Here is a 144179-nt window from a genome sequence, read left to right on the forward strand (position 1 = left end):
GTGAGCTTACCCAATGCACACTTTCCGAGGCAGTACGCAAACTGAAACACAGCAATCTTTTGAAATTTGCACTTCTCCGAATTTTGCAATGCAGTTTTCCAGCCAAGTACTGTAATGTGCTCAAAAATGCATATAACTTACGGTTACCAGACGTCCCCGTTTCCCAGGGACCGTCCCCAGATTTACAAATCTGTCCCCGGACAAAACCTGTCCTGGGAATGTCCCCAGATTTCATTTAATATCCCCAGATTTATTTTTTAAGGCAAAATGGCGGGTGCCATGGCAGCGGGCAGCTCCTGAAGCCATCGAGGGCCAACTGTGCTACCAGGCTGGCTCCAGGCTGCTGAGACTGCCGTTGCCACCGCCACTGCTGAAAGGGAACCGGGGATGCCTGGCGCGTCAACTAGGGGAACCGCTGACCCACACCCACCCCACCCCCTGCATCCCAAATCGAGCTGGGAGCAAGAGTGCCTGGCCACCCAGCTGACTGCCCAGCGGTGCTCCAGGGCCAGAAAAACCCCGGAGCCGACGCAGGGAGAAGGAGGAGAGAAGGAAGAGGAAGAGGAAGGAGAAAAAAGAGGGGACCCCTGACCTTGCCGCGCTGCTGCTGCTAGGAGGAGAGGTAGGAGAGCACCAGGAGGGCAAGGACACATGGCTGAGCCCAGACCCGGCCCGAGCCTACGCCATGAAAGCTAGCGCTCCAAGAGAGTAGGCCCAGAGGAAGGCTGCGTGATAGAGGAGACCACAGAAGAGAAGATAGTAGTTCTTATAAAATAAAATAAAAACACCTTTTTTTAATAACGTTTTTTTCGCTTTTCAAAAAAAAAAAAGTGTCCCCGGTTTCTTTGGAAAAAATCTGGTAACCTTAATATAACTAGTTGAAAGTGTGCCTTAAAAATATTAGGGCAAATCACATGCAGATTAGTGCAAATAGCATGTGTTATCACTATCTTCTCCCTCCTCAGTCTTTGCAGGCCGAGTTAATATTTCTGTGGACTGAAAAAAGAAGTTGGGGGGAGGGAATTGTACAGAAGCCAAGGTTTGAACCTGGCTAGGATCCAGTGCAGAACTATTAACTCATCTGCCACAAGCATTCAACATCCTCATTACCAGTGGTCACTCAGGTCAGACTTTACTCCTCCTCTCCCTGTCCTCCCAAGGAGGCAGAGGCGAATGAGGCCACCCCAATCCAGGGAAAATTCTCACAAGCACAAACTCAACACTGCGGGATAGATTTGTAATTGGACCCCCTGAAATATTCTCTCAGAAAGTAGCACAGGAACGAGGAAAAGGAAGGAACCACCATCACAAATTGGAACTTCTGAAATTACGTGGACAATAATTACAACAATTAGCTGTAACAGAACTGGAAATAATGACTCTGGGGAATGAAGCATTGCTGGCAAAGACGATGCAATTTATTAGTTCAGGATTATGTAATGATTGGGCTCATCTCACCCAGATTTAGATATGCTGAAACCCGTCCGCTTCAATGGGTTGACGTGCGCCTAATTCTCTATTGGATACTAATCATTTTAACACCCCAAAGCTAAGAAATGCAATAGTCATCTCATATTGACACTGCTAACCTTTTATTACCCATTACACACCCTCTCCCAATGAGGGATGCAAACAGAAGTACCAGTACTGTATGCTGAAATTGGGTCATATCTTTGGGGTTGTATTCTCAGCATAATCATAGAATTGTAGTGATGGAAGAGGCCACGAGGGTCATCTCGTCGTAGTGTTCAAACTGTAATCTGTCTGCCACCAACGCCTTCTCCCCCCACCCCAATCTTTTTCCTTGCCCCATTTGTCTCCTTGTCGTTCTGTCTCCTTGTCCAAGAACGTTCCTTCTGCAGCCGCTTTAGGATGGGACCTGTTTTCGAGAAGAGGACGCTTGTGGCATTAATGTTGTAGCTCTTCTAAAGCACCGGTAGTCTTTGATCACATTGACTGTGGAATAACAAAGGCGTTTTTGAAGAGCCTTTGCTAAATCATAGAGGGAAGGAGGGTTCTGTGACCCAGGATCTATTACAGACATGGATGGGGGAAACCAGTGGTTCTCCAGACATTGTTGGGGGTCAACACTCATCAGCCTCAGCAACCATAGACGGGGATCAGGAATGATGGGAGTTGCCAGTAAACAACACCTAAAAGGCCACAAGTGACCCTCGTACCTACGGGACCGCCTCTCCTGGTATGCCCCGCGGAGGACCTTAAGGTCCACAAACAACAATATTCTGGAGATCCTGAGCCATAAGGTGGCTAGATTGGCCTCTACTAGTGCCAGGGCCTTTTCAGTATTGGCCCCAACTTGGTGGAACGCTCTTTCCCAGGAGACCAGGGCCCTGCGGGATTTGTCATCTTTCTGCAGGGCCTGCAAGAAAGAGCTGTTCTGCCTGGCCTTTGGGTTGGACTTAGTCTGACCCCTGTGTTTTCCTCCCTCATGGCTTGATTTATGGACTACTTAAAATCAGGCTGCATTTTAAATTTTAATACTGTATTTTAATTAATTGCCTTTTATGTTTTATTGTAATTTTATTGGTGTGAGCTGCCCTGAGCCCGGTTTTGACTGGGGAGGGCAGGGTATAAATAAAAAATTTATTATTATTATTATTATTATTATTATTATTATTATTATTATTATTATCTCTGTGTTACAGAACGATGGACTATGACCAGGGTTCGAATCCCCGCTTCAGCCATGAAGCTCGCTGGGTGACCTTGGCCCAGTCACAGTCTCTCGGTCTCATCTACCTCACAGGGTTGTGGTGAGGATGAAATGGGGAGGAGAACCATGTGGGAGAAAAGGTGGTATATAAATGTAGTAAATCAAAATAAACTCACCGAGGGACCCCTGCTCTACATATGACAGTTATCTGGTTCAGAATGCTTGGAGGTTAAGTGGAAACTTAAGAGATTGACTGACCACATTTGGTTGGTGACCTTTAGCAAAGGCCTCACCTGCATGGAAATAACCACTGTGCCAAATACACAGAAACACCAGCCCCTTGTCAGTCTAGGGACCCTACTTACTTTGAATCATTCCTTCCTGCTAAGCAGTCCTCCTTTCTGCACGTTTCTTCCTTCAACTCCCTGCAGCCTGGGCCATAGTTAAACTTATGTGTACAGTATAGATACTTTGCAGGTGGCATCTCTCTGCAACTCCAGGTGATAGTCCCACGCCCCCTCCCCCGAAACATAGGCTAACGCACGAAATTGGGAAACACGCTAAGGATTTGGGAGGGTAGGAAGGTGCAGGTAAGGCAAGGCAGAGGCACCACAAGCCCAGCAAGTTAAAAAGCCACACCAAATACAATAGGGCTCTCTCCACCACCACCGACTGAGCCTTTGCCTCTGACTCAGAAACACATTGGGTGGCTCCCTTGATCTTTGTTTCCACATTCAGCACACAGAGAGTAAGGACACCACCCTTCTAGTAAAGGGTGGCTGAAGCATACTGAGAAAATGTGCTTTGTGACGGTAACACATTAATCATAATGCTACTGATATGAGGTAGCAGAATCTTCTAAAGGTAAAGGTAAAGGGACCCCTGACCATTAGGTCCAGTCGTGACCGACTCTGGGGTTGCAGAGCTCATCTCGAGTTATTGGCCGAGGGAGCCGGCATACAGCTTCCAGGTCATGTGGCCAGCATGACAAAGCCGCTTCTGGCGAACCAGAGCAGCACACAGAAACGCCGTTTACCTTCCCACTGAAGCGGTACCTATTTATCTACTTGCAATTTGACGTGCTTTCGAACTGCTAGGTTGGCAGGAGCTAGGACTGAGCAACGGGAGCTCACCCCGTTGCAGTGATTCGAACCGCCGACCTTCTGATCAGCAAGCCCTAGGCTCTGTGGTTTAACCCACAGGGCCACCCGTGTCCCAAGCAGGGTCTTTTAGTGGACAGTAAAAGGTAAAGGGACCCCTGACCAGTAGGTCCAGTCGTGACTGACTCTGGGGTTGTGGCGCTCATCTCGCTTTACTGGCCGAGGAAGCCGGCGTACAGCGTCCAGGTCATGTGGCCAGCATGACTAAGCTGCTTCTGGCAAACCAGAGCAGCGCACGGAAACGCCGTTTACCTTCCCACCGGAGTGGTAACTATTTATCTACTTGCACTTTGACATGCTTTCGAACTGCTAGGTGGGCAGGAGCAGGAATCGAGCAACGGGAGCTCAGAGTTCGAACAGCCGACCTTCTGATGGGGCGGGGAAACAGCTGCAGGGAAATTCTTGGGCTAGCCTATTGGGGGGGGGGAACCCAACCCGGCCAAGTTAGGACCATAAATAAACAATGCAGGGCCATTGAGGGTCATTGCAATGCAAGGGAACTGTGCTTCCCCAATGCCCTGAGATAAAGACAGAAACAGCTTATAGTCGGCACAAGTGGCGGTGATTTATTGCGAGGTGTCCTTGGCCTCAATTGCTCACCATTGATGTGCTGGCTGTCTTCATTGTTATTCACATGTGCCATAGCTTTTCAGTCTTGCATTCATTAGCAGTGATTTGTCTTATGCAGGGGTCCCCAAACTAAGGCCCGGGGGCCGGATGCGGCCCAATCGCCTTCTAAATCCGGCCCGCGGATGGTTCGGGAATCAGTGTGTTTTTACATGAGTAGAATGTGTCCTTTTATTTAAAATGCATCTCTGGGTTATTTGTGGTGCCTGCCTGGTGTTTTTACATGAGTAGAATGTGTCCTTTTATTTAAGAAGCATCTCTGGGTTATTTGTGGGGCATAGGAATTAGTTCATATTTTTTTCCAAAATATAGTCCGGCCCCCCACAAGGTCTGAGGGACAGTGGACCGGCCCACGGCTGAAAAAGTTTGCTGACCCCTGGTCTTATGTAAAAAATAAATAAAAATTCTTTGTCTCCGAGATAAGTGGTGAGAAATAATCTTTTTTAAAAATTATTATTGCTCCATTGATGTGTGTCTCATCTGCATTTTTGGGAAAGCATCGCCTCCTGTAAAGGAAGTAATCATGCACTGGAGCCAGGCAGGTACAATTTGCTGCCTTCCTTCTGGGAATTTCCTTTATCAGTTTCCTTGAGTTCAAGCTGGTCTTTGCCCTTTTGGCTTGGTCATGTGTTGCCCCACAGATTCCATTTGCTTGTTGCTACTATTCCCAAACTGAATAGTCAATCCTTCTTCCCAGGGAACTCTGGGAATTGTAGTCCTGTGAGGGGAATAGAGGGTCCCCTAACAGCCCTCAACACCAGGCATAGGCAAACTCGGCCCTCCAGATGTTTCAGGACTACAACTCCCATCATCCCTGACCACTGGTCCTGCTAGCTAGGGATGATGGGAGTTGTAGTCCCAAAACATCTGGAGGGCTGAGTTTGCCTATGCCTGCTCGACACCTTTAAGAAACTACACTTCCCAAGAGTCTTTGGGGGGGGGGAAGCCACAACTATTTCAAATAGCATGATACTGCTTGAAATGCTTAGCAAAGATCTGGCCCAAGGCTGCGTGCACACTATTAAATGTATAGTGTATAGGCAGAAGTACCGTAGATGCTCCTGGTTGTGAACTTTACCCCGGGATGCAAGCAGAAGTCGCATGGCGGCAGCGGGAGGCCCCATTAGGAAAAGCGCTCCTCATGTTAAGAACGGTTTCGGGTTAAGAAAGGAATTCTGGAACGAATTAAATTCATAACCGGAGGTACCCCTGTAATAATAATAATAATATTAATATTAATAATAATAATAAATTATTATGGGCGGCTTCCAACAAAATATTTAAAATACAATAAAACATCAAACATTAAAAACTTCCCTAAACAGGGCTGCCTTCAGATGTCTTCTAAAAGCCAGGTAGTTGTTTATTTCCTTGACATCTGATCGGAGGGCGTTCCACAGGGCAGGCGCCACTACCGAGAAGGCCCTCTGCCTTACACTTTAGGTTGTGTCTGGGGATGTTTATTCAAAGGATTTCCCTGTACAGTATCTGTGTTCTTGTGGGGAGGGTGCCTCCAGCGACATTCAGTCAGAAGAGTACAAGTAACATACAGTGGTACCTTGGTTTGCAACCATTTTGGAATACAACTGTTTTGGATTGCAACCACGTCAAACCCTGAAGTGTGTGTCCCTTTTTTTTTTTGGATTGCAACCCATTTCTTTTGAATTACAACCTTTTTTTTTTAAGAGGCTCCATTGGCGAAAGCGCGCCTTGGGTTACAACCTGTTTTGGTTTACAACCGGACCTCCAGAACGGATTAGGGTTGTACAACCAAGGTATCACTGTTCTGCAAAATAAGCAGCCAGCATTTGCACAGGAAACTCGCTTGACAGGCAAGAAAGAAGTGTGTGGCATTCCCCCTCCCCCCTCAAACTGCAGACTAGCATTGCTCACTTATGAGGCTAGACAGGACGGCTCTCAGACCAGGTGTGACTTCCCAGAAAGCAGCTCCTCTTTGCAAATGAAGAGTTGCTCCTGCCTTAGGTGTAAAAGCACCCAGGCCTACGATACAGAATAATACCAAGGGTGATTGTGGGGACACAGGACAATTGCTGACTCCATGTGTTTCAGGAGCTCTACTGATTATTCCTCAGGACCTTGGGCCCTCCAGATGTTCACAGAATTGTAGAGTTGAAAGGAACCCTGAGGGTCATCCAGTCCAACCCACTGCAATGAGGGAGTATTTCCTGCAATGTGGTGCTCAAACCCACAACCCTGAGATTAAGAGTCTCAGTATACCTGAAGGAGCGTCTCCACCCCCCATCGTTCTGCCTGGACACTGAGGTCCAGTGCCGAGGGCCTTCTGGCGGTTCCCTCACTGCGAGAAGCCAAGTTGCAGGGAACCAGGCAGAGGGCCTTCTCGGTAGTGGCACCCGCCCTGTGGAACGCCCTCCCAGCAGATGTCAAAGAGAAAAAGAACTACCAGACATTTAGAAGACATCTGAAGGAAGCCCTGTTTAGGGAAGCTTTTAATGTTTAATAGATTATTGTATTTTAATGTTCTGTTGGAAGCCGCCCAGAGTGGCTGGGGAAACCCAGCCAGATGGGTGGGGTATAAATAAATAATAATAATTCTCTACCAACTGAGCTACCCTGGGCAGGTGCTGAACAACAACTCCCACCAGCCCTACAGAGCACAATCAAGGGCCAAGGCTGATGGGAGTTGTAGTTCAGTAACATCTGGGGGGGGCAAGTTTCCCTACACCTGTTAGGTAAGGAAAGTACTGGATAAATCTACTGTTGGGGCAAAAAGTACATAATGCTCTGCAGAGAGGGAAGCACTGTGATGTACGTACTGTACTGTACTTTAAACTATGCAGTTGGATCCTGTCCTGCATACATTGCTCTAGGGAAGGATAAGAGAGCAACAAAAACAAACAGACTGTGTTTTGTCCCTTGCAACCAAGGGACAGATGCTTTATACTCGCTTGGTTTTTATTCTGGAGCTATGGACCCGTAAGGCAAGCAAAAGAGATGACCATAGTTTGGCCTGCAACGGCATCAGTTAACCACACAGGTGCAGCTCAGGTAAACTGTAGGAAAAGCTGGACAGGACTTGCAAAATAGGGAAAAGAAGAAAAGTAAAGAAAGCTGTTGACACCTGTCTGTCTCAAGAGACAATACAGGTCACCTCTGGGGGTGAAGCACTGAAGTGACCTCCCTGGCGCAAAAGCATATGGGGGACCTGGGCTGCCCAGAAAACAAGACCTCTCGGCCTCACTGATGTGGTCCAAAGGAAAGCAGAGCAATAGGACTGGCTGCAGGAGTTGCTGGAAGGAGGCGTACAAGGCATCATCAAGCCATTTTAGGGACTCCACTCCAGACTTGTGTTCACTCCTTACCTTAGCCTTTTCTTCTCCAGAAATCCCACAAGGCAGCAGAGGTTTGGGATCAGAGTTATCGATGGGCTAGCCTTTCCAGGTGGAGGAGCCCCACCTGCCCCCCTTCCCTCTACCATAGCTGCCAAGTTATCCCTTTCTTACAGGGATTTCCCCTTATGCTGAATAGGCTTCCTCGCGAGAAAAGGGAAAACTTGGCAGCTATGCTCTACAGCATGTGCAGAAACTGCCCTCTTGACTATTGAACCCTCTATTGGTCCTGTGCACTCAATCTGCCCGAATCTGTGTCTTTGCGTGCTGGGCAAGTCCATATCTCACTCTGGGTTTAATACCCATAGCTACTTTCACCTGGTTCATCCGGCAAGTCGAAGCCATTTCTCTTAGAATTTTGAAGTGTTGGGCATAGCTCTAGTGGCTTTAGCCCAAACGTAGCAGAGTTTTCCTGCACAATGCAGAAGCTAGTTGAGGTGGAAATGACTAGTCAGCTAGACGCAGAATAACTATTTACAGGATTTATTAAAAGAAAATAAAACCAGCAGTTTCTGCATACAAAGTAAAGCAAAGCAAAATAAAATAAATCCTTTCTCTCTCTCTCTTTCTCTCTCCAACCATACGCAGCACACCTACTCCTAACACCCAACAAGAAACAGCTGTGCTAGCATTCCTAGATAACAGAGTTCAGTGCTGGTCTAACCAATTAGAGAGTAGTTTCCAGGCCAGGCAGACCGTGGCTTTCTGCCAAGAGTAAATTGACACTGCCTTGAGTTAATTGTATGAAGCAAGAATCTGTAAGTTTCCCATGAGAACCAATTAACAGAAACTGAACAGTTTCCCAGCTTAGGAGCCACAGGAGCTGAGTGCAGGGTGGGGACCAAAGGTGGACAAAAACGACCCCCGAAGGAGCCTAACGTGCCCTCCGCCACCAGAGGAGATACCGTCCCCTAACACCCCTAAGTACCGTAATAGGGGGCCCTGAATTCTGCGTTTCCCCCCTTTCTTCTAGAGCTCGCTTTCATTTCCTCTCCGCTCGCCAGTCCGATCACCCGCACGCTTTACGCGGAAGCCAGCCCGCTTTAGCCTATGGGATTCCTCTCTGCGCGCTTCGCCCCAGTTTCGCCTCGCAGGCGCGGAGAGGGAGGCGGCGCCGGAGGCCAGCCGTGCGCGCTGGGCTTCTGCACGTGCGCTGCGCCGGGGCGGTTCGTGGGCGGCGCGTTGGGCGGCGCTGGCTGGCCGTGCTCCGCCCGCGGCTCCTCCTCCTGCGAGAGGCCGACGGACTTGTCGGCCGGGCGCCGGGCACTGGGCTGTGGACGGGCTCCTGGCCGTGCACCGCATCGTGCCCTTCCCCGCGTCTCGCTGCTCACCATGCCCAAGCGGCTCTCCCGGGCCCGGCCGGGGCTGCCCGCTGCCGGCGCCTTCCTCGCCTCCTCCTCCTCCTTCCGGCTGTTGCTGCTGCTGCTGGCGCCCGTGCCCGGGGCGCTCGGCGTCGGCCTCTACACTCCAGACGACTCGGTGGTGGTGTTTGCGGCGGACACCCTGGAGCGCAGCATCTTCAACTCCAGCAGCGCTTGGGTGGTCGAGTTTTACGCGTCCTGGTGCGGCCACTGCATCCACTTCGCCCCCACCTGGAAAGCGCTGGCCAACGACATCAAAGGTAAGGACGGCGACTTGGTTGCCGGTAGGGTGGTGGGACACCTGCCGGTGATGGCTGAATGGGAAGGAAGGGCACTCTGCACGAGCCCAGAGGCGCTCTTTCTCTTAATGCGCGCTGCCCGGTGATGGTTCTTGGAGAGGACTTCGAGACACAGAAAAGCTGCTTGCCGGTGCCCCTCTCCTTGCGCATCCTGGGGGCGCCGGCTCTTCTTCTTGTGACGTGGGAACTCCGTTGCGTTCTTATTTGTACGGTATTTAAACCTCCCCTGTTTGGGCAGTTAGCCCTCGAATCGGCTTGCGTGTCTTGCAGCGCGCGCGAGCGCGCAAGCCTCGCGGTGCCCAAGAGCGCTGACTTCCTGGTGCGGTTTTCCCCTTCCAGCGTTTCTCCCTGCCTGTTGATTCTCCCCTTCTGCACCCACCCAGGATCGAACTGGCAACGTTGACTTGAGAGGCACGGTTCTTCAAAAATATTTAAGGCTTCTCTCTTCTCTACACCTGACGTGCTTGATGAAACTTAAGTAAAGTAGAAACTCGGAAGCAGTCGGAAGGGAAGTTGAGATTCACTTTGGGGGGGGGCAAGGGGGAGCGAATGGTGAGGGCAGACAGCCTTTTAATACTAATTGTGTGCCTCCACTTCCCCCAGCAGTTGGGGCCAGGGGCGGAGCAAGAGGGGGACGGGGGGGGGGATGGGCCACCCCGGGTACCGCCCTGGAGGGGGTGACACGCAGGGCCCTCTCAGTTGTGTAGATTTCTGCCCTTGTGGGCATATGTCCCCATGAACTTTGTGTCGCTTTACGGTGCACCTCTGTTTCCCTTGGGGTAGATAAGCTACTTAGGTATTTCAGTGTTTCCTCCTCCTCCTCCCATTGTCATGTCAGTTTCTGTGTACTGTATCTCTTTACATCTCTACAGAAAGCGCGGGAGGATGCTGCGTTTAATGACCAGGATCTTATCCAAACTACTGCAAGGCCTCTTGCTGGCTGCTAGCCTAGCTTAGATGGCTTTAAACGGGGATGAGACTAAATGTAGGGAGGAGGACCAGTGTGTCATGGGCTCCATGGAGCACCAAGGTTCTGCGTTTAAGTGCTGCTTGTGGACTTCCTGGAAGTGGCTGGTTGGCTTGCTGTAGGAAACAGGATGCTGACCCAGGTAGACTTTTGATCTAGCAGAGCTCTCCTTGCAATATTTGCTAGCCAGCTATTTCTGCCCCGCCAGGGCTTACAATTCATTACTCTGCATCCCAGAACCGCTCTTGATGTTCTTGTGTGCAACTAACAGCAACTGGGTCCAGGGCCGTCTTAAGCATATCCGGTGCTGTGGTGCAAAGTTCCCTCCGGCGCCCCCCCCCCCCCCGTTTCCCAGAGTTTATTTATGATCAAACACTGGCCATTGGCTACGATCTCCTAGGATATTCTCCAGTCTTGTGTTCCTTCCCTGCAGCTTCTTTGCCATGCTTCTTGCGTTGTTTTGCGTTGCTGCGTCCGTGTGCTGCTTTGGTGTGATTCAATATGGCTGGAGCGGGAGAGCTTTCTGGTAACATGTACACGTTTATTACAGTATTACCATTATCCATATGTGCAACTGCAATTTAAACTTAATGACGACACCTCATAACAAACATAGCTAATTTAATTCATTCCAACAAATCAGAATATATACAGGCAACTCCCAGTTTACGTGGGGGTTACGTTCCGGGGCACCGTACATTTACATGAAATCACATATATTTGAAACACCATTGGAGAAGCCTGTGAACACTCGCTAAAGCCCTGGAAACCCCTGAAAAAACCTTTAGGAAACCAGTCGCACAACAGTCAGTGCCGGAGCTCCTGAGGTTGCACTTGCAAAGGTTCGTGGGATTGCTAAGCACATTCTTTGCCCTTTCTTGGCTCTCTTAGGGCCGCTTTTGCTGTTTTAAAAGTGACTTCCCAGCTCGACACAATGTGCACATGTGCATCGATTGGACATGCATCCGTTGGTCTTTGCCTCTTATATAGCCAGATATACCATAGCTATATTAAAATGGAAAGCGTAATGCTGGCAGTCAACAAAAGAGGTTTAAAGACTGTCTCAAGGCAATTAAGAAAAAAAGTAGTATAAACACCGACAATTGGGAAACAGTGGCCTGCGAGCGCTCCAACTGGAGAGCAGCCTTTACCAAAGGTGTCATGATTTTTGAAGTTGCAGGTAGGTAGCCGTGTTGGTCTGAGTCGAAGCAAAAATAAAAAAATTCCTTCAGTAGCACCTTAAAGACCAACTAAGTTTTTATTTTGGTATGAGCTTTCGTGTGCATGCACATCTGACGAAGTGTGCATGCACACGAAAGCTCATACCAAAATAAAAACTTAGTTGGTCTTTAAGGTGCTACTGAAGGAATGATTTTTGAAGACGCTCGAACTCAGGATGCAAGGGAGAAACGTGCTAAGAGGAAGGCACGCTTGGCAAATCCACACCGTGACCAACTCCCGACCGGAAACCAATGTCCTCACTGTGGAAGGATGTGTGGATCCAGAATTGGCCTCCACAGTCACTTACGGACTCACTGTTAAAACCAAGACAATCTTACTCGGCAAAGAAAGAAGCAGATATATCAATGGACTTAGTAGCTGCCGTGTGATTATTTCTACGGTACAGGGTAGGGTTAAACTGCATCATAAATTCTCTTTGAGTTATGACTTCATCGATTCAATGCACAACACTGGATCGTTCCTGCTGTACTTTTTCTGTTTTTGGCTCCCACTCCTTTCCCTCAGCTAGTTGTGTGGTTCTTACTCGTGTTTCAGTAAGTGAGTGCCTTTGGCTTTGCAGTTTGCAGTCTATTGTGTCTCTTGTCACGTCATATCAAGGTGTCTTCGCCACAATCCTTTTCCTCTTGTGCTGAAATGCCTGTCTGGATTCAGCAAGGGAGAAGCATATATCCAGAGACAGTTGATGCTTGTCAGGTTCCCTAGTGAATCAGTAGCCAAGGTGCAAGGAATGCATTTGCATGTGATGGAGGCATCTGGTCGTGATCTACGGAAGAGTTGTGCATTTCTATCTATGGAAATGTGCAAACCTAACCACCATATAGGGACCCAGGTGGCGCTGTGGGTTAAACCACAGAGTCTAGGGCTTGCTGATCAGAAGGTCGGCGGTTCGAATCCCTGCAATGGGGTGAGCTCCCGTTGTTCGGTCCCAGCTCCTGCCCACCTAGCAGTTCGAAAGCACATCAAAGTGCAAGTAGATAAATAGGGACCGCTCCGGCGGGAAGGTAAACGGCGTTTCCGTGCGCTGCTCTGGTTCGCCAGAAGCAGCTTTGTCATGCTGGCCACATGAGCTGGAAGCTGTCTGGGGACAAACGCCGGCTCCCTCGGCCTATAGAGCGAGATGAGCGCCAAAACCCCAGAGTCGGACACGACTGGACCTGATGGTCAGGGGCGCCTTTACCTTTACCTTTAACCACCATTTTGGCTTCTGTGTGTGTCATTTGACTAAAACCGTGGTATCTGTTCATACCTGGAAACTTTTGGATCTGATGCCCCATAAGCACTATACATTTAAAGCAGGATCCTGCCACTTTTCACGGGAACTGTAGTTTGTTAAGGATCCTAAGTGCTGTTAGAAGACCCCTATTCAACTCGCAGGGCTACAGTTCCCAGAGTTCCCTGTGAAGAGGGATTGATTCTTCAGCCACTCTGTTTAAAGTGGTATGAACCTGCCTTTAATGTATATTGCAGATGGGGCCCAATTGTCTTGTACAATGCCAACAGAAAAATTCCTTCAGTAGCACCTTAAAGACCAACTAAGTTTATATTTTGGTATGAGCTTTCGTGTGCATGCACACGAAAGCTCATACCAAAATATAAACTTAGTTGGTCTTTAAGGTGCTACTGAAGGAATTTTTTTATTTTGCTTCGACTCAGACCAACACGGCTACCTACCTGTAACTAATGCCAACAGAGGTATTGTTATCGGGCAGCTTGTGAACCGAATGAATGTGATCAAATCTTGAATTCAAATCTCTTCCCTGACATGATCTCACGCACTGATCTCAGGCAAGCCACTGTATCTCAGCCTCAGTTTCCCTTCCACCACCCTGATTTCTGTATGGAGAAAATATTGGCATACCATGCATTACTGAGATAAAAAAAAGTATGGCATATGCTTTGGACAAAAGCAGTTGACTTCTTTGGTCAGGAGTGAGTGACCAAAGTTTGCTATTGTTATGCGCAAATTCTAAAAGTGAAAGGTGCAGAACTCTGGTTTGGGGCTGGGCTATTCCCTTATCTCTGCTAATCTGAGCTAGCAGAGATTCCAGACTAAAAGCAAATGGGAGATTATAGCCCCCCCCCCTGAGGACAGTAGAAGGATGAAGGTTGAAAATAATCATGTAAGGCTAAGCAGAATTACACACACACCCCATTTTAAATGGGGCTCCTTCCTCAGACTGTTGAATGAAATAGATTGTTTGGTGTGACTTCTTGTTCAATCCCTTCCCATATGAAAACTAAAGGTGATATGATCACATCTACTGTAAGTTGTATACACACTGTAGTTGCATGAAATGTATTATTGTTACTTTAGTTTATCACAAAAAAAAGACAACCACATTTTCTTTGGGATTTTTCTTGCACCGTCTAAAGTGATTAACTATTGTCATAAGACAGATGCGTCAACTCTTGCCAAAAAACAACACCACCTATCTGGAAGTTTGTGAAATGTTTACAGTGACGATAGGCGTTAAGAAGTTAGATCAGCTGTTCTAACCTTACAGGTTAGATGATAGATCATCCACTGTTAACACGTAATACATTAAAAAAGGTCAGTGTGTGACTTGTTCTTCTTGTTTGATTAAACCAGGCAGAAGATTCAGGTTGTCTAGATAGAACACTGATTATTTGGGGCCAGTTTGCGCATTCACCCCTTTCAAATGGGAATGGACTTCTTGAATTGAATTTCAGGCTGCAGATTGGGACATTTGATGTTTCTCACACACACACACACACACACACACAGAGAGAGAGAGAGAGAGAGAGAGAGAGAGAGAGAGAGAGAGAGGAGAGAGAAGAGAGAAGAGAGAAACTCTTTGCACATAAAATAAGAAGGATTCACCCTCCTTATGTGATGTTTACTATATGCAGGCTGAATAGATCATATTTTTAAAAGGGGAACTAGGATGCTCACCAGAGGCCTGAAATGCTACAGTCCAGGAAAATGTTTTACTGTTGGACTCAGCAGAATGCTTAAACCAGCTGGTTCAGGGGTGCCCAAACTTTTTTCAAAGAGGGCCACATTTGATGAAGTGAGCATGCGTGAGGGCCGACCAAAGTTGTTGAGCTTTTTTTTGGATTGAAGTTGTTGAGCTTTTCTTACAATGTTACCCCAAGGTTGTTGAGCTTTTCTTAGGATTTTACACAGGGGCTGGATTAAATTATCCCCCAGATTAGCCCCCAGAACGGACTTTGTGCATGCCTGCTTTAAAGAGGCCTGGGAAGACTCCAGGGCTAGAGGAAGGTTATTTCTTCTATATGCCACCCTGTGCTCTTCCGCTTGTGTTTCTGGCTGATGCTAGAGATCAGCAGGGTGGCCCCCATATTTTCCAGCACCCCATTTACCTAACCTGTGAGGGCCACGTCGTGTGGTGGCCTGGCGTGTTCAGTTCTGCCCATATCGCATGTGTGCTAAACCTCTCCCTAACAAAATGGGCTTTGGCACACAGGCGTTTATGTTTCAATAAATGCGTTAGCTTTCACAATGCTGTGCGACTCTTCTCAGGCTTACCTTAAAAATTATCTAAGAGGGCGGACAATTCTGAGCTAGTTGGCTCAATGGTCTGATTCGGTATAAGGCAAATTCTCAAGATGGAAGATTAGATGCAGGCACATTTCAAACCAAATTTAAGCTAAATTGGCAAACTTCCACCAGATTTCCACCCCAGTCTTGCAAATAATTATTCCTAATGGTTCCCCTCCCTGCTCTGTTTGACGGACTGTTCTCTTGCTGCATTGACAGTAGCCATCCATACTATATTCCCAATTCCACCTGTACTGGTACGGCTGCTGCCTTGCTTCTGTCATTGGGTCTTTATTTGTGGTTTAAATAAACCAAAATCAACCTCTCTGGCTTGTGGCCTAGAAGTCTTCCCTTGAACCACAACACTCTCATATAAATCAGCCTACTTATGCTTCTAAGCTGAAAGTCCTGATTCAGTTCATTAATTTTAATCAATTCGACTTGTACCCACACTTAACTCTGAGCAGAACGACTCCGTCTTGGACCGATTAAGACATGTGCCATTAAAACGTTGTATCCAGACGGTTTCTTTTTACAAGGCTGCAACGGCATTGCTTTTCATCTGTGCAATCTCATAGCCTTCGGTTCCCAGCTTTGTGATTAGTTACCGTATGTGTTTTTGGTATGCTGCAGCTAGCAGTTTTATGCACTCTTGGGATTTTTAAAAAACCTTTTATAGAATTCCCTTGAAATTATTTCTTGCTTCTTCTCTATGCTCTTAGCAGGCCTAGAACCCTGCTAAGTGGTTTGAAGTGTATTTCCAGTGCAGATGCATAAGTTTTTACTCTTTTCATGTATGTTGTGTTTCAAAATGGAAGCAACCACGATAGCTATGAATTCTGCACCCAGGGAAAATGTGTGTGTGTGCAACATTGACACACACTTCCTTAATGCCACATCCCCACTTCATCTCATGCCATTCTTTGGTTTGGATATGTGCACAGAATACTTTCCACCCATATATGCTGGTACTTTTCTTGCGGATTCGACTCTGTTTCCAAGATTCGAATACATTATATTTTTGCTTTTAAATTCTTGTCAACTTGGTTTAAAGCAGTCGCGACTGCAGTGAAGCACAACAGACAAGCTTCAGTCATATACAGTGGAACCTCGGTTTACGAACACCTCGGTTTATGAATTTTCGGTTTACAGACGCCGCGGACCCATCTGGAACGGATTAATCCACTTTCCATTACTTTCAATGGGAAAGTTCGCTTCAGTTTATGAACCAATTACACCCATGCTTCAGGTTAAGTACTCCGCGGACCCGTCTGGAACAGATTAATCCACTTTCCATTACTTTCAATGGGAAAGTTCGCTTCAGTTTATGAACAGACTTCCAGAACCAATTGTGTTCATAAACCGAGGTACCACTGTATCTTTATGCATTTTGACACCCCCCCCCCTTTGCACAACAAGGGTCTACCAATAAAATAAATGGGATAGATTATTCATTGTGGATGAAAGAGAGCCTTTTCTTCTTGGACAATGAACGTGTGTTTGAATGTTGCAGGCGGAGCCATTGTACTTTGCCGGTCAAAAACCACTTGCTCTCAGAGGCATCTTTCCCAACTCTTCCTGTCCTTTATCTGTAACATCTGTGAAGTGTGATGAACTTTTATCAGACGTTCAGAAACTCCCCATTTATCCAGGAGCCACAGTGCCCATTTTAAAATGGCAAGCAGGCCCGTTTCCAAGGCTTCGCCTGTTCGAGACTTCCAGGTGTTATGATGCCACCTTTGCATATGAGCGACAATGTCTCCGCCCTGCCATTTTCGGCTTTCCTCGACTTAATGCCTGCTTCCACCCAAAGAGACACTGAATCAAGACACACCTTTGCCCCAGTACATTCATATCTCCTCCCTCTGCCAGCTGCAATTTGGTTAGGGCAGGGGATCCCAACAAAATTTTCTCGAGGACCCGTCATCGAGCCGCTATTGTGACAAGGACCCCCATTAATTCCTAATCCTAAAATTAAAAAGTGAGAGTCAAATTAAGAGTCTTTTTATGTTTTATATTTATACGTTTTTTACAGTTACAACAGAGTACTCCATCAGTACAGTATACAGTTAGTTTTAATTTTCAGTTCTTAATGAGATGAGTTAAATCTGTCCTTTGAGTCCATTATTTCTGAAATATTAGGTTCCAAACTTGAAACTTTCACTCTGAAATCCGACCGCATGTCGAGCCGATTCCTATATTTGTTTTTCATGAAACACATGGAAGAAAATGCTTGCTCACACCGATATGTGGTTGCAAATGGAAGGATCTTTTTCATTGCCTTATCTCCAAGTTTCTTGTAGTCCTTGTGGCATACAGTAGAACTACTGCCTCTATCTAATTCTAGTTTTGCGCTAGACTCTGCTCATGCAGGAAGCGGCCAAAACAAAAAATCTGTTATCATACGAAATATATTTAATATATTTTTTATTCTAATAGGATCTTGAGGACCCCTCTGGCATAGCTCGCGGACCCCTGGGGGTCCCCGGACCACCTGTTGGGAACCACTGGGTTAGGGACCTACACAGAACAAGATGGTGGGGTTTGGGGAAGTCTGTCGTTTTGTTTCTCATGCCACAGAAACCACTCTTAGAAACTTCACACCCACCTGAGCAACATACCCGATATTGAGCTTATGCTTTGGGTGAATAAATGGCATTGTGGGGTCAATAATAATAATAATAATAATAATAATAATAATAATAATAATAATAATTTATTTATACCCTGCCTATCTGGCTGGGTTTCCCCAGCCACTCTGGGCGGCTTCCAACCGAATATTAAAAACAATACAGGGGCAAGGTGGTAAAGGGGCAACAACAAAAGGATTACACTATTATGTGTGTTTTTTTTGTTTGCCACAAAGTATATAATAGAAAAGGGGGCAACAATCATTTTAAAGGTTGTTTAAAAGGTTGTCACATGGAAGATGGAACAAGCTTGCTTTCTCCTGTTCCGGAGGGTAGGACTTAAACCAGGCATCCCCAAACTTCGGCCCTCCAGATGTTTTGGGCTACAATTCCCATCATCCATGACCACTGGTCCTCTTAGCTAGGGATCATGGGAGTTGTAGGCCAAAACATCTGGAGGGCCGCAGTTTGGGGATGCCTGACTTAAACCAATGGCTTCAAAGTTATGAGAAAGGAGATTCCGACTAAACATCAGAAAGAACTTTCTGACTGTAAGAGCAGTTCAACAGTGGAACAGTGGTAGATATTTAAGCAGAGGTTGGATGGCCATCTGTCAGGGATGCTTTAGCTGAGATTCCTCCATTGCAGGGGGTTGGACTAGATGACCCTCGGGGGTCCCTTCCTACTCTACGATTCTAGGGTTCTGCGAAATTTCAATACCCTGCTTTCATTGGGAGTATTATTGGGTGGGTGGGTGGGTGCGATAAATACCAGTGGTGAGCAGGGGTGGAGCCCACGATGGGCAGGGCCCACCCCCTTTCTTTCTGCTACCCCCTTTTCTGGCCCTGCTACTTATTTATTCCATTTATACATGCAAAATTTCTATACCGCTATATCAGAGCTTAAAACTGGATCCCATGGCATGGCAGGCTTGCGCAAGTAAAAATGTTCCAATGGCAAAAGAAAGCACTAACATGCCTAACATGTAGTGGCGATTAATTCTACAATATGGGGGGCTGCCCTCTTGGGCGGATGCCATAAAGTATAGTTAGCATGGAATGAGGCATCAGGTTCTGTGGCCCTGCTCTATAGGAATATTTTGGAAGATTATGTAATCTCTTTATTTCATTTCTATGTAAGTGGATGTAGTTTTCTTGCATTTTCCCTCTCCCATTATTCTCTAGTCTAAATTAAGAGATGGCCTGGTGTGTACTCAAATCTGGAGGCTCCTCGCTTATGGCCTAATAATAGGTCTGTGCATCCTCCAGAAATGTATTGCCAATCGCTTTGTTATTTGATTGCCGCAATTAGGACTGTCTGAACCACTTGGCAGCCGTGGAAGTATTGCCATCTCTGGGGTGGAGTGCATCGGCTGATCAAAAAGGTCCGCTGTGCTGGGTCAGGGCAGGAAGTGAGGAACATTTCCATCCCTTTGAGGTGGCGAGAGGGAATTGTAAGCATGGTGACTTGATTCTGCCTTTGAGTGGACTGAGTCACCCCTCTTTCCTTTACGGGAAGCGATCCTGCAGATTTCTATCATTAGGGCAACTGGCACTTCGAGGTGGGTTGAAATCTAAAGGCCTACGGTGAGAGCCAGTGCGGTGTAGTGGTTAAGAGTTGTAATTTGGGGAACCGGGTTCGCATCTCCGCTCCTCCACATGCAGCTGCTGGGTGACCTTGGGCTAGTCACACTTCTCTGAAGTCTCTCATCCTCACTCACCTCACAGAGTGTTTGTGGTGGGAGAGGAAGGGAAAGGAGATTGTTAGCCGCTTTGAGACTCCTTCAGGTAGTGATAAAGCGGGATATCAAATCCAAACTCTTCTTCTTCTTCTTCTTCTTCTTCTTCTTCTTCTTCTTCTTCTTCTTCTTCTTCTTCTTCTTCTTCTCCTTGTCTCGATCTGGTTCGTAATGCTGATTCTAAAGCCAGTGCTGGCCAGAATGTGTGTTTTACAGAGGCCTCCTCTGCTATACCTTCTGCATAAACCACGATCAAAACTCAACATAAATTAGCACCCAGTGGTACATTAGAGAAAGGTGTTACCGGTAATTACCACAATTTCTGCTGCCTACTTTAAGGAAGTGTCTGCTGTGTTGACTTCCTGCTAAAACAGGTGTGTGGGGGGTGGGGTGGGGTGGGGTGGGGGAATATGCAAGCTTCTTTCAGTCGCAGCCAGCATGGCTCATGGTCAAGAATGATGGAAGTTGTAGTCCAATTGCATCTTGAGGGCAACAGCAAGATGTCCCCCCCCCCGGTGCTAAAGGACCTAGCTTACCCCGTCTTTCCAAAGCCCCTAAACCGGGGATTGTATGAGTGAATGGGTTGCCTCAAAGAAGGGAGACAGGTTTTTCTCCCATTTTGCAGAACCGAGGGAGAATTAGGCATGGCCACCCCCCAGACTTTGAGGAAGATACGGTATATCTCTCTGCTCAGCATTCCTTGTTCCATGGGCAGATGGCAAATTGCTGCTTGAGTTTAGCATAGCTGTGGGTAAATGCAAATGAGTGTTGCTCTGGGCACCAGGAAGTTTGTTATCTTTGGTAAGAGATAGTTAACCTGTGGAACTTGCTGCCAGGGGATGTTGTGATGGCTGTAATTATACTGTATGTCTGGGTTTCTTTTCTTTTTTTCTTTTAAATGTTGACATACATTTGTGGATGACGGGTACGTTAATAGTTTTGATAGCCAGGAAGATCAGGGACGATAGATTTCCGTTTTATGGTGTTCCTGATCTGAGGGTTAGAATCTGAGGAGAAAACACTCATCCTAGAGCAGGGGTCAGCAAACTTTTTCAGCAGGGGGCCGGTCCACTGTCCCTCAGACCTTGTGGGGGGCCGGACTGTATTTTGGAAAAAAATATGAACGAATTCCTACGCCCCACAAATAACCCATAGATGCATTTTAAATAAAAGGACACATTCTACTCATGTAAAAACACCAGGCAGGCCCCACAAATAACCCAGAGATGCATTTTAAATAAAAAGGACACATTCTACTCATGTAAAAACATGCTGATTCCCAGACCGACCGGGGGCTGCATTGAGAAGGCAATTGGGCCACATCCAGCCCCCGGGCCTTAGTTTGGGGACCCCTGTCCTAGAGGGCTGAATCTGTATTTTACAGCTGGAGCATTGTGGCCAAACATTTTCCAAACATTTGCTTTTATGCATAGACCTCCTAATCTCACCCATCGGGAGTCCACACAGTAGTTTTTGTAGCCTATGCATTTCTGCTTCAAGTTGGCTTGTCAGTCAGCATAGATGGTCATGTCTATTTCTACCCACACTCTAATAACCAGTTTTAAATGTTATCTGCCAGGCATGCCATGATTTTGAACTTTAGGAGCCCACATCATTACAGACACAGGCTGTGATAAGGCAGGAATGGAATTGCCTCAGCAGCTTGGAACTGCGTTGCAGTGTTCTGGAATGATGAGATGAATTCGTTATAAGTGCTGTAAACTTAAGCCAAATTAAAAATGGACAGCAGATTTTTAAGAATAAAAGTTAATTGCATTTAAGTATTCAATGTATGACCAGTGGCAATTGTATTAATCCAGGAGGCAATGCTTGCTTTAAGATCATGGATGCTTTAGGACGGAATCCCACATTGCAGGGGATTGTACTAGAATCTCAGGGGTCCCCAGACTTACCCGGCTTTGGGCCGGTGCCCGCCGCGCCGTAAGAGCGGGCGACGGGGGTCATCGCAGGCCGGATTGGGAGGCCAATTGGGCCGCATCTGGCCCGTGGACCGTAGTTTGGGGACCCTGTACTAGATGACCCTAGTGAATAGCCTTCCAACTCTGCTATTCCTATTATATGATTCTATGAATCATATTGACTAATATGTGGGTTCAATCAGTCAATCAAAACTCACAGTACGTGTTATGTCGTGAGTGCGATTTCAGCTCTTCGTGAAGTCAGCTCTGAGTAGTGAGTCAGCATACTAGCAAGGAACTGCTAGGAGTCAAGTATAACAAGAACAGTCTTCTTTATTGCAGTAGGAATCTTGACTGACTGGAGCTCCTTTTATACTCTCAGGAGCAGGGGTTGGGAAAAGGATACATTTAGATTTTGGCGGGACCCTATCAGAGTGAGGATCCAAATTGTGCTAACAAGTTAACCAATAGCAACTGTCACCGCACCCATTTGAATCGCCCTGGAGCGGGAAAGGTAGTTGCAGGACTAGCAGAGAAACTCATGTACACAAATTAAACCAATACATAACAACGAATCTCCAGATGAAAGTTGTAGTGCACAAAAAAGCTGCAATAAATGTGTTAGTCTAAAGGTGCAGGTGGTGCTGTGGTCTAAACCATTGAGCCTCTTGGGCTTGCCGATTGCAAATCCCCCTGACGGGGTGAGCTCCCGTTGCTCTGTCCCAGCTCCTGCCAACCTAGCAGTTTGAAAGCACATCGGGGCAAGTAGATACTGTAAATAGGTACTGCTGTGGCCACTGGTCCCATCACCTCCTAGCAAATAGAAGGGGAAGAAATGGAGGCAGTGAGAGATTTTACTTTCTTGGGCTCCTTGATAACTGCAGATGGTGACAGCAGTCACGAAATTAAAAGACGCCTGCTTCTTGGGAGAAAAGCAATGACAAACCTAGACAGCATCTTAAAAAGCAGAGACATCACCTTGCCTACAAAGGTCCATATAGTTAAAGCTATGGTTTTCCCAGTAGTGATGTATGGAAGTGAGAGCTGGACCATCAAGAAGGCTGATCACCGAAGAATTGATGCTTTTGAATTATGGTGCTGGAGGAGACTCTTGAGAGTCCCATGGACTGCAAGAAGATCAAACCTATCCATTCTTAAGGAAATCAGCCCTGAGTGCTTACTGGAAGGACAGATCGTGAAGCTGAGGCTCCAATACTTTGGCCACCTCATGAGAAGAGAAGAATCCTTAGAAAAGACCCTGATGTTGGGAAAGATTGAGGGCACTAGGAGAAGGGGATGACAGAGGACAAGATGGTTGGACAGTGTTCTCGAAGCTACGAACATGAGTTTGACCAAACTGTGGGAGACAGTGCAAGACAGGAGTGCCTGGCGTGCTATGGTCCATGGGGTCACGAAGAGTCGGACACGACTAAACGACTAAACAACAACAACAACAAGTGGCGGGAAGGGAAATGGTGTTTCCATGCACTCTGGTTTCCTTCATGGTGTTCCGTTGCAGCAGAAGCGGTGTAGTCATGCTGGCCACATGACCGGAAAGCTGTCTGTGGACAAACACCAGCTCCCTTGGCCTGAAAGCGAGATGAGCACTGCAACCCCATTTGCGACTGCCTTTGACCATCCAGATGTCCTTTACCTTTACTTTTTTACCTTGGCAAGACTCTTTGTTGCTCCAGCTTTCCAAAGTTTCTGTGGCTTGGACTTTGAGATCACAAGGATAGGGTGTTATTCAACTACAGAGGAGTCTCTGGCCTGGTTCACACACCTCCCTAAGCCAAAGTTGAACTATAATTTAACTTTATTAAACCATAGTTTATTAAGCTAACCATGCTTAAACCGCAAGACACCCCACAGACAAACCGTTTTTCGTGTCCCCCCCTCCCCACCTGATACCCCAAAAGCCCCTTGCAGCACCCTCACTTTGCCATGCCCCTTCCCATTGGCTAAATGAAAGAGCAAGGGGATAGGAATCTTCTCACATTTTCTTTTCCCATGGCCATTCGCCATCAATTCCCTTCCTCCATTAAAGATCAAAAATCTTAGCAGTGTAGACCACAAAACATGATCCAGCCAAAACTGAGCAAGGGATCCCGTTGATTCCAGTGATCTCACCCTCCCATTGAAATGAATGGGACCAGTGACTGCTTGTGCCTTTCATTTTTTAAGAGACAGATTTAAAATTCTCAGTGTTTTGGTAACAGATTATGGTCCCCACAAGTGGCTGTAATTTCCTGACCTTTATGTCTCTCCATTGATGTCCTGGTGGTGTTCATTCTTATTCATATGAGCCATACCTTTTAGTCTTGCATTCATTAGTAATGATTTGTGCTACATAAACCTTTTATGTGCCTCAGGGATAACAGGCGGGGAAGTACCGTAATCTTTTTTTCTGCTCCATTGATGTGTCTCTCATCTGTGTTTTGGGGAAAGCATAACCTTTTGTAAAGGAAGTAAATCAATCGTGCACTGAAGACAAACAGGTACAATTAGTTTCCTTCCTTGTCAATTAGTTGCCTTCCTTGTAGGGCAGGGGTCGGCAACCTAGGGCCCATGGGCCACAAGTGGCCCACAGGGGTCGTTTAACCCATAGCTGTCAAGTTCTCCCTTTTTTAAGGGAAATTCCCTTATGCTGAATAGGCTTCCTTGCGAGATACGGGAAAACTTGACAGCTATGGTTTCACCGGCCCACGAGCCACCCGCTCGGCGAGTCTCCATGCGCTGCGCCAAACCGGCACAGGGACTCACTTTCATGGTGCCAGAAATCGCGTCTGCGCAGACGCCGGAAATTGTGGCTGTGCACACTATCTGGCCCACGGAGGGATCTCCGCTGGAGTGAACCAGCCCAGGCGAGGTAAACCTTGCCAACCCCTGTTGTAGGGAGTCCCCTTTTCAGTTTCCTTTCAATGGGATGTCAAGGGTGCTGCCAAAACACCCTGGACTTCTCCACTGATCATGCATTGCTCAGTCTACACAGATTCGATTTCCACTCCACGCTTCGGAATCTGCGTTTCTGTGTGCATGTTTTGAAAGAATCCGTTTGGTAATTGCTTCTCCATTCCGCAATGGAAATGCCCCACGGGTCCAACTCTTGCAAATGCTGGCTCCTATTACTTTTAAAGTGATGTTGTAGGGGAAGAGGGGAGTTACGCCTCTCAAGCTTCTCTCTTCTGTGCATTTCATGGAGAAATGACTTTTAAAGTGACTTTAAAAGTCAGAGTTTACTCAAAGTGCGCCTACTGCCAAGCGTCTCTGGTGTGAGCAGGCTGACCTGTAGTGTTTGCTCTCCAACCCATAATCTCTGAGGTCAGTTGGAGCTGGACCTCAAGGTGCTAAGAGACCGGGGGCTCCATCTACACTTAAGGTTTGAAGCACACCATACCACTTTGAACAGTTGTGGCCTCCCCCAAAGAATCCTGGGAACTGTAGTTTTTTCAGGGTGCTGAGAGTTGTTAGGAGACCTGGCTTCACCTCCCTGAGCTACAGTTGGCAGAGTGTTTTAACACCCCAGGGAACTCTGAAATTGGGAGCTCTGTGAGGGGAGTTGAGATCTCCTAAAAACTCTCAGCACCCTTAAACAAACCACAGTTTCCAGGATCCCTTGGAAAAAGGCACGACTGGTAAAAGGGGTATGACGTGGCTTTCAATGTGTAGTGCAGATTGTGGCTGATGTTTTACAGGCAGAATACGTATACTGCCTTGCCTAGACAAGGTTAGGAGGCTGTGCTCCTATTATTTACTCTTCATAATGTTTCCCATTTTCTAGGAGCTGATCTTTTAGTGTGGCGTCAGCTGTTGACACAAGGCCTAGAGGCACCCTCGCTACCTTGTTTGCTTGCAGCAAACCTTTTTATTTCAGCAAGACTACACAGCCATAAAATTTAGTTATTTAGGTTTGCTTTTAAAGTATTGCCTGTGTTTTTATTGATAATTATCTTACGTGTGTGCATTTTTCAGTTTTGGGGGATTAAAAATCTGCTTTATCAATAATTTTATGGTGTACTCTGCTTAAAAGAGCTATGTGATTAAGCATCCTTTCTAAATTGGCTAATAACCAGCCTGTCCAATCCAGGGGCTTCATTTTGCCTTCCAATTGTAGGGGGCAATGTTGCATGCACCTATTTCAGGTAGCTGATCTGGACTCGACTGCTTCTTTGGAATTTCCCCAGCATTAATAAAGCTTCCGCTTTCCTGTGCACCCCCACATCCCACTGCCACCCACCCCCACCCCAACTGGGTCCACCCAATTTCCACAGCTGCAGAGTAGGAAATGTGCAGGTCTTGCTTCAAGGGGAAAGCTGGGACAAACATTCCGGGTTGTTGGTTTGTTTTTTTAAAAGAGATGTTGGCTTCTTAGGTAAACTATCTTTGTGGCCCTGAAGGTCTTTGCGAAAGCACATTTGGCATTTTGCCACTTTCCTACAATTTATCTCAGGGGTGGCCAACTCCCAAGAGACTGTGATCTACTCAAAGAGTTAAAAACTGGCAGTGATCTACCCCATTTTGGGGGGGGGGGTTCAGGTCAAAATTGCTGAGCTTCTTTTTGAGAGAAGGAAGGCCTGCTTTTTTAGGGGTTCAGGTCAAAGTTGCTGAGCTTTTTTTAGGGGAGCCAAAGTTAGTGAGCTTCTTTGGGGGGGAGCCAATGATCTACCAGTGATCTACCACAGACGCCCAGTGATCTACCGGTAGATCACGATCTACCTGTTGGACATGCCTGATTTATCTTTTCCAGTACCACGTTGACGCTTTGCCTTTCCCTTTGCTTTCCTCGTTCTTGTCATCAGGAACTGCCTTGGTAAGCTAATAATCTCGGGGAACCCCTCAAGTTGGGGACCATTCGGGGAAGGGTGAGCAATGTGCTGCGTTCAGAACGGCACACGTCCGTGGTATGTTTCAAATGCCTTTTTTTTTACCAGCATCAGGTCATGATGATTACCCCTATTAGGTTAAATGAGGAAATGGAGATCAAGAGAGTTGCCCAACGTCTTGCCGAATCAGTGGCAGAGATGGAAATGCAAATGTACGTCCGGTAGGAACTGATAATTGCCATGTTCTTAGTCCCAGGCCACAGCTCTCGTCACCTGTGGGAAGGGCAGCTTGTATTCCGCATGGAATCTCAGGGAACAGAAGCGAAGCGAAATGACTCACCGTGGGCTTTGCAATCTCCCTCGCCTCTCTGCCTTCTTGGTGTTCTGCCACTCTTGCCTTCTCCTGCTCTCCTGGGTGTTTCTCTCATCCCCTTGTCAAAATTCGGATTGTAAGCACCTCGGGGAACAAACACTGTTCTTCCGTGTACGTTTATTGTGGACACCGAGGCCACCGTATAAGTTATTGTTGGCATCCAGCCATCTTGAGAGACAATGAAGTGTGGCTTCAGGGGTGAAGTCAAATTTCTACATAGCCGCACTGAAGTGACCCCCCCCCAAGGGCACAAGCCTGGGCAGTGTGAATGGAGGTCCTGGGCAGCCCAGGCAACACTGTGGATGCGGTCCAAAGGGAAGCAGAGCAAGACGTTTGGCACTAGCTTGGCTGCAAATGTACAAGGCACGATCTAACCATCTTAGGGATGCCATTCCAGAATTGTGTAGGGTTTACTGCTTAGCCTTCTCTTGTCCTGAAGGTCTCCCACAAGGCAGTGGAGGTTTAGGATCAGAGTTTCCCTTCTCCTAGATGGGCTCCTTTCCCAGGAGGACGGGCCCCACCTGCCCCTCACTTCCTTCTACAGCACTTAGAGCAGAAACCAACTTTTTGACCGTTTGGACCCGTCATTGGTCTTGCCTGCTCAACTGCCAGAACTGCGGGAAGTCCCTAACTCCCCGAGGGTGCTGCCTTCACCTGGTTTAGCCGACCAGTCGAAGCCATTTCCCAGGATGTGGTCGCTGTCGCATGCCGGCAGTTTCTACCGGTAGGAGCCACAGGTGAGAGCTGAGTGCAGGGTGGGGACCAAAGGTAGACAAACTACTCCAGACGTGACTCCTGAGAATCTTCTTCTTTTAAAGCAAGGCGTTTATGATGACAGTTATCAGGGCTTTTTTTCTAGAAAAAGAATAATCACAATCATAATTTATTATTTATACCCCGCCCATCTGGCCAGGTTCCCCCAGCCACTCTGGGCGGCTTCCAGTAACATATTAAAATACAGAAATCCATCAAACATTAAAAGCTTCCCTGAACAGGGCTGCCTTGAGATGCCTTCTAAAGGTCTGGTAATTGTTGTTCTCTTTGACCTCTGGTGGGAGGGCATTCCACAGGGTGGGTGCCACTACCGAGAAGGCCCTCTGCCTGGTTCCCTGAAACTTGGCTTCTTGTAGCGAAGGAACCGCCAGAAGGCCCTCGGCGCTGGACCCCAGTGTCCGAAAGCAAAGTTGTTGAGCTTTTTTTTTTTCAACCTATGCCGCTCCAATTGCCTTGCCACCCAAGGCCTCTGTGCCGTGAGATGGGGAATGGCACCTTAATGTTACAGGAGTCGGGGCACACAGAAGAGTTGCTGGAACTCATTTCCGGTGAGTTCCTGCTGGAAAAAAGCCCTGCCAGTTATGCCTATAAAAATGAGTGGGAGTTGTCTGGAAGTGCTCTAAGGAAGTGGCCACCAAGCCTTTTTAGGGCACATGGAAGCCACTCCCTCTGGTCCCATCTCTCCTTCCACCTTTACTGAGTTCTTTCCCCCAAGATAGAGAGGCAGTGACACACACACCACCTCCACTTCCCCGAGGGATCTGGGTAAAAGTTGGATTTGGTGTGCTTTGAGAAGCACACAGAGCTGAGAGAGGAATTCGAAAAAGCGTCGCTTTTCCTCTCCTTTCAACCACCTCATGACCAAGGGAGCCGCGAGGAGGGTGAGGGGCTCAGAGGCTTCATGGGGGCCGGGGAAGAAGATCCCTGCGACACCATTGCAGCCACGGGTGCTATATTGGTGTCCCCTGTTTTCAGGGCCAAACAGTTGGGCCCTGCACACAGTAGCCGGCCCTGCTCCTGTCAAAGTTGGCAGAAGTAAAAAGCACACGTCAGAGGTGCTACACGGAGAGGCTCCTGCTTCTCAGAGTAGCAAACAAGTCTGACCTGGCAGAATATCTAGTGGTATCGCTTGACCCTGCTCCATTGGTGCATGGAAACTTCCTTGGCTGGCAGGGCCGTCTTAAGTATATTTGGTGCCCTGGCGCCGTGGTGCGACGGATTGTCAGGAGTATGGGCAGGAGTCAGGCTCTGGGGACTATAGTGCTTTGCAGGACTGGGGCCTGCCTCAGCCTGTGCTGGAGAAGCAAGGCGTGGCCACACAGGTGAAGACCTCAGCTTGTGCTGGAGAGGCAAGGAGTGGTCACTCAGGTGAGGCCACTTGATACTTCACTGCACCTGGTGGCAGGAGCTGGGAGGGATAAAAGCTCAGCATTTCCCTTCAGCTCTTTGCCACAGCAACGCTATCCCTGCCTGGTTGCCTCTGGCCTCTCACTCCTTGGACCCTTGCCTTGCCGATGCCTTGCTCCTTGACTCCCAGACCTTCGCCTCTGCCTTGCTCCTTGACCCTGCGACTGCCTGCTGCTGGACCCTCAGCCCTGCAACTGTTCCTGCTTCTACATCACCATCTTGCCTCTGGTCCTGACGTCCTCAGTCAGGGCTTCAACCGCCCGCCGACCGGACCGTGACATGGATCCCTCTGGCACCCCCACCCTGCCCCGTTTCCCAGCGCGGCGGGCGGAGCTGCGTGGGCGAGCTGGCGCCCTGCACCACCCAGCCTGGTCGTAGGGCCGGCCCTGTTGGCTGGGTGTGGTCAACCCCTCTCTGCAGTTCCTCTCAGTCCCTCCAGAGCTTTGCTGGTGGAAAAGGGGTAGAATTCCTGTCTGAGGTCAAGGGTTTGAGACCTCCTTCCTCCTCCTCCTCCTCCTCCTCTGGGGCCGTGCTGTACTTCTTTAACTCTCTTCCCAAACGCTCCAAATTACACAAAAACCTTAGCGGGGAGAGGAGGAAGTTGCCTTTTTGCTTAGGGATAATGCAAAGCAAGCAGTTCTGTTTATTTATGTTAGAGCATCAGTACCCTGTTCCTCAGCCAGAAAGGCTCCCGGAGGAGCAATAAATTAGAACAGCACAGTCCCTGCCCCCACAGGCTTGCAAACTTAAAATGACACAGAAGGGAAAGTGGAAATCAGACTCGGGCACCAGTTCTTAAAACAGGTGGCAAGCTGGCACGTTTCAGGGGAAGGAGGAGCCTGACAAAGCTGATGGATTGATCCCACCTTCCCTTAGGCCAGTTGAAGGGGCAGCCATCAACTTCTGCAATTTATTTTGGTTACAGTTTTGGGCTGCTGCTGAGTTGCCTTTGCCTTCCTACGCTCCTGGGCCTTTCCTGGAGACTGCCTGCTTGAAAATGAGCCTGCCTCCTGTCAGGGCGGTTGCTGGCTACCCTCGAGCAACGACACTCCAAACCATCTTGTCTTTAGTACTTTTATTGTGAAAGTTATTCACAAGGCAAGAGCTTCTTGAAAACATGTCTACTCAGATTCTCCCAATGGCACTTTTCGGCTCCTCCCCCAGCAGAGTAGTTTGGGGACCCCAAATCTCCTCCCCCTGCGTTTGCGAGCCGCTGATCGCCTCAGTTCTGGGGTGAATTTGAAAGGACGCCCCTCTGCTGTTTCCCCATTGGAACTCTCTGCTGGCCCCTCCTTCCTTGCTGGTATCACAGGCTGCAGGTAGGGCTCTTGTATGCTGCCTGAGCCCCGGCCCGCTCCACTCACTACCTTCTTTCTTTCTTTCTTTCTTTCTTTCTTTCTTTCTTTCTTTCTTTCTTTCTTTCTTTCTTTCTTTCTTTCTTTCTTTCTTTCTTTTTCCCCCCTGTCCCTCCGCTGTTGTCCGAGCCATTCGAAGAGCTGGATTTGATGAGGGGTGGCTGTTCCCTGTAAGCCCACCCCCTTACACTTCCAAAACAAATAAGTAGTATAAAGACCCTCCACAAAATGCACTGTTTTGTATGAAGAGTAAAAGTTTATCTAGATCACTTGCATGATTATTGAGCTTCGTAGAATTGTAGCGGAAAGGTCGCCAAGGGCCGCCCAACCTCCTGCAATGCAGGAATCTCAACTTGTGAACCTTGAATGTGAGGTTACAAAATCTCTGCGCATACATTAGGTGTAGGGCCATTTTATGGGTGTGGTAACTGAGGCCAAGTTCTGATGAGTCCAGCAAAGCAATTCCAGTGAATCTGTGCCTGAGCTGGGATTTGACCTCCGGCCTTGTAGGTCCACGTGCAGACTCTTGTCTTCAAGGTTGTCTGGGCCATGTACTGTAGTTTGGCCATGGACCAAGCATGTGGATGGGCAAGCATCTTTGCCACTCCCATGAAACAAGAGTAAGGCGTGGCAAGGAATGGGAATTTTAACAAGGGCTTCCTTAATCTCCAAGACAGTTGGGACCAAAAGCCTAGGGTGGAGCAGCTGGGATTTGGGCTGCTGTTGTGACTCCCTGCTAGGGTGGCGACTGGGAGTGTCCCCTGATCCAGAGGGTTCGCAATGTGCAGTCTGGAAATAGCTCTCTTGGTTAACACCTTCAGCTCTTCCCTATAGTAACACGTCCTGAGCCTGAATTTGAGTTCCTTTGTATTTGCTCAGCACAATGTTTTGACTGATGTCGATGGAATAATGGAATGAGACTAAAGATGGAGGCCCAGAGGCAAGCAAGATGTTGAGCAAACTTGTGAGGTTGGGGGCAAAATATGGCACATGTGGCTCCTACGATTTTATTCTTACATTTTTTTGAATAGTCAAGTTACTTTAGAGCCGGTCTAATGTAAATACTGTCTGTTTAAGAGAAACAGGTGCCAGTGTTTCTGTTAATTGCTCACAGGCGTGGGCTCTGCTTCTTGTATATAAGACTCTGCCAGAAAGCCTTCTGTATCTCTTAGAGATGAATCAAACTGAAAGATCTAAGTAGATCACTCTCTCAGTTGTTCTCAGTTTAAGAGATTCCCAGTTGAATCTTAGTATGAGAGTTGCTTAGTTATAATGCTAGTTTGCTGTTAATTCTCAGGTAGTTTAATGGGAGTTTTGTGGGAGTTTTGGAAAGTGGGTAGATAACATTGCTAAGAGAGAAAGCATTTATCTTTAGTTTAAAGTCTCTTTAGATTCAGTTTGTTTTTCAGTTAAAGAAACCCAACCGTTTGTATTTTCATCTGCATACTTTTACAAGTGTGCAGCTAGTAAGGGGTTTCATATAAGGGAGATTAATTCCCTACGCTCTTGGTGGCGTTTTCTTTGCCAGGTTGACTTCTGACTGCGTATACTCCGCGTGAAGCGTACTTTAAAGGGCCGCTGTAAAACTGGGATATATGATTTAGATTAAGCAAGTTTCAATACCCAGTTTTCTCCAATATTATTCTTATCATATATATTATTTTTCAATACATCCCTGCAAGGTAGACAGGTTATGACTGGTCTGAATTTGCCCACTGACCAGTCTTCATGGTCCAAGCTGTGACTTGAAGCCAGGTTTCCTTGGCCTTAGTCTAACATTTTGAGCCTTACCTGGGTCAAGCCAACTGTCTGTCTGGACCAATATTCTTCCTCTGCCAGGCCCAAATCCTGATACTTTAGGATTTTTTAAAGTGCTAAGCACATATGAAGCACACCACTATAGTTCTTGTTGCTCTTCTTAAGCTTCTTGCAAGTATAAGATATGGGGACAGTGAAACCTCATGAAAATCCAGGTCAAATAATCCCTGCAGTAATGCCCAAATTAACATATTTTCTAACAGATCGAGAAAGAAGACAATTTCTTGGCAAAACAGCAGAAGTGTATTGATTATAGTAAGAGATACGGTTTTGAGCCGAAAAAGATTTATGGATTTATGATGTGCTAATATTCGTGAAGGAGCGTTATGGAATATATATCATTTCTTACGAGGTAGATCAAGGACCTTATGAGAATTCTGCTTTAGAATTATTTTAACATGGGATCACAGCTAGTAGGAAGATTAAAGCATATCTTTTGGGTAAGCGTTTGGTTAGTAACCTTATTGTTAAGTGGTTATTTAGAGATCATGGTTTTGTTGTTCAGTTACGATTAAGAATCCTATTCAGTTTGTGTTATAGTCACATATGATGCTATGATAAGAAATAAATAAATAAGAAATAAAAGAGAGAATGAGGGTGCGGACCCAGAAGGTCATGATAACAGTCGTGGGGTGCAGAAGCCAACAAACTTCCAATCCCTACGAACTTTCATTCTTTTCAAAAAGTGTATTTCCGTTACCCTTCATCAAGGATTTTCTGGGTCGTTGGTGCTTCCTAAAATGTGGTCTTTGAAGGTTTGAACCTTTTCTATGCATTAGAATGGGGTTCTTGACCAACTTTATAAATAAGGTTATCCCATCTTACACAACTCCTTATTAAATTGGCGCGCGCGCGCGCACACACACACACACACACACACACATGTCCATGGAGAGCGACAAGTTTGTCATTCAACATGCACCCTGATGGACCAATCTCATTGTCTAGATAAATATACAGTAAAGGTAAAGGGGCCCCTGACCATCAGGCCCAGTCGTGTCCGATTCTGGGGCTCATCTCGCTCTATAGGCCGAGGGAGCCGGCGTTTGTCCGCAGACATCTTCCGGGTCATGTGGCCAGCATGACAAAGCTACTTCTGGTGAACCAGAGCAGCGCCCGGAAACGCCGTTTACCTTCCCGCCGGAGCGGTCCCTATTTATCTACTTGCACTTTGATGTGCTTTTGAACTGCTAGGTGGGCAGGAGCTGGGACTGAGCAACGGGAGCTCACCCCGTTGCAGGGATTCGAACCGCCGACCTTCTGATCAGCAAGCCCTAGACTCTGTGGTTTAACCCACAGCGCCACCTGGGTCCCTCCTTATTTGTATAATTCAAGTCAGCATGTCAACTTCAGCCTTTCTGTCCATTAAAAGCTCTCCAGTCGTCTCCCAGGTCATTGTCTCTTCCTCCTCATTGATTTCATCCTTCTCCTTATTCCTCTTTCAACCTTCACCTCGGTTGGCCTGCAGGGCCCCTCCTCCTCCTCTTCACTTCTGTTCCTGCTTCTCCTACCTTCTGTTCCCATGACCTTTCTTCTATCCAACTCTTTGCCTCTCTAGGACATTAGGGAGGCTCAGCCAGTCTCTGTCATGAGCTAAAAACCACATGGAAGATAATACTATTCAAATTTGTTCCGGTAATTTTTCTGTACTGTGGAAAAATGAGCAAGTGTTCTTAACACAGAGGTTTCCAACCTTTTTGAGTCCACGGCTCCCTTGACCAACTACATTCTTTCTGCGCCACCCCCGTGGGGCTCAGGAGCCCAGTTATGACACCCCTTGCCTGCAGAGCTGGCAGCCTCTCGCCCTTTCTTGAACACCCTCCCTTTAGAGTGTTCCCTTGGGCTCCTCTCCTCTCCCCTCTCCTTGGGAGTCCTGCAGGCAGCTGCTGCTGCCACCCCTGGTCTCTGAGCTGCCCCCCCCTCTGCCCCAAAGAGAGGTGCCTCCACACACTGTCCCTCAGCGGCTTGGGAAGCACCCCCTGGCCAGCCCCAGAGGCACCATTCAGCTGCTGAGCCTGTAGCCAGGTCTGCTGCAACCAACAGCTGTGCAAGCCTTGGGAGGGAGAGATGCGAGAGGGCTTCAGAGGAGGGAGGGAAGGAAAGAGGGACAGAGGCCAGTGTTGCCCGCGGAACCCCCGACCATCATTCAAGGCACCCCAGGGTGCGACAGCACACTGGCTGAAAACCACTGTCTTCCAACATTATGTTATGTCCTATATCCTTTGCCCAATCAATCATTACTGATTTTGTTTGTTCATCTTTCGTATGCCATTCCAACAATAGCTTATACATTCTTGAGAGGTTTTTAAACTTTTGGTTCTATTAATTCTGTTTCCAACTTTGATTTTTCAGATTGAAAACCAATTTTTTTAATCCATTTTAAAGAACTCATTTATCTGACAATACTGCAACCAGCCACTCGATTGATCTTTCATCTGTTCATAAGGCTTTAACTTCACCTGGTCATTTACTTCTATCAACAAATCTTTATATCTTAACCATTTATCTTCCACATTAAACTTTTTGTTGACTTTTGCCTCTAGGGGTGATAACCATCTGGGTGTTTTCCTTTCTAGAAGATCTTTGTATCTGACCCAAACAGTGAACAATGACTTTCTTATAATGTGACATTTAAATCGATTATGCACTTTAACTTTGTTGCACCGTAAATAATAATGGTAAAATAATAATTTTTATTCTGCTGTCTGTATCTTATTCTCCCTCCAGATTGGAGACCTGCTGTGACTCTGGGGGTCCTAGACTGTGCTGATGCGAGCAACCAGAAAATCTGCTCGGATTTCGGGATCACCGGCTACCCAACACTGAAGGTAACGTTGCCGTTGGGGTAGGTGAGGGCAAGTTCAAGGGTGACGACGCTGCAGCTAGTTCAGCTGGATCTTCCTATTGTGCTTAGGATTGATGCTGAATGCTCCTATGCCAGGCATGTCCAACAGGTAGATCGTGATCTACCGGTAAATCACTGGGCATCTGCAGTAGATCACTGGTAGATCATTGGCTCACCCCAAAGAAGCTGAACAACTGTGGCTCCCCTTAAAAAAAGCTCAAAATTTTACCTCCTCCCTGAAAAAAACTCAACAACTTTGGCCCGAAACCCCCCCAAATAGACCTTCCTCCTTCCTAAGAAAAGCTCAACAACTTTTGACCTGAACCCCCCCAAAGGGGGTAGATCACTGCCAGTTTTTAACTCTGTGAGTAGATCGCAGTCTCTTGGGAGTTGGCCACCCCTGCCCTATGCCTTTGCAGAAGGCTAGCAGGAGAGCAGGAGCCCCCAAACTGAAGGAGAGGGCCCTTTCTGTAAAACTAGGCCTTTATTCAGAAAGCAAAGCAGGAAAATCTGGCTTGCCTGTTTAAGCGGAGAGATTTGATTGATCATATTTCTATGCCTCTTTACAAACAGTAAATAACAGCAGCATAACAAAACACAAAAGAACATCAGAAATGCAGCGTAAATAATATAAAACAATCAAGAAACCATCAGTAAAACACCATTAGTGAAACAGCAGCTAAAAAATAAGCTCAACATCACAATTACAGCAAGTCATGTTATATGATTAACAAATCCTTTGTAATCTATAAAACAATGTTAACAGCACTAACAAAATAGCAACTGGGGGGGGGAAGCTAATTGATGTTAAGTTCATACATCTTCTTTGGCGATCACTCATAGCCGAGTAAGATTGTCTTCCATAAACATGGTTTTAACAATGGGTCTGTAAGTGACTGTGGAGGCCAATTCTGGATCCACACGTCCTTCCACAGTGGGGACATAGGTTTCCAGGCACGAGTTGATCACGGTGAGGGTTTGCCAAGCGTGCCTTTCTCTTAGCACGTTTCTCCCTTGCGTCCTGAGTTCGAGTGTCTTCAAAGCCCATGACACCTTTGGTAAAGGCTGTTCTCCAACTGGAGCGCTCGCAGGCCACTGTTTCCCAGTTGTCAGTGTTTATACTACATTTTTCAAGACTTGCCTTGAGACAGTCTTTAAACCTCTTTACGCTTTCCATTTTTAAGTTCATACATACACTTCCCATGTCCCCATGATTAATAATCTTTCACTCTATTCAGTTCATTGAAATATGCATAGAATACACACAGTGCCCATTGCTAAGCCTTCACAGCCCAACGCTGATCCTGTTCGGGTCCTCAGGCCATGGGGGAGACTGTGGGGCAGGGCTGGCGGGAGCCAGTGAGCTTGTAGGCGCTGGGCGCTGGTTGAAGGTCCTTCTCACCTATCTCATCTCAGTAATGGAGCTGGTTCTTATACTTCTCTCACAGCAAGGATGGATGGAGCAAATAGGGTTACCTGTGTGTATCTCCAGGAACCCTTCCTAAACGAAAGATTGCAACAATGTCGTCAGAAGCACCTATAAACTTTTACTAGCCTACCTACGTTGCTGTGTTAGCCAATTGTGACCATGGCTCTTTTTGTTTACAAAACCTTCCCCACCTAGCTATCTGGAAATGGTTCTGATTCACCTGCTTGGCCAGGCAAGCAGAGTGGATAGATATAGATATAGATTAGCAAGCATTTTTATTAAGAGGATAGAACACAGCTGTGTTTAAAAGAAAGCAACTGAAGTGATTTTGAAGTTTAAGCACTTTCCTCGTATGCAAAGTATTTTTTAGAAATAATAGTAATAATAATATTATTTATTTGTTGTTGTTTTGTTATTGTTTATTACTACAGTGGTACCTCTACTTACGAATAACTCTACTTACAAATGTTTCTATTTACGAACAGAGCTCTGTCCGCCATCTTGGATGTGTTTTAGATAGGATTTTTTCTACTTACGAATTTTTAGATAGGGTTGCTTCGACTTACAGATTTTTTTCTCCCAATGCATTCCTATGGGATTCGACTTACAATTTTTTTTTTACTTACGAATGTGCGTTCGGAACGTATTAAATTCGTAAGTAGAGGTACCACTGTATTGTTGTTTACTGCCCTTCATCTGAAGATCACAGGGTGGTTTACAACATAAAAATGCAAAATGTAAACACAAAATACATTACAAAATGTAAACACAAAATACATAACATAATAACAACAACAAAATCACACTCACCCCCCCCCCAATGTGGTTGCATAGGCAAATCCTATGTTTGCCTTCGTTCCCATGGTCTAGGAATGCAGTAAGTATGAGGGCTGGTTCATATGTGCAAATTGGCTCGTTTTCTGTTTTTTCCTCTGTTCAGCACTTTTCTGCCACTTGATTCACTAGTTGCTCTAGTCTAGGTGAACCCGCACATAGCAAGGATTACATGGCGAAGAAATAATACCTAAACCTGGTTTCATTCTATGTGAAGGAGCCTCCATGAGCCTGACCATAGCACTGGGCTTGAGAAACTCCCCTATTCCCTTGCTTCCACCTGCATACCTGGGAGGAGGTTTTGTCCTTTTAAATGTTCTAGTTACAGGTAGGTAGCTGTGTTGGTCTGACGTAGTCGAAACAAAATAAAAAAAATTCCTTCCAGCAGCACCGTAAAAACCAACTAAGTTTTTTATTTTGGTATGAGCATTCGTGTGCATGCACACTTCTTCAGATACCTCAGCATGGGCGTAGGCAGGGGGGGCAGGAGGGGGCAGCTGCCCCCCCCTAGAAGCAAAAAAATTAATGTATTTTACAGACCATAACCAGCACTTTTCCCCTCCAAAAACTGAAGTGGAAAAGGCTTTGCTTTAGCAAGAGCAGCTAAGTCTCCGCTTGCTGGGGGGGGGGGGGAACACAGCAGTAACAAAAACACATCAAATAAATAAAGCAAAGTGGCTACCAGTAGTTAAGCAGTTAAGACAATGGAGCATATATCCCCAGGCAAGATTTGATAGCTGACCATTTCACCCTATTGTTCTTAAGTGGGACTTGTTAATGAGCATTCAGGAGCATTAAGAGTTCTATTGGCGATTTAATGAGGGTGCAGACTCAGAGTATTCAATTTGACTAAGGTGGCTCTGCAAGGCTAAAAGGAAGTGAATAAGAAAGGGGGGGCTGTAGCTTTGACAGACACAGTGATGTTTATAAAAAGCATTGGTGTTCCAGTCTGCCCCTCCTCCTGCATCTGTATACTGTAAATCAGGGGTGGCCACCTCCCAAGAGACTCTGATCTACTCAGAGTTTAAAACTGGGGGTGATCTACCCCCTTTTGGGGGGTTCAGGTCAAAGCTGTTGAGTTTTTTTAAGGAAGGGAAGCCCTGTTTTGGGGGGTTTAGGTCAAACTTGTTGAGCTTCTTTTAGGAGGGAGGGAGGCCCATTTTTGTTTAGGGCTTCAGGTCATAGTTCAATTTTTTTGAGGGAGGAGGAAAATTTTGGGTGAGCTTTTTTTAGGGGTGCCAGTGACCTACCAGTGATCTACCACAGACATCCAGTGATCTACTGGTAGATCACAATCTACCTGTTGGACGTGCCTGCTGTAAATCAAGCAGAGAGAAAGCTGCTTACAAGGCTCCTGTACATGCAGAGTTCCAGCATCACAGCGTCACCCAGAGGCACCCACAAATATGAGTTATCCCTCTCTCCATTTCTTCCTTCCTTCCCTCCCTCTTCCATCCTTAATAAAATACAGGGGGGGGCAGATAAGCCCCACATAGAAAGCCCATCAACATGGGGGGATGACTCTTTCAAATACGGTATTTACCAGTAATTGGGGGGGGGAGGCACCTAGGCCTCTAGGAGTTGGCTGCTATGCCTAGGAGTAGGACAATTCAAGAAAGCAGAACGATGCATATGGTATGGTAATATATCAATAGAATCGTAGAATTGTAGTCGGAAGGGACCACAAGGGTCATCTAGTCCAACCCGCTGCAATGCAGGATTTTTTTCCTAAGGTGGGGCTTGAACCATGGTTGAAATATTATGCTGATATGCAGCAACGCCTCGGAGCTGTCGTAGCTGCGGCCATGCCTTGCCCCGCCCTCGCCCGCCCTTCCACCCCCTCTCGCCTGCCCGACCCTCCTGTCCTCTTGCTGCAGAGTTCCAGCATCACAGCGTCATCCAGAGACACCCACAAATATGAGTTATCTCTCTATTTCTTCCTTCCTTCCCTCCCTCTTCCATCCTTAATAAAATACGGGGGGGCAGATAAGCCCCACATAGAAAGCCCATCAACATGGGGGGATGACTCTTTCAAATACGGTATTTACCAGTAATTGGGGGGGGGGCACCTAGGCCTCTAGGAGTTGGATGCTATGCCTAGGAGTAGGACAATTCAAGAAAGCAGAATGATGCATATGCTATGGTAATATATCAATAGAATCATAGAATTGTAGTCGGAAGGGACCACAAGGGTCATCTAGTCCAACCCCCTGCAATGCAGGATTTTTTTCCTAAGGTGGGGCTTGAACCATGGTTGAAATATATGCTGATATGCAGCAACGCCTCGGAGCCGTCGTGGCTGCGGCCGTGTCTTGCCTCGCCCTCGCCCGCCCTGCCACCCCCTCTCGCCTGCCCGACCCTCCCGTCCTCTCCAGCCAAGCAGGGTAGCCGCCAACGCTACCAGCCCCAGAAGCACAAGGTGGCCGCTGCTGCCACCGCCACGATGTCATCAGGCCCGTTGGCCCTTTAGCCCCGCCCACTTTGTGGCCCCTCCCCTTCTGTGCCTTGGCCCCGCCCCTGAACGACCATGGCTTGCCCCCCCCCTAGTTTTGATCCTGGCTACGCCCCTGTACCTCAGGTATCTGAAGAAGTGTGCATGCACACGAAAGCTCATACCAAAATAAAAAACCTTAGTTGGTCTTTAAGGTGCTGCTGGAAGGAATTTTTTTATTTTGTTCCTTTAAAGTGGACATTCATTTGCTGCCCCTACTGCTTCCAGATAATATACCCACAAGTGGGTATGCTGCTACAGTAGTTCCACAGGAACGATCGTGCGAGTGTTTTGTGCGTTAGAAGTTAGAACCAGGAACCGGACACGGCCTTGAAAAGCCTGACGCAATTGCTCCAACAATGTCTGGTCTCCTTTTGTGTGGTACCTTGCCTCTGATCCTCTTTCTGTGTTTATTGTCAAGACCCCATGACTGGTTTGTAGGAAGAAGCCAGGCTCATTCCTGTGGGGACCTTGACTACATTGCTGGGTAGGAATAATTAGTGCCTTTAGAAAACCTTGGGATAAGTGCCAAAACCTCACCAGAAAATGGTTATAAGTGTTCCCAGCTCTCCTTAGGAAAGAATGTTCCTCAGACGCACAGTCATTAGCATTTATATGGTCCTTTTCCTGGGGGCATGAAGATTTTCACAGTATTTCAGCTGCTCTTGCAACATTATTGTAAGGTAAGCCATAGAGCGCATTTGGAGTAAGCTTTAGCGAACAATGGCTTGCATAGTTAAAGCTGTTTTCAAGAATGAGGTGAGATTTGAACTGGGAACCTTCCAGTTCTGGACTCTAAATTGCTATCATGATTTGATGGACCTGTGTGATCTATCCCGGAGGCATGTACTGGAATCCGTTGAAAGGAAAGTTAGGGCAGCCCCAAGGAATCCAGGCACAGAGAAACCATGGCTAGTCTAATGGCATACTAAGATGGATGCGTTGCATCAAGAAATAGATGCAGTGCATCCGTCTTAGTGTGCCATTAGAATAGCCATAGTTTCTCTGTGCCCAGAAGCTCTCCTTTCTACATGGGCTGTGGGGGGTAGCAATCCCTTCCCTAACCTTCTGGCAACATTATATGACACACACCAGGGATGTGTGTCCAGCGCCGGTGCTAGGGCTTTTTGCGCCCTAGGCTAAATCACCTTCTGGCGCCTCCCCCCGGCACATGTGTCATGACGCGTGCACAACGCCGCTGACGCCGCTGCGTCCCCTCCATAGGTGGGAGGGCGCTGAGCTCTCATTTTGGCTTGCATGCCTCCCGCCTATGGAGGGGACGGTGTGAGCTTTTCAGCGGCTGCGGCAGCGAGCAAGCGTTAGCGTCTGCAGCAACAGCACCCATAGCTGAAGGCTTCAGCTACGGGCACTGCCACCGCTCGCTTGTTGCTCCCGGCGCTGGCGGCAGCGCGGCCGGCAGGCGGTGGGCAGGCTCTCCAGCACCCCCTCCATTTCAGGGGCAGAGCCAAGCAGCCGCCCGCCAGGCTCCGGCGGGCGGGCAGCAGGCAGGAGGCTCGACAGTGCCCCCTCCATTTTGGCGACCTAGGCCATGGCCTAGTTTGCCTAAATGGAGGCACCAGCCCGGTGTGTGTCAATAGGTAGGGTTGTTCTATATAAAACCTGGAATGCTTCGGTGCACAGCACAAAAACGCAACCGTTGGCCATCAGAGAAGAACCCAGGAATCTCCATTTCCACCTACAGCATGTAAAGTAAACCAAGAGCCCTCAGCCCTCACTATTACGAAACAGAACCTTAAAACGTCCTGGGAATTTCTGCTAAAGAGCCAGGTGGGGTTTCAAGGTGGAACCCTCGGTGAATAGAAATGCCCGCCACTGCAGTGTAAAGCTCACCCCTCCATTCCCACAGCGTGGGGTTCAACTTGCCTCAAAAGCTGTTTTGTTTTCTAGCCAGCAAGAGCCAGCAATACTGTTTGGGGGCGCAGCAGTCAGTGAGAAAAGGGATCCATCGTCCAATGTGACCTGGGAGGGTGATGGTGGTAGGGACTTGACAGGTCTTCTACAAACCTGCCACTTAAGCACAATTTTAATCCAATGACACAATTTGGGTTCAGTTGTTACAGAATCCCCGGGAGAGGGTTAAGGCCAAACTAGATACAGTGGTGCCTTGCTTAACAAATGCCCTGCTTAACGAAATTTCCGCTTAACGAAAGGTTTTTTCTAGCGGAGGTTGCCTCGCTAGACAAATGCGTTTTACGAAAAATTCGTCTAGCGAATCGCGGTTTCCCATAGGAATGCATTGAAATTCAATTAATGCGTTCCTATGGGCAAAAAACAATTCAAAACAATTCAATGCATTCCTATGGGATTCGCTAGACGAATTTTTCGCTATAAGAAAAGACCTGTGGAATGAATTAAATTCGTCTAGCGAGGCACCACTGTATAGCTCAGGACATAGGCATCAGTTCCTAGGGGTCAAAGCAGTCTCGCCTCCCCCCCCCACCCCATGTGTTTTTAGGGGCCAGGGGCAAATGGCAGCTTAGGAGGGTGGGGACTGATAATAATAGGGGGGGAATACAGTCATCAGGACAGGAGTGCCTGGCGTGCTATGGTCCATGGGATCACGAAGAGTCTGACACGACTAAACAACAACACTCATCTATCTCCCAGTGCTGCTGGCGCCTAGACCCATCAGAGAAGTGTTAAAGGGTTAAATTCAACATGTTACAAGTTATATTCACTTTTTTAAAAAAGTGCAGGAGATCCTATTCAGAGATCTCCAGCATTAGTTTTACAGACATGCCTCCCTCCCTCTCTCCCACTTGCAAATGCTTTTATTCCGCTGCTTGCTAGAAGCCTTCTAAGATCTCCGGTGAAACCTGATGATGTGGCATTGACCTCCACTTTCCCTTTCGCTCACACACTGCAGCCCATTAAACAAACATTTGACGTGGGTACCTTGAGGCAGGTAGGAAGTAAATAAATACATAGCTGGCAGGGAAAGCTTGAGGATGGAGCGAAAGCTGAACGAAGCACATGCAGCCAGCAATCAGGGGAGCAGAATAAACTGTCACCCAGGGAGGGTAGCCAAGGGGACCTTACTGAGCTGACAATATTTCCCACAAAATAAACCATTTTCTGTAACAGAAGAACTAGCAAACGTAAGGATTACCTTGCTCGATGGGACCAGAGCATTCCGTTTCCAAGGTAATCGCTTGGAGAATGGGCTGTATCATCTGCTTTGGATGCTACAGGTAGGGCCCAGGTGGAGCCTCTGCCTGAAGCCCTGGAAAGAGCTGCTGCTTGTCAGTCTAGCCCAGAGGACACTAGCCTGCCGCTTTCCAAATCTTGTTGAACTACTACTCCCATCAGGCCCTGCCAGCACAGCCCAATGGCCAGGGTTGCTCATCAGCAACACCTGGGAGGGCTGCAAGGTTACACCACAGTACTGGTCCAGACAGCAGTGAGATGGATGGGCTGCGAAGCAAGCATCTTCCTGTGTTCCTAGGCCAGTGATGGGCAACCTTTTGAGCTTGGTGTGTCAAAATTCGCCAAAAAACCGAGCGTAACTCGGGTGGTGTGTCACTTCGAGAAAAAAACCATAATTTCGTGATATTTATAGTTTAAATAACAAAAAGTATAATTGTAATATACAGTGGTGCCTCGCTAGACGAAATTAATTCGTTCCACGGGTCTTTTCTTATAGCGAAAAAATTCGTCTAGCGAATCCCATAGGAATGCATTGAATTTTTTTTGGATTTTTTTTGCCCATAGGAACGCATTAATTGAATTTCAATGCATTCCTATGGGAAACCGCGATTCGCTAGACGAATTTTTCGTAAAACGCATTCATCTAGCGAGGTAACCTCCGCTCGAAAAATCCTTTCGTTAAGCGGAAATTTCGTTAAGCAGGGCATTCGTTAAGTGAGGCACCACTGTATAACTGTATTTAATAATCCAAAAACTAATTATTTAACCAAACCAAACCAAAAACCCATTATTTATCACAAAGTGCCCAGACTTGTTGAGCTTTTTGGGGGGAGCTGCTGACCAAAGTTTTGGAGGGTTTTTTTGGGGTGCAAAAGTTGCTTTGCTTTTTGGTGGGGATGCCCCAAAGCTGCTGTGCTTTTTTGGGGGGGAAAGAGAACAGAAATAAATGACAAATAATACCTTCGTTGGAACTAACACGCAGCACCGACATAGTCTGCCAAAGCGCCAAAAAACCCAGCACAGAACGGGTTAAAAAACGAATGCTGTTACACCCAATCATCGTCTGCCAAAGCGCCAGAAAAAAACAGCACAGAAAGGGTTAAAAACCAATCTCTGGCTACCAGCAACAACAACAAAAAAAAGGATCCGGGTTTTAACAGTGGAGACAAGCTGTAGCGTGAGGAGGAGCGGGAGAACAAATGGGGGGGGGGACAACAACAGCAGCGTGAATGGGCAGATGGAGCGTGTGCCAGCAGTGAGGGCTCTGCGTGTCACGTCTGACACGCGTGTCATAGGTTCACCATCACTGTCCTAGGCCTAATAGGGCAGGAGCAGAGAACCTGTGGCCTCAGGCCTAATTTAATGAGGCAGTAGGGGCATGGGGGGGGGGGAGCCCAAACGCAAGCAAGCAGTTTGGACAACTGTTCAAGAGAAGAAGAAGAAGAAGAGTTTGGATTTGATATTATTTCTTGGTAGTCTCAAAGCGGATAACATTCTCCTTTCCCTTCCTCCCCCACAACAAACACTCTGTGAGGTGAGTGGGGCTGAGAGACTTCAAAGAAGTGTGACTAGCCCAAGGTCACCCAGCAGCTGCATGTGGAGGAGCGGAGCAGAAAGAGCAGTCGGCCCTTTCCCCTGGAAGCCTGAGCGTGAGAGAAGTGGGTGGCAGAAAAGCGGAAAGGATTGCCCAGCCTGCTCTTGGTTCTGGTCCTCTCTGCTGCTACCACGAGGCCCTTGATAGCTCACCCCTGAACGAACGTGGCCCTCGACAGGTAAAGGGCCCCACCACAGCACTTTGCCCACTCGCAGCTCCCAACAAATGTCACTACTAGCTGCCTTCAGCAGTTTAGGCAGAAGGCTCAGGTTTGTGTGCAATCCTAGTAATCCAGGAAGGGAGAAAAGCGAAGGCAAGCACTGAAACGGATTTGTAAAAATGTTACGAGAGACGTTGCACATACTTTTGTAAATCAAGGAAATCTTCAATATATATTTTTTTAATAAAGCTACGGTGATTGCTAAAAAAATTTTTCAATATGTAGGGGCTGCAATATTCTGCCCCCCGTTGTTGTTGTTGTTTTGCTTTAACAGCGTTCTTTGGAGATGAAGGTTTCTCAAAATGTGCTTTGTTTGAAAAATTGACTGGGGAGATGAATAGGCGAAGGAGCCCCCCTTTCAAGCTTCTCTGCCTTTCTGGGGCCTCCACTGAGCACTCGGACAGGGCCTGTGAGGGCTCCTCTCAGCTTGTGCTGCTGCTTCAATATGTGGGGAGAAAGGAACTCAGCTTTGGAGTTCATTCGATTGTGTGCCTCTAGACGTGCAGCCTTACAAGCTCTGTTTGTTCACTGGGACCTTTGCCAGGAGTTAGACCGCCAAGTGAATTTATTTCTCCCCCCCCCACCTCCCTTTTGGCTCTGAGAGTTTTTGTTCTCTCTCTTTTTCTTTATTGTTTGCTTTCCCCCTTTTTGTGACACCTAATCAGCCTGTGCCTAGAGAACCTCCAAGGCAGGATTGCTAACAGCGCTGGAGGAGTGTACAAAAAAAGAAGGAAGATCTCCCTTATCTCGGACTGCTTGTTCCTTTCTGAAGGTCTCTGAGCACTTGCTGTCCTAGCTTAGCAGCACTTGACAAAATTCCCACAGTGAGGCTGAGGGCACAGGCTGGTCACAGCCCGAGGTTGCCTGCTCACAGCTCACAGCTTCCATGGATTTTACTCTGAATCATAGAATCGTAGAGTTGGAAGAGACCACAAGGGCCATCCAGTCCAACCCCCTGCCGAGCAGGAAACACCATCAAAGCATTCTTGACATATGCCTGTCAATCCTCTGCTTAAAGACCTCCAAAGAAGGAGACTCCACCACACTCCTTGGTAGCAAATTCCACTGCCGAACAGCTCTTACTGTCAGGAAGTTCTTTCTAATGTTTAGGTGGAAACTTATTTCTTGTAGTTTGAATCCATTGCTCCGTGTCCGCTTCTCTGGAGCAGCAGAAAACAACCTTTCTCCCTCCTCTAAATGACATCCTTTTATATATTTGAACATGGCTATCATATCACCCCATAACCTTTGCTTCTCCAGGCTAAACATGCCCAGCTCCCTAAGCCGTTCCTCATAAGGCATCGTTTCCAGGCCTTTGACCATTTTGGTTGCCCTCCTCTGGACATGTTCCAGCTTGTCAGTATCCTTCTTGAACTGTGGTGCCCAGAACTGGAAACAGTATTCCAGGTGAGGTCTGACCAGAGCAGAATACAGTGGTACTATTACTTCCCTTGATCTAGATGCTATACTCCTATTGATGCAGCCCAGAATTGCATTGGCTTTTTTAGCTGCTGCATCACACTGCTTACTCATGTCAAGTTTGTGGTCTACCAAGACTCCTAGCCAGAGCTTGTGGCCCATCAAGCCCAACAAAGCCCACAGACTGCTTATTGTGCTTGCCAGCCCTCCCACATTTAGGTTAAAAGGTAACCTCTGGATGATTATGTTATAAGAAAAATACCTCTAATTCCCTTATGGGGTATCCAGAGCCCGTATAGAGTTCCTCAGGAGATCTTGATATCAGTTGAAGAGAAAGCAGAGGCCAGTCAGAGTATATTGAAAGCAAAGCGGCTAGTAAGCCTGATCTTTATTAAAGGAAATAAACTGTTGCAACAGGGTCCCCGCTCACCACACGCTGGAGGGAGGAGAACCCTGAACAATGGTGCACAAGCCCCTCTAAAGACTTTTGAAATTGCCCACCCTGTAGCCCAAGGACCCCCTCCCCCATACATCACAGAAGGAGACGCCTCCAGCAGAAATTTGAGAGTGTTGCTTCTCTCCTGACTGCCTGATAATGCCTTTGTTGTTTAGTCGTTTAGTCGTGTCCGACTCTTCGTGACCCCATGGACCATATCACGCCAGGCACTCCTGTCTTGCACTGCCTCCCGCAGTTTGGTCAAACTCATGTTCGTAGCTTCGAGAACACTGTCCAACCATCTCGTCCTCTGTCGTCCCCTTCTCCTAGTGCCCTCCATCTTTCCCAACATCAGGGTCTTTTCCAAGGATTCTTCTCTTCTCATGAGGTGGCCAAAGTATTGGAGCCTCAGCTTCACGATCTGTCCTTCCAGGGAGCACTCAGGGCTGATTTCCTTAAGAATGGATAGGTTTGATCTTCTAGCAGTCCATGGGACTCTCAAGAGTCTCCTCCAGCACCATAATTCAAAAGCATCAATTCTTCGACGATCAGCCTTCTTTATGGTCCAGCTCTCACTTCCATACATCACTACTGGGAAAACCATAGCTTTAACTATACGGACCTTTGTCGGCAAAGTGATGTCTCTGCTTTTTAAGATGCTGTCTAGGTTTGTCATTGCTTTTCTCCCAAGAAGCAGGCGTCTTTTAATTTCGTGACTGCTGTCACCATCTGCAGTGATCAAGGAGCCCAAGAAAGTAAAATCTCTCACTGCCTCCATTTCTTCCCCTTCTATTTGCCAGGAGGTGATGGGACCAGTGGCCATGATCTTGGTTTTTTTGATGTTGAGCTTCAGACCATATTTTGCGCTCTCCTCTTTCACCCTCATTAAAAGGTTCTTTAATTCCTCCTCGCTTTCTGCCATCAAGGTTGTGTCATCTGATAATGCCTTACTTGATTGCATTTTCTAGGTAGCCTGGCCATTCCTTTGAGATGGTAAATACTTTAGTTCCCGAATCTCTTACGCATATTGATAGCTCAGCTTAACAGATGCTTGCCAGACTGCATTTGAAAAGGGAGGGACATGGGTGGCACAACCGAGTGAGCTCTGTCCCTGCTCCTGCCAACCTAGCAGTTTGAATGCATGCCAGTGCAAGTAGATAAATAGGTATGGCTCCGGTGGGAAGGTAAACGGCGTTTCCATGCACTGCTCTGGTTCGCCAGAAGCGGCTTAGTCCTGCTGGCCACATGACCCAGAAAGCTGTCTGTGGACAAACGCTGGCTCCCTCGACTGAAAGCAAGATGAGCGCCACAACCCCATAGTCGCCTTTGACTGGACTTAACCGTCCAGGGGTCCTTTACCTTTTTGAATTGGGAGGTGTAAGCCCCTACAGTCCAAAGACAATCGGAAAGCTTTTCCCATTTCCTTCCTCCTTACAGAGAAATATTTGAGGTCAATTTGGGAGAGTCAAAATGGCTTCAGGATTGTTCTCCTGTACTATTTCAGACAGGTGGTTTATATACTTGTATACCTTGTACATTTATGAACATTTATTCTATATTTGAGACCTTGGAATTATTATAAAAGTTAAGTCCCATCAAAGGTGACTATGGGGTTGCGGCGCTCATCTCACTTTTCAGGCTGAGGGAGCTGGCGTTTGTTCGCAGGCAGCTTTCTGGGTCGTGTGGCCAGCATGACTAAACCGCTTCTGGCACAACGGGACTGTGACAAGTGACAAGCACACGAAAACGCCATTAGGTTTCCCGAGGCCCTGCTTGGCTTGGCGGGTTGAGCTGGTCTGCTTTAACGGATCTGCTGCAGCTGCAAAACAGGATGCAGGCTCAGATCCTCGCACCTTTGCTCCTTCGCTTTCCCTTTGCCAATCCCTCCCTCCCACTTGCCAAAGCAAACTGTGTGCTCTTGAGTTGCTCAACGGCAGTTGGAAGGGGTGGGCCATAGTTGGAGCAGGGTTTTGGAAAACAGGGGTTTCGCCATCTCATTTTGCAACGCTTGATATTTCATTCTGTATCCAATGGTTTTGCAAAACCAATAGCTGGCAGTTTGACCACATCCCACCAAATTGCAATCTAAACTCTACCCAACCCCAGCCACCAATCCATCGGCATGTACAAACAGCAGCATAATGTATCCATATTAAATACCATACACATACTCGAACATGCAGTGCTCTCGCAGAAAAAGTGAAATGGGGGCAGGCGAACTTGAGGAACTTCCCTTTTCTGGGGAAAAGGAAGAGGGACCCAATTTGCTGTTCTCAGGGGTGGAATCTGATAATATTTCATAATACAGCTCCCTGTGCGAGGCCAAAATTTGGTGCTGTCAAATGGATCTTCTCAATTATGGACCTTCTCCATTTTGCACCCCCTTGGCTTGGCACCCTGGAAGGGGGGGCAAGGACGCCTGCCCAACATTGCCATTCTTCTCCAAAATGTACAGGGTTTGGCTGCACTCATCCTCTTTTCCGGCTCCATATCTGTTTAAGAGGTGGGTATCTCCCCAGGTTTCAACCTTACAACTCAGCCGCTTAGGCAATTGGAGGCACAGTAACAGACTTGCCAAAAGCTAATCTTCAAAAGCAAAACCTAACCGTAGGGTCTCTTTCCTTTCAGTTTTTCAAGGCATTCTCCAAGAAGCCCGAGGATGGTGTCCGACTTCACCGTATGTATCCTGAAGTTAATTCCTACCTAAGCTAGAAGCGAGAAGTTATGGCTGAAGTTTAGTTTACCGAGCTGGGCCTGCCTAGAGAGGGGTATCCACTCCCCATCCTCCAAGCTCATGAATCAGAGGGCTTATGGAGGAATTATAGGGCCCCGCTAATCAAATCCGGTGGTCACCCTCCATAAAATGCCCCCTAGGTCGTTGATGGGTCAATCCACAATCTCTTTGAACTTTCCCACCCTTTCCCCTCCGTGATGTCTCTTAATTTGATCAGGAAATGTCAACATGCCCCTCATCTCACAACCAGCAGCGTGAGAAGACCAATTCCACGCTTTCATTTTAATTTCCATTTTTGTCTCAGGATTCATATTCCCCTCCAAATCAAACTCGAGATGGGGCTTCTTTGTCCCCCTGTGTTTCTAGGCAGATTAATGGCTTTCCTGGAAGTCCTTCGCTCTCGTACTGGGCCTGTGTGTCTGAAGGCACACACATAATCATAATCAAGAATCCCATAATCAAGAAAAGAAAAGCACCCAAAGGGAGGATCGTGCGCTTGTTCTTCCTCACCTGGGGAAGGTTCATTATTGCAGAGTTTGAGAAATTCTGCAGGAGGAAAGTCTCCAAAATGATTCATGCTTTCTGGAAAGGGAATCCCCATTCAGGCATGAAGACTGAAGATTGCACTTGGAGAAAAGATAGTATCTGTCTGACATGAGCCACGTAGGAGTTAAGTTGGGAGTGGTTCCCTGGCAGTATTTAGGTCTAAGCGTAGGGTTGTGAATATGTGTTGCAGCCTGGCATAATGTTTATCTCGTATCCAGGCAGCATTTATTTTGTCTCTCGATTCCCAGGCCCAGATTGCTTCCTGCCACCAAAAGGTAGAGTAAGGAGAATGCCTGACTTTGAGTAGCACCATCCCATAATGATCCCAAGGAATCCGACATGAGAGAAGCTGCTGTTGTGCATTTCCTAGGATATGGCAGGTGCCTGAGAGCAGGGCGCATGTAGGCCGGTGCAGAGCTCCTGGCCTGAATTGTGATCCCGATATGCTTTCTTCCTTGCACAGATAAAGGAGACGACATTCGGAGCCTGAGAGAGTCCATCATCACCTCATTAGAGAGCCACAGAGACCTGTGGCCTCCTGCCTGCCCCCCACTGGAGCCAATTAGGTAATTTGGGCGGAGAATGCACCATAGCATGAAAAACAATTATAGCAATGCAAAGCCTAGTATGTATGGGCAGGGCCGGTGCGTCCATTTAGGCGGACTAGGCCATTGCCTAGGGCGCGAAAATGGAGGGGGCGCTGCCGAGCCTGCCCCGCAAAACCCCCGCGCCACCGCCGACCTCCCAAGGCGCGCGCTTGCGCTCCTCCCACCTATGGAGGGGACGTCGAGAGTTCCCCAGCGGCAGCGGCCGCCGCAAGTGAGCAAGTGGCGGCGGTAGTGGCGGCAAGCAGCCGAAGCCTTCAGCTATGGGCGCTGCCGCCGCCCGCCCGCTCGCTCGCTCACCCGCTCACTCACCAAGGAGCCCCCAGCATCCCCTCCACAGGCGGGAGGAGTGCAAGCCAAAAGGAGAGCTCAGCGCCCTCCTGCCCACGGAGGGGACGCTGTGAGCTCCCCAGCGGCTGCAGCGAGCAAGCAGTGGCAGCGCCCGCAGCTGAAGCCTTCAGCTATGGGCGCTGCTGCCGCCGCCACTCACTCGCTACAGCCACCAATGGAGGGGATGCAGGGGCATCAGCGGTGTGCGTGCGTGCGTCATGAAGGTGTTTTTGTCTAGGGTGCAAAAAGCCCTAGCACCGCTCCTGTGTATGGGCTTTCCCAGACTTGTGAATTCACTCACCCTTTGCAAAATTTCCATTGACTCCCTCTTAGAGGGGTAAACTGAATAGAGTCAAGAAATATCAGTATCCAATTGGCATTTATTAATCACTTCTACTAGGAATCATAAAATGTAAAAAGTAGGGGAAGCAGGTCTAATGAATAATGATACCATACTTCTCAACCTCTGTGCTGAGATGGCTGGACCTGACGCGCTTTAACAAGTATATAAGGACTCTGAGCCCCATGTCTGAGAATACTGTTGTATCGTGGAATCTTATGATCAAATGCAGAGGTTCCTCATTGAGAGGGGAGACGCACTCTGGACACCCATGCCCCTTAATTCTGAAGCTTATAGTTTCTTTTTTTTTAACATGCTATACCTTGTAAACTTATTTCCACCCCAAGTCCTTTTTGACCCCCTTTCAGACCCCCCCCCCCAGGTCTCCATTCACCCCCTTCACAGTCCCAGTGACCCCAGGGGGCCAATATCAAGCACTTTGAGAAACCTTGTCCTGGTATGTTTAACAACAACAACAAGGCTCTATTATCTGGGATGCTTCCAGCATTTCTATGCCAAGCAGGTTTTTATGACTTAAGAAGAAAGAGAATCAATTTCAGACTCAAGACTTCGATGCAATGGGGATTACGTCTGTTAAAAATCCTCCACGGACCTCCCAAATTTCAACCCATTTATTCTTGACTCACCCACGTGGGGAAAGAAGCAGTAACGGGAGCTATGACACAAGTTTCTGTATATTTAGGTTCTTGAACCATACATTTCCCCACATGAGGACAATAACTGTCACGGAAGCTGCTATTTACCAGACGCCTATGTGCCTTTTGAATACAGCTGGAAATGGGAGGTCTAAATTGGTGCATATTCCACATGTGAGCTGAAGTAACAGCTAAGAGGAGAGTTGCTGTTCTTTTCCATCCATCCACCCAATTTCCCGCCTTTTTCCCAGACAGGGACTCAAGGCAGCTTGCAGCTATAAACATAGAAAGGAAAAAATCTTTAAAAACCAGTGAAACACTTATGGAATCAAAACTGTATATGAATAGATATGATCTATTAGAAACATACAGATAATTGCAATAACATCACGGCACCAGCCCTTTCATTAATAGGAGTTAGTTCTCAAAAGACTTCCTGCTTGATGTGTGGGATTGAATGTTAGACATAGGTGTTGCTGCAATTTAGCGTTGGCTTCTGGGTAACATTCCACAATGGTGTTATGAAATCTACACACACACACACAGATATGTAGATCTTTCATCGGTGGCTTCAGCTCCCTTCCTGCAATAGGCTTCCAATGAATCTGACATCATGCTTCAGCCCCAGCTGGCTTGTAGAATCATAGATTGTTATCTAGGCCAACCCCCTGCAATGTAGGAATCTTTTGCCCAATGTGGGGCTCGAACCCACACCCCTGAGTTAAGAGTCTCATGGCTGCTCTAAGCTGTGCAAAAGGTGGGAGATTTCTCCAGTGCTTTTTTTCCTGGGGGGGGGGACGCACGGGTACGCATACCCCTAAACATTTTGTGAATCTAAGTTTGGCCTCATTGAGGGGCAGTATTTCAATATGAGTAGGAAAACGAGAGTACTGTACCCCTAAACATTTTTTTCCAAGAAAAAAAGCAGCGAGTTTCTCTGATCAGCTTTCTTGGAAGCTATAGAACATGCCCTTCTCTGTCACTTTCAAATTGCCCTGCCCTGTTCAATGCCTAAGACAGTCAAAGCCTTTTCAAGGGAAGTCAAGGAGACCTACAGGTATAACTTGGATTACGGGGCACAGTAAAGTCAGAGCTGGGTCTTCAGAATCCGATGGTCTTCGTATGCAAACTGTTTTGCTGAATTCATTCCATGCCTAATAATAATAATAATAATAATAATTATTATTATTATTATTATTATTATTATTATTATTTATTCCCCGCCCATGAGAAGCACTGGTGGGTGGGTATTTTGAACTGGCGGTACTTATTTTATCAGGATATTTATAACCTATTTTTCACCCCTAACAAGGGCCCCTAAGGCATTACACCAAAAGTAACACATTAATATTTATTTATGTATTTATATTTATTAAATTTCTACACCACCCTTCATCCAAGGATCACAACGGGGTGGTTTACAATGTCAAAAACAAAAATACCTATTATAGTGACAAACAAAAGCAATACCCCTCCCCACAGTTTTGAAGGGCATTGATTGTGTAATTAGCCAAAGGTTGTTTATTTGTTTTTTGCCTGGTGACTAAAAATATGTAGTAAAGGCACCAGGCAACCCTCCTTGGGGAGAGTGTTCCACAAGGGGGAAACCACTGGAGAAAAGGCCTGTTCTGGTGTTGTTAATCTTCAAACTTCTCACAGAGGAGGCACGCAAAGAAAGCCCTCAGATAATGATCGTAGGGTCTGGGTTTGGTTCATACCGGGAGAGGTGGTTCTTGAGGTATTGCGTTCCTGAGCCATGTAAGGCTTTACGGGTCAAAACTAGCACTTTGAATTTGGCCCAGAAATTAATTGGCAGCCAGTGCAGTTGGGTCAGGACTGTCGTTTATATGCTGAAACCATCTTGCCCCATGAGCAACCTGGCCGCTGAATTCTGCATCAGCTGAAATTTCCAAACAGTCTTCAGAGGCAGCCCTATGTATAATCATAGCTGCCAAGTACCCCGTTTTCCCCGGGAAACCCCCTGTTTTTACTTACCTTTTCCCGGTGGTCCCCCCGTATCACTTCGTCTCCCGTTTTTCTCCTTTATTTTCTCCTGCCGGCGGCCATTTCCCCCCTTCTGATCTGCCCTCCTATGGGCACCAAAAATGGCCGCTGCTGGCTTCAAAAGTCGCATCTACGCATGACCGGAAGTGCGTAGATGCGACTTCCGGTGTCGGCGGCGGCCATTTTTTGGTGCCCATACATGGGCGGGGCGACACCGGAAGTTGCGTCGACCCACTTCCAGTCATGCGTAGAAGCTACTTTTGAAGCCGGCAGCGGCCATTTTTGGTGCCCATAGAAGGGCAAAGCGACACCGGAAGTTACGTCGACACAACTTCCGGTGTCACACGGCTGCCAGTCCCGGATTCTGCAGTATAATGTGTTGCGGTAATCTAACCTAGAGGTTACCAGGCCATAGGTACCAGTAGTTAGGCTATCTTTGTCCTGATGGGTGTAGCTGGGCCACCAGCCAAAGCTGATAGAAGCCACTGGGTCTCCAAGGCCTCTTAAGCCTCAAGCGACAGCAAAGTATCCAGATGTACCCCCAAGCTATGTACCTGCTCTTTGGCGTAGAGCCCCATCAAGAGCAGGCAATCTCCCAGCCATGTGGTGTAGGGAACCACCCACTAACAGTGCCTCGGTCTTATGTGGATTGAGCTTTAGCTTGTTGGTTCTCATCCAGCCCATTACCAAGGCAAGAACATCCATTGCCTCACCTGCAGCTGTAAAGGAGAAGTGGAGCTGAGTGTTTTCAGCACATTGCCGGCAACATACTCCAAACCTCTGGGTAACGCCACTCAGCAGTTTCATGTAGATGCTAAACAGCATAGGGGACAAAATTGAACCCAAATTGAAGGTTCCCTGGGGCTTAAGAATTACCCTCTGGGAACAACCATCCAGGGAGGACCAGAACCGTCATAAAGCGATACCACCCACCCCTAACTCGGACAGCCATTCCAGAGCCAAACCGTTGTTGATGGTATTGAAAGTCACTGAGAGGTTGAGGAGAATTAACAGGGATACATTTCCCCTGTCTGCCTCCCCAAAAAGGTCATCGTTCAGAGCAACCAAGGCAGTCTCTGTGTGAAAATCGGGCCAAAACCCTGATTGAAATGGATCTCATAGAATCATAGAGTTGGAAGAGACCACAAGGGCCATCCAGTCCAACCCCCTGCCAAGCAGGAAACACCATCAAAGCATTCCTGACAGATGGCTGTCAAGCCTCTGCTTAAAGACCTCCAAAGAAGGAGACTCCACCACACTCCCTGGCAGCAAATTCCACTGCCGAACAGCTCTTACTGTCAGGAAGTTCTTCCTAATGTTTAGGTGGAATCTTCTTTCTTGAAGTTTGAATCCATTGCTCCATGTCCGCTTCTCTGGAGCAGCAGAAAACAATCTTTGTCCCTCCTCTATATGACATCCTTTCATATATTTGAACATGGCTATCATATCACCCCTTAACCTTCTCTTGTCCAGAGAATCTAGATCCAGAGGATCTAGAAAATCCAGAGGATCTAGAAAACCCGTTTCCTCCAAGAGTGCCTGGATCTGGTCCATAACCAAACAATAAAACCAGATGAAGAAAAGAGCAGAAAATATTTCAGAACGAAAAGCAGAATCAAGTGTCCGCCTACTGAAAGCCACACAGAACAGAAGTGTGTTTTGCTGGTGTGGGAAAGTAAACGGCGTTTGTTCATCGGCGGCTGTCAAGCCTTTGTTTTAGTGTTACCTGCTCCAGGCTATTGTACTCCAAATAGCAGCTGAGCAGTTCAGTTCCAGAATGCTGCAGCTTCCTGTTTGACTCCTCCTTTGTGCGTCTTAAGTGATTAGTCTTCAGTCCAAGTTTATGCATTTGGTCTGGAGATACAATTATCCACTCAGAGTACATGCGCTGATGTTCCATTCATCTCCTGCAAGGAAATGGGTGATTAGAGGAACCGACCTGTTAACATGTTTTAGACGGCTTATGGCTCACAAACTCAGAACATGACAGAGGATTCTAACTTGCCCAGGCTGCATACAGCGTTTGGAGAGGCTGGCTTCTAACAATTATTTACCGTTTACCGAAACATCTAATAACTATCCGGTTTTCAGAAAACGGTTGGTTTTAAGGAAAATTGTTCGCAAGCCATCTTGAGGCTTTCACGCATCACGCAAGCAGACCAGAATCGCCACTGCCTGGGGCTAATTTTTTTTATATTAATAAAGTATCCATCAGCCGCCAGTCTCATAAAAATATCAGGGTGCCACAACACAACTCTCTCTCACACAATAAAAAATAAAGCACCATTAAAAGCTGTAATCATTAAAAAGGTCTTAAATTATAAAAAGGTCCCCAAGAGATGCCTGAAAATCAGTATCAGGGGTGTCTTTTTGTGGCTTTAGAAATCATAGCACTGATCCTTAGGCAATGGAGATGTAAGTGGGCATATTCCTGCATTGCAGTGGGTTGGACTAGATGATCCTCAGGGTCCCTTCCAACTCTACAATGCAATGAATCCATGATATTATGGAGGAGGAGAGCTATTTTGGGCTGCAGCTCCGTATCTCTTGTAATGTATAATTCCACCCTGGCATGCGCAGGCACCAGCTGTGAAGCTTTTCGCACCACTGATCTCCATGCCAAGAAAACAACAACGAACCACCACCTGCTAAATTTCTGTATTGGGCCGCTCTCTTAAGAACACAAAAATAGGGCTGGTAAGTTGTCGAGCCAACCATCCCATAATAATCCCCCACAGGGCCATAGATCCAGGTAGATTAAAAGCTCAGTGCTATTCCATACTGCGCCCAGGAAAAAAATTATGAGCGACCGGGAGGGTCTCCTCCAACGGCGGGGAAGTTGAGATGTCTGAATCTGTGTGAAATAATGGTTTGCCCTGTACTTAAAGCAGAGTTGCTCAGCGTGTGTGTTGCTCTTTGTCGTTTGCAGTGCGGCAGAACTTCACGACTTCTTCCACACAAACAACGTGACTTATTTGGCCCTGATATTTGAAAAGGAGGACTCCTTTTTGGGCAGAGAGGTGAGTCTTAATGGACTGATTGACAATCAGTGTATGCATTGCAGCAGGCTAGCTTTAGAGAAGTGGGTCTTTTATTCTGCAAATGGCCCCCTGCAGGTCTGCATGGAAATATGGGGTGACTTTTTCTTTTTAAAAAAAGTTGTTTATTAATTATATGGAACTATGCAAGATGTCCCTTATCGCAGAGCCTCTGTACGAATACATTCCCTCTGGGAATGTTTGACAGTCCGTCATGCCTTTTCCTGCTCAGGCATCATTGGGAAGTGGAGCCAACGTAAAACAAACTGCATCTTCTCTCCCTTTTGTAACAGAATGGAAAATTGGAGATAACTGCATTCAGTGGGCATGCTTGGCACAAAATAGTCTAGCTGCCACTGTACCCCCAAAGCCCTGAATCTAAGTCTCTCCTTTTTTGTTGAGCCTTCCCTTGTGGGTTTTTCACCTTTTCTCCCATTATGTTTGCTGCCTCTTTGGGGTCCCTCCTTTACAATCAGAGGTATACCTAGTGGTTGGTATTGCGGTAAAGTGGTGTGTGTGTGTGTAACTGTGTGTGTGTAACAGTGTGTAACACAAGGGACAAGGATACCTGTAACACAAGGCACAAGGGATACCTTTGTCTGCAATGTAGTCAACTGACAAATAGGAATGATATACTGGAGCAGGAAGCCTGAACGATGCTTTCTTCTGGCTAGCATCTTTCACTCCTAGAAGGAAGTGTTTTGGTTGCTTCACAATACTTCTAGTTTCTTCAAGAGCATTAAGCGTAATCTCCTTTGCAAACTGTACGATTAGCAAAAAGCAAACTTGGATTAAGCAAAACAACAGGATCCTGTGCTTTCACAAGGAGCTGCTTCAGCATCCTTTTCCTGACAGGCTAAGCTAGAACTTCTGGCTTCAGGTCAGACTCAGGCAAGCCAAGTCACACAGGCCTTTTATACCAAAATAATATAAATATAGACTACGGGGGTGGCACTGTGGTGTAAACCACAGAGCCTAGAGCTTGCCGATTGGAAGGTTGGTGGTTCGAATCCCTGCGATGGGGTGAGCTCCTGTTGCTCGGTCCCAGCTCCTGCCAACCTAGCAGTTCAAAAGCACGTCAAAGTGCAAGTAGATAAATAGGTACCGCTCCGGCGGGAAGGTAAACGGCGTTTCTGTGCACTGCTCTGGTTTCCCAGAAGCGGCTTAGTCCTGCTGGCCACATGACCCAGAAAAACTGTCTGCAGACAAACGCCGGCTCCCTCGGCCAGTAAAGTGAGATGAGCGCCACAACCCCAGAGTCGTTGTGACTGGACGTAACTGTCAGGGGTCCTTTACCTTTACCTTTTTAATATAAATACATGAGAAAAGAATCTACCCCTCTACAACACTCCCAGGGTGGTGGCCAGCTCCATGATGTGAGAGCTCTGCCTTTTGACTCAAGTCAGCAAGCAGAGAAAAGTACAGAAAATTCACCTGCATGTGCGCACAACACACACAAATATTCCCCCCCCCCGGCAGCCTCTACCCACCCTGGCTCACTTTCTGAGTCTGTTGATCTCTCCCTTATTTCTCTCTTTTGCAGTTAACTTCCCTGAAGACTTGGGAATGGGGGAGGAGGAGGAGCAGATAATGTTAGCAGCCCCAAAAAGAGATCAGTAAAGGATGTTTAGAGAGACCCCCTTTCATTGTGCATGCACACGGTTTTCAGTGCACGCCCGCTTTCTCTGCCTGCTGGCAGGAGAGCCTTACAAATTTTGCCCAGGCAGAGCTTTCGCAAGGTTTTCCATGACTATGGCATTGGGAGTATTGCACATACAGTACTGGTAAAGGCGGGCAAATCCCTGGCAAAGAGGTGGGAAGCAAGCATTTGTCATTCCTTTTGTGGATGTTCTCGTCAGATGACGTGCCAGTACTTTTAGCAGTTTGAAATTCAGCAAAATTACACACACACTGGGCAACTGGTTTCAGAGGCAGCTGGAGTTTCTGTTGGAGAAGGGAAGGGTAAAAGTGTTTCTTCTACAGCTGGCACACCTGTGCCATTCCTGCTTCACCTATACCAGGCACGTTCAACAGGTAGATCGTGATCAGTGGACGTCTGTGGTAGATCACTGGTAGGTCACTGGCTCCCCTAAAAGAAGTTCAACATTTTAGCCCTTCGTGGGGCTTCCCTCCTCCCTAAAAAAAGCTTACTAACTTTGACCTGAACCCCCAAAATGGGGGTAGATCACTGCCAGTTTTACTCATATTGAAGTACTGCCCCTCAATGAGGCCAAACTTAGATTCACAAAATGTTTAGGGGTATGCGTACCCCTGCTTCCCCCCAGAAAAAAGCACTGGTTAGAGAAGACCCCGTTTGCATGGGACGCATTCAACACTGAGTCTTGTATGCACACATTATGCTCACCACAACTCTACCTGTTGAGAGTTCAGAAGGCCCTTCCACCAACAGGCAGAGAAAACAAACAAGCGCAGTTCCTCTAATGAAAATAATCCTTGGCTGCCGTTCACTGTTCATCTCCCATTCAGCCTCCTCTCCTCTTAGTGGCTACCTTTTGGCTGCTCCCCGACTCCCAACTCCTAGAGAAAATTGGCTGCTAATGCGCAGTGGAAGAGAGAAGCGGCCAGTGGCTCTTTCTTCACCGTATAGATTTTTTTTTTTTTAAAGTTTTTATTGAGGATTTTCTTGGTTTACAAAGGTAATGCAGTCTCATATTTTTTTTTCCATTGTTATACATCAATCTTGCTTGTTGAGACATTAGGAGGAAGGGGGGTAGAGGTGGGTGGGGTGGGTGGGTGGGGTGGGATGCCTATGTTTCTGTTTTCCTAGATATATGTAGGCGTTCAGTGTCAGCGTTGTTTGTGCGGGTTCTCTGTTGTTCGCTTGTACTCCTTTGTTGCCGAGAGAGGATGGGGGTTGGCGTAGGGTGTGGTTGTTCATTTTTGGATGGCTGTGGTGGTCTTTGGTTTCTTGTGTGAGTGGGTTGGGTGGGTGTTTTGGTTAGTTTAACCATATTGATTTGAATGCTGACGGTGGATTTTTGTCATTATCCTGTTGGGCTGTGTAAGTGATGAAGGGGAACCATACTGGGGTGAATGTGTCTTCTTCTGTTTGTCCCCGTGCTAGTTTCAGCTTACTGGTTAGTTTTTCTAGTAGGGCCGTTTCCCATACTACTTGATACCATTGGTCCATGTTTGCTCCTGACAGGTCTTTCCAGTGTCTGGTTATGATGTTTCTGGTTGCTGACAATAGGTGGGTTATGAGTTCTTTGTAATCTGCGTGGGCGTTGTTGTCTTGAAAGATGTTTAATAAGGCCAGTTCTGGGGTGATTTCTAGTACTTGCTTGGTTATCTTACAAATTTCTCTTATGGTTATTGTCCAGAATGATTGGATTTTGGGGCATTCCCACCACATGTGGAGGTATGTTCCTGTGGAGGTGCACCCTCTCCAGCATTTTGGTGGGGTTCCTGGGTGTATTAGTGCTAGTTTTCTTGGGGTTAGGTACCACCTGTAGGTTAGTTTCATGGAGAGTTCTTTTCTTTTTGTTGATATGGATTTGAAGGGGGGTTTAGACCACATTTTGGTCCACTGGGTGGGGTTTATTTCATATCCTATGTCATCCTCCCATTGTTGTTTGATAGCGTTTAGGGGGTTCGTGGGGCTTTTGAGTAGTATTTTGTATATTGCGGATACCAGTCCTTTGCCGTGTCCCTTTGTCGTTAGTAGGAGGTTTTCAAATGTTGTAGGGAGTCTGGTTGCCGCTGATTTTATTGCTGGATTGTTTAGGAGTGTATGGATTTGGTTTTGTGCCAACCAGGGTATTTGGGTGTCTTCTAGTTTGGTTTGTATTTCTTGTGCTGACAGGGGTTTGTTGTTTTTATAGAAGTCGGTTAGGCGATATAGGCCTTTGGTTTGCCAGGTTTTTATTTGGAGGTTTTGTGCTGCATGGTGGAATACTGGGTGGTAGGTCAGGGGAATTAGTGGGGACGGGGTTGGGCACAGTTTGCCTATTTCTGTTTTCCATGCTCTGAACATGGTTTGTGTGTACCTGGTAAGCTTTGTGGGGATTTTCCTTATTTTGTTTGGGAGGAGTGGGTATGCCGTGGTGCTGATATTTTCGATTGTCTCCCTCTCAAGGTGTGTCCATTGTTTTGTCTCATCTTCTAGTATATATGGGATTATATGTCGTATTTGGTTGGCACTGTAATATGCTTGTATGTTGGGGATCCCCCAACCTCCTTCTGAGGTGGGGAGGTGCAGGTATTTGGTGCTTACTCTTGGTTTTTTGTGTGAGAAGATAAAGGAGTGTAGTTTTCGTTGCCATCTTTGAAGCTGGGTTGGGGGTATCCAGATTGGGAGGGTTTGGAATAGGTAGGTTAGTTTCGGGAGGGTGATCATTTTGATCGTGGCTATCTTGTCTGAGAGGGTGAAGTTCATGCTGCTCCATCTCTTTAGGTCTTTGTTTATTTGTTGCCACAGGGGTTTGTAGTTGTGTAGGTATAATTTGTTGAGGTTTTTGGTTATTTGTACCCCTAGATATCTAAATTTGGTATGACAGAGTTTTATCTTGGTGGTGTTGGTGAGTTTTCTTTGAATATGTGGGGGGGTGTTGAAGCACATGGCTTCTGATTTTGTAAAGTTTACTCGTAGTCCCGACACTGTTGCGAAAGTGTTGAGTTCTCTGATTAGGGAAGTTGCAGTGTTTAAGGGATCTGGTGTTGTGACCATTAGGTCGTCAGCGAATAGCCCTAGTTTGTAGGTTCTGCCTTTTATTTCCATTCCCTTGATGTCTGGGGCTGCTCGAATACGTATTGCTAGGGGTTCCAGAGCCAGGATAAAGAGGAAAGGTGACAGTGGGCATCCTTGCTTTGTGCCTCTTTGGATTACTATGGTATTTGAGTCCATGTTATTGATTCTGCATTTTGCTGAGGCTTGGGAGTATATTTGCTTTAGAGTTTGTAGGAAATTGGGGCCGAATCTCATGCTATTTAGTACTTCTAGTAGGTATTTCCACTCTAAGCAGTCGAACGCTTTGAGGATGTCTAGTGACATGATTGTTAGTGGGAGTTTAGTTGCCTTGCTATGTTCAATCAGGTTCAGTAGTTTCCTGATAGGGTCTGTAATGTTGCGACCGGGGACGAAGCCAGTCTGGTCTGGGGCTATTAGTTTGGATAGGAATGTTTTTAGGCGGTTGGCCAAGATTGATGTGAATATCTTGTAGTCTTGGTTTATTAGTGAGATCGGGCGGTATGATTCTGCTTTGAGGCTGTCCTTCAGGGGTTTTGGGATGGAGATTATTTTGGAGTGTGTCCAGGTTTGGGGGATGGATTTTCCTTTCATGATGTCGTTAAATAGGCGTGTCATGTACGGCATTAGGGGTTCTTTGAATTTCTTATAGAATTCTGTTGTGAAGCCGTCTGGACCTGGGGCTTTGTGTGGTTTCAGGTTTTTGAGGACTGTGTCTATTTCTTCTGGGGTGATAGGGCTGTCCATGAATTCCTGTTCTTCCTCGGTTAAGGTAGGCATGGTCAGTCCTGCTAGGAATTGTCTGATTTCCTTCTCTGATGGGTTATGGGAGGTGTATAGGATGGAGTAGAATTCTGCAAATTCTGAAGTTATTTCTTTAGGGGAGAATGTTATGTTGCCATCTTTTTTGGTGATGCAGTGTATTCTTGTTTTGAGTGCTTTTTTCCTACATCTGTTCGCTAATAGTCTGGAGTTTTCCCCCCCGTGTTCGTAGAAGCGTTGCTTAGAGTATAAGATGTTGATCATTGTTTTATTGATTTCTAGGGAGTCTATTTCTCTTCTTTTTTGTTCTATAAGTTTAAGTATTTTTTTAGAACCTGTTTGTTTGTAGCGAGATGAGAGAATGTTGATGTCTTGTTCTATCTTATTGATTTTTGAAGAGGTTTGTTTTTTGAGGAGTGCTTTTTCTTTTATGCACACTCCTCTGGTGACCGCTTTCATTGCGTCCCATAAGAGGGGGGTTGATGTATTGTCTACATCGTTTTCCTTGAAGTAGTCCTGGAGAGTTTTTGTGAGCCTCTCTCTAATTTCTTTGTTTGTAGTTAGGATGGGACTGAAGGACCATGATGGGGTGGTTTGCGTTCCCTCTCCTATTCTAATAGTGGCTTCTACTGGGGCGTGGTCTGTGATTTTGATGTTGCCTATGTTTGTTGATTCTACTAGAGGGATCAGGCCCTGTGTGAGCAGAATGCTGTCCAGTCTGGACCTTGTGCCATGGCGTCCAGATTGGAATGTATGAGTGGTGTCTCCTGGGTTTTTTGCACCCCAAATGTCATAGAGACCCCTGTTTTTTGGCATTTTTAGTAATTTATAAGAGTCCCTATTTATTGGGGGAGTTTTTTTGAGGAGGTTTGCCCGTGAGGTTGTAGGGTGAGTGTCTTTCAGGGATATGCCTTTCATATTTAGGTTGAGGTCACCTCCCAGGATTGCTTCCCCTTCCGTGAAGGAGAGGAATTTGTTTAGTGTCTTTTGGAAGAAGTCTAGTTGTTTCGAATTTGGGGCGTATATAGAGCCTATTGTCAGTTTAGTTTTGCCGTCTAGTGCCCCTTTGACAAAGATGAATCTGCCTCTTTTGTCCTTTAGGATTGTTGTGGCTTTAAAGTTTAGGTCTCTACTGAGTATCACTGCTACCCCTCGGGCTTTTCCTGAGCCGTTTGCCACCCACTGTTGACTGAAGCGGGGGTCGTTCAGGAGTTTGCTCCCTTTGGGTGGATTGTGTATTTCTTGTAGAAAGGTGATGTGTGGTTTCATGGAGTTTATGTATGTGGTGATGCGTTTTCTTTTGATGGGGTTTCCCAACCCCCTCACATTTAGTGTAATTGCTTTTAAGTTAGCCATCTTGCTTCTCTGTTGTGTAGGGTGATTACTTGCCAACCCGTCCGGGTCGTCCTGCCTCTCTCCTTGTGTTGTTTGGAGAACCACTGGAGTTGCGCTGACCTAGGGTGTGTTGGGTAGGGGAATAGTGGGGTTGGAGTTAGATTTGGGTTGAGGGGTGGAGGGTAGGTTGTAGAGGGTTTCCTATATGTAGTCATATAGGCGTTTGTTGGGGGAGTTTTGGACCTTTTGGCGATTAGCCGGTTGGTCCTGGGTCTCAGCTGGTGTGTGGGGGCATGTACAAGAACAAGCCGGCCCCCTTGTCTTTTGTGAAGGGAGGTGTCCAGCGAGACGATTTGAGGCGTCTTTGTGACGCCAATGACTTGTATGAGGTTCAAAGGCGATGTTGCCCGTGAAAACAGCAACATCTTTTGGGGTGTGTGTGTATTGGTACGCTCTAGTGCCACCGTTTTGTAGGTTAGGTATCAAATTTTGCCTGATTTTGGGTTGTGTTTTGAACGTTGTACGGGTTGGTTTTTCCTAGTGTGACTGAGGGGGGTAATGAGGGTGTGGGTTGTCGGATGGTGGGAATGTAGTCGGGGTTGTCTGGACTGGTGTTGGGGGGTTTTCTGTGGGGATGTGGTGTTAGTGGGGGGGGTGCTGTTGTTAGCTAATTTTGTAGCTTAGGGAGGGAGGGGAGAAGGGAGGGGGAATCACCAGTCCTGCGATTTGGGATGTATTCCGGTTGCTTCATTGGGTGTTGTTGTTGTTGTAGTTGTTGTTCCTCTGTGAAGAGTAGATCTGGGTGATCTTGGTCTGGTTTCTAGTGCTGACTCCTCGGCGGGGTGATTCTGTGCGTGTCCGTCTTTGGTTGTATTGATACGTCTTGTTGGGTCGCTTTCGTTGCCTTCCTTTTCGTTCCACTCTTGTCCATTTGTTTGCTGTTGTTTCATTGCCGTGGTCCTGATCCTGGCTGTTGCTTGGTGAGTCTTCCTGTTGCTCTTCCGGTGGAAGGTCAATTCCGAGGTCTTCCAGTAGTTGCTTGGCTTCTGGTACGTTGGTTGCCATGTGTTGTGTTGTGCTGGTTGTTACGATGAGGCGGAAGGGGAAGCCCCATCGGTATTTGTAACCTGCTTGCAGGATGCGCTGGGTGTATGGGCGTAAGTTTTTCCTCCGTTTTAGGGTGTCTTGTGATAGATCTTGGAAGGCCGATATGTTGTTTCCTTTGTATTGGAGGTTGTTTGAGTTTCTGAGGTTATTCCAAACCTCTTCTTTCTTCCTGTAGCGCGCAAAGCATACGATGATGTCTCTGGGGGGGGAGTCAGCTTTCGGCTTGGCTCGTAGGGCTCTGTGAGCCCTTTCCAGGTCGTGTATCTCGAGCTTCAGACCTGGGATTGTGTTTTTCAGCCAGCCTACAATTAGGTCGGCTGGACTTCTCTCTTCTGCATTTTCGGGGAAGTTGCGAAAGCGGATATTGCAGCGTCTGCTTCGATCTTCCAGGTCCGCTTGTTTGATTCTCATTTCTTCATTTTCTGTTTCCAGTTTGTTCAGTTTTTCTTTCATGAGTGTGTTTTCCTCCTGGTACTGTTCTATTATTCTCTCCTGCGATTGATTTTTGTTCTCTAGGTCTATCACTTTGGAGGTCAGCTCATTGATAAGAGCCTTCAGGGGGGTCACTGCGGTTTCTACTGCGGCTTGCAGTGCTGTTTTTAGTCTCTTTTCCATTTCTATCATTTCTTCTCTCATTTCATTTAGCGTTGCTGGGTGATCGGTTCCTTGGTGGGGTTGTGCGGCTTCGGCATGATTCGCCATCTCTTTGGTTGATGTCTCCTCGGTCTCTTTGCTGGTTTTGGTTTGGGGCTTGAGGTCTGCTTGGTTTCTTTTTGTGGTGTGATGTGTTGTGGTCAAGACTTGTGGCGTTGGTGGGTTTTGTTGTTGTTGTTGTTGAGTTGGTCAGGCGATGTTGATTGGTGGCTTTGGCAGAGCGTTTGGTTTAGGCAGCCATTTGAGTTACTTCCTGGCTGTGGCTTAGGAACTGCTTTAAGGTTTCTGTGTTCGTCTCAGTAGCGTCGCCGGGTTGGGGGGCGAATAACTGGACTGATGGTGGTTAAAGTAGAGTGAGATGAGATGGAGGCGGAAAGAGAGTGAGGGAGAGGGAGAGAGAGGAAAAGGAGAGAGGAATAAGGAGGGGAAAAGGAACGAAGGAGGGAGGGAAGGAAGGGAGGAAGGAAGGAAAGAAAGAAGGAGGGAAAGAAAAGGAGAGGAGAAGATAGGGGTGGAAGGAAGGGAGAGGGTTTAGGCAGCGTTTTGTTGTTGTTGTTTTTAAGTTTAGTTGTTTTTTAGTTGGTTTTCCTCTTTTTTCCTCTTGGTTGGTGTAGGGGGTGGGGGAAGTGAATAAAGGAAAAGAGAGTGAAGATTATACAGGGGAAGGGAGAGGGAAGGAGAAGAGCAGGGGGACAACTGAGCAGGCAAATATGCTGTTGATATGGATAAGATCTGGATGCGGGGAGGGGGTTAGAGGAGGGAAATATGTGTATGTGGGATTAAGTAAAATGAAGTAAAGTAAGCGTTAAAAAAGATGAAATAAGAGTCTGGATAGATAACACTTTAAAAAATGAGATGAAAATAAGGTAAAAGATAAAATAAAATGAGGGTGAGGATAGGAGTACCAATATGTAAGAGGGAAAATAGAGAGCCAGGGGACGTGGTGTCCTCCCAGGGGGTGGCTTTTTCTTGGTGCGCCAGTGGTTGCGGAGGTAGGCCTAGGCTGGGCCAGCTATTTTATGTGCCCTTCTTCTGCCTCTTTCTCCTCTTCCTCTCCTCTCCCCCCTCTCCCTCCTTCCCACTTGGTAGCTGTGGTTCTGGAGTATAGGTTTGGGTTTTCACCTGGGGGGGGGAGCAGTGCGATGGAGGCCTTGGTGGTGGTAGCAGCGACTATGGCCGTAGGGGGTAGGGGGGTTTCCGGGGGGGGGTTCTTCCCCCTCGTTTGGCTTGTGGGTGGCGAGGGGTCCTCTTCTCCCTTTTCCCTTCCCCCCCCCTCTCTCCTCTCCCTTCACCTTTCTGTTTCTTCCTCCTTGGGGTTTGATGCGGTGGCGGCGGCAGCGACGATGGGGGTGGTGTGCTCTTCTGCTTCTGGCGCGCCGGTGCCTAGCAAGGCTCCCCGTGGCGGCGGCGCAGAAGCTATTGGGTCAGGGCCTTTCTCTCCGGGGGGGGGTCTTTCTCCTTCTTCTCCCCCTCTGGGGTGTCTGATGTAGCGGTGGCAGTGGCCGCGGCCGTGAGGCAGGCCCTCTCCGGGTCGCCACGTGGAGGGCGGTCAGAGGCCTCGGGGTCTCCGGATCTCGCCCGGTTGCTGGTCTGGAGCTCCCGACTGGAGCTCCCGTCTTCGGCCCGGCAGGCCCGCGGGGGAGCCTCAGCGGCTCTCCGCTCGATCCGCCGGGTGTCTCCGACACCCGCGCGGCTGTTGCTGGGGCCGTGGGTGATCGCGGCCGTCGCCGCGTTGGAGCTTTGTTGGGCCGCCGGCCGGGCGCCCTCAGCTTCGGTCCGGTGGGGTCGCCGGGGGGCCTCCAGCGGCTCCCCGGTTGCTCCACCAGGCTCTCCGGGCGCCCGTGCAACGGCGGCGGCTATCTCGGCGGTTTTTGAGGTCCGGGGGCTGGCCAGGCGGCACGGGCAGGCTGATTGCTCTCAGGAGCTATGCGTTGCCGTGCCGCTCGCCATCTTGGCTCGCCGGAAGTCCTTCACCGTATAGATTTGTGTGTGTTTTCTTTTATAACACGCTTTCTCTCTTTCTTTTTTTTTAAAAAATATTTATTAATTTTTGCAAAAACACAACAAAGAAACAGAACAAAGAAAACACAAAACATACACAACATAACAAAATACCAACATTACATTAAAAAAAAAATTCTAATCAATCTTATATCACGTATCTTTATCGACTTCCTCCATTCCCTCCCAACTACGTTTCTTTATATTACTTCCTTAATACTTTCCAAATCTTGATTCCAATCTTTTTATTATCAAAACCTATTAATACTCTTAATAACTTATCGATACTATAAATCTCTTATACTTATCTCAAAATACAATTCTATTCTGGTTAAATCTTGAAATTCAACACAATAATTACACTTAACTAAATCTTAATACATAATAAACTTAACTAGCACTCTTCTACAACCTCCTTTTACTTCCAAATCTTTAGCTAAAACTACTAATCTTACAATTCTTTTCTAAATAAACTTTAAATTTCTTCCAATCTTCTTCCACCGATTCTTCCCCCTGGTCCTGGAGTCTCCCAGTCAGCTGGGACAGTTCCATGAATTCTATTATAACACGCTTTCTCTTTCTGTTGGGGGGAGAACCTTTGGGGACTTCAGAAATCAAAGAAAAAATAAGAAAACTACTATAAAGCTTCCTTAACTGGGGGGCAATTTTTCACTGCAGCCAATCATACGAGTGTGACCTATGCTAGACAGGAAAGGATTGCCCCATGGCCAGAAAGGCCCTTCACACAAGGCCTGAGGCACACAATCGACAAGCCTGTCGGTGGCCATTTCTAAGAAAACCAGAGGACTTGGGTGGAGAAATTGGACTTCTGCGCAGCATATTTAAAGTGTGGAAAAATCGTTTTTAAAAATCGCTTTGCCTGGGATGCAGAATTTTCAGGGGAAAGTCACAAACAAGTCCAGCTAATGCGTGGCATTCACAATGCTTGGACAGAAGGCCATTTTTGATGTCTAGAACCTATTCATACAGTTTATTGTACCACACTAAGGGAAGGCTGAGCACTCCCAGTCGTTTCACCTTTCTGCATTGTTCCCTTGTGATAGGATCTGGGGATAAGAGAAAAATCAGGGATAATAGTTCTTTAACCGGCAGGAAGCTTAAAGTAGAGTTGAGTAAATACCTTGCTGTACCTGCTAGGATTTAAGCAAACAAGTACACAAGGCACTTTAATGTTCTTTAGTTAAAAATTCCGATGCACTTTGAATGAAGACATTGAATGCTTGCAGTGGGAAAGCTCTCCCTGTCCCCTTGTATCCATTTCAAGTGTTACGGGATACTGCATGTGGGTAAATTTCTGCCAAATAAGCCGTAAAATATTCCATTGGTATTCTAGGGAGTGAGTGCTTCTCTTTCTAAGGAGGAGGGGGGCAGCAGCCATTAAAACCACACCCCACTAATTTGGCATCCTTTTAACCTTTGTAGTAATTGTACTACGATGGCTTCCTGTTAATGATGCCGTTCTAGTGGCCCTGCCCCTTTCCAGAGCTCTATTCAAATGGTACATCTGCGGCGGGAGTGGCCTGCAGCACCTACTCACCCCAACACTGGCAAGTTTGGCGGGGCATTTGCAAAATCGAGCCTTCACGTATAGTCTCTCCATGTGATAGGGAGCCTTGTATGATGAGGTTTCCCGAATGTTGAACACGCACGTAGACTTCGCTTTACAGATGTCCTGCCAAATGCTCAAGATCCCGGGGTGGTCCAGGTCGCAAGTGCCTCTGTTTCCCTTTCCACATCCTCTGTGTATGGAACGTCTTCCCATCAGATGTCAAGGAAATAAACAACTATCTGACTTTTAGAAGACATCTGAAGGCAGCCCTGCTTAGGGAAGTTTTTAATGTTTGATGTTTTATTGCTTTATTATTATTAATATTATGTTGGGTGTCACCCAGAGTGGCTGGGGAAACCCAGGCAGACGGGCAGGGAATAAATAAATATTATTATTATTATTATTATTATTATTATTATTATTATTATTACGGGTGGGGAGAGAGAGGGTGCCATACAGCCAGGGCTTAGGTAAAATGTCAACAGCAGAGAAGAGTCCAACAACACTTCTGGAAGAAACAGATTTTTGAGATCGAGCGTTTATAGAGGCAGAGGAGAAAAATATATTGTTGCGTCCATCTATTAAAATCCGACTCTATTTGGATTTACGGGAGCGCCTCTCCTAGTATCGCCTGCAGACGACCCTAAGTTCCATGAATAATAATAGCTTAAAGGTCCCGGGCCCTAAGGAAGCCAGACTATCCTCCACCAGGGCCAGGGCCTTTTCAGTGATGGCTCCGACCTGGTGGGATGCTCTGTCCCCCGAGACTAGAGCCCTGCAGGACTTGATCTCCTTCCGCAGGGCCTGTAGGACAGAGCTATTCCGCCTGGACTTCAATTTGAATTAGCCTGATCCTCTATTCCCTTTCCCCTTTCCTCTTCTATGAAGAAACCCTTTCTGGGAGCCCACATTTAAATTCTTCCCTGGTCTCCTTGCTGGCCCTAGTAGGACCAACTTGGCCACTTAGCCCTGGTGATCATTTGATGTCTACTGACTGGGTTCCCCCCCCCAAAAAAAATGACCAATGAATTTTAGAATTTTAGAATGATGCTTCATTTTATCTTGCATTTTATGCTGTTTTTAAGTCACATTTTAATCAATGTTTTATATTTGCTGTTAGCTGCCCTGAGCCCGGTTTTTAAACTGGGAAGGGCGGGGTATAAATAAATAAATTATTATTATTATTATTATTATTATTATTATTATTATTCACAACGCTAACTAAATGTGGTATCTGGTTGTAGGTAACACTGGACATGCTCCAGTTTGAGAACATTGCAGTGAGGCGCGTCGTAAAGAGCAACGAGGAGCTCGCGAGGAGCTTCAATGTTACCACCTTCCCTTCTGGCACCCTCCTTGTCAAGAATGGCTCATGCCGCAGCATCCCTGCGTGAGTTTCTGCTCTTCCCGCACCTCCTTATCTAGGAATATTTTTTAGCATGCGTAAACTCTCTTATGATCCATATTCATTTTCTTTAGGAGTTCAAATATGACAACAACCTAGTTCACCATACAGTCACGGATCTTGCCGGTGTATGTGAGTGTGTGTGAGTGTGTGTGTGTGTGTGTGTGTGTGTGTGGATGGAGTCCAAAGAAATAAGTACTGTACTTATTTGTACCAGTTGTACAGCCTGGGAACATTCAGCATTAATGGTTCCTAAAGACCAGTGCAAATGAGTCTGCTGCTGCATAGCAGTGATTTGGGGTTCTGCTTTAGTAGACTGAAAATTTTGTGTCGGAGGGACTCCGGATTACTGAACAGTTCTGAATTGCAACCATCAGGGTAAGGCCCAGTTCTACCACTGCAATCAATTATGCATGCGAGACAAATTTGCATAAATGTGACGTAACATGTTGTGAGTTGCATGAAATGATTGTGGGGGGAGGGAGTGCAAGCACTGGAGATGATAGGAGCATACCTGCCAAGTTGCTGTCAGAGAAATAAGGGACCGGCCGGAAATAGCAGACCGGAAGTAGCGCTGCCGCCATATTGGAACTGGGCGGAGCATGCTCAGAAGTGACTTTTGATGCTGCTTTGCCCAGTTCCAAAATGGCCGCTGCACCAGAAGTCGCACTGCAGCCATTTTGGAACTGGGCAGAGCAGCATCAAAAGTCGCTTCTGAGCATGCTCCGCCCAGTTCCAAAATGGCTGCCGCGCCAGAATAAACCAGGAAAAACAAAAAAATCCTGGGGAAAACGGGAGACTTGGCAGCTATTGATAGGAGGTGCAGTACGGTTACTGGACATGTTCTTGTGGTCCAGATGGTTGTGTTCTGCTTGTCCTGGCCTTAAAAAATAAAGGTAAAGGACCCCTGACAGTTAAGTCCAGTCACGAACGACTCTGGGGTTGCGGCGCTCATCTCACTTTACTGGTTGAGGGAGATGGCGTACAGCAGGCATCCCCAAACTGCGGCCCTCCAGGTGTTTTGGCCGACAACTCCCATGATCCCTAGCTAACAGGACCAGTGGTCAGGGATGATGGGAATTGTAGTTCAAAACATCTGGAGGGCCGAAGTGTGGGGATGCCTGGCGTACAGCTTCCGGATCATGTGGTCAGCATGACTAAGCCGCTTCTGGTGAAACCAGATCAGCGCACGGAAACACTGTTTACCTTCCTGCTGGAGTGGTACCTATTTATCTACTTGCACTTGACATGCTTTCGAACTGCTAGGTGGGCAGGAGCAGGGACCGAGCAACGGGAGCTCACCCCGTCACAGGGATTCGAACCACCGACCTTCCGATCGGCAAGCCCTAGGCTCACTGGTTTAGACCACAGCTACCCGCGACCCCTGTCCTGGCCTTACCCTTCTGCAATCAATCTTTGGTAGTGAGCCTCAGCTCTGCCTTTTATGTTGGTGTGGGTGGCTGTTCAGGGAATGGATGACCCAGGCTTTCAAGGCATCCAAGTCAAGCCCCCTGGGGAATTTCCACTCAGTTGCTACCTAGTTTGAATTACACTGGAGGAAAGCTGTTCCCTGTCAGGGCAGTGGCTAGGGGGTGGCGGGGGCTTGGCGCAAAATCGGCTAAAATATGTCCATAAATATGTCTATAAATAAAAATATTGATTGTTGCCTCATAAGAGAAGGTTTTAAATAGAGGGTGAATTGAATGGGTGGAGGAGAGGTGGAAAGAAGAGCTAAGTTATCCATGGCTAGGGGGTCCTATCTGGACAGTTCTGCAAGGGGCACAAGATCACCTAGCTAGGGCTCTGTTCCCTGTACCCCTAGGTTTTGTTCTGTAACAATAACAAAAATCCTTCCAGTAGCACCTTAGAGACCAACTAAGTTATTCATAGGTATAAGCTTTTGTGTGCATGCACATTTCTTCAGATAACAACGATGTAACAACGATGGTTGAGGGACCCAGGTGGCGCTGTGGTTAAACCACTGAGCCTAGGGCTTGCTGATCAGAAGGTCGGCGGTTCGAATCCCTGTGACGGGGTGAGCTCCCGTTGCTTGGTCCTAGCTCCTGCCAACCTAGCAGTTCGAAAGCACGTCAAAATGCAAGTAGATAAATAGGAACCGCTACAGCGGGAAGGTAAACGGCGTTTCCATGTGCTGCTCTGGTTTGCCAGAAGCGGCTTTGTCATGCTGGCCACATGACCTGGAAGCTATATGCCGGCTCCCTCGGCCAATAATGCGAGATGAGCGCGCAACCCCAGAGTCGGTCACGACTGGACCTAATGGTCAGGGGTCCCTTTACCTTTTAACAACGATGGTTAGAAATTTGCCAAAGTCCCCCCCCCCCCGCCACAGGATTCTCCCCCCCCCCCGTTTTTTATAACTTCATTTGTGGGCGGTCACATTTGGTCCACCCGCAAAACAACAAAAGCTTTCCAGATTCCTAGATATCCCCTCTTCTGGTCGATCTTTGTGGTAGGACATTGGTTCCGAACCTCCTGTACAGATCATGGGCAGGTTTGCGGCAACTCCATTGCCGAAGGCTGTTTTTAGCCAGATGCTTGGGCATGTGAGAGCTTGTTGGAAACACATGGGCCGTCCTGCGCTCTGCATGACAAACTCTCTCCACTGGAGGGAGGATCCTGTTGCATCTGAAGCCAGGAACGTGAATGTCTCCTTTGGGTGTTTCTCAAGTATGGATGTCTCCTAGCGATGGAACCAATGAGCAGGGAGGCCTCTCGCTTTATGGAGGGCGTGAAATGTGTCTTGGAATGTTCGTATGGGAAGCACCAGTAGAGCAGCCATGACGGATAGGCAGTTGGACCAGATAATTACATGTCTGTCCTTCTCTTGCTGTTTTGTCCCACAACCTCCTACATCGAAAACCTACAGAGTCCTCTAAAAGTATTTGTCTGCAAGCTTGAGACCTTAGAAAGACTGGACTATTTGGACGGAGGAAGCTAGCAGCACCTCGCAAGATTTTTCCAGTCCTACGCTGATATACCTGTGTTGGAACCTGGGACCTTTTGCATGCAAAATACGCGCTTTTGTCACTTAGCTATAGTCCCACCTGAACTGGAGGGCTCTGTGATAAGCATATTGTAATATACTTGTTGTCCCAGTGACCTTGGTAGCTGACACCTGTAGCCAAGGAACTCTCATTTTCTGTTGTGGATTTCTGTCTTTTTCTCCTTAATGGATTACAGATTATAAGACTCCACCTAGACTGTGCAGAGGAGCCTTTACTTGATTTAAAAACAAACAAACGTGTTTTTGAAACGTTGAATATAATCCAGCATGGGGTTCCAAGTCTGGCAAGCGATCGGCTCTAGTTTCCTGACCCTCCTCTCACCCAGCTGCTCTCCTCCTCTGCCTGCTTTTCTCATTGCAGAAAAGTTCATTAGGAGCCACACAATGGCTGGTTCGGAAATGCTGGCAGAGAACAATAGAACCTGGGCTTGGACCCTCTGGTGGATTCTTGCTATTGAATAGGGCATGAAAATAACAAGCAGATGGTCTCTCCCTCCCTCCCTCCCTCCCACCCCCCCCAAACCTCCGTGCAGTTTGATTGATGTCCACCTGGCAGCGAAGGCATTAGTGCGGCAGGCAAAGGGGCACATTGGCTTGCGTCTTCCTGAGGAATGGAGCTCGGAGAGGAGGCGGTTCTGCTCGCCCCGTTGCCTATTCAACACGTGTTGTAGCTGGCTTCCCTAACTGGTGCACATGGGATTTGCAAGCCCCTCTCCTAAGAACGAATCAGGGAGGCGGTGAGCCGCAGGGGGGCTGCCTTTGTTCTTCCATGCCAGCTTCACCCAACAGGAAAGCCATTGTTTTCCTTGCTGGTAGAGGAGGAAATTGTTTGCCTGATGTTGCCATCTCCTGACCATCTGCTTGCAGGGAGGCACGCGGCTGAGAAGGTAGAGTGGCTGCTGTTGCCTTCTGCCACTACCACCCCCCCCCCACGGTGGGCAGCTTTCCCTTTTTTAAAAAATAATTTTTATTAAATTTTCCAAATATTTTTTAAACATGACACCTATCTCATACATAATACATAAAAACAAATTGACCATCTCAGCCTGTGACTTCCCTCCTCCTCAGCTAATGGTTTTCTTATTTGCACTCTAATATTGCATTTTGTTGTTACCCTTAAATCCTATTCTTAAATAAATCCATTAAAAACCATACTGAATAGTAAGTGATAAAAATTTAACCTTGCCAAACTTCTTGTAACCCTACTAACGATGTTTGTTGTTTACAGTTGTCTTTCAAAGACAAAGCAGCTTTCCTGCTCATTTCGTTCCACTTTGGGTTGCAGGCAGAGTCGGGATATTCAGAGCCGGCTTCTGCTCTGTGCTGCCTTGCCTGAAAATGGCCGGCTGGCTGATGCGGAGCTTGTTCCCTCTTGGATCCTATGGGGAGGGTGAGATTTATTCCATGGGGAATCCAGTGAAAGTGAGAGGCAGTGAGACACAGAAAATCTTAAGACGGTGGGAAAGAAGTCTAGGCTACAGCTCCCATCGTCTCCGACCATCGGCCAGGGCTGATGGTAGCTAGAGTCAAACAGTTCAGGGCCACGGGGGGGGGGGCAGTTGCAGCTGGAGTACTGTGTCCAGTTCTGGGCACCACAGTTCAAGAAGGATACTGACAAGCTGGAATGTGTCCAGAAGAGGGCAACCAAAATGGTCAAAGGCCTGGAAACGATGCCTTATGAGGAACGGCTTAGGGAGCTGGGTATGTTTAGCCTGGAGAAGAGAAGGTAAAGGGTTGATATGATAGCCATGTTCAAATATATAAAAGGATGTCATATAGAGGAGGGAGAAAGGTTGTTTTCTGCTGCTCCAGAGAAGTGGACACGGAGCAATGGATTCAAACTACAAGAAAGAAGATTCCACCTAAACATTAGGAAGAACTTCCTGACAGTAAGAGCTGTTCGGCAGTGGAATTTGCTACCAAGGAGTGTGGTGGAGTCTCCTTCTTTGGAGGTCTTTAAGCAGAGGCTTGACAGCCATCTGTCAGGAATGCTTTGATGGTGTTTCCTGTTTGGCAGGGGGTTGGACTGGATGGCCCTTGTGGTCGCTTCCAACTCTACGATTCTATTATTCTATCACAACCACGGTTATTGTTCCAAGCTCATAACAACAGCACCTTCTCCTTCTCTCTCTTTTTAAATAATAATTTGTTTCATTTTTAGTCATAATCCACTAATAGCCTCATTATAACAATACCAATTTATAATAAAATTATTAATACCAATTGTTCAAATACCAAATTACATACGTAATTTAGATAAAGTGGCCCCCTGCATGCTAGAATTGGTGGTTTGATGATTTTTATTTTTGCATTCCAAAATCTTATTAATTTCAATTATATTCCTAACGAAATAAAAAAAATCCTTCCAGCAGCACCTTAGAGACCAACTAAATTTGTCATAGGTATGAGATTTTGTGTGCATGCACACTTCTTCAGGTACACTGAAGCAGAAGTCCCCAGAAGCTTATATATAGTCAGATGGTGGTGGGGGGGTATTACTCAGAAGGGTGGAGGGAGTGGGTGATTGACAGACTGATAGCTGTTGATGACCATTAATGACTGCAAATGGTCTACTCTACAGGAAAAAGCAAGGGGTGAGAATTCCTTCCAGCTTTATCATGTATAATGAGATAAGAATCCAGTGTCTTTATTCAATCCAGGTCTCTCCATGGTTTTAAGCTTGGTAATAAGTTGCAGTTCAGCAACTTCACTTTCCAGTCTATTTCTGAAATTCTTTTGTAGTCAGACAGCTACTTTGAGGTCTTGTATAGAATGTCCTGGGAGACTGAAGTGTTCTTCTACTGGTTTCTCTGTCTTGTGATTCCTGGTGTCAGGTTTATGTCCATTTATCCTTTGGCATAGGGCAGACATCCCCAAACTGCGGCCCTCCAGATGTTTTGGCCTCCAACTCCCATGATCCCTAGCTAACAGGGCCAGTGGTCGGAGAAGATGGGAATTGTAGTCCAAAACATCTGGAGGGCCGAAATTTGGGGATACCTGGCGTAGGGTTTGGCCTGTTTGTCCAATATAGAGAGCTGATTGGACAAACAGGCCCATTGTTGCTCCAGAAATTTCTCCCTCACTCTGTCCCAAATTCCTTGGCCCCACATCTGAAATTTACTTCTGGTAGTGATGTGGAAGAGTTGCAGCTGTGATGCAAGGGGCGGCCAGATTGGTTCACCTTTGCGTGCAAGTTAAGCTGAGTTTCTGAAACCCGAATGGATGTGTGATGCTGGGTAGAAGGGTGAGAGTACCCATGATCTCAAATAGCATCTCAAGGTCTGTTCTCCTTCCCACGCAGGCATGTTAACTCGAGGCCACTTTACACAGACTTCCTGAAGAAACTGCCTGGGGTTGTTCGAGGAGACTCCTTCAAGCCCACTGTGCCGCCAACTTTAATACCACCTACTACACCTGGGCCCTGGAAGGTGATAGACAGGTGAGAACCACCTTTGATACTTCCAGTTCTTCTGCTCTTTCTTCTCGCTCAGCACTGCTTTGTTTTTGCAGCATCTCCACCACTTCATGGCTTATGAAGGCCCTGTCAGGGTTTGACATCACAAGCTCATTAGCCGAGGGCCCTTCCTTTGCAATACTGTAGCTCTGCTGATTACTAAAAGGTAAAGGTAAAGGGACCCCTGACCATTAGGTCCAGTCGTGACCGACTCTGGGGTTGCGCGCTCATCTCGCGTTATTGGCCGAGGGAGCCGGCGTACAGCTTCCAGGTCATGTGGCCAGCATGACAAAGCCGCTTCTGGCAAACCAGAGCAGCACATGGAAACACCGTTTACCTTCCCGCCAGAGCAGTACCTATTTATCTACTTGCACTGGTGTGCTTTCGAAATAAAGTAGCCTTGCGGTGCCCCTAATTTTTGAAAACTCCCTCCAGAAAATGTTGATTCAGTTGGAGGAGGAGGATCAAATTCATTCCTTTAAACTGAAAAAAGAAAAACCCACCCTTTAGGCCAAGAGAAGAGAGCGTTTTTCTTCACTCCGGACATGAGGGAATTCTGGTGCACAGGCTCAAGTTTCTTGGTGGGATGAGCTGCAAAGGCAACAAGCAAGCCATGCGCCATTCTGAAAACCAAGAGATTCATTATGACTTCAGGTGCTTGTGTTCCAGGGCCCACTTTATTGGGACCTACGAGGCTTTTGGCGAGCCCCATCCCACAAAAATGCATGCCACAATACAGCTGCTAGTGGTTGAGGTGCTTCCTTCTTCGTTTTTGCTACAGCAAATGGATGGGGGGTGGCCTCCTCTGCAACACAGCAGAGACTGTGGAGGACTCTCGAGTGTCAGCCATCAGCTCTAGTGAAGGTTCGCTCCGAAGGGGTAATGGGAGATGTTGGGCAAAGGTCCCCTTTTCCCCTTCTCCAAAGTGGATTGTTGCAAATTCTGTGGCTAAAGTTGGACTGAAAGAGGAGCTGGATTTAGCTGGATTTAGCCTTAAGGACCTGGTTGATGCTTCCTGTGTAAGTTATCGTGTTCCTCCAAAAATAAGACACCGTCTTATATTTATTTTTCCTCAAAAAAACACATGGTGGCTTATTTTCAGGGGATGTCTTATTTTTTTTATTAAGTATGGTACAGTTTAAGGTTAAACTGCCTATCACTATGGCTTATTTTCGGGGTATGGCGTATTTTCGGAGAAACACGGTATGTACAGTCGTACCTTGGTTTTCGAACAGCTTAGCTTTCAAACTTTTTGGCTCCTGAACGATCGAAACCCGGAAGTGACTGTTCCAGTTTTTGAATGTTCTTTTGGAAGCCGGACACCCGACGGGGTTTCTGCAGCTTCCAATTGGCTGCAGGAGCTTCCGTGCTTTGATTTTCAAACGCTTTGGAAGTCGAACGGACTTCTGAAACGGATTCCGTTCAACTTCCATGGTACTGCCTTGTTGAGCGCTCTCTCTCTCTCTCTCTCTCTCTCTCTCTCTCTCTCTCTCTGTCACAGGAGAAAATTGTACATGGCTGATGTAGAATCTGCAGTGCTTTACACTCTAAGGAGAGAGGCAACACGATACGAATTCCTCGAGAAAGAACAACTCTCCGCCCTGAAGCAGTTTGTGGCTGTATTGGTCAAGGTGAGCTCTGATGGATTCTTTTCCTGCCTCTCCTCCTTCTTCCTCATGAATCTTAGCTTCTGCATATATACAGACTTGCCTCCCTGTTATATCGGCAGTGACTTTGTTTTTTAATGATATGTGAGAGCTCCTAATCTTGTTCCGGGTTTCTTTCTTTTATTCTTAAAAGTCACATGCCAAATATCCTCTTTTCTCATAAGACAATAACTTCTCAGTTATCAGTACAGTGTTATTTTGTAAAGTCTTTCTGAGGGGTGTGTGTGGGCTTTGACAGGGACCTGCGAGTTTGCATAATATGTCGGTGGTGGTTGAACCACTACAGAGAGGAAGCAAGGGAGAGGGACGAAAAAAGGTCTTAAACCAGATTGGGTGAGTCTTACCAATCAAGTCTGTGGTTGAGGGAAATCTGAGACATGGGATGTGTATGTCTACATTGAAAACAAAACCACAACAGAATAAGAAAAGTGGAGGTAAGATGAAGCGATTTCCTCAAGCCTCTGAGAATTTGTAAGGAATATTTTGAGGGAAATTCCTTGCCTATCCGCAGAACTGCTTGCTATACAATATTTTTTATAGCTACAACGTCTTCAAATTTAGGGTTGGCAAACTTCTAGCACGTTACAGCACAGCCAGGAGAGCAACATATTGTCGTGAGTTCTTTAACCCGTCCCCTTTCCTGAAACTCCGCCTTCAGGAGGCCTGAAATGGGAACAAGTTGCACTGCAACATTTTGACACAGATCTCATTTGTTTGTCTGTAGTCACGATTGTTCCATCTCCGTGGTTCCAAACGTGGAGAGAATCGTATCAGCTTTGCTATGTAGCACAGAATCTGGAGTTTTGAAAACTTTAGCTTCCATCCTTTTAAAAAAAAAGAAAAAGGCTTCTTGACCTTGTTTTCTGTGGGCTTCAACATTTAGGGAGCAGAGTTTCTGCTATACATTTTCCTTCCCTGGCCTTCAGTCTTGTCGCTTTACCCAAACTTCTCTACAATCTCTCAGTTACCCTCTTTGCCACCAAAGCCTTTTCCCTTGAGGTTATCACATGGGGTTGTGACAAGAGTGTCGTAATAACAAAACCACAAAACAGTTAACATGGCTTCTGAAAGGCACTGTATTGTTTTGTTTCTTTTGCTGCAATAAATCTTTTAAACCCTGGTATTGAAAGGCCATAAAACGCAAGAGGGTACAGTCTGTGACGCTTATTTTCAAAGCTCTTAATTATAGCTCAGATACATTTCGTTTCTGTTTGACCTTTGCATATGAATGTTACGGACTGCATGCTCTTTTGCTCTAAGTGCTTTCTGGAGTTTCTCTCTCTCTCCCCCCCCCTCTTTGTGCCTGTGTTATATGAGTATTTTCAATGGATCCTCTTCATCAATGGCTCCTCGTTCATCAATGGCTCCTCCTCATCCTGGAGAGTAGTGACTAGTGGGGTGCCACAGGGTTCTGTCTTGGGCCCAGTCTTATTCAACATCTTTATAAACGACTTGGATGATGGGCTTGAGGGCATCCTGATCAAGTTTGCAGATGACACCAAATTGGGAGGGGTGGCTAATACCCCAGAGGACAGGATCACACTTCAAAATGACCTTAATAGATTAGAGAACTGGGCCAAAGCAAACAAGATGAATTTTAACCGGGAGAAATATGTAAAGTACTACACTTGGGCAAAAAAAAAAATGAAAGGCACAAATACAGGATGGGTGACACCTGGCTTGAGAGCAGTACATGTGAAAAGGATCCAGGAGTCTTGGTAGACCACAAATTTGACATGAGTCAACAGTGTGATGTAGCAGCTAAAAAAGCCGATGCAATTCTGGGCTGCATCAATAGGAGTATAGCATCTAGATCAAGGGAAGTAATAGTACCACTGTATTCAGTTCTGGTCAGACCTCACCTGGAGTACTGTGTCCAGCTCTGGGCACCACAGTTCAAGAAGGATACTGACAAGCTGGACTGTGTCCAGAGGAGGGCAACCAAAATGGTCAAAGGCCTGGAAACGATGCCTTATGAGGAACGGCTTAGGGAGCTGGGCATGTTTAGCCTGGAGAAGAGAAGGTTAAGGGGTGATATGATAGCCATGTTCAAATATATAAAAGGATGCCATATAGAGGAGGGAGAAAGGTTGTTTTCTGCTGCTGCAGAGAAGTGGACACGGAGCAATGGATTCCAGCTACAAGAAAGAAGATTCCACCTAAACATTAGGAAGAACTTCCTGACAGTAAGAGCTGTTCGGCAGTGGAATTTGCTGCCAGGGAGTGTGGTGGAGTCTCCTTCTTTGGAGGTCTTTAAGCAGAGGCTTGACAGCCATCTGTCAGGAATGCTTTGATTGATTTAAATAAGACAATAATAATCTTAAGACTTGAGACAGAGAATCTACCCGCAGGTGGGGATAATGGGTCCAAACACCAGAGGGAAGATGGTGAAAAATAGATTAGTTGAAACCACACCTTTTGCAATGTTTGCGTCTCTGTTTTTTGCCAACCCGAAATGTGATTTCATTCTCTCCTTCCCTCCGGAAGGAAAGGGAAATATCTTCTATCAGATATTTCTGGGATGTTGCAGTGGTCTCCCTCTCTGCGATTTGGTGGCAATACATCTCCTGTGTCTGAAGTTGTGAGGTTTCAAAGCTAAAACCATGAATCACGCGAGGCCAACTAGTACACCGCTATGCCTCTTTTCTGGTTACGAAGCAAAACGGGCAGAGGAGGGGAATTGATGGCAAGGCTTTGGCTGGCTGGAGCCTCGTCCCAGAAGTTAAATGCCTGTCACCAGCCTAAGTAGTCTCTTACAGAAACGGCGGCGTACATGCCGAGAGAAGGAAGGATGCTGCCAAGGGAATGAAGATGGGAAAGGACGGGGCGATTTGGGGGGGGGTGCCTTAAGAGACAGGTGGTGTCGGGAGGAAAAATAGGTGCTGAAAAAGAATTTACATCCATCAAGTTATCTGTGTGTCTGTTCTCCCCCGCGCACACCTTCGCTACGAATGAATGCCATTCTCTCCAGCCCAAATAAAAGCAGGAATGGAAACAAGGGTGCCCTGAACATCAGTGTGTCCCTTTCTCTCTCTCCACCCCCCCCCCCATCTGCAGAGTAAGGGGACAGAGGCTGAAAGATGGAAGTGGGGGGACATGGAAGCAAAGTTGCAGCTGTTCACAATATGCGAGGCCGCAGAACACGCTTTGCTGCTTATATTGTGTGGAAGGTGCAAGCAGGTGCCTTAGTGTACAACTTTGACGCTTTTTAATGGATGAGGCAAGTTGTAAGACTGTTAAGTCTTACCTTAAGCAAGGGATGGCGAACCCGTGGCTCTCTCTCCCTCTCCGCATATTGCTAGACTTCCATCACCCCCGACCATTGGCTGCTCTGGCTGGTGGCTGAAATCCATTGACAATTGGAAGGCAACAGATTCCCCATTCTCTGTCTTAAATTAAGGGTTTTTTGGCCCTAGAATGAAAATACCCCTACGCACCTGCCAGCTGTGGATTTATATCAACTTTGTTCTTCTGACAATGAGAGCTGGAGTCCACCAAAGTTTATGTCGCAAACAGATCTTGTAGAGCAGGGGTGGCCAAGAGACTGTGATCTACTCACAGAGTTAAAAACTGGCAGTGATCTACCCTCTTTTGGGGGGTTCAGGTCAAGGTTGTTGACCTTTTTCTATGAAGGAAAGCCCTGTTTTTTGGGGTTCAGGTCGAAGTTGTTGAGCTTTTTAGGGAGGAGGAAAGCCACATTTTTGCGGGGTGCAGGGCAAAACTGTTGAGCTTTTTTTTAGGGGAGCTAAAGTTGTTGAGCTGCTTTGGGGGGAGCCAGTGATCTACCAGTGATCTACCACAGACGTCCAGTGATCTACCGGTAGATCACGATCTACCTGTTGGATGTGCTGTTGTAGACAATAAAGTGCTACAAGATTCTTGCATGGATTTACACACACACACACACACACACACACACACACACACACACACACACAGCCTATAAAAGATCACGTACAGATTGTTACCATAAAAACATCACGGTACCAGCCTTTTCCTTAAAAGTAAGCGGCCCTAACAGAGAAGAAGGAAGTCCCAAAGGGCTGTTTGCAGCAATGTGCTGATTCTGTAGGTTCCCCCTCTCCGTACTTGAAAACAGTCATAAATACAGGAAGAATAAAATTGCAAGAGATTAAAATAGCAACCATAATAATCACAGGAAGCTTTTTTTAAAAAAAGCGTAAAATAAATTCCATTGTGGAATACAAGGTTCATACCAAATAGTCGTGCATGCCGCCAAACAAACTCATATTTAGTGGGGACCTGCCAACCATTAAATTGTTGGGTCATATAAATCGCAAAATAAATAAATATTTATTTATTTAGCAACAGGCTCTTTAGCTACCCTTCCGGAAAGCTCAACAGGGATGAAAGCAACAGTTTTGTGTGCCCAATGCAAAGTGTGCTGCAAGATCTGGCCACAAGATGGAGCAGTCTTACTAGGATCCAACTATTGAACTACTGTAATTATATTGCTCTTGAATTTTCTCTCATCCAATAGTTGTGTTTCTCTCTCCCCCCCCACCCCAATGTACTGAGCCACTGTACATGCTTGAAAAATCTAAAGCTCTGGAGGACCCATAGCTTTGCATCTATAACAGGCACCCCCAAACTTCGGTACTCCAGATGTTTTTGACTACAATTCCCATCACCCCTGACCACTGGTCCTGTTAGCTAGGGATCATGGGAGTTGTAGGCCAAAATATCTGGAGGGCCGCAGTTTGCGGATGCCTGTATAAGCTCCTAGGTTCAGGCCCCAACATCCCTGCTTCAAAAGACATTTGGGTAGCAGGATGGGGGAGAGTCTTGCCTGAGACCCTAAGAGAGCTGCTGCCCTCCTCTGGCCCTACTTCAGTCTGATTCTGGACGGGGCAACTTTGCATGAATGGCGGCAGTGCCATAGCCCCAGGGCAAGTGCTTGATCCTCCTACTCTTCCTGCAGACTACTTAGGAAAGGTAGGAATCAAGGGAAAAGGAGTATTTCTCTAGCTTGGTTGGTTGGTTTTAAAACCCACTGTATTGGAAGTTAATGGCTGCTCTCTCCCATTTAGAGCAAGTCGCACCCCATGATTGGGTAGCAGAGCAGGTATATCTGCAGAGCTTTCATGAATAGCAACAGTGGGTTCTTAATATCCTTTTATTCATCCTCCCAATCAACCTTCCTGTTTCCTTCCCTCCTTCCCCCTCTCCCCCCCCCTGCTCAACCTGTCAATTTCCCACTTGTCTGTCTTTCTTCCTTTGACATGCCCCCCATCTCTCCCCCCCTCTCCATCGCCTCTTTGGCCCCCTCTCCCTGGAGTGCTTGTGGTTTTAAAGTGCTGATGCTAATCGGATTTGAGTTGACTTATTGTCAAAGTAGCTTTGCGTGTTCCTTGGAGACTATTTTGGAGTTACGACCAAGATTTGGATCTTGGCCGTTGGCCCACAGGGACCGGCTTGTTTGCTTATTGCAGCATCTAAGGATACAAAATGAACAAAAGGATCTCCCGGTATTAGCAGCAACTAAGAGGAATTCGGACATGGAATTGCCACACCACCCACATGAAAGCAGCGGGAAAGCTGGATAATAATAATAATAATAATAATAATAATAATAATAATAATAATAATAATTTTATTTATACCCCGCCTTTCCCAGTCAAGACCGGGCTCAGGGCGGCTAACAACAAATAATATCAACACAAGTATAAAAGAAACAATTCAGTTAAAATGCAGATTAATACAATGTTACAATTCAATTTTAAAACTAAAAATCTACAAATAAGATAAAACCACGATGAGATAAAACCTTAGGGGAGGGTAAGCGTGGGGTCAGACTGCGTCAGTCCAAAGGCCAAACGGAACAGCTCTGTCTTGCAGGCCCTACAAAAAGATGACAAATCCCGCAGGGCCCTAGTCTCCTGGGACAGCGTTCCACCAGGTCGGGGCCAGTACTGAGAAGGCCCTGGTCCTGGTCGAGGCCAGCCTAACCACCTTGTGACTCGGGATCTCCAGTATGTTATTATTTGTGGACCTTAATGTCCTCTGTGGGTCAGACCGGATGAGGCAAGCAGAGAGCAGGGTGGGGCTCCTCCATGCCTTCTGCCGCACCAAGTTTGAGGAATTCCAGCTTCCAACAGTTGGACAGGGAGGAAGGACTCGGAGCAGAGTGATCAGCAGGCAGGCGGAAGGGGAAAGCCAAGGATAGCTTTGTGGCTTCCATTGGTAACAAGTTGCAGCAGCCATTGGGAATGGTGGACTCTCCTTCCTTGGAGGCTTTTAAGCAGAGGTTGGGTGGTCATCCATCCTGGATGCTTTAGCTGAGATTCCTGCATTGCAGGGGGTTGGACTAGACGGCTCATGGGGTCCCTTCCAACTCTACCATTCTAGGATTCCATAGGCTGTGGTGCAGGATGAGCTCTCAGGGGCATAGCTGCCAAGTTTTCCCTTTTCTCACGAGGAAGCCTATTCAGCATAATGGAAAATCCCTTAAAAAAAGGGATAACTTGGCAGCTATGCTCAGGGGTCCCCAGAGCCTCAGGACCGGAAGGATTTTGACCCGTGGAGTCAAATTGCCTGTCACCTCTGCTGTGACTGGCAGGGCTCAGTAGCTGGACCTCTGCAATATCTGGGAGTCAATAGCTGCAAGGAGCCTGGGGCTCCTTCACCATGAAGATGGGCGTACAGGGACTTTTGACCCCTGCCAGAAGGATGCAAAACAACTGGATTGATAGCAGCAGCAGCAGTGAGTGAGGGGGTGGAGTACCAGGGGAGGCCCCATAGCGAGGTCAAGGGAGCTCTGGGCTGGCGGAAACTGCGGGCACAGATGCCGCCAACCCAGAGCTCCTCCGACTTCTGTATCTTCACCCTCCCCCCCTGTTGAAAATAGCACCACCACTTTTGGGAAGATGTCACTACAACTCTACTTCCCATATCCCAGTGCACTGCTGCTGTTTGGTCTGCATTTGTTTGTTTGTTTGTTTTAAAATTTATATATTGCCCATTCTCCCCAGCCACTCTGGCCGACTTACAGCACACAGCGGTGCCTCGACTTACGAATTTAATCCGTTCCGAAGGCACCTTCGTAGGTCGGAAAATTCGTAAGTCGAAAAACGCCATTGGAAACGCGATTTCCCATAGGAATGCATTGGAAACAGAAAAATTTGTAAGTCAAAGCAACCCTATCTAAAAATTCGCGTCGAAAAATCCCTATCTAAAACCGCCGCAGTTTCCTTTCGGATGTCGAGACATTCGTAAGCGTGCGGCCATTAGCCCCATTCGTAAGTTGAAAAATTCGGTTGTTGAGTCGTTCGTAAGTCGAGGTACCACTGTATGTGAAAACACAGCAAAGCATCAAACTGTGAAAAACAAAATATCCTATAGGAGCAACAAACCAACCAATAAATCAGTAGAAACCAATAACAACAGTAGCAACAATAATAAACATTTTACAGTTATACCCAAATTAAAATAACTGCCAACCCCAACTAAACATTTAACCAACATTAACCTGATAAAAACAAAACCCTGAGGAACCAACATTAGAACCGCTTAAAACATTTTAAAACATTTTAGCCAGTTGTCTCAACCCAAGAGTTCTTGCATGAGAAAATAATGTGGAGGTGGATGGAGTCTGAGGACTCCTGACGACTGTTGGGGAGATTCCTTTCTAACACCTGGCGAAGGTCTGGTCAATTTCTGGAATACGGCTATTGCCCAGACACTGGGCCTGACCACACCTCCCATTGATCCAAACTAGATTTGCTCACTGGAGCGTAGTTTTTTGAAAGAGCGGCCCGCGTCCATCTTGACAAACTTTGAAACCTTCAGGTGCTTTCCCCCCCCCACCCCCAACAAACATGGGAGGGTGTGAAGTGAAGTCAGTGCAGGAGGGATGTTGGGGGCTGGGGTTGTATGTATAACCCACCTCCTCCCCTCTCTAAGTCATCCCAGATGCCTGAAGAAGGCAAATGACAACAGGAAAAGCAAAGGACAGCAAAGAAACTTGCCTCGCTTCCTATATTCATTTCAGTCCCCCGGCACATCGACCTGACTCTCAGTGCAAAGCTATAGAGACTTCCAGGGATGCAGGTGGCGCTGTGGTCTAATCCACCGAGCCTCTTGGGCTTGCTGATAAGAAGGTCAGCAGTTTGAATCCGCACTATGGGGTGAGCTTCTATTGCTGTGTCCCAGCTCCTGCCAACCTTGCAGTTTGAAAGCACGCCAGTGCAAGTAGATAAATAGGTTCCACTGTGTGTGGGGGGGGGGAGGTGAACGGCATTTCTGTGCGCTCTGGTTTCCGTCATGGCATCCCGTTCCTCCAGAAGCGGTTTAGTCCTGCTGGCCACATGACCTGGAAAGCTGTCTATGGACAAACGCTGGCTCCCTCGGCCTGAAAAGCAAGATGAGCGCCGCAACCCCATAGTCACCTTTGACTGGACTTAACCATCCTGGGGTCTTTTACCTTTACCTTTTGCCTTATAGAGACTTCCCCTGAGAGGAATTGCCATCTTGAAGCAAACTACACGAATAATCCACTCCTCCTCTGTACCTGTGCATATAATTCTGCACCTGGGGATAGAGGAAGTTTGATCCAATTCCCCCCCCCCATGAAAAAGAAGACATCACAAGAATTGAATTCTCTCCCCCATACTATTTATTCTGCACTACCACATGATTGGTATTATACACTTTTGGCCCCCGGAGCGTCGTGGTTTCACCTGCCACAAATAGACATTAGTTGGCTTCTGTTAATTATCCTTCCTGTCTTCATTTTTCTTCTTCTTTACATCAGTACTTTCCTGGACGCCTGGCGGTCATGAACTATCTTCGCAACCTGGACCGGTGGCTGAAGCAAAAGACAAGCGTTTCCAAGAGCGAGTGGGAGGAAGCTCTGAGGAATAAAAACGAGGTATCTTTAACTGGCCATGCTTCTGCCTCAAAAGCATTGGGGGGGGGTCTCTTCCATTTTCTGCTGAGGTGGTTTTGAAATATTCTGTCTTCTGGGAACTTCGTCCACACTAAACTGTGGAAAACCCCTGGGTCTGCCGTGGTATACCCCGAGGGCAGGCTCTGAGGTGTCTTTGGTTCATGCTTGGGGGGGGGAGCCCAATGGACTTGACCTGTCGGCACTACCACAAAATGGCTCAATTATTTTATTTAAAAATGATTTTATTATTTATACCCTGCCCATCTGGCTGGGTTTCCCCAGTTACTCTGGGCAGCTTACAGCACATAAAGAATTGTAAAACATCAGAGATAAAAACTTCCCTAAACAGGGTTGCCTTCAGATGTCTTCTCAAAGTCAGGTAGTTGTTTATTTCCTTGACATCTGTTGGGAGGGCGTTCCACAGGGTGGGCGCCACCACTGAGAAGGCCCTCTGCCTGGTTCCCTGAAACCTCACTTCTTGCAGTGAGGGAACCGCCAGAAGGACCTCAGTGTCTGGGCTGGAAGATGGGGGTGGAGACGCTCCTTCAGGTATACTGGGCCACAGCCGTTTAGGGCTTGAAAGGTCAGCACCAACATTTTGAATTGTGCTCGGAAACGTACTGGGAGCCAATGTAGGTCTTTCAGGACCAGTGTCTTGGCAGCCGCTCCATCACCAGTCTAGCTGCCGTATTCTGGATTTAAGTCAACCTCTTTTTCTTATTATTTCTGGTTACAATCAAGGAGATTTAAATGTTCATTTTTTACATCACTTTGATTTAAACTTAGCTGCTGCCAAAGGTAAAAGAGAGAGGGAAATGTTATAGACAGATTAGGTGGGCGTCGAGGGAGTTGTCTGGGGGCACATTGGTGCCCATAGGCATCACTATGGGGAACCCATATCTAGAAGCTTCCCAGAGATTTGGCTATTTTAAAAAAATGACCTAGTGGTGCAGCAATGAAACTGCTGACACATTTACAAAGCTAAGCAGGGTCCAATGTGGTTTCTAATTGAATGGGAGACCACAGGCTGAGATTTCTGCATTGTAGGGGGTTACACCAGATGACCCTCGGGGTCCCTTCCAAGTACGATTCTGTGAGCACTAAGTGGGTATCTCTTTCCTCATAGATCAAAGTATACATACACTGTCAATGTAATTCATGTTTCTCTTTATCACTTTTTGGGTGGAGCTGTGGTCTAAACCACTGAGCCTAGGGCTTGCGGATCAGAAGGTCAGTGGTTCGAATCCCTGCGACGGGGTGAGCTCCCGTTGCTCGGTCCCAGCTCTTGCCAACCTAGCAGTTCGAAAGCACGTCAAAGTGCAAGTAGATAAATAGGGACCACTCCGGCGGGAAGGTAAACAGTGTTTCCATGTGCTGCTCTGGTTTCGCCAGAAGTGGCTTAGTCATGCTGGCCACATGACCCGGAAGCTGTCTGCAGACAAACACCAGCTCCCTCAGCCAGTAAAGCGAGATGAGCGCCGCAACCCCAGAGTCGTCTGCGACTAGATTTAATGGTCAGGGGTCCATTGAAACATCTGTGTCGTTTGTTAAACATGGATGTTAAATTAAGTTTGTTAGCCTCAAAATAAAACATATCCTCCATTTGGATTGGGGGGGGGCGAAGTTGGCTTTACTATTTTTGAAAAGTGTAGAAACCATGGAATATATCATTTATGGTGAAAATAAACATTGGTTTGTTTCCAATTGTGTCCTTCTGCTGGTGGGGGGGCTTCTTGATCCAGCAGAATCGCCTGTGAGAGGGGAGAGGCGGTTTGTGGCACTGCTGCTACCCCTCATTTGGGGTAGAGTAGAGGGAAAGGAGAATCTGCAGAAATTGTGCTTCTCCCAAAGCCTCTGCTGGATCAAAGAGCCCTTCCATCAGGGGAGGGACAAAATTGGACGCATTATGCAAAACAGTCTCTAATTCCTGCATAGGAGATTAAATAGCTAATATTTCTTTTCCAAGAGCTAGTCAGTGGTCAGTAATGGGTTAGAATTAGAAGACAGGGATTGCCTTGTTCTGTATTAGTTTTGCATGATCTTAGTATGGGATTTTTTTACTCTCTGTGTGTGTGTACATATGTGTACACACACTCTCTCTCTTTCCTCCTCCTCCTCCTTCCTCATATGCATAGCTGCCAAGTACCCCGTTTTCCCCGGGAATCCCCCGTTTTTACTTACCTTTTCCCGGTGGTCCCCCGGATCACTTCATCTCCCGTTTTTCTCCGTTATTTTCTCCTGCCGGCAGCCATTTTTTTTCTGATTTGCCCTTCTATGGGCACAAAAAATGGCCGCGGCCAGCTTCAAAAGTCGCATCTACGCATGACCGGAAGTGCGTAGACGCGACTTCCGGTGTCGGCGGCAGCCATTTTTGGTGCCCATAGATGGGCGGGGCGACACCGAAATTTGCGTCAACGCATTTCCTGACATACGTAGAAGCTACTTCTGAAGCCGCCGGCGGCCATTTTTTGTGCCCATAGAAGGGCAAAGCGAAACCGGAAGTTACGTCGACGCAACTTCCGGTGTCGGCGGCGGCCATTTTTGGTGCCCATAGATGGGCGGGGTGACACCGGAATTTGCGTCAATGCACTTCCTGACATACGTAGAAGCTACTTCTGAAGCCGCCGCCGGCCATTTTTTGTGCCCATAGAAGGGCAAAGCAAACCGGAAGTTACGTCGGCGCAACTTCCGGTGTCACACGGCTGCCGGTCCCAGATTCTGCAGTCCGGGACTTGGAAGGTAAGCTCACATGACACCCATCTGGGCGGCGTCTAGCGAATAAAACACATTAAGCACAGTAGAACATCAAACATTAAAAACTTCCCTATACATATTCACACACACACACACACACACACACACACACACAGATGTCTAATATTCACTTTGTTTTTGCATTCTCTCTTTCAGCTTCCAAACGCCTGGCTGCCAGAGAATCCAACCTGGGTAGCATGTCAAGGGAGCAAGCGAGGTTTCCCGTGCGGCCTCTGGACTCTCTTCCATCTCCTGACGGTGCAGGAAGCACTGCTTAGCCCTCAACCTCACGGTGAGTAATGCAGCCCCTGCTCAGGGGTCTGCAGTAAACCCACAGCCCAAGTCATGCCATGGTGAATTCAGGTACTGTTTTCTTCCCCCAAAGCACATACGACATGGGTGCATATAATCTGTATTGCCTTCTAACCCCCAGCCAATGTGTAGGAGGATATTAGGCTACTGGACTTAGCAGTGGAAGGCTTGGGTTCACATCCCAGCTTGGCTCTCTTTGGTTTCTCTTGTGTCAGTTCATAGAATCACAGAGTTAGAAAGGGACCCAAGGGTCATCTAGTCTAACCCCCCGCACTGCTGGAATCTCAGCATCCATGATAGATAGCCATCCAACCTCTGCTGCTTAAAAACCTCCAAGGAAGGAGAGTCTACCACCTGTCGTGGGAGTCTGTTCATCCGCCCCATTGCTGGCTGGTCTTTTGCCAAAAATTACAGCAATGAAATGAGTATTTAAAATTGAGTGTCATTGCCCATATTCAGTTATACAGTCATTTTTTAAAAATATATGTATATTTATTGAAGATTTTCAAAAAATACATTTATAAAAACATTCCATTATTATTATATAACTGCCCAAATCCATATAAAAAAGAAAAAGCACTAGAAAAAAGGGGGGAAACAAAAACATGACAACGCAGAAAAAAATGAAAAACAACAATTTTATCAATATTACTTGGTCATAACTTCCCGACTTCCCCGTCCCTCCCTTCCCGAATCTACTTTATACCTCATTCACACAGCTTTCATAATATGCAAGAAAATCCATCTAATATTACAAATCTATATCTTAATTCTATAATACCACATTACAAATCTTATTCCTTACCTAATAATCTTTCTTAATTATCTTTTAAAATCATTCATACTCATGCCTATCTCTAATTATTCCCCTTTAGCCTTTAATTCCCCCCCAAAAAAGTACCCCACTGTATTCCACCTCTAACATCTATCACAAAAATAAAACATTCCCACCTAAGTCCCCCCTCCCTTCCTCGGAAAACATTTCCCTAGGTGTCCCGACCAGCTCCTTACAGTTATACAGTCATACCTTGGAAGTCGAACGGAATCCGTTCCGGAAGTCCGTTCAACTTCTAAAGCATTCGCCTTCCGAATCGCAGCTTCTGATTTGCTGCAGGAAGCTCCTGCAGCCAATCGGAAGCTATGGAAGCCCCGTTGGATGTTCAGGTTCCAAAAGAACGTTCACAAACCAGAACACTCGCTTCCAGGTTTTGATTGACCGGGAACCAAAACATCCGAGTGCCAGGGCATTCAACAACCAAGGTATGACTGTATATATTTTAAGAACCTTGGAGGAAGAAATAGGTACGCATATGGGAAACATTCAGGAGAGTCACACCGAAGTGAAAATAAATGTAACTAGGGATACAGGTGCAGAACTATATTTTTTGTTACCTCTGCGAATTTTAATTTTTTAAAAAATGGGGATTTTTGCATTTACACTCTGAAACCATGATAGCTGACTGAGTAAAGTGCTTCACTCCTGTGCTATCTACGCTGCCAGCTTTCTTTGCTCCCTACTTAATGCCAAACATGTGCAGAGCAGAAGGGAAAGGCATAAATTTAAGAATGTAAAACTCCCATGGTCCATCTAGTCCCTGCTCCCAGTGGCCAACCAGATACCTATGAGAAGCCCAGAAGCAGAACCTGAGCAGAGTTACATTTTCCCAACCTGTGATTCCCAGCAATTGGTACGGTATTCAGAGGTAGACTGCCCCTGACTCTGGAGGCAAAAAACATAGCCATCATGGCTAGGAGCCATTTTTAGCCTTATCCTCCATTAATTTGTCTAAACTGCAATACCTCAAGTTACCAAGAGGTCCGGAGGGCAGCAACACGAGAAAGGGCCTTTTCCGCAGTGGCTCCCTGTTTGTGGAATGCTCTCCCCAGGGAGGCTCGCCTGGTGCCAGCATTATCTATCTTGTAAGCACCAGGCATAAAACATTCCTCTCCTCCCAGGCCTCTTGCTGATTAAACAATGTATGGCCTTTTAAACTTTGTGGAGGGCATTGGTTTTGTACTGTAATGTATTTTTGTGTTTTTAATATTGTAAGCTGCCCTGTGGTCCTTGGATGAAGGGCAGATTATGATGATGATCATGATAATAATAAAAATAGTAATAATCCCATATAAAAATATAATATTTGCAGTAGAAAAGAACTAGGAGAGAAAGCTGTGCCAAATCCTTACCCCCTACATTCTGCTTTTTTCCTATAGCACTCCCCCCAAAAAGCTACTTTCCTTCTGGCAAAGGTTTGCCTAGAACCCCAGTGGCCGGGGGGCGGGGGGCGGGGAGTGGTACACAAGCATCTCCTTATTTCACCTTGAAAATTTTGGCCTTTCCTCCAACACTTTACAGTTTGGCAACTGAGGTTTGCTTGCAAACATTCAGGTTTGACTTGAGCCTGCAGGGTGGACGGTATGAAAGTGAAGTACTCCATAAAGTAATAACTTCAGCAATAAACAAGCTTCCACGCTTTGAGTGCAGACGCTGCGTTTCTTCTGCAATAACAACAGAAGCAGCAGCTGTGCTTTAGGGTCGAAAACAACACCTGAATTCATCATCTCAAGGGGGCTCAGGGTGCATGCGAATGGTCTGGGTGTTTTGCCCACTCGCATTTTAACGGTTCTGTCCCTCCAATCCCTTCTCTCCTCCCCAGCACCACCAGAGGTCCTCTCCGCAATGAGAGGGTACGTCCACTACTTCTTTGGCTGCCGGCAGTGTGCAGACCACTTTGAAGCCATGGCAGCAGAGTCCATGAACAAAGTGAGGAACAAAGATGGCAGCATTCTCTGGCTTTGGTCAAGGCACAACAGAGTCAACGCTCGCTTGGCAGGTGAGAGCACTGCTACTGGTTGGTTGCATGTAGATTGCTGTCTGTCTGTCTCAGGGCAACATGGAAGAGCGCTCTCTATTGGCAGACTAACAGAAACTTGCTATTTCATTATTATTATTCCTTCTTTGGCGATCCCTCGTAGCTGAATAAAATTGTCTAACTCACACAACACAAACCTAGGTTACGAGTAAGGTAAAGGTAAAGGGACCCCTGACCATTAGGTCCAGTCGTGACCGACTCTGGGGTTGCGGCGCTCATCTTGCATTATTGGCCGAGGGAGCCGGCGTACAGCTTCCAGGTCATGTGGCCAGCATGACAAAGCCGCTTCTGGCGAACCAGAGCAGCACACGGAAACGTCGTTTACCTTCCCGCTGTAGCGGTTCCTATTTATCTACTTGCATTTTGACGTGCTTTCAAACTGCTAGGTTGGCAGGAGCTGGGACCGAGCAACGGGAGCTCACCCTGTCGCAGGGATTCGAACCGCCGACCTTCTGATCAGCAAGCCCTAGGCTCAGTGGTTTAGCCCACAGCGCCACCTGGGTCCCCCTAGGTTACGAGTAGCAAGTATCAATTACACAAAAAGCGTAACCGGCTGCTGTAATCAAACACTAATTTATAAACATATAACGCAGAATAACTTAAATAACACAACCATAAGCGTCATATCACTCGTGATTCAATCCAACATCAGTTCAATGTATTCAGTCATATGTTGTAGTTCATATTGGGTATCCATATGACATATAAATTGGGTTCAAAAGTTCTTCCAAATGGATGTGTAATACTTAAGATTTTTTGTTGTTGTTGTTGTTCACCGCTACCAGGAATATATATAGTTTGGAATATACTGTGCCTGACGATGTCAGTTACCGGTTATTCCACAGAATGGATTGTCCAAGTGCGGTGACAGGTATAGGTGGCAGTGGAGCATCCAGGTGAAGACGAGACGTATATATGAAGGTGGCAAGGGAGTATCCAAAAGCAAAAAGTATCCAAAAGCAAAAGACAAGGTTACCCAGGTTATGTGCCTTGTTTCGCCAAAGTTGGCTTCTTCAGTGAGCGAATTGCTGCATGTTATAAGGCAGGCACGTCCAACAGGTAGATCGTGATCTACCAGTAGATCACTGGACGTCTGTGGTAGATCACTGGTAGATCACTGGCTCCCTCCAAAGAAGCTCAACAACTTTGGCTCCCCTAAAAATGCTCAACATTTTAGCCCTTTACCTCCCAAAACAGGGCCTTCCTCCTTCCTAAAAAATCTCAACAACTTTGACCTGAACCCCTAAAAAACAGGGCTTTCCTCCTCCCTAAACAACTTTGACCTGAACACCCCAAAAGGGGGTAGATCACTGCCAGTTTTTAACTCTGTGAGTAGATCGCAGTCTCTTCGGAGTTGGCCACCCCTGTTATAAGGGAATAAAAAGTCAGTCTTTTTACCACCAAAACCGTCAGTAATGTTCTTATCAATGTATGTACGTACCTTTCCACGATAAAGTACTAGCTGGAAAACAGCTCACTGAAGAAGCCAAGTTATTCTGTGTTATATGTTTATAAATTAGTGATTGATTACAGCAGCCAGTTACGCTTTTTGTGTAATTGAGTAAAATTGTCTTCCATGAACACGGTCTTAACAGTGAGTCCATAAGTGACTGTGGAGGCCAATTCTGGATCCACACGTCCTTCCACAGTGGGGACATAGGTTTCCGGTCAGGAGTTGATCACGGTGAGGGTTTGCCTAGCGTGCCTTCCTCTTAGCACGTTTCTCCCTTGCATCGTGAGTTCGAGCATCTTCAAAACTCATGACACCTTTGGTAAAGGGTGTTCTCCAGTTGGAGTGCTCGCAGGCCAGTGTTTCCCAATTGTCGGTGTTTATACTACTTTTTTAAAGATTTGCCTTGAGTGAGTCTTTAAACCTCTTTTGTTGACCACCAGCATTGCGCTTTCCATTTTTAAGTTCGGAATAGAGTAGTTGCTTTGAAAGATGATAATCAGGCATCCGAACAACATGACCAGTCCAACGAAGTCAATGTTGAAGAATGATGATCTTTGCTTCTTCCAGTACACTGGAATTAGTTTGCCTGTCTTCCCAAGTGATGTGTAACATTTTTCAGAGACACTGTTGATGGAATCTTTTGAGGAGTTGGAGATGGTGTTTATAAGTGGGCCATGTTTTGCAAGCATAGGAACCTGAAAATGAAATAGAAACCTGCTATTTCATTAAGTCACTCCTGAGTGGGCACTGAGAAACAGGAGGATGTGGCTGTCTGAAAATGCTCAGCCTATGAATGTTCAGAATCTTGGTATTCTGGTTGAATTCCATCTTCCACAGCTTAGCTCAGAGTAAATGAACTAGTTTTCCTGCATTACAGAAAAGCTGCTCTGTCTCCACATTTGATGAGTACCTTTCCTCTACTGCAATACTTCAAGGACTGCCTCTCTCCATAAAAACCTACCTGAAAGCTTCTTTGTGTGCCTACTCCATGAGAGGTCCAGAGGGTGGCAAAATGAGGATGGGCCTTTTCTGTGGTGGCTCCCCAGTTGTGGAATGCTCTCCCCAGAGGGGTTCGGCTGGCGCCTTCATCACACACCTTTAGGCCATACCTGCCAAGTTCCTCTCTGAAAAATAAGGGACTGGACCGAAATTAGCATACCGGAAGTAGTGCGACGGCCATTTTGGAACTGGGCGGAGCATGCTCAGAAGTGACTTGATGCTGCTGTGCCCAGTTCCAAAATGGCTGGCGCACCAGAAGTCGCGCTGCAGCCATTTTGGAACTGGGCAGAGCAGCATCAAAAGTCGCTTCTGAGCATGCTCCGCCCAGTTCCAAAATGGCCGCCGCGCCAGAATAAACTGGGAAAAAACAAAAAAAAATCCGTTTTTTCGGCTGGGGACAGCTGGAAAAATGGGGGTTTCCCAGAGAAAACGGGAGACTTGGCAGCTATGCTTTAGGCGCCAGTTGATAATGTTCCTTTTTAACTAGGTCTTTGGTTGATTAACATCTAACACTCTTCTAAATAAGTTGGGGGGGGGTTATTGGCTTGTTTTTGTTCTTATTTTTTTTGTTCTTTTGTATTTTTATGTCATGAACTGCCCTGAGATCCAAGGATAAAGGGTGGAATGCAAGTGAAATAAATAAAGGAAATAAAAATAAAATACTTGGGAACCCTGAATGCAGCTGTTGAAGGTGGAAACATTTATATTCAAAACTTGCTGATAAATTTGGACTGTCGCTTAGGTTTATAGTACCTTGCCCCCACAGATTTGGTTGTTAAGGCCACTGGCCTCTTCTGGCCAGATTCTTTCCTGCAGTTACTGGACCACGATTCAGAGAGTGGGCAGCTGGACCCCCTACACATAACAAAGGGAGAACGTAACAAGAAGGAGCTATTTTTTTGATACAAGATACCCTCATCTTCTCTGTTGTGTTCAGGGCCGGCTCCAGGGGTAGTCGCCGGCTCTAGGGGTAGTGGCGCGCCGGTAGTTCAGGGCCGGCTCTAGGGGTAGTGGCGCGGGGCGCCGGGGCTCCTGGCCACCAGGGGCGCTGCTGCGCCCAGAGGCCTCCTTCCCATTTGGCTGAGTGGCCCCATGCACCGCCCCTCAGCGAATCCGCCGCAATCCGCTCCGCCGACTCGGGAGTCTCCTTGGGTCTCCTCAGAGGAGGAGGCGCCACGCCGAAAGCCCCACAGAGCTCGTCTGCCTCCTTCCCGCCCTCTCCCCGCCAGACGCCGTTCTGTGGAGTTTTTGGCGTGGCTCCGCCTCCTCCGAGGAGACCCAATGAGACTCCCAACTCGGCGGAGGGCGGCGGACTCGCTGCTGGGCGCCCCTGCTCCCTCAACTCAGGACCCGGTGGGAGGCTTTGAAGCAGGCGCGAGGCCGCCTCTTCGCCTTGGCAGCTGCGCCTTTCCCTCCCCCAACCCATTCCACCGCCCACCCCCAGAGAGAGAGGGGGGCCCTGGTTTTTTGGGTGGTGGTGGTGGTCTTACCCCCTCTGTCAGTGAGGGAGCAGTGCGAGCGGGCGTCTTACAAATCAGCCCCCTTTGTGCAGAAGAGTGGCTGGCTGGGAGAAGCCCACAGAACACAGGCGCTCTAGCCCCGAAGAGGCTGTAGCTCTGCTTGCAAAAGCAACAGCCTCTCCCGGGCTGAGCCACCTGCCTGGCCTGCCTGCCTTCTGTTGGAACGCAGGCACAGAAGGCAGGAGGAGCACTTTTGGGATGCCCCATTCCCCCCCTGCTGCCAGTTACCAGGCCTGCTCCGCTTGCTTTGCTGCGAGCTGGGAGGGGTGGTGGTGGATGGGAGCTCCTGTCAGTCCATCCCTTCTCCCAGCTCGCTGTACCAGCAAGAAAAGCAAGAGCCACTTGGGCGCTGTGCGTGGCTTGCTTTCCTTCCTTCCTTCCTTCCTTCCTTCCTTCCTTCCTTCCTTCCTTCCTTCCTTCCTTCCTTCCTTCCTTCCCTCTCTTTCTTTCTCTCTCTGACTCCTTCCTTCCTTCCTCCCTCTCTCTCTTCCCTCCCTCCTTCCTTCCCTCTCTCTTCCTCCCTCTCTCTTTCACCCCTTCTTTCCTTAGCATTTGCTAATTTCCACCCGCTGCTTCTTCTCTGGGGAACCTTTCCTAAAAATGGTCAACAACTTTGGGGGTCCCCCACCTAAAAAAGGTTGTCAATTCTTGGGATTTTTGGGGGGGCGCGTGCCGGAGGGATCTTCGCACCACGGCGCCGGATATGCTTAAGACGGCCCTGGTTGTGTTGCACACAAACACCCCACACACACACACACACTTCACCAGGGAAGAAGGGGTTAGGGATGATCTACATCAGGAACCCAGGTGGCGCTGTGGGTTAAACCACTGAGCCTAGGGCTTGCTGATCAGAAGGTCGGCGGTTCGAATCCCTGTGACGGGGTGAGCTCCCGTTGCTTGGTCCCAGCTCCTGCCAACCTAGCAGTTCGAAAGCATGTCAAAATGCAAGTAGATAAATAGATACCGCGCCAAGCGGGAAGGTAAACGGCGTTTCCATGCGCTGCTCTGGTTTGCCAGAAGCGGCTTTGTCATGCTGGCCACATGACCTGGAAGCTATTCGCCGGCTCCCTCAGCCAATAATGCGAGATGAGTGCGCAACCCCAGAGTCGGTCACGACTGGACCTAATAGTCAGGGGTCCCTTTACCTAATGCAGCTAAATGCACCACTAACAGTGAACCCCCTGCCGTACGCACAAGTTCAATTGTGAGGCAGAAATGCGGGCCAACCTCAGTCCTTGAGCAAGCAGCTGGTGGCGATGTAGCTACTAAATCCTATCTGCCTTTCCTGCTGCGGGGGGCTTCTAAAGGCCTACACGTGCCCTGGGAAGACCCTCCTCCCGAGACGGCTGCCCACATGTTCAGTTTTTTGCAGACAGATGCAATCCCTTGTTCCCCGGGCTTGTTTCCTTTGACATGGGGAGGAGGAGGAGGAGGAGGAGGAGGTGATTCCCGTTGACAGATGATTGTGGCAGGGAGGAGGGGTACATTGGCCTAGCCAAGGAATCAAAGGAATTATTCCTTCTTTGTCCCTCTTGGGCTTTTATACCTTCTCTTCCCTCCCCCCTGGGACATAATCTCCCTTTTTCTAAAGCATGTACTTCAGCTTCACAATGCCTCTGCCGTTTGTTTATCATCCGATATGGTTCTCTCCTACCCCCCCCCCCTCCCAAACCTATTTATTTCTTCAAGCCCACAGTAGGTAACAGCCACTTGAAACATGCTAAATCCTCTTTGGAATTTCATCACGGCATTTCGTGGCTGCATGTTTTGGTTAATCTTATAAATGCTGGGACTGTCAACAAGTGCAAGGGCGCATCTGTCTAAAAATATGAAGACAACGCAGCGAACATGGGGAAATCGCCATTGTCAACATTCACGACTGCTGCAACGCCGTAATCTCGGATGTTCCCTTCAGACTGCTAGCGTTCCTTTGTAGTTGTCAACAGATTCCACATTTAGGATACGATTTGTAACACAGCCATGCATGCATGTAAAAGCATACCAGCCTCCATGCTTTCGAGCTAACCTTCCACTTGGTTCAGAAAACTGGAAGCGCCTAGAAGGCAGGTTCCCTGCCTCTCCCTGCGTAGTCTTGGCAGTGTTTGTGCTAAGGTTTTAAATGCTGACATGGTATAACTGGATGCACTTCAAAGACAGTCTGCTCTTGAATGTCAGCTGTGTGGGGACCAATGACAAGGGCAGGCTGTCTCCTGCATGCCCTGGGCTTGTGAGTTTTCAGAGGCAATTGGACTTACTGGAATCAAAATACAGTACTGGGCTCAGTGGTCCTTGGTGATCAAGCCAACACGAGGTGTGTCATTCATAACTAAAACTGCAATCCAGTACATAATTCCCTGGGAGTAAGACCTGATGAACTGAATAGTACCTAATTATGAGTAGACACGACTAGGATTGCACTATGGGGTACTTACTGCTCACATGCACATATAGAATTGTGGTCATTGTGCTATCATTTGCTGAACAATTTCTGGCATTGTTTCCAATGACCTTTTAAAAACTGAGCTGAATCTATTTTTTTCTCTTCCGCAGAGCCTAGACAACTAATGATTTGATTTTTCAAAAATTGCTGCCCTCTTTTTGTCCCAAGAGCAAAATTGCTTATAGATACTGCTAGTTTCCAATATAATTTATTGGTAATATGCACAGATCTAAGACTTCACTTGTTATCTTCCTCGTTTAGGCACTGCAAGTGAGGACCCCAAATTCCCCAAGATCCAGTGGCCTCCCAAAGTTTTGTGTTGGTCATGCCAGATAACCATCAACGGAAGGCTCATGTGGGACGAGAGGGCCGTTCTGAGATTCTTCAAGAAACATTTCTCGCGGAGCAACATTTACCTGGATTTTCTAAAATCTGAGAAAGGGCTTCGGGTCAGACAGGGCCGAGATGTTGAGGAGAGAGACTACGAAGCCGACAGGAAGCTGGAAGGAGGAGGAGGAGGAGGACAAGAGACTGGCAGAGGAGATGAAGAGGCCTTTGAGGAAGAGAAGAAGAGGACAGAGAGGAGGAGACCTGGTTTCGAACGATCAGGCTCGCTGGAGGCACACAAACCGTCTATCGTCAAGATGAGCACCAAAACCAAAGAGCTGGAGGAAAACATTGTCGACCTGGACACGTTCAGCGAGCAGCACTTCAGGAGCAAGGCGCTGAAGATGGCGGGCCAGGCCGGCAGCCGGCGCGGCCGCAGTAAAAGGGACGTTGGGCTGGTGCTGATGGAGGACCGGGGCCACCAGTCTCTCGATTATGATGCCGCCTGGGGGCTCCTGCAGCAGAAGGGCATGGGAGCCCAGCAGATCGTGGGCATCATGGAGGAGTCTGAGAAGGAGGGCGGGGTCACCCGGAGGAGGAGCCAGTGGTTCCACATCCTGGGGGCGGGCTTCTCCAGGTTGGACGTCAGCTTGTGCATTGTCTTGTACTTCCTCTCCTCCATGTGCCTGCTGGGCATGTACACTTTCTTCCGCATGCGCATGAGATACCGCAAGGGCCGCCCAGCCTTCCCCCAAGCTTGAGAGAGACAAGCAGAGTGGCAGCAGATAGCGGGTTGGAGAAGGGGTGTGCGTGCGTGCGTGCGCACTTGCGCGCATGCGTTGCATGCCCACTATGCTCGTTCCTCAGCAACAATTCATACTCTGGTTTATGGATGCACAAATGCGAAAAACACGCAGGTATCTCACTGAGTTCTTAATTTAAATGGGTCTGTTCTGAGTGAAACTTAGTTGAACGCCACCCACGGCAAGTAAGACAGGCCTGCTCATATGCCACTGTTTCCACAGTGTGTATGTGTGTTTCATTTCTGTATCTATAATGGAGTGCGAATTGTTGAGCAACATGTTGACTTAGCTGTCGAAAGGGGTGGTGGTTTCCATTTCAGACCACATACGGATAGTGTGATTGTCTGGGGCAGGCATAGGCAACCTTGGCTCGCCAGTTGTTTTGGAACTACAACTCCCATGATCCCTGACCACTGGCCCTGTTAGCTAGGGATCATGGGAGTTGTAGTTCCAAAACATCTGGAGAGCCAAGGTTGCCTATGCCTGGTCTGGGGAGTGAATGGACTTAAAAGAAAAAAGGCCTCTCCTTGTGGGATCTTTAGCTGAACACATTCTGACCCCCACCGTGGAAATGTAGCACATATTCCTTCTTCAGAATATCAGAGTGTGTAACAAGGCTCTTGCGGAGCTTTTATGCGGCTAGCTTGGGAGCAGTGGCAAAATGACTATTTTCAAATATGAATCGGAGACCTGTATAATTTGTAAAAAGCTGGTTTGTTCCAGGATAAAGTGACTCCCTGACATGATGGACTTTGCGGATATAAAGCTGAACTTTTTGTGCTTGGTGTCTTGGGGTATCTCTGAGCCCTTTCCTACCTGGAAGAAAACTCAGTCCTGGTTTCTTGAATTTAGGCGTAGAAGCGCCAGTTCCACGATACCTTGATTCGTTTTTACTAAACTGGATTCCAAAGCTTCTGAGCCATTGTGAAACTACCTTCAATAAAGCCAATGTTTGCAACTGTTAAAAAAAAAGAGAGAGTTAGAACGCTTATCTCTACCATCAGCCTCAGCTGAACTTTTGGGTATATATGAGTGGCACAGGCATTTTAAAGGTTTGTCTCCTTCTGCAGTCCTTCCTATGAGCTTGGCAACAGGGCATTGTCAGGACTTGTCTGCCTCACCCACACAGCACCACCTCCTGCTCCCTGGATTAGGAGAGCAAAGGCTAAAAACTGCCCCATGCGGTCTTGGACTTGAATGATGTTGTAAAGACAGGGAAGGGTGCTAGGAATGGCAACAGGCACAAATGCTATCCCTAACAGTCACGGCTGAGCAATGGAGAGTGCAGATCCCACACCTGAGAACCTCACAGCAAGCATTTTCCAGTTCACATTTTCCTGTTTTCCCACCAGCCAACCTGCCCGCTACTTCCCTTTTGCCTTCTTTCCAAGCCAGCTTGTGACGTGTGACCCTCACCGCCACTCCAAAGGGACACCCCTATCTTCAACACTATCAACACCCAGCGGCCTATGATTTCATTGCCAATAAAAAGAGAAAAGATGAAGGGATAGAAAGACAAGGGGCATGTGCGAATCTGGTTCTGAGACGCAGATTAACTCCATTTGTTCAGAAGGGAAGAGACTTCAAACATAGGAGGGCTGTTGACTGAACAGACCATTCCTGACCAGTTCCTCGGACTCCTCAGGAGCCGGCCAGTTCTGGTCCACACCATCCCTTCTAGGTAACTAGCATGCCTTTTCCAACTTGGCTGCTTAGGTTTTCCTGAATGCAGGGGAAAACAGCTGGGTTTTAGTTTTAGAGACTGGAAGGGATCCCTGACACGTATATGATTGGTGGTTTTAACACCTAGAGTGGAAACATAACAAGCAAATGAACCTGACTCTTCACTAAGAATACAAAGCAAAGTTAATGATAGCAGAACCGCCACCCCTATAGAACCGAGTTTTCAAATAAGACATGGTAAATACGCAGTTTCTTTTCATTGGTGTCTCCCCGCTCTCCTTTGAAAGTTAAGCTGCTCATTTTTTGCGCAAGTGCCTTGCACCATCTCATCCCGCCTTTGAATAGCCCCTTTGGCCTGGGGCAGCATGGCGGCTTCAGTGGCGAGGGGTGAGCTTGGAAGTCCATGATTCACATCTTCCCTCTGTCCAAAACTTAAGCAAACCATCTTCTCAAAACCTCAACCCCGCACCTGCAGCTAGGGAATGGTAATACGGCATGTTTTACCAAACTGGTCAGGATTACTGAGGTGCTTAACGTATGTGAAATGCTTTGAACACTTGAAACCCACTTACACAGATGTGCATTAATATGATTGGGGCTGACCTATTTTTCCAGATGCATCTAAATGCTTTTGTTCTTTGCTGGGAGACTTCCTCCTGTTACCTGTTGGTGTTTGGCTCGGCCCCTTCTCCTTTGTTTCTCTCTCGACTCCAGAGAGGTGCTGGCAGTTTTATTCAGCCACATTATGTTCAGTTATGGCATCTAAATGTTTTGGGGAAAAGTTAGGAAAGGAGGGATATCCTGACAAAACACCTGAAGCGGGTAGATCATCACTAGCTTCCCCAAGATGTGGGGGCTGGACTGATCTAACCCCTTTCTGGATAATACGTTAGCTAAAATTATACGAAACCTTTGGAGCAGTGTACGTGCATCTCAAGGGACTAACGTGCTTCCTCAAGCTCCCTTGAAAAAGGCTTGCCATTCCTGCAGTCATTTCCCTTTCCAGAAGATGCTTCAGATAACAATGCAGTTTAAAAAAAAGGAAGGAAGGAAAAAGAGAGCTCTGTGGAACAATTAACCCTCTTGAGCGTTAACTGAATCATATTTAGTCAGTAGGCAGAACGCAAACATAGGCCTTCTGGGCTGCAGATTGTGCAGAGCTTTTCTGTGTGGTTGGGGGGGGGAGCTACATTTGTGTGTAAAAGAACAGGATTGTCTATCCCTGCCTGTGGGCTGCTCTTAGATTCTCTCACGTTTAAGTATGCTTATCAATGACCCTGAAAGGCATTTCCATCTTTTAGAAAAACGTAGTTAATTGGCACGCTATTTGCCAATAACTGGACCCAGGTGGCGCTGTGGGTTAAACCACAGAGTCTAGGGCTTGCTGATCAGAAGGTCGGCGGTTCGAATCCCTGCAATGGGGTGAGCTCCCGTTGCTCCGTCCCAGCTCCTGCCCACCTAGCAGTTCGAAAGCACATCAAAGTGCAAGTAGATAAATAGGGACTGCACTGGCGGGAAGGTAAACGGCGTTTCCGTGCGCTGCTCTGGTTCGCCAGAAGTAGCTTTGTCATGCTGGCCACATGACCCGGAAGCTGTCTGCGGACAAACGCTGGCTCCCTCGGCCTATAGAGCGAGATGAGCGCCGCAACCCCAGAGTCGGACACGACTGGACCTGATGGTCAGGGGCCCCTTTACCTATCAATGACCCTGAAAGCCTTAGATTACCTTTTCTCTCTTCAAAAGAACCTGGGGTTTTCTTTCAGAGGGTATGAATGTCTCTGTGTGCCCAAGGCCTACTACTGCTACAAGCATCTCTGCACCCCACCCCCACCCCCCAAAAATGTACTTGTATGTCTTTTTGCAGCAATTGCAGGGCCTTAAGTATTAAATTGCTTGCGTTTAAATGGCAGCTTTGAGAAGCTGTCAGTCCCTCTCAGGTATCACTATTGAGGAGGCTATGGCATTAACAAGGAATGTCTTTCGGCCGTATTTTCTTAGTAAGTAGTTTGCAAAGGAACTGCATGTGGGATGCTCTGCTAAGAGACTAGAAATGTGTTCCACTGCACAAACTGACATCATAGTTGCTCGGACTCTGTAATACAGTTGGCAGCATTTAGGGGAGAGCTGCATATTCCTGCGTTGTGGGGGGTTGAGCAGCGCTTGATTACCCCCAGGGTCCCTTCCGACTTTACAACTCTATGATTCTCTGCAGTTTGTTATGATTTGATTGTTAAAATATGTACAGAATCTGGTGGTATAAAGTGTGGGACTTGCTTCTATCTCCCACTGAACTGCTTGAAGGTGGTGGGCTGGTTATTGTCCTTACGAGTGAAACCGGAGACATTTCCCCTCCAGATGAGTTTGAAATCTGATTTAATGCCACTTGTTGTTTAGTCGTTTAGTCGTGTCCGACTCTTCGTGACCCCATGGACCAGAGCATGCCAGGCACTCCTGTCTTGCACTGCCTCCCGCAGTTTGGTCAAACTCATGTTGGTAGCTTCGAGAGGTCACTAGAGGCCTGATAAATACTATTTCAGTGGACCTGCCAGTTGGCCATCCTTGAGTGAGGAGCTTCGTGCCTTTCCGTCCCCATCACACAAGAAAAATACGGTAATTTAGTTATGAGTAGGAATGTAGGCCCATCTCCATGCTCAATCTTCTTTTGCCATATCCTCCCAAATGACTGCCTAGTAACTCCACGATTCATTTGGGGCAAGTCTGACCCACGTCATCACCATAATACTAAATGAGAGAAACTTACTGCCCCAAGTGGGTCAGGCCTGTTGGTGATATCTCCTTTTGACATACTGTTCATGTGCTGGCTTCTAACAAAAAGTGTGGAGTGGGGGGAGAAGGAGAAAAGCCAGACCTGTATATTTGGACCACACTCTGAACTGGGGAAAGGGAGGGTGGGAACATTCTGTACCCCCTTCTCTCTGCACCCCCAGACCCCTGAAGCATTTTATAATGGAACAGTAAAGAACCAGCCTCTTTAAATAAATGAAAGGAAAGTTTGCTGTCACTTCTTTAGATCCAAATGAGTTTGGCACACTGCCTTCCCTCCGTCTTTCTCCATTTCTGCTGCTGCACAAGAATGGTCCAAGGAGCATCTGATCTCATGCTGTCATTGTGTCTTAACTACATTAGTGGAATAAATTTATTTTTGCTAATAAATATTGGTGTGCGTCTGACCAAAGTTTTTGTTTCTAAGTATGCATTGCAGAGGCGCGGGGTGTGTGTGTGTGTGTGTGTGCAGCTCACTAAACCGTTTAAATAAATCTGAAATAGCCTTGCAATTTCTCCTAAAGTGAATTTGCTCCTATGAAACCTTTGTAGGAATTTTGGGGAACGCTAAACCACAGAATCTAGGGCTTGCTGATCAGAAGGTCGGCAGTTCGAATCCCTGCAATGGGGTGAGCTCCCGTTGCTCGGTCCCAGCTCCTGCCCACCTAGCAGTTCGAAAGCACATCAAAGTGCAAGTAGATAAATAGGGACCGCTACAGCGGAAAGGTAAACGGCGTTTCCGTGCGCTGCTCTGGTTCACCAGAAGCAGCTTTGTCATGCTGGCCACATGACCCGGAAGCTGTCTGTGGACAAACGCTGGCTCCCTCGGCCTATAGAGCGAGATGAGCGCCGCAACCCCAGAGTCGGACACGACTGGACCTTTACCTTTACCTTTAAGAGGATTTCAGCAAGATTAGTAAAATATATTGGAAGTGTTCGTGTGTGTGTGTGTGTGTGTGTGTCACATCCTGTTGTGGATATATTTGCCTCTCTCATGACAGGCTTCAAGTGCCAAGTGTTGGTTTGCTTTCTGGACCCTTTTTGGGGAAACTCCCCACCACTAAAGCCATTCTTCAGCCAATACTCTAGGCACTCCTGGAATATCTTTGCCATATTTCCAGCAGTAGGGGAACACCTTGCCCCCTTTTCTTGACATGTTAAGGATTGGGGGTTCTTTTTGGTAAAACAAGTGGCGGGAGAACGGGACCATTTCAAATCTGAGCTGCCCACAGTGTGAACCACACAATCTAGCTTAAAACAACTCATGCCACGTGACGCTTCTGACCACAGGATCAGTCACTGGGGACATTACTCCTTGGTTTTTTAAAAAGCTTGCCTCACCCTTTTAAAACAAAATTTATATATTCCCCCCCTCCCCGGTTAGGAAAAACCAAATTCTTGGTAAGGTGAAAAATAACAGCAGCAGTTGACATGCCTTGGGACATTTCTCCCTTAATAGAATGGTTCTTTTGCTTGCACTGTGCTTTTCACACAGAGGATTATATTCACAAATGCCAACTTCCACTAACAGTTCAGGATTGTGCCAGCTCCGTTTGCTATATTTTGTACGTCAAACTCAAGCCACAAATGCAGGTTCTTCCACTGGCATTCAGATTCTTGGCAACAAGTAGCCTTTTCTCCAGCAGCCTGTTGTGTTTGGTCAGGCCTTTCTTCCTTCAGGCTACTGCAAAGCCAGGCATGAATCCTGTCCATTGCCCTCAAACTTCTGACAGGAATATGGGCTACTTCCAGGATGTCCAGGCCTTTCCACTTCAGACTGTGTGTCCCCCGTCCATCTGAAGTGGTGGAAGGGCCTGGGCATGGTGTACCCCCTGGAAGTAGACCATATTCCTATCACATGGAAGGCCCAAAAGAATTTTATCCATAGAGAGAAGGTCAGGGCCCGCCCAAGACATTTTGGCACCTGAGGCAGACCTAAAAATGGCACACAAACACACACCCCACACTTCACCAGGGAAGAAGGGGTTAGGGATTATCTACATCAGGAACAGGGGCAAATAGCGATCTACATTGGAATCTGCTGCCCCTGTGGATCCTGCCGCCTGAGGCATTTGCCTCACCTCGCCTTTCATGGGTGGGTAGGCCGGCTGTGGGGAAGACGTAGAATTGAGCTCTTCTCCCTAACACACCAGTTTTTTGTGTGTGGACTTTCTCTCTCCCTAGCCCCACCAAAGGCGCTTTGGATCATAAGAACCCCACACACTTACAAGGGGGCAGGACTAACATAGGTTTGACGCCAGACCAAAACCCCATTTTACAAGAACGATGCAAAGGTTAGCGCCTGCGAAGCTTCCCTCCTGAGTGTCAAGAGCAAAGGGTTGCTTTTTTATTTTCGTTTTTCCTCTCTCTTTTTTTTTAAGGATATGGCAAAAGCTTGCCTTCTTTCATTCAATCCCCCACGCCCACCCCGCCCCCCAAAACAAAACCCAGAACCGCTGCTCCCATTTCTCTTGTCCTTTTATCCTTGTTACAAATCATTAAAGAAAATGGTTGTTTTCCATAGCTGGGACTTTGGCCATCTGCTCCCCTGGCACTAGCTAAATCCTCCTGTAACCAATTCATTGGGATTACATTGACCTCCCCTAATCCCAGCCCTTCCCCCGCTGCAGGGGATTTAAAGGGATTACAGACCGCTGATAATAAACTTTATTAAGGGGGGTAGTGGGTGTCAATCCGATTTGGCCTCTCTCTCCCCCCCCCCCACCTTACATCTTCACTTTACAGGATGGAGTTGGGGTGGGGGCCATCGGGGGACCCAGATGTACCAAGACAACAAGGGAGATCTCACTGCCCCTGTTTAGAGGGATATACAGTATTTTGATGCATTTCAGCCATCAAATGCTAGAAAGAAAGAAAGAAAGAAAGAAAAAGAAAGAAAGAAAGAAAGAAAGAAAGAAAGAAAGAAAGAAAGAAAGAAAGAAAGAGAAAGAAAAGACCAGGTGTCAATGAAGGGTGTAGATGTTTTCCCCATTCCTTCCTTCTAAAAGCTGCCACCAAATTTCTCCTAAGGCAAATTTTGAGGCAAGTTGTGAAGGCAATTAAATTGGTTTCAGTAAAGTTTTGGCGCATCTCAGAAGGGTGGTATTATGTAATTATGCAACTGGGTTTTTATTTCTCTTTTCCTTGTTATATTTTCCCTACATCCTCCTCATCTCCTTTATGTTCTCTCCCCGATTCGCCCGCATTTTCTCTTTTGCCTTTCTAACTAACATCACCCGTACTTAAAAAATCCCACATACTCTCTGCCACAGACTTGTTTGGAGCGGGGAGGCATTCCAAATTTCAGGGTATGGCCTGACATGAGATAGGATAGGATACAAAGAAGATCTTCCCATATATTTTGACCACACCCATGTACTACATCAAATCACACGTGTGTGTGTGTGTGTGTGTGTGTGTGTACATATATTAGGATTTAGTCAATTCCAATTTCTGCTATTCATAATCCTAAAAACAATTGCTTAACAGTGCTGTGGTTCAGACTCCCATCGGTAAAACCTTTCTAGGTATTAATGTATTTCGATGTCTTCCTTTTTTCCATTTCACAGTGTTAAGACAGGCCACCATGCAGCTTTGCAGCAATGCTACGAAGTAGCTTACACTAAGGCAGGGGTCAGCAAACTTTTTCAGCAGGGGGCCGGTCCACTGTCCCTCAGACCTTGTGGTGGGCCGGACTATATTTTTTTTTGGGGGGGAAACATGAACAAATTCCTATGCCCCACAAATAACCCAGAGATGCATTTTAAATAAAATGACACATTCTACTCATGTAAAAATATGCTGATTCCCAGACCGTCTGCGGGCCGGATTTAGAAGGCGATTGGGCCGCATCCGGTCCCCAGGCCTTAGTTTGGAAACCCCTGCACTAAGGAGTAACAGCTATCCACCCCCCAAAAAACCCACATTTGTGGCTGAGCAGGCATTTGACCATAGGTCTCTCAAACCATAAAAGAATCCAAAGCAGCACAGAAGAGAGACATTTCATCAAGCATAATAATAATAATAATAATAATAATAATAATAATAATAATAATAATTTATTATTTATACCCCGCCCATCTGGCCGGGTTTCCCCAGCCACTCTGGGCGGCTTCCAACAAAATATTAAAATACAGAAATCCATCAAACATTAAAAGCTTCCCTAAACAGGGCTGCCTTATAATGGCCACCTCATCTGTTTGACAGGTGGGGCATTTTCTCTCTCTTGGCGACACTGAAAAATCATGCTGCTGTTGTGACTTCCATTTTTATCAGCAGGATGGCAACAACGGGCACACAAGGGATGATATTGGGGATAGGGGGAGCAGTTCTTGAAAGCCAACCTGTCTAAATCCAAGCCAGATGTGTGAGTAGGAAGGGGACAGCCCTGGGCCATGTAGAAGTTAATATCAAACATCTTAACTCCTGCCTACCCATAGTGGTAAGTAATAACTTAGGACTTTTGTGCATTTTTTAAGAGTTCTGTGTTCTGCAAGGTGTTTTTTATGTGTGCGTGTTTTCTTTACAGCAATGTTACATACAGATTTGCACCATGGCTTCCCCCCCCCCTAAGTCTCCGCAAAAGAGACTTTTGTATCATTCTGTATCTCATTAATCACCCCTGAAACACTATGAGGTAGGTGACATATTATTCGCATTTTACGGACTCACAGAATGAGAGAGGTTGAGGGAGACCGTGACAAGCCACTCGCTGAGACTGTGGCCAATTTGGGATCTGAGTTTGAGCAAATCCAAAATATCATGAGGTGACAATGCACACTCTCTCTTGAAATCAAACCGTAAAGGGCCTTATGGCAGCCTAAAACTATAAAAATTCATTAAAGCATAGCTAAGCAGAAACCTTGAATTTTCTGCGGAGATGTGCGATTCCACCCCACCCACCCCCTTACAACTTTGTCCCTTGCCTTAGATCTTGAAAGAGCTTTAAGAGAGAGATGAATTCTTGTGTAGGTGGCAGAAGGAGAAGCTTTGGCCAGGCTTTTGACCTAAGTTTATCTGTGCCAAAGAAGGGACTGTGTAATGATGGAAGGTTGCTGGAAGCCAACGGCTGAAATCCTGCACCAGTAGGAAGAAGCTGAGGTGTACATTTTCCTTGCCCAGAACTGTTGCCATTGTCTCTTTCTCTGTAATAGATCTCTTCCATAACTTTGCCTCTTACAACCGGAGAATGTGCCCCCACCACAAAGATACATCCTTTCTCCCCCCCCCCTGTTGTGGTATGACTTGGGTTACTCATCTGGGTGTGTTTGATCTGATATCACCCTCTGCAATACCAAGGCCTGTCTTTTATAAACTGTATAGGTAAAAGACCCCTGGACGGTTAAGTCCAGTCAAAAACAACTGCGGGGTGCAGTGCTCCTCTTGCTTTTCAGACCAAGGAAGCTAGTGTTTGTCCACAGACGGCTTTCTGGGTCATGTGGCCAGAATGGCTAAACTGCTTCTGGCGGAACAGAACACTGACGGAAGCCAGAGTGCGCGGAAACGCCGTTTACTTTCCCGCTGCAGCAGTACCTATTTATCTACTTGGCACTGGTGTGCTTTCGAACTGCTAGGTTGGCAGAAGCTGGGACAGAGCAACGGGAGCTCACCACCGCCAAGCAAATCCAAACCACTGACCTTCCGATCGGCAAGCCTAGTTTAGACCACAGTGCCACCTGCATCCCCATAAACTGTATAAATTGATGCTGGATGGGCCTGGGGATTTTGACAGTTGGGTCCTTTTTTGTACTTTCCACCCCTATGATTCTATGAATTATTTACAGCATTCCCCCCCCTTATTATTTTTTTTAATAAAATGGGATGCATTGTGCTGCAGACTTACCAGGAAGCCTCATCTGTTGGTTTCCAGCAAGGGAGCAATTTGCCACGTCTGGTATTAAAGGCCACAGCAGCTTTTGTTGTAGCTTGAAAAATCATCAAATCATAGAGTTGGAAGGGACTCTCAAAGGTCATCCAGTGTAACTCTCTGCAGTGCAGGAATCCTGCCCATAGCCTGAGCGGCCTCAAACCACCAACCTTCCAGTTAACAGCCAGATGCACTGACCCGTTGCGCCACAATCTAGCCAGCTCTGTGTATTTTCTCTCCAAGGTTGCCTATACAGAGAGAGAGTCTGGCTCACAAAAAATTAGCAGATGAAGGTGTGCGCCCCCCCCCCCGGCACAAAGGGTAAGTAGTGGGGAAAGCTTCACTTCCTTAATGTTTTGTGTTGGCCTGGCTAGTGGAAAGACTAGTGGTACCTCTAGTTAGGAACTTAATTCGTTCTGGAGGTCCATTCTTAACCTGAAACTGCTCTTAACCAGAGAGGTGCTTTTGCTAATGGGGCCTCTTGCTGCCGCTGTGCCGCCGGCACACAATTTCCGTTCTCATCCTCCTGGGGCAAAGTTCTCAACTCGAGGTAACTCTTCCAGGTTAGCGGAGTTTGTAACCTGAAGCATTTGTAACTCGAGGTACCATTGTATTCCCTTTTAAAAAGAAAGCTGTGTTTGGGCTGGCAGGTCCTAGTGATTTGGCACTCAGAACTCTCCTCCCTTTAGACAAGGCTGTCCTCAAGTCCGTCCGTCCCCTGCATATGTGGTGGGCACCCAATATCTTTGTGACAATTCCCTTTGTGCAACCGGTTGTTTTGCGGACTCTGAAGTGCCCTGTCCCCTCCTCAACCCTTAGATTGATAAATGGTGTGTGTGTGTGTGTTTGTTCCTCCTTCTCATTAGCAAAGCTCCACGCCTGCCTTTCACCTTGATTTCCCCTGGGCACATGTTAGAAATTGTAATAATGAGCCTAAGGTTTTACATGCCCACCCAACTGTCCTCCTTTCAGCAAACTGGTCTCCTCCCCTACCCGACCCAGCTCTCCATAAAAAATGGGGAGAATTCTCTCAGTTATAATACCCCCACTTTAGCTGTACGTGGTTTTAGTTTCCTTAACTCCTACAAACCCATATTGTCTGCCACCAGCAGTGAAGTTTACAACAACAACAACAACAACAACAACAACAACAACAACAACAACAACAACAACAGCCCACCAACCCCTAGCAATGGAAAGGTGGAGAATATTTGCTAGAAAGTCTCTCTTTTTTTTTTTGCAGAATCCACATCATAAAAGGGATTACACTGGCCTTTTTAAGACCTGTTTTTCTGTTTTTGTTTAAATTCCTGTTATTTTTTACCTATGTTATTTAAACTGTATTAATGATGTATTCTTAGTTTTAGATATTGATTTATGTTGAAATTGTTTTCTATTCGGTTGTGTGTTTTTTGATGTGGTTTATGTATTGTTTGTGACTTTTGTAATTGTGCTATTGCTGTATTGTTTTGATATTCAACTGGAAGCCGCCCAGAGTGGCTGGGGAGACTCAGCCAGATGGGCGGGGTACAAATAAATAATAATAATAATAATAATAATAATAATAATAATAATGTATTGTTATTGTATTCCTTGTATGTTTGAAATTGTTTCTAATGCAGCATTTTAAATTGTTGTAATCTGCTCTGGGACTGAAGAGTGGGTAATAAAACAACATTTTTTTTAAAAAAAACAACAACACACACACTTAAAGCAGTGTTTCCCAACCTTGTGCCTCCAGATGTTTTGGGACTACAACTCCCATCATCCCTAGCTAGCAAGACCAGTGGTCAGGAATGATGGGAGTTGTAGTCCCAAAACATCTGGAGGCACAAGGTTGGGAAACACTGACCTAAAGAACGCTCCACTGCTGTGAATTGAGATCCCAGAATTCCCTGGGAAGAGGAATGGGCTGTTAAACCACTCTGAGCATTGCAGCCCAATGAGGGGAACAGGGGGGTCTCCTCAAAACTCCCAGCACACTTAGGTCACGAGTTGGCAGAACACCTGGGAAGGGGAGGAGGATCCCAGCAAGGGGTGTAGCTGTGATAGGTACACATTGGGACAAGTTCAAAACATGGGACTTGGGAGTTACTCACAGGGCCGTCTTTAGCAGATGCGGCGCCGGGGTGCAAATATCTTCCCAGTGCCCCCAAATCACCATGAATCGTGTTGGGGTGGCTGTAGCTGCGCACTGCCAGCCATGGGTGGGGGGGCAATTCTCCCCCATGCCGCGCCTGCAGAGGCTTGGGAGTGAAGTTGCGCCCCTCCCAAGTTTCCTTGGGAGGAGAGCGATCCTCGCAGAGGCTTGGGAGGGAAGCTGCACGCCCGCCAGCCATATCGCTCTCCTCCTGAGGAAACTTCAGAGGGAAGCTGCACGCAGGGAAAGGCAAAGCCGCGCAGCTCCCCCACTTGCTGGGGCGCCCCTGAGAGGCCGGCACCCTGGCGCAAGGAACCACTAAGCCCTATGAGAAATATGGATGTTGAGGGGGCAGGGGACAGTTCATCGGATCTAGGGGAAGGAGACATAGAAAGGTGGCCCTGTTTCCGTGGACATGGCAGGCTCTGAGGCATCAGGAAGTGCACTCCAGGAGATTGAGGCAGGCAAGGGAAAACAGCCCAACTCACTAGTGCACCAGATGACGATAATGAGGCTCATTAGGTCTTGGTGGAGGTTGGTTAGGCTCAAGGCAGGTGAGGAGCCCATGCTTCATCAAGTGGAGAGGCAGGCACAGCTGGAGCAAACTCAGGTGCATCATTCCAGATTGGGAAGGGTAAAAGGGAAGCAAGGCAGAGACACTCTATCTGCTTCAGGAACTGCCTTGGAAGGTGACTTTGGGACTGACCCCCCCCCCAGGTGTTCCAACCCTGGATCTTCTGCAGAGGTGGGAACCTGACCTTACAGGTTGACTTTGGAACGTGCTCTTTGGATTAGACCTGGGCCGGTATTTGGCCATTTGGAATGTCTGAATACATGTAGTGGGGTCCAAACTTTTTTCAAAGAGGGCCAGATTTGATGAAGTGAAGGGCCGCGGGGGCCGACCAACGTTGTTTTTAGGATTGAAGTTGTTGAGCTTTTTTTAGGGTTGAAGTTGCTGAGTTTTTTTAAAGGATTTTACCCCAGGAAATAAACTGCCACAGGGGCCGGATTAAACTGACCGGCGGGCCGGACTACACACCCCAAATGGACTTTGGACGTGCCTGGACTACAGGTAACAAGTGCTTTCCGTGGGGGTTGCTTTCCGGAGCCCCACGCATGTCGTCAGAGGCCTTATAAGCCTGCCCCACTTCCTTTTCCAGCCACTTACAGGGTTGTCCCAATGCACACATGTATGGTCACCTGTCAACTGGATGCGCCTAAAACAGTCATTGCCTGTACCCTCTAGCGGTGCCCCTTGGGACTGTGTCAGGGCTTACCTTGGGGTATGCTGGGATTCAGGACCCCTTGGCAGACTCCAATTCCCAGGATTCTTTGGGGAAGCAGGATACTGCTTTAAATGTGCAGTGTAAATGGAGCCGTAAGAGTATTTGGTGGGGAACTTTTGGCCCTCCATATATTGCTAGTATGCAATTTCCATCAGCCCTGACCATTGGCTATAGTGGGCGGGTCTGATGCAAGTTGGAACTCCAGCCACATCTAGAGGGCGACGGGTCAGCCACCCCTGGATTAGAGATTAAAGGAGAATATACATGTTGTCGGGTGCTTCCTGTTTATAAGCACCTAGGGGGGAAGAGGTGTGTGTATGTATGTGTTTGGGGTGTAATGACTTCAGATAAAGGGGACAGTAAAAGAGAACGGGTGGCATTGTGAAACTGGAGTAGCAATTTTAGTTTTGGACAGGAAAAATAGTATCTACTGTATCAAGAAAGCAGAGACCATACAAGCAACTTTGCAAGTAAGAGGACACAGTACCTGAGGCTTGTCATAAACACGCAATAAATAAGAAAGATGTCTGACAATGGTCAGAATTATTGCAAAAAGGCTTTAGCCAACGGAAGTAATGAGCAACTGCTTTCAGTGCAGATAGTTGGAGGCCTTTGTAAAATAATTTCAAAATACTCCTGCACACCTCTTTCCTCTCAATTATTGTTTAAGGCATGCTTCATTCTTATATCCCAAAAGGATTATCCACCCGCAATGCGTAATAAATCTGGGTGCATCACATGAGCAGAGAGAGAGACAAGCCTAGAGCAGAGATTCACAAAGAGGCACAATGACAGCCCCTTTTGAGGGTGAGTAATTCTGCTGCAACTCTGCATTGAGAGTGATTGAATGATCCGATCATTCCCAATGGCTGATGCAGAGACTCAGCACAATTTCCCCCTTGTGCAGAATCTGATTGGAAAGAGTCGAGGCCAGACTAATAAATCTTACAGAGACACAGTGGGCAATCTCCTCTGTGGGTGGGGAATTGGGCTGACAGAAGCTTTTAATTATTTCATTCATGAACATCTTGCAGCATGCAGTTCTTCTACAGCACACTAATGTTAACCTGCATCATGTGATAATTCCTGAAAAGTATTGCATGTTACATTTATATCTTGCCATTCCTCCAAGGAACTCCAGGCAGTGTCCATACCTCTCTCCTCCTTTCCATTTTAGCCTCGTAACAACCCTATATTGCTTCCATCGAGATAATACAGCAACTGGCCTAAAGGCCCAGTATGCCACACCAGCCCATAATCGCTTCGCTGCCCTCTTTCTTTCCTCTGAGGCCCTGCCCATTTTAACAGTGCTACTTCATTCTTTCTGCTCAGTTAGGCACTTTTTCACTTCGGAAAACATGCTGTTTTTCCTCACCTTTACAGAGCCTGACGTCACACTGGTTCATGCAAGAAAGAAAGAAAACCAGCCGCTACTTTTTTCTAGAAATGGAATAGTATACAGTGGTACTGTACCTCGGTTTATGAACACAATTGGTTCCGGAAGTCTGTTCATAAAGTGAAGCGTTCATAAACTGAAGCGAACTTTCCCATTGAAAGTAATGGAAAGTGAATTAATCCGTTCCAGACGGGTCCGTGGAGTACTCCACCTGAAGCGTACTTAACCCGAAGCATGGGTGTAATTGGTTCCGGAAGTCTGTTCATAAACTGAAGCGTTCATAAACTGAAGCGAACTTTTCCATTGAAAGTAATGGAAAGTGAATTAATCCGTTCTAGATGGGTCCACGGCGTTCGTAAACCGAAAATTCGTAAACCGAGGTGTTCATAAACCGAGGTTCCACTGTAGTACTCATTTGCATCATTGTAGGTTCACAGAATGTGGGTTTTTCTTCAAGCCCCCCCCCCTCTCTCTCTCTCTCTCTCACACACACACACACACACACACATTTCTGCTGCTGCCTTCACAAATAACTTTCTGAGGCCACAGTCCATGCCTGTCCCTGAAAAGTCTTACTGCCCTTTCGATGGTGTTCTTAATTGTCTTTTATTTTCCCCTCCTTGTCACATTCACAGCACAGATCCATACACAGTAGTCCTGATGTCTAACATCCAGTTCCTCTTCAAAACCTGACTACCCCCCCCCACTCTCTCTCACACCCTTTTGTGGGCCAAATGTGACACATTCCCCCTGACTGAGTCCTGTGTTTTCCCCACAGCTGTCCTGCCATTTAACCCCAATCAATCTTTGTCCAGCTCTGCTACCCTACCCAACCGACTGCTGCTCTTACTTTTGCCTGTCCCTCTTGGACCCTTTCACAATTGCCTGCCCTGTTCTGTATTTGCATCCTGCCCCTTGCCCTGCCCTGCCCCACCCCCACGCTGAACTGCTCTCGCTTGCAGAAAACCCAGAGAGGCATCTGCCCCTTTTTGACGAAAAATTAAAATGGATGTGCAAAGCAGAGAGGAAGGACCAGAAGGAACGCAGAAGGAAATAATGAGAGTGACTGAGTTGGCAATACAGTACAGAGATGTCTCCTGTACCTTTAACAATTATTTAGAAGAGAGTATTTTGGCAGGTACAGCTTGTCACGCAGGGATGAGAACAGCCATAGCTGCAGGAATGGCCTCTTTTGCCAAACTACTGAAAGTACAGGGTCCCTGCTCTGTTTTGCATCCTATTTCTGGTTTTTGAGGATCGAGGGGAGGGAGAAAAGAGAGAGAGAGAACATAGCACAGAGAATCCTGGGGGGATACCCTCACATTTTGTTGATGGTGATCACCTTGTCGGATAAGACATGCAGTGTGTTTTCAGGTAGTAAGCAGAATTGTTGATTGGCAGGCGGCTCGCCTGGCCTGCTCATGTGCCTTCAACAGCATCTTGAAGGCAAAAAGCAGCAGGTGAAGATTGTCTTGGCAAGAAGGAGATAAAAACCACTGTCTGTTAAATGAGAGAGTGACCTATTCAAATGTTGGCAACCCTGTTGATGGAAGTAGTGGATGAGGATCTTGTCCCTTTCATAGCTGGGTAGGAAATTTGGCAAGTGCTGCTTGCCACGTCACACAGCTTAGGGAGAGAGAGGTTGAAGAAAACAAAACCTCCCCCTGCCAACATTATCTCATCTGCACAACCATGAATGATATGGGGGGGGGGGCTATTGGTCCAAGTCAGTAAGATAACCCAACTCCTCACCCCCTCTACCCCCAGACTTTTAAGCATTTGCCAAGAGCTTGGCACACAGACATTTCTTCAGGAAATGGTTAAAAGCATGGGAACATGTAACCTGCCAAATTCTTGTATGTTGGGTGGTTGGAAGTACATGAGGGCTTTGTTTTTTTAAAAAAGTTTCATAATGGTGACATGATTGTCCAAGTCTTGTTTCTAAAATTTTTGTGCTGGTGTAGTACCCTTTTCCCCAACCCCCACCTGGCAACTTTTCTTAGGAGGTGCTGTGTGTGTGTGTGTGTGTGTGTGTGTGTGTGTGTGTGAGAGAGAGAGAGAGAGAGAGAGAGAGAGAGAGAGAGAGAGAGAGAGAGAGAGAGAGAGAGATGTGAAAAATGGGGTTGTGGATTGTGTATGTGTGTGGATATAATTAAGAGCAGGCACCCCCAAACTGCGTCCCTCCAGATGTTTTGGCCTACAACTCCCATGATCCCTAGCTAAGAGGACCAGTGGTCGGGGAAGATGAAAATTGTAGTCCAAAACATCTGGAGGGCCGAAGTCTGGGGATGCCTGATTAAGAGCTACAAAATGGTACTGTACGTAGAGCCATTTGCTCCTTGGGGCGTTTTCCAGCAGTCTCTCCCCTAGAGATAGAGAGGCTTATGGTACACAATTAGCACAGTGCAACCTGACCCAAGTCTTCAGGATGAGACAGGCTTTGTCAAAATAATAATAATGAATAAGTTAATTCTATTGTTGAAATGCTTCTCAGGGTAAGTTTTGACTTGGATTGCGAGATGCCAAGTTGCAGGGAACTAGGCAGAGGGCCTTCTCGGTGGTGGCGCCTGCCCTGTGGAACGCCCTCCCAACAGATGCCAAAGAGGAAAACAACTACCAGACTTTTAGAAGACATCTGAAGGCAGCCCTGTTCAGGGAGGCTTTTAATGTTTAATAGATTATTGTGTACAGCCAGATGGGCGGGGTATGAATAATATATTATTATTATTATTATTATTATTATTATTATTATTGGATTTACTTCCACGTAGTTTAAATGTGTACTTTCTGTTCTAACTTGCAGCGAGCAATTTTCCCTCCTCTTTCTTGCATTTTAAAAAAACTATTTTAATTATGTCAACATATCTTCCCCATAACCTTCCTTCCTCTAAGCAAAGCATATTCCCTTCAGTTCTTTTCTTTGTGCTACATCTTTTTAAACGCCCTTCTTCTTGCAGCTCACATCTGAGCCTTTTCCCCAGTGGGTCTGCATCCTCCTTGAAGTATGTGGTGCCCAGAACTGGACATCGTAACTTCAGAATGAGGGTTTTCCGATTACTGTTCTGATGCAACTAGGCTGCACTTCTAATCACCCATATCGGGGAGTAAGCCCCATTAAATTAATTTGCCTTACTTCTGAGTAGATATGTATAGATCTGTGTTGCATTACTAATGATAATGGGAGGGTGCTGCCTATTCGGGGGCAGGGAGGGAATCCTGTTGATACAGCATTCCTGCTTGTGAAGATCAGGACACTTGTCAACTAGGAAATGAGCAAAGAACGAAAGACAACCTTCATTTTTTTATTATTTTCCCCACCTCCCTACCCCCAGACCATCAGACACCTGCCAAATGACAGTTTGCTTTCAGTAATAACCCAGCTTGGCTCTGAGCCAGCAACCTAAAAGGTCCAGGAACTAGATCTCATTACCAAACCTCTCTGATCTATCCAGTCTATCCCCCTTTAACTCTGCCCCCCTCCGAATATTGAGCTGCTTCCCCCTCCTTTTCTTGTCACCAAAGGCGGAGGACAGCAGATCCACGCATTCCAGTCAGTGCAGGAAACCACTGGTGTTTCTTGCAGTAAACTTGCAAAATTTGCTCCCTACATGTGTGTGGATATCAATAATAATAATAATAATAATAATAATAATAATAATAATAATATATTATTTATACCCCCGCCCATCTGGCTGGGTTTCCCCAGCCACTCTGGGTGGCTTACAACAGAAAAATGAAATAAAACAATTAAACATTAAAAGCCTCCCTAAACAGGGCTGCCTTCAGATGTCTTCTAAAAATCTGGTAGCTGTTTTTGTCTTTGACATCTGATGGGAGGGCGTTCCACAGGACAGGCGCCACCACCGAGAAGGCCCTCTGCCTGGTTCCCTGCAACTTGGCTTCTCGCAACGAGGGAACTGTCAGAAGGCCCTCGGTACTGGACCTCAGTGTCCGGGCAGAACGATGGAGGTGGAGACGCTCCTTCAGGTATACTGGACCAAGGCCATTTAGGGCTTTAAAGGTCAGCACCAACACTTTGAACTGTGCTCGGAAACGTACTATATAAACAGTTGAATCTGTGCATCTTGGTGCCCCACTTGGTTCAGAAATTGCCCTAGTTGATTTCCCAGAAAGTATGTGCACACATGTGTGACATCTGTGTTGGTTATGTGCACAGCTGCCTTGAGTGCGTTGAAGTTGCTCTTACTGTAATTTACAATTAGCATATGAACTTCTTCTAACTAAACCACCATCTGAATAATTTTCACAATGATTTTAAATCAAGCAAAAATTATTGGATTTAGCTGAGATGGCAAAGTTGAGGTGTTCAATCAGAGAAAAATCTTTGGTATGATTTACTAAAGATTGGAACCGCCTTAGACTTTTTGCTTAAAAAAGAAAATGAACTTGGAATATCTGGGTTTGAGAATTGAAGAAAATACTGGTTTTATAGGAAGTGGAATTGTTGGGTGTTATTTTGGAGTGGATGTTTTGAATAATTTTGTATATATAACTGACAAAGGAAGAATCAGAATTTCTGGGGTTTTGTTTTGGTTTTTTCCTCTGCTTTTCTTTTTTTCTTTGATAATATTTGATATTAGCCTTTCCTTTCAAACGTTAATAAAATTTATTGGGGGAAAAGTAAAGCGCAATCGCAAGACGATTTACACGCAGGAAAACTAATAACAATTAAAAACGCAAAACCAGTACATTTAAAACATGACTTAAAACCCTAACAACTGGACGCTTGTGGGGGAAAACCCATTTATCCAGCTGGGAAGGCCTGTCGGAACAAAAATATCTTCAGCTGTTTCTGGAAAGTACAGATAATGGACAGGAATTCTATTCCACCAAACAGGGGCAGCCACACCAAAAGCCCTGCTCTGAGTTCCTCTGGACCAGGCATCCCCAAACTGCGGCCCTCCAGGTTTTGGCCTACAACTCCCATGATCCCTAGCTAACAGGACAAGTGGTCAGGGAAGATGGGAATTGTAGTCCAAAACATCTGGAGGGCCGAAGTTTGGGGATGCCTGCTCTGGACCCTTCCAAGATCTTTGGAACTTGCAGGAGACACTGTCCTTTCAGTCCACAGTTAATTACTGGGTGTATTTGTGATGAGGTGTCTCTCAAGTAGCCTAGTCCTGAGCTATATCAGGACTTATCTTCTTTGGCGATCCCTCATAACCAAGTAAGGGACCCAGGTGGCGCTGTGGGCTAAACCACTGAGCCTAGGGCTTGCTGATCAGAAGGTCGGCGGTTCGAATCCCTGTGACGGGGTGAGCTCCCGTTGCTTGGTCCTAGCTCCTGCCAACCTAGCAGTTCGAAAGCACATCAAAATGCAAGTAGATAAATAGGAACCGCTATAGCGGGAAGGTAAACGCCGTTTCCGTGCGCTGCTCTGGTTTGCCAGAAGCAGCTTAGTCATGCTGGCCACATGACCTGGGCGCTGTACGCCGGCTCCCTCGGCCAGTAAAGCCGCAACCCCAGAGTCGTTGGCGACTGGACCTACGGTAATGGTCAGGGGTCCCTTTACCTTTTACTGTTCACTAAAAGACTCTGCTTGGGACACGGGTGGCCCTGTAGGTTAAACCACAGAGCCTAGGGCTTGCTGATCAGAAGGTCGGCGGTTCGAATCACCGCAACGGGGTGAGCTCCCATTGCTCAGTCCTAGCTCCTGCCAACCTAGCAGTTCGAAAGCACATCAAAGTGCAAAGTGCAAAGTACAGCGGGAAGATAAACGCCGTTTCCGTGTGCTGCTCTGGTTCGCCAGAAGCGGCTTTGTCATGCTGGCCACATGACCTGGAAGCTATACGCCGGCTCCCTCGGCCAATAATGCGAGATGAGCGCACAACCCCAGAGTCGGTCACGACTGGACCTAATGGTCAGGGGTCCCTTTACCTTTACCTTTACCATAGCCAAGTAAGATTGTCTTTCATGAATATGGTCTTAATGGTGTGTCCGTAAGTGACTGTGGAGGCCAATTCTGGATCCACATGTCCTTCCACAGTGGGGACAGAGGTTTCCGGGCAGGAGTTGATCACGGTGTGGATTTGCCAAGCGTGCCTTCCTCTTAGCACATTTCTCCCTTGCGTCCTAAGTTTGTGCTTCTTCAAAATCCATGACGCCTTTGGTAGAGGCTTTTCTACAATGGGAGCGCTTGCAGACCAGTGTTTTCCAAAATTATCTGTGCTTATACTGCATAGATTTGCCTTGAGAGCGTCTTTAAACTGGCATTTCACTTTCTATTCTAGAGTTGGGAATAGAGTAGTTTCCTAGTACTAGCACAGGCACCCCCAAACTTCGGCCCTCCAGATGTTTTGGACTACAATTCCCATCATCCCTGACCACTGGTCCTCTTAGCTAGGGATCATGGGAGTTGTAGGCCAAAACATCTGGAGGGTCGCAGTTTGGGGGTGCCTGTACTAGCACCTTGAACTAGGTCCAGCAACAAACTTGGCAGCCAGTGCAAATGCTGCAAGCAATGTGTTAAATGCTGGTGGTAGTTCTCCCCCCACCCCACCCCACCCCAAGCAACCTAGTTGCCACGTTCTGCACCAGCTGCAGCCTCTGGATCAATCCAAAGGGCAGCCCCACACAGGACGCATTGCAGTAATCCAACCGTGCAGTTCCCACTGCATGAACCATTGCAGCCAAGCTATCCCCATTCAGATTAAGAGAGGGCTGGCCCTACTTAACGAAAAGGGGGGTGATCCAAGCAGTGAGCAGCAGCAGCAGGGCAAAGCAGCTAAGTTGAATCATCGGCAAGGTGGCTGCTTGGATTAGTATTTTACTATCAGGCAGAGTATAGAGATTTAACAGAGTGCGGGAGATGCAGCTGCCAGGAAAGGCAGGAGAAAGAGTGTCCAGTAAGTGGCCTTTCGGTAATCCTGTTTGGTACATTCATTTCCAATCCTCTGGAACACCTGGTCCGTGTGGTAGGGGCTGGTCCAAGAGGGCTTTCAGATCCAGCCACATGCATATCTTCTGTGCAGATGGTGGCAGGAGGACCGTCCCCTGTGACCTTTTGCTGCCATAGCTCTATTGACAAGGGCTGTTTCCACTCACCCCCCAACTGTCAATAATGCCAAGCAGTATTAACAGTGGCACGCTAATACTGTCAATAATGCCAAGCAGTATTAACAGTGGCACGTTTCAAGATCAGGAGCAGACCAGGATGTGGTTTCATTTACTTGTTCTCATTTACTTTCATTTCAAACAACTGTTGTGTCTTTGTTTCCAGTCCTCTAGGTGGGCTGCTCATCTAATGTCATGGCAATCACTGCAGCCCCAGCTGGAATGCAGGGTATATCCCTTCGCCCACCCCAAAAGCTGCAAAGATGCTTCTGTGCACTTCCTCAAATTGTCTGTTTCCCCAGTACATCGGCCTAGGATTTTGGAGTTCCAGGTGATTGTGGCCTCTTTTTCATAGCTGCCAAGTCTCCCGTATTCTCTGGGAAACCCCTGTTTTCCCAGCTGTCCCCAGCCGAAAAAACGGATTTTTTTGTTTTTTCCCGGTTTATTCTGGCGCGGTGGCCATTTTGGAACTGGGCGGAGCCTGCTCAGAAGCGACTTTTGATGCTGCTCTGCCCAGTTCCAAAATGGCTGCAGTGCGACTTCTGGTGCGGCGGCCATTTTGGAACTGGGCACAGCAGCATCAAAAGTCACTTCTGAGCATGCTCCGCCCAGTTCCAAAATGGCGGCAGTGCTACTTCCGGTATGCTACTTCCGGTCTGATCCCTTATTTTTCAGAGAGGAACTTGGCAGGTATGCTCTTTTTACCTTCATATGGCTGGGTTGGCTGTTGAAAAAAATATGCTTTAGTGTGATGTTTTAATTTTTTAAAAGAAAGTATCAAATGTGTGCCCAGTGCCAACTAACACCCACCCACCCACCTTGAAGGGTATTTTCCCATGTAATGTTTTGAGCGATTCTAATAATGGTGATAATAAAAAAAAATATCCAGTGCTGGGCAGGGGGAGCTCGTAAAAGCAGGAAGGATGCTTGCTGCTGCTTACTACAGCAGGAGAGATCGATAACTATATTTAAAATAAAACAGGATGGAATTCAAAGACGTGGCCCCTCCCACCCAACACTCTCAAAGCTGTCATTCATTTTAATACTTCTTGCATTAAAGAACAGCAAGCTCTGAGGCTCAGCATCACTGCCATGCCCATTTTGCAACTCAGGGGCATTATTATTATTATTATTTCTGTCGTGGTCTTTGCTCCCAGCATATTAGTGCACAAGCACTGACAGCCGCTTCTTTATTTTCCATGTTAGTATTTCAATTATTATCCATGCTGCAGGCTTGCATTGAATCAGGCTCTGATGACCACAAACCACAGTTCAGCTGTTCCGACTTCATTCCACCCACTGCTGGTGCTCTTCAGCGTGTAAAGCAGTGGTTTTCTAACATTCCGCCTTCAGGGAATATTTTTCTTTGTTGAACTGTCTGCCAAGGAACCGTCGTGGGACCTTTTGGGATTCACGCTGTCCTCTTCTGAATTCGGTGTTCACCTGTGATGGAGAATTGCAGCAGATTAGGAGGCTGTAGAGGGACCCAGGTGGCGCTGTGGGTTAAACCACAGAGTCTAGGGCTTGCTGATCAGAAAGTCGGCGGTTCGAATCCCTGCAATGGGGTGAGCTCCCGTTGCTTGGTCCCAGCTCCTGCCCACCTAGCAGTTCGAAAGCACATCAAAGTGCAAGTAGATAAATAGGGACCGCTCCGGCGGGAAGGTAAACGGCGTTTCCGTGCGCTGCTCTGGTTCGCCAGAAGCAGCTTTGTCATGCTGGCCACATGACCCGGAAGCTGTCTGCAGACAAACGCCGGCTCCTTCGGCCTATAGAGCGAGATGAGCGCCGCAACCCCAGAGTCGGACATGACTGGACCTGATGGTCAGGGGCCCCTTTACCTTTACCTTTTTAGGAGGCTGTAGACAAACTTACTTCTGGAAAGCTTATCCATAATTACGGATCTTCTCATTAAGACAATTTCTATAAGGGTAGTCGAATTCAGCAAGGACAACAAAGTCTTATGGTATGTTAAACACACACACTGTGTTTTTGCATACTGAAGCATTGCTGAGGCGCTTCTGAGGAACCTCTGGCCCCCATGACATTTTGAAAGCCACTGCTAGATCGAGACATGCAGAGAGAACCGTGGTCTGTTTATTATGCAGTAATAAGCAGTAGTTTATGCAATAATGAATTTGGCAATCTTCAAGGTGCTGCGTTTTCAAATACGAAATGGCAGATTCCTCTGCTTTCTCAGATGATCAGGATGCAGCTCTCCAAAGATTTGTTTGCAGGATTTTACTATTTGCAGTCAACAGCATCTTTGGGGGCAAATAGCAGCTGGCGCGGAGGATTTTTTTTGCCAGGAACTGGCATAGGGACCTGATCTGGGTCAGGAGAACAGGGCCGGATCCCGCTCCGTCTACAACAGGAAGTGGTACAGTCCAGACATGGCTTCACTTTGGTATGAACAAGGCCCTGCACTTTTTAATAGTGACACAGTAGAGACATCACCTTGCCGACAAAGGTCCGTATAGTTAAAGCTATGGTTTTCCCAGTAGTGATGTATGGAAGTGAGAGCTGGACCATAAAGAAGGCTGATCGCCGAAGAATTGATGCTTTTGAATTATGGTGCTGGAGGAGACTCCTGAGAGTCCCATGGACTGCAAGAAGATCCAACCTATCCATTCTGAAGGAAATCAGCCCTGAGTGCTCACTGGAAGGACAGATCCTGAAGCTGAGGCTCCAATACTTTTGGACACCTCATGAGAAGAGAAGAATCCTTGGAAAAGACCCTGATGTTGGGAAAGATTGAGGGCACTAGGAGAAGGGGACGACAGAGGACGAGATGGTTGGACAGTGTTCTCGAAGCCACTAAAATGAGTTTGACCAAACTGCATGAGGCAGTGGAAGACAGGAGTAGTGCCTGGCGTGCTCTGGTCCATGGGGTCACGAAGAGTCGGACATGACTAAACGACTAAACAACAACAACAGAGGAAATATCAACCAGGGTAGCTCACGTGATAGCTATTAAAGGGACAGGAGCCCCTTTCCCTTCTCAGTAGGAAAGAATGCTCATGGGGAGCTGCAGGTCATCTTAGGGAGTAGAAAGGAAACTTAGAGCAAAGACACAGTGGTTGGCAAAGCCATGGAGTTACCTATATTTAGGACTGGAGCATCTGCTGTTTTATTACCCTTTGAGGGCTCCTGAGTCCTTAAAAAACTTTGTGACTGGTAGGAATGTTACAAGTGCTGCTGCTTTCACCATTACTGCCTCTCTGTACTGGTAGCAGAGAGAGCTGTTACTAACAACCATAGAATCATAGAGTTAGAGGGGACCCCAGGGGTCATCCAATCCAGCCCCCTGAAATGCAGGAATTTTAGCTAAAGCATCCATGGCAGATGGCCATCCAACCTCTGCTTAAAAACCTCCAAGAAGGAGAGCCCACCACCTCTCATGGGAGTTTGTTCCACTGCTGAACAGCTCTTACTGTCAGAACGCTTTTCCTGACATTTAGTCGGAATCTCCTTACTTGAAGCCATTGGTTTGAGTCCTGCCCTCCGGAACAGGAGAAAAACAGCTTGTTCCCACTCCCATATGACAGCCTTTAAGATATTTGAAGATGCCTGTCTTACTTACCTACCAGGAGTGTTGCATTCCCTGATAGTCTCTGTGGCTCAATGAATTGGTGCATCTAGTTGTTAACTGGAAGGTTGGTGGTTCATGCCCACTCAGGGACAGCCGTGGGCAGGATTCCCAGGATCCTTGGGAACCCTTCCACCTTGACAATTCTGTGCTTCTAAGCCTTTCCCATTTAATGCTGACATGGGTGCATCTGATTCCCCGAGCCGACTTTTACCTGGTGCCCTCCAGATGTTTTGGACTGCAGCTCTCAACAGCAGCACACAAGATCTGGAGGGCAACCCTGCGGGCAAAGTCCACGTTAAACCAGAGCCAACTACTGGGCACTCCCTATGTGAGGAACCTCTGGGTGAAGCCTAGTTCTGCTGTCTGCAGTGGGAAAGGAGGTGGGTCAAAGCAGACCTGCAGGAAGTCTTGCTCCTGCATGGCGATTCCTATCCTGCAGCTAATTACCTAAATGGACGGCAGGCTGTTGAGAGACAGTTGCTATTCCCTAATAGAATTTGCCCTCAAGTGCAATTTAATTTTCTCTGGGCTTGTTTTCCACCATCACCCCCTCCTCCCCTGACCCACACACAGAGTCACTTTCTCGGCTCCACATTGTGGAGATCGCACTACCTTCTCTGCTCAGATCTGGCACCCTTAGCCTCTCTTCCCCTTTCACTTCTGCTCTTTTCAGTTCCTCTTCCCTTTTCCATTTGGGAATCTCCTTTATGCATTTATTTTACCGTCCATTCTTTCTCCCGTCGGAAACAGGGCCCTGCCCAGGGGATGAAGGGGAATTAGATGCCAGACAGTGGGTGCAGCTGGTTACAAATGGGTTTCATTGTTTTCAGGTCAGGTCCATGTCTTGAAATGAGAGACCCATCTTGCTTTTGCCTCTGGTAAGTACAGCCATTCTTATTTATGTGTCAATATTTACGGACAAAATCTGCCAAGAGGTTCCTGGGTGCACCCAGCCCCCTTAAAATGAATTGAAGTTGCTATTGAGTTCAGCACAATCACGCCATCGCACTCTTGCGCAGCTCCTGTGCATTTTGATGCGACTTGTGCTGCTGAACTTCCTGGTGGATTGTGCTCCGTGTTTCCATCAGCTTGTAACTGCACATCTGGTATATTCCTCTCTTGCGAAGAAAGACGGAGGCTGCATTAAGTTAGCGATATATAATTCCTGAATGCATTGTGAGTGTGCAACTACTGTATTGCTTCCTGTTTCGTGAAATAAAATCCCCTAATATATTCTCACAAGAGCAGAGAAGGTTCCTTGATTTTGGTAAGGCTGTTGATAACTGGGCATGGAATGCACACAGTCTTGGGCAGTTTTGATTTTTTCCTAACAGCCGGGATTTATCATTTTCTGTTTCTCTACACCAGAACTGCACAACTTGGTTTATTTGTTTCCCCTGCTTAAGAGCTAAAAAAAGGTCATCTCTTCAACTGAAGTGCTGGAATGATCCCACTTGCTTCAAGGCCTTTGTACCACGTTCTTCTAAATTCTCTCTTGGTGTTGATAATTGGTGTTGTTTTGGCAGATGTCATAAAGTCAGAGGAGATTTCAAGGGGTGTAGCTCGCATAAGATTTTCCCCTGACTTCAGTTCAGCTGTCAAATATTGCCCAGACCTTTCCTCCACTGGGCCACCCTTGTGCCCCCAGGTCTTAGCCATCAAGGCAGAAGGGGTTTTCTCATTATGACTAAAAAAGGCCCTTTCTATGTCCAGTGTGGTTGCTGGATTTGGCAAGTGAGACACAGTGCTTTTGATAATCACACCAAGTGAAAAATATTGTCAGGTGTTGCTGCTACTCCTGCCACAGGACTGCAGGAGTGGAAAAAAGCATTGCCTACCAACCTTTCCTCTTCTGAGCAGCTGTTAAAAGACCAGGAGCTCCTGTTCTAGAGACAGTTCAGGACTTGTTCCCTCTGTTAGGTGCAGGAGATTCTCCCGCAAGCCCAGTAGAATCTAGGTATGTGTTGGTATGATTTCTCATTGTGTACACATTGTTAGTTCCCATGCTTTGATTCCAGTTTTTAATTATAATGCCAAATCCCAAGTTCTAAAAAGGTGACAGCATCACTTTTTAACTCCTTTTTTAAATAAATAAATTTATCAAGATTTGCACCCTTAAATAAATAAACTATGGGATTTATAGTTGGCCCCAACAGGGTTTATATATGTTTTTTGAAAGTTACTGCTTATTTTGAACATAGGTGTATATAAATGATACAGGACTGTGGCCAGATATGGGGGGGATGAGCAATGATGAGTAAATTAGACATTTGAACTTTAATTCCTGCTGAATCTCTAGGTAAAATAGAGAAGAGTCTATTATGCCCCTGGCACAGAATTTAGATTCTTCAGGAATTAGTGCATGCAAATTGTGGTTGGGGAGATTCCTTTTACATCATGGAACCAGGGCTTTTTTTTTCAGCTGGAACTTGCCAAAACTCAGTACTGGCCCCTCAGGTGGGCGCCATTGCCATTGTAGCAAGAGAGGTGTTCACAGTGAGTTCCAGCACCTCTTTTTCTATAAAAACAGCACTGTATGTAACCGGTGCTTGCAAAAGATTCCAGTGGTTTTTAGGATTTGTGAGTGCATTCCATTGTGGCCCCTACTCAAACCTCTGCGATTCCCATTATTGTCAACTCTTTTTCTCCTTCCTGAACAGCTAATATTTGTTTTTAGAAAGAAGCACAAATACAAAACAACATTGCTTACAAATATGTCATTGTCTGCCTGATTCCTCCTTAGCCAAGAGCTCTGATTCATTTTAGGAACTAGAGAACAGCTTTGCTTAATCAGACCCAGGGCCTGTTTAAGCCAGAATTCAGTTTCCAGACAGTATGGTGATCTGAAGCAAAGGAGGCCAGGCACTTTCACCTTTCGTAGTTGTGCAGAAGAGGAAATTCCAGCAGGTGTAATGTATTGTGTTTCCTTTTTCACCTGGCCACCCTATCAGTCAAATACCTCACAAAAACAGGGCGACTGAGTTATTTCTCCCCTCAAAGGACATTTCTTATTTCTCAGTCTAATGGTGAGAACAGAAACGCAAAATCAAGACAGAATGTTGGGACGGCCTTAATAAACGCACATTTATTGCACACACATGCAAACTAGGCAGGGAGCCCCTTATTCTCTGGGGTCAGCACAGAAGCAAAGTGATCAATGTGTATGGAGAATGCCTTGCTTTTCAGTCTTTTCCCTCTATAATATAACGGGGGGCGGGGGCAGCGTATGTGCCATGGTACACCTTACCTGCTTATTTGGGGAATCGCTTCCTATGGGTCTAATAAGTGCTAAAAGCAGGGTTTCTGGAATCTCCTGGGTTTTGCTCTTCTGTGACACACGGATAGGCTGTCCTCCCAATCTCTCCACTTCCCTGCACCCTTTGCCTTTCCAACCTGTTCCCCTAATTATTCCATTCTGACGGAGAGCTGGTTCATCACTCTTCTTCCTCCCCGGCATCCTTTGATTTATCTTTCTGTCTGGAGCACAGCTCTCCCTCCTTCCCCTCCCGCTCCCTCCCCCTCCCCAAGGGAATTCAATTTTCATTCATTTTTCTGCCTTGCTAGATTGATATAGACCCTCTGCCCTGGTCCATATTACTCAGGGCTGCGATGCAGCAGCGAGGAGAGCGATACAGAAGCCATCTCCAAAGGGGGCTTTTTCCCATACAAAAGAAAACAGCAGGAACATTCCCTGCAGAAAGAATGGGAAACCCCCGCGAAACCCCCTTCCCTTCCCACTGCCACTAGGCTTCCCCATCCTGTCACCCCTGAACCTCCTTCACAAGGTAATTTCTTGGGTCCTGTTCATAGGGTGGTTTAGTTTACGAAAATGTAAAGTTTTTTTAAAAAGGAGACTTTGGTCCGGTAAAACAAAAAATAAAGAATTCCAAGAACTACATTTCCTGAGGCAGGTCAAGAGTGATTATATATATATTAAGAACCGCTGTGCTGCTGTGAGATCCAGTTTGTCACTAAAGGCCACTCTGTCTAATGCAGGCTTCCCCAAACTGCGGCCCTCCAGATGTTTTGGCCTACAACTCCCATGATCCCTAGCTAACAGGACCAGTGGTCAGGGATGATGGGAATTGTAGTCCAAAACATCTGGAGGGCCGAAGTTTGGGGATGCCTGGTCTATTGGTCAGGCTAAAAACAGCTAATTATTCAATAATTGAATGTGCATTTTCTGTGTTAAGAGATTGCACAGAAACTAGCTAAAAAGTTTAAACGGTGGTTGCTGTGACTGGCCTGTTGCCTGGTTGTTGTTCATTTGCTTCCTTTGAAGACTACATTATTATTTCAGACTGGAAATGAAAATTCTACATAATTGGATCTTCTTATAGTAATTGTAAATATACCATATTGCTTTGTTCTCTTCGGATCTGGGTTACTGTACGTAAAGTTAGATATGCCTCTCCAGGCTTCCTCTGGGGAATGCATGGAAGTTTGAAAGCGCAGTTCTTCCCATCCTTCATAAAGTGTTCATGGCTGTGAGCTCAGCTTGGAGGGAACCTTAGGAGCCTCAGACATATGGGGAAATCCCTTTTTAAAAACAAAACAAAACTCAGAAGCCAGGAAGTGGAGGTAGCTTCCTGTCATCAGGGGCCAGGCTTCAGTTCATCGCTCCTCCTTGCAGCTAGCAGAATAAAATAAGCTTGCATAAGCACATATATGCAAATGTTCTTAATTTGTATGATTTCTTTTGGCTATGGCCTTGGGTGTAGAATTTTGGTTTAACTTTTTATTTTTATTTTTAAGCAATTGTATATAGTGGCTTGGCATATGCTCATAAGCCAACAATGGCTCTCGAGTGGCTGTCTGATTCTCGTAGCTGTTGCTTGGATTGCTTTTAGGTGATTGATTTGCCGCTCTGCTGCCAAGATGCAGCTGCATTAGAAAGAGCTGCGACCCTCGTTGCAGGTAGCATGTGCATGCGAGCGAGAGATAAATTAAAATTATATAATATGTCTTCATGCACTTAAGGGAGGGCTGAATGCTGCTTCTTGCCAAACAGGAGAGACACTGTGGCTTTGCTTTCCCCTGGAGAGGCGACTTCTAGATCTCTCCATGCTTGGAAAGGCTGCAGGTCGATTCCCAGTGGATCAGAGTTTCAATCTCTGGGTGCTCTGTTGGCATGCTTTAACCCTCAGGTTGACTTGAGCAAAGAGTCATGAGCTTTGATGCTCTTGAGCTGGCTGGCTGCTTGTCCTACCCACTGATGACCCAGTACTTTCTTTTTCATTAGGAAGCCCTTGAATGAAAGACTTGGAGAGTGGATTTTCCTAATGTTTGACTGCTGCGTTAAGTCTCCGTTCCACACAGAGCTGTTCCACACAGTGAGCTGAGGGGGGGGGTCATCTTTTGGAAAAGAAAGAGCGAAGGTCCCCACCCCAGTAAGAAGGAGGCCCACAGCATAAAGGCATAGCTGCCAAGTCTCCCGTATTCCCTGTGAAACCCCCGTTTTTCCAGCTGTTCCCAGCCGGGAAAACGGATTTTTTTGTTTCCCCCCGGGTTATTCTGCCGCGGCGGCCATTTTGGAACTGGGCACAGCAGCATCAAAAGTCACTTCTGAGCATGCTCCGCCCACTTCCAAAATGGTGACAGCTCTACTTCCGGTCTGCTACTTCCGGTCCGGTCCCTTATTTCTCAGGCTGGAGCTTGGCAGGTATGATAAAGGTGAATAAAGCACCTTCCCATGGTAAATAAATCAAAATCAATTTCAGAATAATTTCAACAGAGGGAGATAATGGCAAAGAAGCTATACAAACCTGTGTGACTCCACACCTAAACAATTTTGCATGCAATTTGATTTCCGATACGAAAGATTGATTCCTGCACATCTCAGTTTTTAATCGTAATGTTTCAAGTACTGTACTGCTGCATTGTGCTGATGTATTCAAAACAATGCCTTTCTTGTGGCCTTCAACTACGTTTCCCTGCCCATAAACCCAGCTGCGAAAGACAGGGAAAGAGAGCTTTTATCCTTAATCCAAACAATGCATTGCCATCTAAAAACATGCATGGATGTAAATGTACAGGATACAAATAACCACACCGTTTATCATAATAGTTGGCAGATGCTAATGCCCATAATCATCCAGACCATTAACCTTTGTAGCCCTAACAGAGGGCAAATTACTAACCAGGAAATGCACTGAGATGGTCAGGGATATGTTGTAATCAGATTAGATAATTTCAGGGTCTGCAGCCACACTGGGATTTACTAGGAGCAGATCTGTAGCCTTGTTCTTTCCTTGAAAACCATGGATCTCTGAATCTTCAGGAAACTCTACTGCACAGGGTCTAATCCCACTGTGGTCTGCATGGGCGTAGGCAGGGGGGGCAGGAGGGGGCAATTGCCCCCCCCTAGAAGCAGGGCCACTGGCCAGCCTGCCCCACTGCCCGCCCGGTGCCGTCTCCCTTCTCCCTGGCTGGCTGTGGGGCGGGCGGCGGGAAAGCACCAGAGCCGCGCAAAGCGTTTGGCTGGCTTTCCCTCCCTCCACCCCACAGCCAGCAAGGGAGAAGGGAGACGTCCCTTCTAGCCGGCTGGCTGTGGGGCGGGCGGAGGGAAAGCCAGGCAACCGCTTTGCGCGGCTCTGGGGCTTTCCCTCCACCTGCCCCAGCGATTGCAGAGGGGGAGGAGGGGATCGGAGCAGCCCGATTTCGGGCTGATCCTGGCTCCCCCTCGTCCCTTCCTATCGCAGAGGGGGAGGAGGGAGTCGGAGCAGCCCGATTTCGGGCTGCTCCGATGTGGCCCCGCCCCCGCCCCTTGGCCCCGCCCCTTGCTCCCCGCCCCTTGCCCCCCCTGATTTTCATCCTGGCTACGCCCCTGGTGGTCTGGCATTTATACTGAATGCAGCCATTTGGGTGGTTACCCGTGCCAGGCAAGTAAGGTTTGCTCTATGGATGTGCAGCTATAGAAAACAAATTTAAAAGTCTTTTACAAGGATTACCGTATTTTTCGGCCTGTAAGACGCACCGGACCACAAGACGCACCTATATTTTTTTTTAAAGGAGGAAAACAAGAAAACAAATATTCTGCCTCAAACCTGGCGGTGGCAGCTGCAAAAAAAGAGAAGGCAGAGGGCCTTCTCGGTGGTGGCACCCAACCTGTGGAATGCCCTCCCACCAGAGGTCAAAGATAACAACAATTACCAGACCTTTAGAAGGCATCTCAAGGCAGCCCTGTTTAGGGAAGCTTTTAATGTTTGATTTCTGTATTTTAATGTTTTGTTGGAAGCCGCCCAGAGTGGCTGGGGGAACCCGGCCAGATGGGCGGGGTATAAATAAATAAATTATTATTATTATTATTATTATTATTATTATTATTATTATTATTATTATTTATTTGGGCTGCACGTTCCTCCTCCGCAGCCTCAGGCGCCAGCAGCAAGGGGGTGGGGGGGACGTTCCTCCTTCCTCCCCTGCCCCTTTGCCGCTATGGTCTGTCTCTTCTCCCCAGCTGGCTTCAAAGCAAGGGGGAAGAACTGCTAGTGCCGCGCACAGCGTCAGGGCAGCTCTCCCCTTTCGGGCCACTGGTCCCACCCCCCGCTGCCCCCACCTCTCGCCGCGTTCAGTGAGAGGAGGGGCAGGGGCAGGCAGCGGAGGAGATGCTGCTGGTTGCTCCCCGCCGCTTCCGTTCGCAAAAGCATGGCGGGGAAGAACCAGCTGCCCCCTGCTTCTCGACGCTTGTTTGACAGGGAGCCCTCGCTCCATAAGATGCACCAACATTTTCCATTACTTTTAAGGAGGGGGAAAGTGTGTCTTATGGAGTGAAAAAATACGGTAGACAAATTCAGGAAGGTTCAATCTATCAGGAACTACTAGCCGTGATACCTAAGTGAAACACCAAACAAGGTGGACATCACAATTGTGCCTTCCTTTCAAGATTCATAGGGCATCTGGAATATTCTGTTGGAGATGGAATGCTGGGTTAAATGGACTTTGGTCTGATGCTGAAAGACCAATTCTCATGTTCTGTGCAGAATAATACAGTATAAGAATTTTAGAATATAAATAATATTCAGGTTGTAATAATGATGATGATGATGATGATGATGATGATGATGATGATGATAATAATAATAATAATAATAATAATAATAATAATAATAATGCCCCATTTCTTTCCCTGATGGGACTCAATACTGGGGCTCAGTAACCCACCTGCAATGGGCCATAGTTTGCAGCTGCTTTTTAATGTTCATGGGACCTTAAAGCTCCCCTCTCCAGCACCACTTACTGTAGTTACAATCAGGCTTAATTTCTCAAGTGCAAAGGTTGTGAATAGAAGTGAAGCTTTCTGCTCTGGAAGTTCTTAATACTTATTATATGCTGCCTTTACTTTGCACAGACTACTAAGTCTCTCTCTCTCTCTCTCTCTCTCTCTCTCTCTCTCTCTCTGTGTGTGTGTGTGTGTGTGTGTGTGTGTGTGTGTGTGTGTGTGTGTATCTTCATGAGTGCATACATAAGTGTGTGATTGAGTGGGAGAGAACACTGTGTGACTATGCCTGGCAAGTGTGTGCGCGTGCTGTATTTGTGGTGTATATGCACATGTGGTGAGTGTATGTAGGGCCTCTATGTTCAGGGTATGTACGCATTAGCCATGCACGCTGGCCCTCGGAGAGGTGGCTGGGCAGCAATGCAGCCCTCAGGCTGAAAAGGGTTAGCCACTCATAATCTATACCTTCATTCTCCCACATTGTTGATACAAATCTCCTACTGTGTCAAGCTTTACTGAAGGCAAGATTTATGGGCATTCCCCGTATCCACTAACTGCTTTCCCCTGACCTACCAAACCAGCTACTGTGTCAAGGAAGGAAATGGAATAAGTTAGCTTGATTGCTTTTGCTTGGAAGGGCCTGTGTTTGGTACTAGTAATATTTCCCCATTCTCCCCTCCCATGTTTACAGATGAGTTGTTTTATTACAATGATCTATCTAGCAGCATCCCAGGAATAGGAAATCAGACTAGCTGGCCTATAATTTTTAAGGTCCTCCAAATGGCAGTGAGCCATTTACTTGCCCAAGGGTCTCCAGTAACCTGAAGCAGCTGGATAATTAGAAAGTTGGATGGTTGTGTAAAGGTGTGCACACATGGCATAGAGTTATATTAATAGAAGAGCTACAGTACATTCAAATAACTGACTTGGCTAATGATTTTCCAGAGGAATACATAATTATTAGGAAGTCCGCCTTTGGTGAGGCCATTGGTCCATCCAGCTTAGGGCCAGCTACTAACAGCTGGCATCCTTGTGTCTCAAGAGACAATGGAGTGTGCCTCTGGGAGTGAAGTCAAACTGCTGGAGAATCGCAGCGCCTGCTGTGGCTGCAGAGACCAGTAACTCATAACTGCTGCCTCTTGCGTTGTTTTTGCTGAGTTAGCAGCACTCAAGTGACCTCAAGCCCTGGGCTGCCCAGACCAAAAAAAAACCCTCTCAGCTTTGCTGGTGTGGTCCAAAGGAAAGCAGAGCAATACATTTGGCTCCAACTTGGCTGCAGGACTTGCCAAAAGGAGGCATATAAAATGACTCTCCAATATTTTTGATTTAGAAAGAGGTCTCTCCCAGCCCTACCTGGAAGTATATTTTTTAAAAAATTAAAAGGTTCTTGGTTTACAAAGATATGTGCAATGTCCCTCATAACATTTTTACAAATCAGTTTCATTTGTTGAGACATTGGAAAGAAAAGGGGAAAAGAGGTAGATGGGGGGAGGGTGGGGTCGGGTGACGATGTTTCTATTTTGCTTAATATATGTGTGTGGGGGGGGGGTTGTCAGTGTCACTTGTGTAGGTTCTCTGCTGTTCGCTTGTGTTCCTTTGGTGGTGAGAGATGTTGGGGTTGGCCTAGGATATGGTTGTTCATTTGTGGTTGGCTGTGGTGGTCTTTGTTTTGTGTGTGAGTGGGATGGGTGGGTGTTTTGGATCAGGTTAGCCATATTGATTTGTATGCTGTTGGTGGACTTTTGTCATTGTCTTGTTGGGCTGTGTATGTGATAAAGGGGAGTCATACTGGGGTGAAGTCATCTTCTTCGATTTGTCCCCGTGTCAGTTTCAGCTCATTTATTAATTTTTCTAGTAAGGCTGTTTTCCCATACTGTTTGGTACCATTGGTCCATACTTACTTCTGACAGATCTCTCCAGTGTCTGGTTATGGTGCTTCTGGTTGCTGAGAGTAAGTGAGTTATGAGTTCTTTGTGGTGTAGGTGGGCATTATTGTATTGGAAGATGTTCTGGGGTTATTTCTAATTTTTGCTTGGTTACTTTACATTATTCTCTTATGGTTGTTGTCCAGAATAGTTGGATTTTGGGGCACTCCCACCACATGTGGAAATATGTGCCTGTTGAGGTGCACCCTCTCCAGCATTTTGGTGAGGTTCCTGGGCGTATTAGCACTAGTTTTCTTGGTGTTAGGTACCACCTGTAGGTGATTCTCAGAGTGCGTTCTTTCTTTTTTGTTGATATGGATTTAAAGGGGGGGTTTAGACCACATTCTGGTCCATTGAGTGGGGTTAATCTCATAGCCTATGTCATCTTCCCATTGTCTTTTGATTTTGTCTAGGGGACTCATGGGATTTTGGAGTAGTATTTTATATATTGCAGATACCATCCCTTTGCTGTGTCCCTTTGTCGTTAGGAGAAGGTTTTCGAAGGTTGTCAGGGGCCTAGTTGCTGCTGATGTTACTGCTGGATTGTTTAAGAGGGCATGTAGTTGGTGTTGTGCTAACCAGGGTATTTGGGTGTCTTCTAGTTTATCCTGTATTTCTTGTGTTGACAGAGGTTTGTGATTTTTTATAAAAGTCTATTAGGTGATATAAGACTTTGGTTTGCCAGTTTTTTATCTGAAGGTTTTATGCTGCATGGTGGAATAATAGGTGGTAAGCCCAAGGGGATTAGTGGGAATGGGGTTGGGGATAGTTTGCCTGTTTCTGTTTTCCATGCTTTGAACATGGTTTGTGTGTACCTATTAAGTGTGGTGGGAATTTTCCTTGGTTTGTTTGGGAGGAATGGGTATGCTGTGGTGCAGATACTTTCAATTGCGTCCCTCTCTAGGTGTATCCATTGTTTTGTCTCGCCTTCCAGTGTATATGGGATTATATGTCGTATTTGGTTGGCTCTGTAATATGTTTCTATGTTGGGGATTCCCCATCCTCCTTGGGAGGTGGGGAGGTGCAGATATTTGGTGCTTATTCTTGGTTTTTTATGTGAGAAGATAAAAGAGTGTAGTTTTCTCTGCCATCTGTGAAGTTGGATTGGGAAAATCCAGATTGGGAGGGTTTGGAATAGGTAGGTTAATTTTGGGAGGGTGATCATTTTGATCATGGCCATTTTGTCTGAGAGAGTGAAATCCTACCTGGAAGTATTGAGGATTGATCCTGGGACCTTCTGCATGCAAAACAGATGCCCTAACACCGAACTATGGCCCTTAGCTCCTCACAGTGTAACAATTCAAGGCCCACCAGAATCGGCTTGAATGTGTTGTGCCTTGAGCACCGGAGCCATAAGGAAACAATTAAGCATCTTTTTATCAGTGTAACATTTATGTACCTCTAACACAACACCATGTTGCCAAATAGCATATCATAGACATTTTCTACACAGGTTTTTTTCCTGCAGGCTCTCTTCCCCTTTTTATCTTCTCCATCAGCAATTGTTGTGTTAACAGGAAGGAGGAGTCCTGGCTGTATTTTATTTCTAGGACATTTCCCCATAAATAGCATTCTAAGAGGGGAGTTCGTCGTTTTGTGCACAGCCCCTCCCCCTAGCCTCTTGTTAGACTTAAGAATGAAATGGTGCAAATTTCTGTCTCAATGAAAAAAATTAGAAATATAAATACTGCACTGGGTTGTTTTAAACAAATGTTCCAGGGAGATGCAAAGCAGAGTGCTGTCCATGGTGAGATGGTGCTGAAAGCCTATGAAGTTTCTAATGTGCATGTTAACTTATTGCCCAGCAATGAAATCTCCCCTTGTATTCTTGTGAGCAATTTATCACCTTCCTCTAAAATTACTGGGTCCATTCCAGCCACAGCAAAATATTTTAGGACAATGGTTTAAATGGAGAGATTTAATCATTTGCTTATCTCAGTATTTCTCAAACTTGTGAATTAAAATAGGAGGTGTCAGGGGCGTACCCAGGATAAAAATTAGGGGGGGCAATGGGCGGGGGCAAGGGGCGGGAGGGGAGGGGGCACAGTGGGAATGTGGGCGGGGCTACGTTGCCTGCATCTCCCCGGTCTTCCGAGGAGGCGGCCCCAGGCTCCCGCTCCCGCCGCGGAGCTCCAGAGGCGTGAGGGGAACGCGAGTCTGTGGCTGCCTCCTCCGCTTACGCTCCCCACTCCTGCTTAGCGCTCCTCCGCTTACGCTCCCCGCGCGCCTCTGGAGCTTCGCGCCGGGAGCGGGAGCCTGGGGCTGCCGCGCCTGCGCCCCTCAGCCTTTTGCTTCTAGGGGGGGAATTGCCCCCTCCTGCCCCCCCTGCCTACGCCCATGGGAGGTGTGCTTCACTTATATTTTTAAGGGTTACTTTTATGGTATGTGAGAGTAGGAGTTACCACTCCCTGAGGAGTTCACCCCTTCTGGTTCTGTTTGAGTCATTGATCTGATTGGAATCTTCTTTCTTGTAGCTTGAATCCATTGCTCCGTGTCCGCTTCTCCGGAGCAGCAGAAAACAACCTTTCTCCCTACTCCACATGGCATCCCCTAATATATTTGAACATGGCTATCATATCACCCCTTAACCTTCTCCTCTCCAGGCTAAACATGCCCAGCTCCCTAAGCCATTCCTCATAAGGCATCGTTTCCAGGCCTTTGACCATTTTGGTTGCCCTCTTCTGGACACGTTCCAGCTTGTCAGTATCCTTCTTGAACTGTGGTGCCCAGAACTGGACACAGTACTCCAGGTGTGGTCTGACCAGAGCAGAATACAGTGGTACTATTACTTCCCTTGATCTAGATGCTAAAATTAAAATAAATAAAAGCATTACAAATAATATCATTTTCATACATAAGGGGGAGCCAAAAGGGGCTGATCATGTAGGTTAAATAGAATATTTTTGAAGAAAATGTTGTATCACTGTAAATAAATAAGATATAGCATAGATAAGACCACTGTATGTAATAAAAGAAGGTTGGGGTGGGATTATGTAAAACAGTCTATGACATATCTGCATATAGAGGCCATTCCAGTCATGCTCTTTGCCTAGTAAAAGCAAAACAATTTTGTATACAATGAACTATATTTTTTGTTGGATTTCTCCTTTACCCTAAGTGTCAACGAGAACATCATTGTTCACCTAAATTTCCATTAATCTGATTCATTAATCTGTGGGCAATTACAATGTGTGTCACTCTAAAGGACACACATTGAAGAAGATGGGTTTGTCTGTACCATCAAAAAATGGATAATAAAGCCATAGGAGGGTTAAGTGTCAGATTTTGCCCCTTAATTCTATTTCATAAAATACTTTGTCCCAGAAGTACTGAATTATTAGGCAAACCCACCAAATGTGGGTGAATGTCCTTAGCAATCCACACCTTCTCCAGCAAGCTGTATTGTTACTTTGAGTAATTCTACTCAGCATGTGACTCAGTTACACACAATCTTATGAGCAATCTTAAATAAATAAGTTATCCCACTAGCTGTACTTTGACTCCACTAATTCATTTCTTGGGGTGTGGGGCAAACACATAAGTTATTTTTGTTACTGCCCAGCTCTTCATCTCGTAGCAAACTCCAGCCATTGCAATAAGCTTGTTCCCTGGATAACTTAGTGTCACGCCCTGTTTAAAGGTAAAGGTAAAGGTAAAGGGACCCCTGACCATTAGGTCCAGTCATGACCGACTCTGGGGTTGCGCGCTCATCTCGCATTATTGGCCGAGGGAGCCGGCGTATAGCTTCCAGGTCATGTGGCCACATGACAAAGCCGCTTCTGGCAAACCAGAGCAGCACATGGAAATGCCGTTTACCTTCCCGCTGTAGCGGTTCTTATTTATCTACTTGCATTTTGATGTGCTTTCGAACTGCTAGGTTGGCAGGAGCTGGGACCAAGCAACGGGAGCTCACCCCGTCACAGGGATTCGAACCGCCGACCTTCTGATCGGCAAGCCCTAGGCTCAGTGGTTTAACCACAGCGCCACCTGGGTCCCTCACGCCCTGTTTACAAAGGGAATAAATGGGACACATCTTTTAAAAAGAGGATATTTTTCATTAAATCACAGCACAGCATTTTGAATGGCCTTCTTTCAATAAAACTTAGCAAGACATTGGGTAGGCTCTTTACAATTAAATAACTCCCCCCCCCCCACTCCTCCACCTTCCCATTCCCTATGCTTATGTTACTGGAGCCTTTGATGGGGGGAATGGGGATGGAATGTACCACTATCAGGGGAGGGGAGGAGAGAGATTGAGAATCTAAAATGCACATTAAAATTTGTTCGTTCGTTCGTTGTTTGTTATTTGGGTGCCTCTGAGACTCTCTCCTCTTATTTTTTGCCTCTGGAAAAAAATTGCAGCAGAAAGCTAACTTTTTCCTCTTTAGAGTTAAACAAAACATTAGAGTTAACTTTAGAGTTAAATTATTATTTTTTCTTTTTAAGAAAATGTTTTTAAATCACAGCTATAGAGCCTTCAGTCCCTGTGGTGGTTGGGCTTTTCACAATCACAAAAAAGATTTGCTAGACTTTCAGTTCTGTTTGGTAAATTATTTTACATATTCCTTGCCTGCCCAAGGCTCTGCAAATGCCTTCAGAGTTTAACTCTTCACTATCATGACAGATCTTAACACTGTTCCACTTATCTACAGCACCTAAACTTTGGAACTCCCTGCCTCTTGACATCAGACAGGTTCCTTCACTGTATTCTTTTCAGAACCTGCTTAGAATACTTTTGTTTAGGCAAGCCTATCCAGACAAGGAGAAGTTACTTGTCTGGAATCTCTGTTAAGTTACTGTTGATTTTAGTTACCTTTTGAATGCTTTTATATACATGTTTTTACCAATAATTTTAATGGTGTATATATGTGTGTGTGTGTATGTGTGTGTGTGTGTGTGTGTGCCACTTAAGAGGTTGTCATACAACCAAGCAGTATATAATTTTGTTTGATAAAGAAATCTAATGCCTGAAAGGAACAGAACGAAAGCTGAAATTGTCATTTGAGATCATAAATGCAGTCAACTCACACAGGCACCCCAAAAACCCCTCAGAAGAAACTAGTGTTTAAGCTTCTGGTTTTTATTTTATTTTTAAAGAAAAGTTTAAGCACGGGGACTCTTGAAATTCACAGCATACTGTTCTTTTCACCAGAACTCTTATTTGAAATTGTTCGCTGATCCTAATCCGAAAACGTAATGTGTTTGATCAGCTTCTGGATGCGTGCTATTTTAACTACAGCTCTGTTTATAGTTTATATTCTCCCCTATGGCTGTCAAGGAGGTTTTCATAATGGAAAATTCAGGATGCCATCTTCTGCCTGTAGGAGTGAGTCTACTGAATACAGCAAGACATGCTTTTGAAAAACCCATACATAGAAGTGGGCTGTAAATAAAGAATTCGAATAGTCATCAAAACCATTGCAAAGTAAGAAAATGATTTAAAAAATCCTTAAAACAGTAGCAAAGCCTCAGGCTTCTTTATTCTCTCAACTTGAAAGTAAGCCCCATCAAACTATGTATTTGGAAATTGCATCTGAGAAAACGGTCATTTAAGAGAGGAGGACGGTGCAGCAGTCACTGAACTTGAATGGGACAATGACAATAGTGAGAGGGCTTGCTTGTTTCTGAAACTCCTTTCCCCCCAATGTTTGGGGGGAGGGGCTGCTCACCCATGCATCACGTCATACAGGGAAGAAAATAGGTTTGTGCTCACCTGAACTTATTCAAATTCCCTGCTCGGTTCTTTTTCAACGCCTTCACTATATCCCTCTTGGTTCCGATATTGTGCAGCAAGCCCTTCTCAACAGATTTGGCATCTAAATTCCGGCTGCTCTTGCTTGAACCGCGCTCCTCTTAACCTTTGACTTCGCGCATTGCCGTGGATTCACACGTAACAGGTGACTTTTCGCGTGTGAAAGGGAGGTCGCGGAACAAAACCGCTGGCGGCGCTTTCTCAATCCCCTGACTCATTCTTTACTGGCGCGTAGAGGGTCAGCGTGTGGAACCAGGCCTTGGGCTGACTAACATCCTATATGCTTTTAAATATGTTGTTGGGGGGGGGGATATGGTGTGTTGTGTTTCTCCTTGTAGTTTTTATTATGCACCTTGTGTTTTTTATCTTGCATTTTTATGCTGCGGAGCACCCTGAGATCTTTGGGCAAAGGGCAGTAAACAAATTTAATAAATAATAAGAAAGAATAGAAGCAATAATAGTAATTTTATATTGTGAACCGCCCTGAGATCTTCGGGTGAAAGGCGGTATATCATTATTTTTTTAAAAAAATATAATTTAAAAAATAATGATGATGCAGCTGGGCGCTAAGGTGCACCAGCAGCAGCCTGTAAACCGAAGAAGCCGCTTGCCTTTGGGTGAGGACTTGGCAAGGGGCGCTTGGAGATGTCCCCCAGGCGCCCCTTGCCAAGGGCAATGGAGAGGCGCGCCCGAGACGCGTCCGCCCAGCCACGCTCTGCTCCCTGAACTTGCTGCTCCGTCGCCTTCTTCCCCCGCCCCGGGTCTTTTTGAAAGGAGGCGCGCAGGGATTGGCTGGAGGGGGCGTGGCTTCCCTGCGGAAAGTGACGTCACGCCCTCTCCCTGCAGTGTGAATGAATCAAAGCTGCCTCTCCTGGACCAGCGCTCCTACGACAAGGAGGTTGCTGCAGCACCACTTTTAACCCAGGATACAGTCAAGCTGGGATAGCAGGAGAAGCCAAGGGGATTCGAATCGGACCAGGGCTCGCCTCAGCCCTTCTATAGCGCCTAGGAGGATCGGCCCTGATCATACTTCGTGGTTTTTTGTTTTTGTTATTGATCAAGATTTTTTAATTTTAATTTTATTAAATCTATAGATATATATTCTCCTGGGGTTTTTTTCCGTCCCCATTTTTTTCCTCTGCTCGATACGTTTGAAATAAAATGATGCAAAGCTCAGCACTCACTACAGAAGGTTCTGTCAAGGGGCTTCCAGAAATCCTTGGTGTGCCAATGCAACGTAAGGAATTTTCTCTCTCTCTCTCCCTCTCTCGCTCCCTCTCCCACATTGATTTAATAATAAAGAAAACTGGCAGTCTTAGGAGCTCGAATGGTGCAGGGAGGATTATTATAATAACTGCGCTGCCCAGATATGAAGAAGACTAGGAGAGTGTGCGCGTGTGTGTTTATGTAGCGCTGCGCTAGCGATATTTCAGGGTTGTAAACAGGTGGGCTGGTTACTTTTCCTGTTTAAATAGCTGCATAGGAGTCTCCTTGCCTCACGGATAATCTTAACGTTCAAACCACCTCGGGAAGGCTTAAAGAGGTTAGCGGTCAGAGAATTGGGAAGGCAGAACGAAGAATGGCAGGTATAGGAATCAGGGAAAGACGTATCAGCGGCTTGCAAAAGTTTGCCTGAAGCTTGACC

At 46.8% G+C, this 144179-nt stretch overlaps 1 protein-coding gene across 1 annotated transcript; it reads left to right on the top strand.

Annotated features, from left to right (window-relative positions):
- Positions 1 to 8304: 8304 nt before the first annotated feature.
- Positions 8305 to 101793, top strand: QSOX1 (quiescin sulfhydryl oxidase 1). Its single transcript, XM_035122015.3, has 12 exons — positions 8305 to 9450; positions 34786 to 34886; positions 49123 to 49171; positions 50238 to 50340; positions 56639 to 56729; positions 70126 to 70271; positions 76613 to 76750; positions 78267 to 78396; positions 87206 to 87322; positions 90251 to 90386; positions 93064 to 93240; positions 99953 to 101793. Exons 1-12 carry the CDS (start codon positions 8880 to 8882, stop codon positions 100777 to 100779), a joined length of 2586 nt encoding a protein of 861 aa, XP_034977906.3. The 5' UTR covers positions 8305 to 8879; the 3' UTR covers positions 100780 to 101793.
- The last annotated feature ends 42386 nt before the right edge of the window (positions 101794 to 144179 follow it).

The sequence above is a fragment of the Zootoca vivipara genome, chromosome 7 (genome assembly GCF_965207765.1).
Source record: "Zootoca vivipara chromosome 7, rZooViv2.hap1.1, whole genome shotgun sequence".
Lineage (NCBI taxonomy): Eukaryota > Metazoa > Chordata > Lepidosauria > Squamata > Lacertidae > Zootoca > Zootoca vivipara.

What these genes read in the sequence shown, in the direction of transcription:
- QSOX1 (XM_035122015.3), top strand. Translation starts at nt 8,880, where the DNA reads ATGGGATTCCTCTCTGCGCGCTTCGCCCCAGTTTCGCCTCGCAGGCGC. An exon ending in GCTGGCCAACGACATCAAAG is followed by an intron (nt 9,451 to 34,785) that starts GTAAGGACGGCG and finishes TTCTCCCTCCAG; the next exon opens with ATTGGAGACCTGCTGTGACT. An exon ending in TTGTGGCTGTATTGGTCAAG is followed by an intron (nt 78,397 to 87,205) that starts GTGAGCTCTGAT and finishes TCTTTACATCAG; the next exon opens with TACTTTCCTGGACGCCTGGC.